The sequence below is a fragment of the Haliaeetus leucocephalus genome, unplaced genomic scaffold (assembly GCF_000737465.1).
Source record: "Haliaeetus leucocephalus isolate CR32 unplaced genomic scaffold, Haliaeetus_leucocephalus-4.0 Scaffold228, whole genome shotgun sequence".
NCBI classification, from domain to species: Eukaryota; Metazoa; Chordata; class Aves; order Accipitriformes; family Accipitridae; genus Haliaeetus; species Haliaeetus leucocephalus.
In genome coordinates this window covers 21,038,933-21,178,493 of record NW_010972664.1, presented here as the reverse complement: position 1 = coordinate 21,178,493, position 139,561 = coordinate 21,038,933, and the positions used below count along the sequence as shown (strand labels likewise).

Sequence of the window (139,561 nt, the reverse complement as noted above, 5' to 3'; positions counted from 1 at the left end):
CACATGAGTCACTGAAGTCTTCATAACTTATCTGATCTATAAGAGATTGAAATAACTCTCTTTCCCGGTAACCGCTGCAAAGCAGATAGCACAGGGATGAAGGAATGTGCAACATCCACCCTGTAAGAAACAGATGGGCAACCATACTCCACAACAGCTGCAAACTCTTAATTTCAAGGGAAATATAAGTAGGAGCAAATTGCAGTCATCTCCACTTCAGTGTGCATGGGTTTTTGTCGGTTTTGTTTGCATGTTTGTTTTAAATTATCCAACCATAGAACACTTACGCAGCAAGCTTCTGAAGAGCCTCCAGGCGCTGCTGAGCCCTCCGTCTCCATCTTCGGTCAATAAATGGAGGCACCGGATCTTTGCCCTCCAGGCACAAACTGTGGCCCGGGAAATGAATCAAGCTACTAAACATACTTCTGAGCATTGGTGCCTTTACCTAATGTTCGTGCGGACACAAAGAAGAGAGGCAGTGATTTAGCAATTTCAAACAGCATTAGAGATCAGAATTTTAGCTTGCTGTGATTTACAGGACTGCACATTTGGGATGGGGAAAGAAGGCATACGTATGCTAATGATGTCAGCTGGCTAGATGGTACTTCTCAAGATGTGGAGCATACCAGACTAGCAGCAGATGCACAGTTATGCCTTCTGGCTGTTTTCCAGTGTCTAAACTTACACTTAAAATCAAAGGATCTAACGGTTCGTTACATAAAGAAGTTAGCGTGCAGTAACTGTGAATATGCAGTAATATGAACTTCTAGCACATTACCCCACGTAACTCCCTCCTATTTGGTGTGCTCTAGAAATGAAGTAACATATTCCACTTACAAAGTTACATTATTTTATACTGTAACAGTTTTAGCATATGTTAAAAATATCTCTATGGGAGTTAGCACACAAAAATGATCACATTAAAAATCCACACCCTTCCTTCTAAGCACTAACTCTCCTGGGTAGATACACCTTAAATCTCTAAATTTATGGTTGCCAGTAAATCTTTGCAATTGTGACTCAAGTATAAGTGATGTAGCTATATTGGCTTGAGCTTCTGTAAAGCCTGAAATAATTTTTGAATTATGAATCGCTCCTTTCATTTCAGCAGGTGCTAACTCAGATGCGTATAGGGTAGTGGTGACATTTCAAGCACACTAACTCACCAGAGTGTAAGAGAGTGTCAGATGATGAAGATGTAGGTACCCTGCTATGAGTAGCTGCTTGCTGTGCATGAGACTGCATTTTTGTTTCATTTCTCTCCAAAGGGAATTCAACTTTCAGGAATTTGGAAAACCCTGTAAACTAATATCATCACAACCCCTGTCCACCCGGTTTTGTGATAGAGTAAGAATTCAAAGATGTATTGTTTTGAATTGCACATTATGCACTTGCTGATTCATATGCTTAAAACATGTTTTATGCCAGTCAGAGTGAGTCCGTCACCATACCCATCCACAACATTACACCTATGACGTGACATTAGTGACAGTATGCTTGCTTACTTTGTCTGGCCTGAACTGTTAACACAGCCATACTGTTGCAAGGATCTCTATGATGACAGGCAATGTTCCCAGCTCCATGTGTATGTCTCTCTACAGAGAGGCAGACAAACACACATTTTTTCCATGTAGATATAAGAAAGAGTCTGAGATAATGGGGTAGGAGACATCCAGAAACATTCTTCAAAAAAATGTTTCTTGATTCTATTGTTGGAAAGCTGCTCAGGGATTTTGTCCTCGCGGTACAGCAATGGAGTTTCAGAGTTCAGAATATCTGCCTTGCAGGCTCAGTCAAGTGCATAGCTTCAGGGGACTCTGTTTAAAATCCAATTCATTGTGCAGTTGTACTGAGTCTGTTTTCCTTTGGCATTCTACTTATATGCAGCCTGTCCAGCCATCAATCACTGCTCTCTGAAGGTGTGACTGCAACTCCCACAGACATGCCCTAGCTGGTTTTGGACTAGCTGGGGTGAATACTGATAGCAGGGGAGCAAATGCAGTAGGGAGCTAAGCATGGGCTAACTAGCTGAGGGCTTAGCTAGTAAGTTAAAATTGCACTAACCTAGGATGAAGAATCAGGACGGGTCTGCAATCTTTACAGGCTGCTTAGCTGTTGCTACCTAGTTCATTTTAAACTGTCTAATTATGCTACCTTGAACTGTAGTGTAAGTGCCCAAGGTAAATGAGAAGGCACCATGTGAAATAACACATTATTTTAACAGTTCTGCTTCAACAACAGCCCAAGAACTGTCCAGTTCGTTTTGTAGATCTTAATAACATACAAGCTATTGTTAACAGCATTTGGAGATAGTCTTTTAAAAGTACTGACACACAATTTAGGAAATTACTCAGGACATGAAACTGGGCATTTCTAGGCTGCTGCTACAGAGTCACCCTAGGCCTGCAATCATGGTTACTCCCTGTGTTAAGTCTTGTTTTAGATAAAACTGCTTCCTTTGCTTTGTATTTTGCTGTTTTAAGGGAGCAGCTTAGAACTGAGACAGAGTTTCTACCCATGTGTATGCATACATGCAGAAACATAAGGTGCATACGTGAGCTATCTTTGGCCAACACCTACCACTTTATCACCGACAAGCTGAACGTGGACATTTGACTTTGAATGGTCCTTCTCACTTGATAGTGTGTACAGAGGGTCTGAAAGGTAAGTGAACAAATGGAACTAGTTACATATTTGAGGAATCAGCATGAATCGTCAAGCTCCATTGTCTGTCCATATGAGAGTATAAAACCAACTAGGGAAGAAAAAAGCTGAAGTACATGTCTCCGTATCAAAGAAATTCCACCATCACACAAGTGAGCCTCAGAGCTGAACTACTACTGTTCTGTGGAACACGCACATGACTGAAGAAAAACCTACTTTCTTTGGAAGCGCTGCCGAGTTAAAATAGAAGATGAAGACATGAAACAGAAAAAAGAAAGCATGGCGCAATGGTAAGCAGTGGAAATATCGTCCTCTACATGATGCGTCCCTCTGGGACACGGAGCTAGTGCTGACTTTCCTCCAGCTCGCAAATGTTTTGCAGTCCCAAGCCTCTCCTCGCTCCTGGCAGCTTCCTTACCGCTGCCAACCCTAACGCTTTACCCCTGCGGGGCTCTGCCCCGCTCCTGGGGCTTGCACCCATCCTCCCGGCTCCAGACCTGCTTTCCCTGCCTAGCCGGTTGCCGGCCTCTCCGTGACAGCCCCTCGGCCCGCTCCGGCCCTGCACCTCGTCTATGCACGGCGGCCGGTCGGGGAGAGAGGCGGGAGGCCTGCTCGGGCAGCCGCAACCGCCTCGCAACCGTCCCGTCCCCTGCCAGCACCCAACTCCCCACCCGGGGCCCGGCCGAGCCCCGCTGGACGCCACCTCCCTCCCCGCGGAAGGGTGTCGGGCCTGGTCGCACCGGTTCCCTCCCCCCCGCCAAGCCCCGGGGGCTGCAGGGGGCGCGGGGAGGACGCCGTCCCTCCCGGCCGGGCCCGGTACCGTAGGGGCAGTGGAAGGTCCGGCCGGGAGCCATTTGACGGCCGTCCCCGAGGAGCGGGGCCCGCACCGCGCCCGTCACCGTACGGCTCATGGCGCCGCCGTTCCCATGGCGACCGCCGGCGGGCGGGGCCGGGGATGCCACGCCCCCCTACGGCGGGACGTTAATGCCGGGGGGGGCGGCCCGGTTCTGGGGGGGCGGTCAGGTTCCCCGGGCGGGGCGGCGGCGGCGGCTTCTCGGGCCTTTCCCCGGGGACTAGGCCCGGCCCTCGGGGTTTTTCCCGGCCGTTTCCCGCATGCTGCCGCCGCTTCCTCCGAACCTCCGGTGGCAGGGGGTTGGCTCTCCTCCCCCGCAGGGCCCTGTGAGGCGGCCAGGCCCGCCCGCCTCCATCTTGTGCCGCCGCAGGAGGGGAGGGAGCCCGCGGCGTAGCGGCGGGGGGGGGGGGCGCAGCCCTGTCCTGCTCCGGTGTGGAAAGGGGGGGACGCGGGTCTTTCGTCGTCTTTTCATCTTTCGTCGGGCTTAGGTGGGGTTTGGTTTTTAACGGCTCTTGCCGGAGTTGTTTTATGTGATGCGCTCCAGTCCCCCCGGACCCTCGCTTAGTGATTAAGAAAACTGGTTTAGGAATGACAGTTGGGGACTGGGTTCAAGCCTGGGTATTATTCCTGGCTTTGCTTGTTACTGCTTAGGACTTCTGCGGCTGTAAAGTGGTGAAAATAGGGTTGGTATCCACTGCCCGGAGAGGTATTTTTGCACGTGTAAAGCATCTGGAGAGACCCGCACAAAGCGTTACAAATAAACATTAGGCTTTGCAAAACATTGCTGGTTTTGCAAGGAGGAGGCCATCCTCGCTGTGAGGAACAAAGTTGGAAGCTTCTTCGTGCCGTTAAACAGGAACGGCTAACGCTTTGGTCAGCCTGAGGAGATACGGAGGCAATGCCGCTGAGACTTTTGGAATAGGACGTAAAAATCAGCAGAATTGCAAATGGGCCCTTTCCTCTGCCTATAATCTTGAAGGAAGTCCCTTGTTTTAGTTATTTTGTATATAAAACTCTGTATACCAAGTAATTATTCACAGCTTGCCAGGTCTGACAAAATTGTGGCCCCTCAGTGCTTCATCACAAGAGAGCAATGTTAGAACTGTGGTTCCAAATTCCTTGGCTCTGCCAATTTACGCATAGACATTTAATTCAACTTCGAATGCTGATTTACTTTCTTAAAGGCCCATCACTTGCTTGAAGCAACAACTTCTTTTTTAGGGTAGTTGATCAAAATGGGTCAATTGAAGACTCGCATGTGGGTCTGAACTAAGAAATGCTGTCACAGCTTTGTTGCTGACTGACATGTATAGGATACTACTTTCCGCAATGGATTGATCCATGCCCTAAAGATACCCAGCAAGCTGTAAAGGCCCTCATTTTACTAGAGAGCTTTACAATGTGATCTCTTATTTTAATTATTGTTAGGGGCAATGAAAGTCACTTTTTAATAGAGTTGCCCAACATTTCTCATGATCAGATTCAGTTTTCCTGTTTTGTATCTCATTTCATTAGAACTCCATAATTTCCATGCTGAATTTTTTCCATGCTGGACATCTGCCTTGAGGCAATGAGGTGTGTAAACTGTACTTTGGCCAAAAAAATGATTCTTTGTCAGCTCCACCCTCTCACGTTTTTCCACTTTAAGGTTTTCAGAGATGACTGGATACAGGTGGCCTGGAGTTCTGTTTTTCTGATGAGGAAAAGAACCAGATGGAAACCAGGTAGAGAAGAAATAATGGAACAATTACATGAGTTCTTGACAGAGTACAGCAAAATGTCAGGGCATAGCTTAACAAGTGAGTACTTTCTGGAGTTGTGGAAGATCAAAAAGGCGCAGTCCTGCTATTAACTTTAATTGCATTAAATTGGACTAAATGTGAGATGTTGCCACCTTCTTCTTTGTTCACCATGAGCTGCCTGGCTCCACTGCCTCTGATCTCTTGGTGTTGGCAGCTGAAAGACTATGTGGGGAACCATCTCGGGAGACTGATGTGGCTGAAAACTAACCTGTCAGAAAATAAAAGGTAAAAGTTTTCAGGTCACTGCATAGCTGCCTGAAGACTAGTACTTGCTCACGGAAGGTATATGTAGCTGAGCTAAAAAGCTCAAGGTTCAGGTTCATGGAGCTTGCTTAGATTAGATTGGGGGTGGGGGGTGGTGAAATACTGGCTTATTTTTAACTAACGTTTCAGAGAAATCTCTGTGAATTACAGATGTGGACAGTGAACAGCCTTACAAATGTTCAAAGATGTGTTGATTATTACTATCTTGAATGTTCTTTGCCTGAAGTCTTCATATTCCTGTGGATCTGCAGCTGGAGTGAAACCTGGCCAGAGCCCCTGGCATGGTGGTGTGTGCTGCTGAATACACTGCAATAGCGAAGCAGTGAGGTTTGGTCTGAATCGGTCTTTTTTTTTTTTTTTTAAATGCAGATCAGCCATTTCCAAAGAAAAAGATCCCAAAACATGAAAGGCTCTGAGAAAATGTTTGATCCCAGGCAGTAAACTCGGCAACCTTGTCTCTGACCAGCGCTTTGGAAAAGGGACTCAAAGCTTATCTGGCAGGTTGGTCTGTCTGCATCAAGGACACATCCTGTCACTCTGGTGAAGGTGAGCTGAAGGCAACTAAACTGTAAGCAATCAAAAAAGATTCCTGTTTCTTAGTTACAGTTTTCAAAGAACTTGACTGGCGGGCTTTCTCCTCAGAGCTGCGGGCTGTAGCATGATTTTTTGGGTTGGCTGTTTCATTTTTTTTCAGTAATAGCTTTTCCAGAACAAGACTGTAGCTGAGCTGGGGTGCTGTCTATCTGATGACTTTTTTTATAGCCACTTGGCTCTGAGGGGACACCAGGTGCTCAGATGTACGAGTAAACTGTCCACACCTTTGTGAGTTACTGTGCAGTGACTGAGCGGACTAACTCTGTGCCAGTGCTTAGCATGTTGCAAAATTGCAGTAAAGTGCACTAGTTTAGCTGCCCATGAAAGAGGCTGAGCCAAATGCATTTTATCTCACATTAACCTTGAGATAAGATGGTGTAATTTGCTGCAAGATGAACTACTACTCTGTTGATGGACTCGTTATGCTGTGATGACTTGCTGATGTGTTTGAACTGTAAAATCAGACAAAGAGAAGTGGAAAATTTAGACAAGGAGGGTAGGATTAGGCATTAGTTGAGAGCAGAATAGTGGCTGGACAAAGAGAAGATGGATTGGATGTGAAAGTGTGGTTTTAGAGGAGAAACTTGGCTGGCTAAGCAAAGAAAAATTAGTAGAAGAGTGTGGTGGTAGAGAACCAGTGTGCAGGGGGAAGAGGGAGAGAGAGGGTGAGCAGCCAGTAGAGCAGAACTGAAGTGGTCTTGGCAAGAAAATGGGAGACCTAGATCAGGAGCTGAAAAAGTGGGGAAGGGTGCAGAAAGGCAGGACAAGGGGGGAGAAGGCAAAGAAGTTGAGCTAAACAGATGATGAGTTTCTCTACTCTGTCTTCCTTCTGTCCTCCAAAGCCTGGGAGGGAACTGAATTTCTTGAATGTGACTTTTCCCCTGAAATTCACGAGGATCTGTGAAGCCCCTGGCAAGATGTCATCCATCTGGCTTTAAGCTTAATTATGTAGATAGTGCTCTTCTGCTCTCTGTTCGTTAGCAGTTGTTAAATGACAGCACTGTTGTGGTGGTGGGTGCATGTGATGGTTTGTGGCATCTTTTTGCTAGTTATTAAAAAAATCTAAGTTACAGGCAACAAAGTTACAGCAATAAAAGCACTGTTGAGGCTTTGATTGCAGGAAATGCCCAAATTGTCGTCCATTTAAAACCGGTAACGGTTAGCGTGCCATTTCCCATTCTTGCCACAGGATGTCGCAATTTCTCCATGTATGGTCCATCTTAGTCTCTAACCTGGGTGGTGCCAGTTCAGCACTTCTGTTAAATGTGGAATGATATAAAATTAATTTGGCCCTTGAAGCCATCCAAAGTAAGCTCTAATTTCCATTCCCTGTCCGATCTCCACATAGTTTACTAACTGTGTGTAATAAACGCCTCTTTCCAGATGTGTGAATCGAGCAGGAAAGCAGCAGCACAAAGCTGCAGTCAATGTGATTACTAGGTTTTTAATCCAGAAGAAGGGGGCCTTCCTCCCAGCCCATCAGAAGAGACTGTGAAAGAGAGTGAGGAAAAGAGGAGGAGGAGGAAGATGTGGTCACTATTCCCGGCAGGGAGCACATCAAAAAGATGTGAGAAGACAGATGCTGTGAAATCTAACTTTTTGTGGATTAAGGCCTTGTTTCTGTGCTGGCTTTTGGCTTAGTAGGGCATTATATCCATTGTGGAATACCTCACTTGTAACTTGTGACATCTTTTGTAAAAGTGGCCTTGGAATACTGATTGTGGTAAATGGAGGTTTGCCAGGGTGATGTCTTTGGTTTCTTTGTGCTGTTTTTACTAAGAGCTCTGCTGAGAGAGGCATCTTGAGATACAACTACTGAAACTGAAAAAACTAGATGAGCATCATTATAGGAGACCTGTTCTCTCCTGCTTTTCTTTTCTTAGTATGACTGTTGGCACACTTCTTGTACTAAAAGCAGTCTACAGATGAGGATAGCCTAAAAAGTCAAAAGTTCAAAGAAAATGAAGTAGTAGTGCTTTGTGATCACAGTTAAAGGATTCACTTCAAAGTGTGCTGAAAGACTTCCATAATGGTTTTGATTAGCACTTGGGGAAAAAAAAAATAAAAAAGGAAAGTGGAATGAAGGACATTTTCAGCCCATGGTTCAGAGAAGTCCAATTTGTGACAAACCCCTGAGTTTACCAATACTTCAGGCATCTCTGAAGGACATTTGTATACTTAATTTCACTTGCATTGAATGAGCTTTGGATGAGATTCTTAATGAACAGGGATGACATTTGAATGATTTGCTGGGCTGAAGTCAGAAATGTTGTTGTCTCACCTCAGTAGGAAAAGGATCTTGGATCGAACTGCTTAGGGGACTATTGAATTCCTAGTGTTCTCACTCCTCCCATGCAATACTTGGAAGAATAAATGGCAGTGCCAACATGTTAGCTTGCAACTTTCAAGTTCCAGTGTGTTAAGACATTTCTTTTTAAAATTAAACCTCAGATTCCCTCTGTTCCTTGCTGCACCAATCAGTGGTTGAATCAGCAGAGGAGATGCCACATCCTAGTCAGAGCACAGGAGGTAAGAGAACAACCAGAGGAACAATTTGATGGAAGGGGAATATTACATTAACAGGCAGGATTTTATCCCGTAGGCTTAGAAGTTGGGATGAGCTTATATCTTCAAAGCAATCAAACTACTTTTTCCTTCTGGAGACCTGGATGAGAAATGTACTTCTAGCTGGGTTGTGATGGGATTCCATATCTGCTTTTCAGGAGGGTTTGGCTCCAGCCTTATCATCTGTTTGTCTATTTTAAAAGTAAATAAATTAAAATCTGTATTTGCTGGTAGCTGCCTGTTGAGCTGGGGGAAGGGAGTCCAAGTGCAGGGAGGGAAGGCAGGCAGGCAAGGTGTAAGTAGAAGGAGCTTGAGGAGGGATGGGAGATGTTTCAGGGAGTGGAAGGGGTTCCAGCCACCACTGAGTTCTGGTTCTGGTAATATCCATTTCTCTCAGCTCCATACTAAGCAGAGAGAGGACAGTTCTTGCTTTAAAAGGGCAATCCTAAAAACCATTTGGAGCCTGTTAATAGTCTGGATGGGAGGATGTGAATTGCCCTATTTTACTCAGCCAAGCCTGAGGAGAGGTCCTGCTGAAGTACTGAGCTCCCTAACACTTGACTGGTGGTGCCTGTGCAGCCTGCAGGGATGCAGGGAGGGTGCTGTCACCAGCAACTGACCATCCTGGCCCGGCTGATGGATCACGCTTCCCGACTCTGCTCTCCCCCAGACAAGGCAGGGGGCTGGCATGACTAAGAGGGGTGGTGACTCCCTCAGAATGTCAGGGGCTGTAGAGAGAAGGTTGTCTCCTTGAGCCAAGGAGATCTCTTTACCCAGAAGCTCAGGAGTTCAGTAGCTAGATTTTTAGTGACCGCTTGATGGATTGTTTGTACTAAAGCCCACAGCAGCGCAGGGTAGCTTAACAGTTCAGCAGACAGGGAGACAGGTAGTATATATTTATCTGATGTGTCAAAAACTATGAAATGGAGTACCTTGCTGACCTCTGCAGCATTTCTGCTTTCCTTGCTCTTTCTCCTATTGTTTGCCAAGGTGCCTGGTCAAGTCTGGCTTCCAGCTAGTTGGAAAACTTTACCAGGGAGTGAATGTTTGTGCTTGCCTGATCTGAAGGGAGCACCAGGGACTCTTGATTTTTCTGTGACCATTTTAACCACTCTTTTCATGGAGTTAAATAGCTGGACAGAAGTGTTATGGAGACTCGTTTTAGCTTGTTGTTAGAATACAGTATAACTCTTCCATACACTGCACTCTTATTTCCTCTTGAACAATTAGTGTGACATGATCTTAATCCTGTCTATTACTTTCCAAAAAAATATTTACTTATCATCCTTTAATTGCAATCCAGTGAGGGCTAGGGGCCTGAGGGAGGCCTACCAGAAATAAAAGGGTGAGACAGCAGTGACAGGACACTCAGGCCACAGGAAGGAAAAAGCTAGAATCGGATGGGGGCTGAACAGAGCCCTCTCAAAGGATGCGTAAGTATCACTTCCTTCATGTAAGAAAACAAAGCCTGTACTCTCTTCAGTCATGAAAGTTCCTCTATCGTTCCCCTCTGCCTTTGCCTGCACCCTTCACATGTCACGTCCCAGTCTCAAATGGTGGAGACTGAACAGAACACAGTACAGGATCTAGAGCACATCACTGGTGTCTTGACGTATCAACTATGAGAGCATGACAGGAACTCAGCATCTAGCGTGTTGATCTGGAAATGTCCCCTCTTTGATCTTGAGTAAGTCTTTGGAGGGACCCCTAGGAGAATCACACCTGGAGGAATCCATTCTAGGTTTTAAATAAGGGACTGGAGTAGTTGAAGTTAATGATGTGCCAGTCCAGACAGGAAGTGTTGAGTAAAATTTAGTGTTTGTTACACAGAGTAAATACCAACCCAAGACACTCAGTACTTTGAGAAAATGCTGCACAGCATACTCTACAGCATCTTGAAAACCAGGGCAAAATAGCCAGGATATGGGCTTGAGCTGAAGGTTTAGATGACATTTTCTGCCATGTACATGACTTGTGTTCCCATGTCACTTTTTCAAAAATAATTGTACTCCAGCAACATAATGTATTTAGGAAGATGTCAATGTAAATAGGCTCTCTTGAGAATCCCTCCACCTGCATATAGAGATGCCCTAATGCTTCTCAAAATCTGACCGTTAAGCACTTGATAGCCAAGTCCAATTCATTTTTGGTGGGAATAAGAATTCTAAAGATCTCCTTGAGAAAGTGCCAGTAATGCTCGTTAGACTTAGAAAATCTCCTGGATCAACAAGAAGAAAAGCAGAAGAAAACAAGTGCAAATGAATTAGGTGTTCAGAGTTGAAACCTAGCTTGACCACTGATGTGAAAGAAATGGCTTTAGAGTGACTGAGTTTTCTGCATTATTTTGTAACTTTGCAAGTCAAGTAACAGCTGTGGGGATTGTAAATGGATTCAGAAGATACATAATGTTGCAGGCTCCTTACAAGCAGCTTGCAGCATTGTACAGCATATGGCTTGATGCAATATTTAAAAGGAGTGAGGTGGTGGGATGTGAGTATATAGAAGTATGCAGCTGCAATCAGTGACATCTCAAAAATGGCATGGCTCATGTATTTGTAAATACTAATGATTCCTTCCAGGCTTCCAGTTAGCTCCCGCAGTTTGTAGTGAATGTTAAACTATTTTCTATAGTGGAGCGTCACATTTCATAAAACATGATCAAGAGAGACTTGCATAGATTCAAACAAGACAGGAGCGCTACCAACACAGACATCAAAATGGCATACCACCAAGCAGAAGAAAATTGTTAATAGCAGCAACACTTAGAGGAAAAAAAGGACAACTGGAATGTGGGCAGTGGAAAAGAACTGTACTGTATTGCTGCTTCTCAATTGATTGACAGCTTAACACCATTCACTGGAGTTGCAGAAACACTGCCTCGTTTGCAGCAGAGCCAATCAAGGTTAGAAGTTTGTATTAGGGAGTATTTTGTGGAACTACAGTGAGGCATTTTTCTTCAGTACACAGGCAAGTGAACTTGGGTTCTGAATGAGATTTCCTGTAATGCATAAGCACAGACCTTAGGCAGCATTTGATTTTTGTGGGGTGACTTACCAGAGATCATCCATGCATGCATGTGGTGCTACCTATTAACAGTGGCTCAGCTGTCTGATTGCTTGGGGTCACATTCTGATCAGTTCTGACAATTCATATAGGGCTTATGCAGAAGTTTGAAAGTCTTAACTCTTTCAGCTCATGAGAATTGAGAATGAAGGATGTTTCCTGTTTGGAAAGAACTGCATAGGCAGCTGTCTTGGTTAACTCTGCAGTGGAGGAAAGATAAATGTCTGAGGATAGCAAAACTTCCCCGTGGGTGACTAATGTGTATCTTCTTCATGCCTAAACACTTTTAAACCTGGGCTATTTTTTTTCTGATGTTTAACTGAAACCAGAGAGTCTGACTGCAGCGGAGGGACAGACCTTTGCAGATTAGTGATGTTATTTTCCAAATACAGATTAGGATTTTCTGAATTACTAAGCGTAGTGACTGTCAGACAATACAGGCTTGTGTTCTTCAGCCATGCTCTTTTGTTGTGTCGGTAGCACATGCAGCCATTTGAGCGCAAACACCTGGCCTTTCCTTCTCACCAGTCTGTGCAATGGGATCTATTCCAGAATGCTCGGATTTTCACAGGTGTTCCCCCCACAATGGGAAGCAGCTGATCAGTTATCCCAGCAAGCACTGAAGTAAGCCTGACCAGGTTTGAAATGCACCTCCAACATCAGCTGCTGCATATCTGCGTTGTGGAAAAGCTGCCACATGTCAAAAGGCTCAGTTGAGCTTGCCTCCAATGCATGTGGAACAGGCGGGCTACTTTGTGGCACAGCACAAAATGCCGGCTTCCTTCTTTCACCATGTTACCAGGGTGATCGCATACTGAATTTGCTGATCTGGCTTTTGCAGTGTTGCATGCATGGCAAATTCATAATCTTTACTAATATGTTTGGATATGCTTTCAGTGGGCAGTGAAAAGAAGAGGCATAGCATGAAAGTGATGATAGTAATAATCTTAGCACAAACTGAGGAGAGATGTGCAGAAAAAAAAAGTGAGAAAGATATTAAGATCCTTTAAGTTTATATCAAAAACAAGCACTGATGTCTTTTTTTTTTTCTTTTCCTGCATGAACATCCAGATTTCACTGGAAAAGTCATTCACTGCTGGAAACAGTGTCTTGACTGTACTATAAAACCACTGGTTTCTTAGCAAAAGCAAGCAGTGGTGGCAATTCTTGAAATTATTTTTGCTGCAAATTTTGATTGGGACAAGAGTCTGCTCTGCCTGTTGCTGTAAGAGGGTTGCTATCTTCTTTACTATGGAGGACTAGGCCGCAGAGTCCTGGTCCCAACATGAATTTCTGGGATGCTGTGGTCATAGTCCTGCAATGTCAGAGACAGCAGTTCTGGTTCTAAAGTGGCAAGTGCCTGCGATCTTGCAAACTACCTTCCACCTCCAGCCTCTGACACTCTGAAGATTTGGCTGAATTTCTGGCAAGAGATGATCTGTTGCAGTGAGAGCTTGTAGGGTACTCAAAGAGACAGAAATGCCTTAAAAGTAATCTTGATTCTACTCTTGTTTCTTTAAGGGCTTGCTTGCCAGTATGGAAGGAGACTCTCTCCATACAGCCTTCCATGGTGATCTCCTGGGAGGGGATGGTTCAGTCCTGTGGTACAGCATCCCTGCATACAGAATTCATGCCGTAGTCCTGAAACATGGGGATTTGCCTCTTCAGCCTGGGAACGGACTGGTGCATCACTTCTTAAGGTGATTTTAGTGCAGTGAACCACTTGCCTTCACCTAAAGATGGAGTTTGAAGCTTAGAGGGGATGTAATTAATCACCTTAGAGTCTCTGCCATTGTACTAGATCAGAGCAAAGTCCTTCTATCCTAGCATCCATTCTCTCTCAGGTCACACCGCTGAGCTGATAGTATTTGGTAGTTGCAGGTCTGCAACTCTGATCAAAAAGAGAAACTCTACCCTGTAGTTGGGCAGTTAATATAGCAGGCAACAGGGCCCTGACAAGTCATCTTGCTCAGAGGTTTGAAGTCCTTTTTTTCCCCCGTGTGTATCTAAGCATTGACCAAAACCACAGACAACTTCTTTGATAATCAAACACAGCGTATGGTTGACTGGGCTGCTGAAGCAGTGGCTGTCTCATGTTTATACTACATCAAAGACAAAAATATTTCTCTAGACCAATATTAAACAGGTTTCTTTTTTCAAGATGGTAAAAGGTCATTGGTTCCCAGAATAGGCACTACATGGAAAATATCAAAATACCTTCAGCTCTGTTTCACCACACAGATTTTCCACAGTTAAATTTATTTTCCGTCATGTATATCGGAAGTGTGAGAAATCTGGAAAACCCTGGACTACCCCAGACTGCTACTTTCAACTGACAGTGATAGGGGCTTACCCTACCTAACAGTAACAATGAATGTAAATATATTTTTGAGGTTCCTTGAAAAGTCTGTCCATTTGAGTCTCTCTAACAGACAAGTACTTCTTTTTTTGGACAACCATTCTTTTAGTGGGCTGAAACCAAAGATAGAAGCCAACAGCAATGACTGCAGTGCTACTGTGATATTTACACATCATGAGTCACTGCTATATGTTCTTTAATTCTGATAAAGGGGAAACAGGGAACAGGGAAAATAATTTGGAACCCCAAGGCAACTGAGCAGTCTCCCCCTATTTCACCCATTACTCCTCTAAACCAGAGCTGCCAATGTCCAGTGCTGTCTGTAGTCCTTGTACTCTCACATGTGGCACCAGGCTTCCAAGTGACATGGTAGATTGAGGGAGGGTCTTTTTTTCATTATCTTTTTCAGAGACTCTGAGATTTTCAACTGCATCTTCTTTCCTGGGTACTGGATCTGACAATTTTCCAGCAGTCTTAGCTCAGTAGCCTGCCCTTAGCTATTCCTCTTTGACTGGTAGATAAATCTGTTCATCCTGACACATACTCTTTAATATAATTCTTCTGCCACTGTCAGCAGGCAGAGGACAAGTGGAAAACAAAAAGCACCAAGGTAACAATCAATCCTTACGCACAATGTAATGTCAGAAGAGAAAAGGCTGTGAGCTCCCCTCTGCACTGTACTCCAAATTGGTGCAATCAGTATGAAGACGTGTTAACTGTGCTTTAATGGCAATTCTCTTCCTTCTCCTCCCTCCCAGCACCTGCCCCTTCATCCCACCAAGAAGTGATTCCTTCTTCCAGGGTGATTCTGTTACAAACTATTACCATGCAGGCAGCATGGCCAAAATAGCAGCGCTCCTCCTTAATCTATTTGGACAGCTGCTGGAGTTAAAATGGAGTGCTGCTTGCAGAGATGTTTAGTCTCCACATGCCATACCTTTGTGCAGACCCCTCTGAAGTCTTCTCCCAAGATGACTAAATTTTAACCTCCCCCGGCCCTTGGTATTCTGTAACTCTGGCAAGAGTATAAAATGTGTTTTGTTTGGTCTTTTCCTGGTTTCTACAGGCTAAATCAATCTAATTCAAACTCTTTTTTTTAAATAAAAGATGTTGTTAAATAAAAGATACTGTTCACTTGCAGACTTGGGAAACCCCCTTTGAGGTTTTTTTACCACAGGCTTTCCCTCAAAGAGTTTGCATTTCTGCCACCAGCTCTTTCTAGGCCTTTGGATAGTGGCCAGCAGATAAAGCTTTAGAAAAAAAAGACAAAGCTAGTTAATTTGAAAGGAAAACTTGCTTAATATGTTCAAAAAACCTTAATACCAAGGCACTGGTTTGAAGAGCTGATCCGTGCTTTTGATAGGCATTTCAGTCTCAGCTCCATCTTGCAGCATGTTTGCGTGGATTTGGGAAAAGCATATTCTGGTCAACATAAGCAACCTGTACATCTTCCAGTTCATCACAAACTGGCTGTATGGCCTCCCAACGTGTGCGCGCTGAGCCAGGAGGCTGCGTGGGCGTAGGTCAGTCTGAACAACCTTCCCAGCCGAATGGGATAGCTGGGGACAGGCTATGGAGCCTGAGATTCACTGATAATTAAGTAGATGGCTGATGAGGTGAGCAAGTGTTACATGACACCATTTCAGAGGCAGGATGGCAATGCATCAGCGATCTCCTCAGAAGCCTGTGTTTCAAGGAGTCACATTGTCAGGGTGCCACACAGGTGCCCCGATGGTGAAGACAGGAGAGCTTCATCGACCTGTGTGATGAAAATGTAGAGCTTTGGACTTCTGGAAAAGAGCTACTAAGTTCTACTTCTCATCTCTCTCTCTGAGAATGAGGGGATCAAAAAAAGAATCCTCTCCTGTCATTTACTCATTCAGGTAGCACAGGTCGGTGGTGTTGGCATTCACCGTATGATCCAGAGGAACAGAAAAGCAAAATCTCTCAACAGAGAATGACCTCACTTCTGGCCTGGCTTACTGGAAGGGTAAATACCAAAAATAATGAAATAATTCTCTCTGTCTTGCCCAGGGCTCTTGAAAACAATGGGGCTGCTTGATATTTCATGAATGCTATAGGGCAGGACCCTTTTCAATCTTTTACCTGACTGGAGTATTCAGATTCCTAGCAGATATTTTGAGCTCCTAAGTTTTGCTGAGACTGGGAGCATGCAACCTGTTTTATAGAAGCTACTGCTATTTACTTTTCGTCACAGACCAAAATAAATACCTCTGTAATTGACAAGTATGGGATAATCTGCCCCAAGTGTAAAAAACTCATCCTAAAAGTCAGAAATTAATTAAATACCTAAAATACAGGCCTTCTTGTCAGTGTTCTTGTCAGTGTTCCTACAATTTCGGATCCCCTTAGTATCTGGTCCAAGCTGCCAGTTCTTCTTTGTCTCTTGCTACACCCTGTTAAAAGGCACAGCAGCTGCATCCCACTGGGCATATTCTTCTTTTCCCCTTCCAACTTCTCAGCAGCGTCACATCCACTGATGTGCAGCCCTTCCCACGTTACCTGTGTGGGGCGTCCCTTTGCTCTGCCAACGTGCCTGCCAGTCTACACACGAGCAAGTGTAACCCTGTCGCCATCAGGGCTGGTGGCAGGCACAAGCGTGGCACACAGTTGCGTTAGGGAGCTGACAGGCCGTGGCGAAATAGCCAGGCTGTTTTGTACATAGCAGAGACCTGGAAGGCAAGAGCGGCTGCTGATGCCTGGTTTGGGGCAGACGACAGAGGAAAAGCAGCTCTGTGTTTTTTTCCCTGATTGCCCGTGGCAGGGACCGGCCAGGCTGTCCCTCAGCCATGAAACAGCAACATTTTGCGTTACCAGTGATGGTGGCTGTGCTCGTCACGTGCAGGTTCTTCGCTCCCACACATCTCCAGTTTTCTGTGCACGACTGCGATAAAGAACTGAGCCCCTGCTTTCCTCACTGCTCGAGTAGGAAAAAAGAGCTTTAGGTAGCTGGCTACAACTTTCTGATCAGGGGGCCTGGCTCTGGCAGAACTGAAATCCTGTCAGTTGCCGCTCTAAGTCTGCGGTGGGTGGCAGGTCCTCTCAGGAGCTGACGCCATTTTCCACCCTCCTGCCCGCTCCCTCCTTCCCTCATCTTTCCGGCTCCGTAGGGGTCGCGCGTTCCTGCAGAATATCTCTTTCGACACGCTGACTGATTGTTACAGACTGGAGATCCGTTTGTCTTCTAACCGCCCCCGAGCCGGGATAACGGCTAACAGCCCCCCCGGCTGAGGGAAGGCGAGCTCCCGAACTACATCTCCCAGCATGCCGCAGCCGGGAGATTACCCGGAACCAGCGGAGGGCTCCAGGCTGAGCGGTCCCTGTGGCGGAGGAGAGCGGTCGTCCTCCTTCTATCCCTCCCTCCCTCTCTCCGCTCAGGCTCCGGGCAGGCAGGTAGCGGCGGGCACCGGGGCTGGGGCGGGGACGGGACGCAACCCCCCGCTGAGGCCGCTCCCTGCCCGGTTCTCCCCCCCCCCCCCCCACAGGCCGTGGCCGCCGGGAAGCCGCCCGCCATGTCGTCGGTGGCTGCCGCCAGCTGCGACGCGAAGGAGGCGCGGGAAGAGAAGAAGCCGCTGAAGCCTTGCTGCGCCTGCCCCGAGACCAAGAAAGCGCGGGACGCCTGGTGAGGGGCCCCCAACCGTCCCGCCTCAGGCTTCTGGTGGACCCCGACTCCCTCGGGGAGGGCGGCGGCTCCTGCGGGGGCATTTCCCCTTCGCGGGCCGGGCCCATCGTCGAGTTAACGGGGCTTTTTAGTCAGTCCGCCGCCCCCGGTGTGGCTTTGACCCGCTGGATTTCCCTCCCGGCCCTGCCCCTTGTTACCCTTCTGGGAGTTTCTTGTCCCTGCCGATGTGCCGGGGTGATTTTTGGGAACGCTCCCCGGGTGGAGGGTGTTGGAGCATCCAAGAGGGGTGGGAGAGGGAGAGCACGGAGGAGAAGCTGTCTTAAAAGGGTAAATGAGAAATGGGGAGATTAATATCTCACAGCCCTAGTTTAAAACAGGTTTCTGAGATTAGCTTTTAATGCCACTTACAAATCTTCACTGCTGTTGACTGGCCGAAGCAGCTATCGGCAGGTAGTAATGTTTTTATTGTTTAATTGATTATAAACGCTGTACTCCCTTAAATAAATAAAAAAAACACTTTGTTTTTTAGGTCTCAGAGGATGACCTTTCTCACAGGTGCAAAACTTGACAATGATATATATAGCTGCATTTGTAATTATAGGCTTAGTCACAATCACCAAACAGCATGAAATGCACCCCCAAAGTAGAGTTGCTTTGTCTATGACAGTAAATCTTTAAAAAACTTTAATCTGGTGACCAAGTTGTCTTTTTTTTTTTTTTTTTAACCTGACAGGTGGTACAGATGTTGTTCAGTAGGTGACATAATACTGGAAGCTGTATTTTTGCTAAAGCTAGGGGTGCATGTTTAGATAGGTGGTAGAGTAAAGGTGAGTCCAGGGACCCCTAAGGAAAGGGTGGTAGGATGCAAGTCCAGAGTCAGATGGGGTTGCCCTGGGCGGCCAGCAGACCTGTCCGTACTTACTGTAATAAAACTTAAATGATTAAGAAAATAAGATATTTTAGTTATTCACAATTTGGTAGTTTTCTGTGGCAGCAAGAACACCGTAATGTGGTGGATGAGGGTTGATCAGACCCGTGACCTGTGCTCTGCAGAGCGGTTGAATCCCCGCCTCTGGGGACAGGAAGCGCTCTGCCAGTCAAATCAAAGAGCAAGTCTAAACTGCTTTTGCGGTATACGCCGTATACTGATGATGGTAGGCTTTTACCGCTATTTGAATATATATTAGACACTTGGATGGATGCGTAACACCAAAAGTTGCCATATGTGAAATAATTTTTTTAAGAGTAGCTGGACAGGTTTTTTTGCTTCAGGTTCCCTAAGTACCAACTGATGCTGGACTAAAATGTCATTTACTGGTCAACCTATTCTGTATTGGTCTCTTACTGGAGAAATTTTGTTGCTTCCTTACTGAATGATTTGAAACTGGTTGCTGACGAGATCAGCATACTTGATAAAGTGATGCGACAGCCTTGTGTTGTATGACAAATCCCTGTCTAGACTTGCCCGGAATAGACACCGGCCTGTTCGTAGGAAATTCTGTTATGCGTTTCATCAAAGTTTTAAGTGCACAGCTCTGGACTTGGTCACCTTTCTGAGATAGTATTATACTTTCCAAAACAGTGCTACCCTGGACAGGATAGGCAAAAAGATTTCTGGAGCCTAGTAGGGATTTTTGATTGTCCCCAACAGCTTGTCAGTTCTGTGGCTTTGACTAATAGTAAGCAAACATTTTGTTGTTGAACCTTGGAAATCTTTTTTTTCTGCAGCATCATTGAGAAGGGGGAAGAAAATTGCAGGCACCTAATTGAAGCTCACAAGGAGTGTATGAGAGCTCTGGGCTTCAAGATATGAGATGAGCAGGATTGTGAATGTGGTGAGTATAGCCTTCAGTGTCCTGGCATCTCAGCTGGTGCCACTGGAAGGCCCAGAGTACTGCTCGTGATGGCAGAGGTATCCTCCTTATGAGAGGGAAGACAAAATAATCCTCATTGACACTAGAGTAAGCACTGCTGTCCTTGTGAGGGTGGTGAAGACTTCTGGCAGTGTACAGCCTTTGCGAGTAGCTCTTCAGCAGTAGAGTATGGTTCTGCCTCTTGTTGTCGTCTAATAGATCTGAACTTGAACTTAGATTTCTAATGCTAGGGCAGTGTGGGGGTTGTTTTTTGTGGCTTTGTTGCTGGGGGCTTTTTTTTGTTGATTGTTGAACTGTCCCTCAATATCCCGTGGAAATCCACATTTGGTGAAGCTGTCTTTCCTCTCTCTTCTAGATGATGTCTGTGGTGTGACTGTGTTCTGGAAAGCTGCAAAATGAATTTTTTCTGCAAGTTACTTCAAAGAACAAATAAAGAATCTATTTATAAAGAGTCTCTAATGATAGACTGTGCATCATGTCTGTGGCTTTTCCACTGTTAGCTCTTGACCGCTACTATAGAAAATATATTTTTTTCCTCGTAATAAAAGTCTGAAAATCACCAGCGTTCCTGACTTCTGTTTCTTTTTAAGTAAAGAAACAATGGTACCCTCCTCATTGAAAAGAGCATGTGAGAATGAGTAAAGCCTGCTTACTCATTGACATGAGAACATTGATTACTCCGGTGTTGTGGTTGAACAGGTGGGCCTTCGGTAGGTTTTCCCACTGATGCAAATTGAGAAATCGTGCTAGTAACACAGCCTTGTTACAGCTTTCAGCAAAGGCATGCTGAAGCTTGTCGTGCCATTTGTGACGGTAGGTGTAACTGTACTTGTACAAAGATGACCACTTTCGAAATGAACTTTCCTTAGAGTCAAAACTGGATTTGCTTTCCCCTGTTAGAATTCTTCCAACTTTTTTTGAGTAGCTTTACCCTGGGATTCAAGCTTCATTGTTTATAATGAAGAATTAAGTACTTTCCATATCAAACTCAAATTATTGAGCTAGTAGTTCTTCAAGGGAAAGGGAGCAGAGGACTGCAGATGTATGTACAGGTCACTTGCCTGAAAGCAAAGGTTTTTTTTTTCTGCCCAGTTTTTGTTGGGGGTGTGCGTGGGTGTTCATGTTCTGGCTTTTTTTCTCACCTGTGTGACATGACAGTGGGAAGGTGGTTGTGGCCTTTGATTCCTTCTTACAATCTAGAGCAAAAAAAGTGCGGTTGGTAGCTTGTTACACGTGGGACTTTTTTGGTTTCATGCTGTGTGACCCTAATGTTTTTCTTGGTTTGGTAAGTTGACTTTGTTTAAGATGGCATCACTGATTACTTCCTTTCCTCCTGCTGAGTTTTCTTTTCAGAAATTGAAGACACAAAATCTGTGCTTTGTCTTGATTCTTCTCTTGGTTTTGATCCTGTTGGAGGGATGAATGCAGTCCTGACCATTTCTCTGCCTGCTGGCCCCTGCGTATTCTGAGCTAGCAACGAACAGGCTGTGAATGTTTAGTATGTGACACTTGGTAGTGTCTCTGCCAAGGCTCACAAGTTGCATGAGGAGAGTTTAGACTTGTCTTCCGGGAATGTTTCATGAATGTCCTGGTGTCTGAGGAAATATACTCTAAAATGCTTGCAGGGGGCAAGCCGGGCTGTTAGACTTAGCTCTACACTGCTCGTCTACTCTCCTGTCGTGAGGTAAGAGGTTATGCCCGTGTTGGCTTCCAGCCTAAGAGAAGGGATGCAGGCGTAGCTCTGGCAAAAAGCGTTCAAAGCCACCTGCGGCGCTGTAGCTGGCTGTGGAGCAGGACCTGGTGTTCCTCTTGGCGTTTATTGTGTCAAGGTAGAAACTTGAATAAGGTCATTTATTGTTGAATCAACATGTGTCAGAGCTTGAACTGAAGAGAACGTTAAAAGGTGGACGAGCACCAGCTTTGTGGTAGCGTGTCCAGTCTGGGTAAACTGTGGAAATGATGCCACAGAGTGAAGAGCAGGGCAGGGTTTGGCAGTGGTCAAGTGAGAGTGGAGTGCTATTTAAATCAGTCCAAGAAAATAAAAAATGGGTCCCTGTACAACTTTCTATAAACTTAAGAAATGGGACATCTGGGCCTGCATGAAGGTAAAAGCATGGTAGATACTTTAGAAGTTTTTGGAAGGAAGATGATGAGTGGGATGCTGCGATACCTGTGTGCAACAGGTATAGAAAGGATGCTGGACAACTCAAGTACGAAAAAACCTTGTAGTCAAATCACATTTCTTGCTGGGCGGCTTCATCTGTTACTACAGGATTCCTGTGGAGTGGATTCAAGGCTTGATTCGAGGAGTGGGAGTTACTGGCACTGTGTTACTATTTACTGATGGAGCTGGTGACAGACCCTGCCCTGCACAGGGTGCTTGGTGTACTTGCAAGGGCATGAAAGGTGGCAGCAGCAGGAAACTTGACTAAACTTTACAGCAGTACAACTAAATACAGTACGTGCTGTCTTTGTCGCTTTGTGATTCACCATGAGCTTGTTGGGAGCAGGCTTTAGACCCTGCCCAACAGTTATTAAGTTGAATGTGACTTGAAACACCAGGTGGATATTTTGGAGCTACAGGGTTTATTAGCGTGTAAGTAACAGTTTTGCAGACTAATGCCAGCGATGCACTGTATAATAAATCAAAAAGGAGATGTCTGATTATGCCTGCTCTGACTTTAAGCCACCAAGGTCTTAGTGTCCTCATCACAGGTGACTGGACTAGTTTTCAGCTTATGGGATCAGTAGGGAACCTGTAGACTTCCTGAGGATGGGCAAAACAGCCAGTCGTTTAGCTGCTGTGAGATTTGGGACTGGTAATCTCTTGGTGCGGTGCTGCTCTCAAGGACAGAGGATTTATTTGCCAAACATAGCACAGGCTCCACCTGGATTGCATCATTACATGGGGCTAAGTATTAAGTGCTACTGGTTGAATTAATTTTAAGGGGGGAAATCAGTGGAGTCTTATTTTTCTTCTTCACAGACTCATTTTGTTGTAAATGCCTTATGTGCCCTCTTCCAGGGAAGAGTCTTAGTGCTGCTCAGGTGTTTTGTATGCACTTGCTCTCGATTCCAAATTGGTTTGGGCCTTGGTATCTCCTTTTTAATACTTGTGTGGCTTTCCCCTTGAATCTGTATTGGCTTTAGAACACTGATCTCAGATGAACCCCAGCATCCTTGGATGGGAGGCATGTATTCTAATTCAAGGCAAGGCAGGAAAATAGAATTTCTCCTTGGAAAATTAAGAGCTTTTTGAACTCTTGCTGAGTGGAAAACTGGAAGTGCTGTGAAGATGGTCTGTATGGCCATGATACTCTCATGGGAGAAAGGAAGATTTGAGCCTTGGAGGTTCAACCACTTGACAAATCTTCCTTTTAAAAAACTGGGCCTGAAAACACCTAAATTAATCTCTAGGGTATGCTCAGAAATGTACCTTGTAAAAGGCTGTGTCATTCGCTCTACATCATGTTCAGCCACAGCAGAAAAGCTGTATAGTTTCTAATGAGAGCTTTATGCTGTGGGTTTAAAGATTCCTGTCCACCTTCCGCAGGGAGGTTGCAACGGGCTGTCCTCGCCTGCGGTGCTGGCCCCGGCAGCACTGCGACGCAGCGCGTGCCTCTGGGCTTACTGCAACACCCCTGTCCGTGTTCTGGAAGATGCCAGAAGAAGTACCTTCTTTGTCTAATGAGTCATTAGCATTGTGTTCCAGAGTATTTTCTAGCTCAGGAATTTACCTGAGGAGTGAAATGAATAACTTTTTTTTTTTTTTTTCTTTTGTCACTTTCTTTGATGTTGCCACAGAAGTTTTTTGGTAGTACAGAAAGGTGGGAGGAATTGCAATGTTGCTTCTCAGAATGCTTCCTCTAATGTAGTTCTACATTGCTATTCATAGCAGTTCAGTTTTGTCTCACAGATCTTACATAAAGTATCTTTCTTGTGAGTGTTCGCAATCTTGATATCCCAACTCCCCACTACCATCAAATGTCAGCCCATCTTGGAAGGAGGGCCCCTTATAATAGTGATTTTTTTTGCAGAGGCCTAAAGGTAGAGAAGTTGTTGGGATCATCTAGCAAGTACATGGCAGTGGTATTAAAAACAGAACTTGGCTCCCAAGATTTTTTATTGTAATGGTTTGGCTATAAGGTCATCCTTCCCTCTTTGCAGAGAAGGTCAAGAGAAATGAAGTTCTTCATTTCCCCATACCTCTTGCAGCTGAGCCTTGTTCTGCTTCAGTCAGTAGGACTTATTTCTTCATTTAAATAAGGGACCACTGGAAACAAGGTTCCCTGTTTCACTTCACCCTTAACAGAAAGCATCTTTCTGAGTGGATCGTACTCATCCCCTGTGCAAAGCTTAATTTGTCGTTTCCTTCCCACATGGCAACCTGTCAAGATGGCACAGCCTTTGCTGCTCTTAGGAGTCGTACCGCTCCATGTTGCACGTGGACTAATCGTTGTAGAGATAGATTGTACTGTCCAAGACCATGATGAATTCTTTAAGGTTGCCATAAAGCATTGCTTCAGCCTCGCCCAGTAGACAGTGTTATTCCAGAGCCTGTTGGTAGAAGAGGCCATTCGTGTGTCTTTAAGTGAATGGTGCCAATGGGAATGGCATGTTAGGCAGGGCAGCTGCGAGCTCAGCCTGAAACACGACCACCCTTGAAACCCTATCCGTACTCCACTGACCCATGCAGGCTGACTTCATACTGTTGACTGACTGCGTGGGTTGCGTCAATGCCTGAAATGTAACTGCTTCCTGGCAGATCCTGCCTGTGTGACTGATAACGTGTTACTTGAAGCAGGGGAGAAACTGCATTTATTCATCTTTTCTGTAGATGACCATGGAGGGCTGAACTTGGAGGGCCCCTCTCGTGCCTGTGACCTGGGTTACCCAAGTGGAAAGTGTTCGCTTTCCTCTTCGTGCTAAATGAAGGTCTGAGGGGTTCCAAATAGCTATAAAGAAATGAAAATGTGAGATGACGTTTCCCAAGGATGCTTCCCAACAGAGCCTGTTCTCCGTGGGATGAGAGAATCCTCCCTCAACTAGGGTTTCCCCACAAAATACGCTTCCAAATGTTACGCTCCCAAAGTTTTAGGCAGGATAGTCTCCTCTTTGTGATAGATGAAGCTGTGTCCCAACACCTCATTTACTCTAGCTTTATCCCTTGCAGTCACAACTGTCTGCCCGTGCAGAGCTTTACCTCGTGCCCCTTGGTCTGAAACACCCCACGAGATGGAGCTCCCTGGAGCAAGGGGAGGCTGTGCTGCAGTGCCTGGAAAGCATTTCTCCATCTTTCTCTCCTTTCCAGAGGCTCTGGAAAGCCTCTCTTGGTAAGTTCCTGCCGCTGCTACGAGCCACAGCGGGAGAAGGGGGTGACCTTTTTCCTTTTTTGTGCCGGGTGAAAGTCGCTCTCTTGCAGGAGCGCAGAGTGGTGCGGAGCCCCACGTGTGGCTGGAGCTGGCTGCGATAAGCTGGTTGTTTTCCCCTTTCCTTTCCCCTCCTCGTGCTGTGCTGTGCTTATCTGGGCGCCCGAGTTATGTTAAGTAGCGGGTGCGTGCTTGCTCTCTGTTCTCCTCGCTGCTTTTGCTCCTTGGATTTCAATTCCAAACATGGTTATCCATTTGGGGTCTCTCTCGTTTCCACTGCCAAGTGATACACATTCCACACTCAACACCAGCTCCCTCCACTGCTCTCTCGCAGTCGCTATTTCCATTTGCCGGAGGGCTGGCGAGAGAGGCAGTGCGACGAGATCTCTGTCCTGTCTGCAAGTTTTCCAGCTAATGGCCTCTACACTTTCTTTGACTGAGCTCTTTTGGCCTCGTATTTGCCAGCTCCTTTTCTCACTGGTGTGGCTAAGGAGGGGGCCAGCCGACGGTTTGTGAGCCACAAAGAGGAGAAACAAGCCTTTTGGGGATTTTTCGGGTGCAAAAACGTTCAGCAGCACTTTAACATGTCGCTCTGAAGCGTGCTGCTGTGGGACCGGCCGGCGCTCAAGAGGAGGAGGAGGAGGAACAGCTACCCAGCAGCTCTGGTTTCAGACCCCTGCAGCACCCTTTGTGTATGACAATTCATTTTGAGCGCAGGACGGCCAGGGAGGGTGGGGAGTGGGGAAGGATGAGCGCAAGCAGCCTCTCTTGGGACCAGGCTGTTCTCCAGCCTCCGGTGTGCGATGCCTGGAAGGAGATTATGGAGGGAGCAGCCTACCAGCTGGCCAGCTGCGTCGTCCTCCTGGGTTACATGGGGGGAAGCGGCATCTTTGGGTCCCTCTATATCTTTGGCCTCCTGGCCCCAGGCTACTTCTGCTATGCTCTGTGGGGCTGGCTGAGCGCCTGCGGGCTGGATATCTTCGTCTGGAACATGCTGCTCGTCTTCGCCTGCTTGCTTCAGCTGGCTCACCTGGCTTACCGGCTCCGCAAAGACACCATCCCAGAAGAGTTTGACCTCCTCTACAAGACCATGTACCTGCCCTTGCAGGTGCCCCTGGAAGTCTACAAAGAAATTGTGAAGTGCTGCGAAGAGCAAGTCCAGTCGCTAGTCAGAGACCAGAATTACGCTGTGGAGGGCAAGACGCCCATTGACCGCCTCTCGTTGCTGCTGTCTGGCAGGTAAAGGCTCTCCTGTTTCTGAACAACGTCTGACAGCAAAGCACTGTGGCTTACTGTTGTATTTTCACCCCCTGTAGAAACTGGGGTGAGGATTGTTTCCTTCCTTTGAGATATGCATCTGTTTGTTGGGGAGGGGGGTAATTTGCTTTTGGGAGTTGTTTTTGTTTTCTTTTGTTTTTCTGAACTAGACCATTTCGGGGAACAGTTTGCAGAATCAAGCTGTGTGCAGTGAAGCAGCCAGCCCAGCTCAGCCTTGCCTGTGATATTGTTGGGGAATCCTTACCTCTTTCTCTGTCATTTTAAAATGATCTTATTTCTGATGGGAGCAGACTGGCTGTGAGAGAGTGTTTCTGAAGGCAGGAAAGCAGCGCGTCCGGACTTGTGGTCTCTGGGGTTACCAGACACACCTCTGTGATGTGAACGGATGTGCACTGACTACGCAGAGTCCTCAGTTCACCTGCTCCCCCAGGCCAGCAGTGGGATTCAGGGAGAGGTTCCACCCCTGTTCCCAATGCCTTGACCCTCAGGGCTCCGAAATTTTTCACCTTGAGGGTCATTTTGTCAAAAAAGAGAGCGCTCTCCTGTGGTGGATCCCGCCTCATCAGACCTCTTTCTTTCCCTGTGCTGTCATGCGTTCATGATGTTCCTTCCTCTGGACCATCAAGGAGAACCTCGGGGACCTCTAGATAGTCACAGCTGATTCCTGGCAAGCCATGCACATTTGCTGTTCATTTACTGAAGATTTGATTATTGAGCGAACTGTGCTGATGAAGTACTGTTATTTTTTCACCTGAGATCCCGTGGCATGTCTCTATGAACATATCTTTTAACGATTTGCAAAATCCAAATGCAAAATAGTAATGATATTGGCTTCCCAGCTGCTGCCATGCACTTGGCACTAATGTCAAGTGAGAGTGGGAAAGGAAGAAGATCTGTAAATGGGAGCAGGGCTGAGCTGTAAGAGGTGTGTCTCACAGGGATTTTCCTTTGGGAAGACAAACCCAGCATCACCTGGGGCTCATGTTTTATTGTGGTGGTCCATTCTCTCTGGTGAAGGTGAGGGGGGCTGTAAAGAAGGAAGGCTTCCTTTTTTTTTGGTGTTTGTCCCTTTTCTAGGATGTGTTAAGAGCATCCTGGGACCACTGACCAGTGCTGAATGGCAAAGCTCTGGGAGGAAATGGGATACGTGTGTTTCTATTAGGTGTCTCCCCTTACCAAATGTCTGTGCTGAGCAGCTTGCTCCGAAGTTTACCATATCTGCAAAAAATGTTAGTGGGAAAGAGTCTGTGCTGTCTTGCCCTGCACTGGATAATCTGCTGCTGCTCTGTGGGCATGAAAGTGCTGCAAGGGACAGTAGGACAGTGCTGGTGGGGTAGTTCTGCTCTCTTTTGCAGTGGCAGGTATGCATCTTGGCTGATTGAGGATGCTCTGCGGAGATGGGATTGGATTTGCATTTCCTGGTACCCACTCTATTGCCTCGTGAGGTCCTTGCTGAGCCAACAGAGCATTGCTACTATTATGGTGTCCCCTCTTAAACTGAACAGTAGCAAGACAAGGGAAGCTTAGAAATGCAGAATGTGCCTGGATCAAGGAAACCTGTCTTGCGATCCCTGACCCTTCCAGGCAGCATTCCCAGCTGACTGGAAGCCAACAGTGAATTGAGCCTTGTAACTCCTGAAAGCAAGAATTGCCTTTGTGCATCGTACAACAGGGGAACATGGCGACAGGGAGGCAAGAGGCCCCAAATCTGGTGGTGCAGAGCTACAAATAGAGCTCCCGAGTGCCTTGCTGTTGCCCCAGGCCTGTGCAGCTCTCTTTCTCTGCTCCCACAGCAGAGCTGGGTGCAAGTTTGACCTTGACATTGGTAGGCAATTGTAGCAAAAATAGGGGAAAGGGATACTTGGGAAGCCAAGAGAGATTGAATGGTAACGTGCAGCAAACAATGAGCTCACAGCATGATGTGTCAGGAACGATGGCCAATACAATTTTGGGGGTTTCTGGGTGTAACAGCTTCCTGGCATCGAGGCAGGGAATGCCCTTGTGCAACCCTGGGGACAGAAAGAAGATGCAAGTACAAAGAGCCACAGGCTGGCTTAGAAGTACCTGAAAAGCAGCAGCAGTCTTGAGGGCTGAGAAGTCCTGGTTCAGGACCAAGCATTGCAAGTGTGAGGGCTGGCTTTGTAGCAGGAAACAGAAAACAGATGGAATTTGGGAAGTGGCAGCAAATATCGTTTCCCACAGAGAAAGGAGGGACGGCCCCATAGACTGGAGCATCTGCAGCTGTCCTGGAGAGGGTATGAGACACGTGCGTGAGATGAGGAGAAGTCCTTTCCTCCCTGGTGGGAGCAGCTGCCTGCACATTGTGTGAGCTGATCAGGTTCGTGTGACGTCTATTTTGTGGCCTAAGCCTGTGCACCTTGCCTGTCCTCTCTGCAGGGTCCGAGTGAGCCAGGACGGACAGTTCCTCCACTACGTCTTTCCGTATCAGTTCCTGGACTCTCCAGAATGGGAGTCGCTGCGACCCTCCGAGGAAGGAACTTTCCAGGTAACCCCGCACAGCCGCCGCAGCAGCCCAGCTTCGCTCCTTGCTGCTTTGTTGCATGTCTGAGAAGGGGACGGAGGGAGCTCATTACGCCATTCAAAGCTAACCAGGAATACTTTCCTCCCCTTCGTTGTGGTTTAGCCAGGACAGGATAGTGCGATCAGCTGTGTTATCTTTTTTCTACCTTCTTTGAAGACCTCAGTGTGTGCTCCTACTATCAGCTGACAGCAGGGAGAGTAGAATGTGGAGCTCCTTCCAGTTTAGCAGGGAGACGAGGTATCAGATTGCTGGCTCTCTTCCATTACAGCATTCCCTAGTACCTGTGTTGGTGCATTTGCCCTGCATGCTGCTAGCAGGGTGCATCATTCCAGCATCAGGATGGCAGCCACGGCAATATGCAGCAGTGATGTAGATCCATAAATATTCTGTTCCTCACAGAAGCTTCTGATGGTGATGTGTTTGGGGTGGAGAAGCAGAAAGGATGATTCACACCCGAATATGGTTCTTTCTGAGCAGAAGAATCCCTTGCTGAGAGGCCAGACCAATTCTTATTTGCAGCAACAGAAAGGATTTTGCTCTTGCTGTCAACACCCCACGGTATTTGTTTGGCTTTCCTTCTGGAGGAGATTACTTAAGCCCACATCTCTCTGCCTTTAACTCACATCCCAGGACAGGCTGATCCCTGTCAGGATGTCAATCTAGAATATGTCAGTTAGGGCATGTGAGGAGGGATTTTGCTAATCCCTTGGGAACATGGGACAGTCATGAGGGAACGATGCTGCTTTCTCATGAGGGCAGCCACGTTCAGACTTGGTTAAACCAGGGCAGCTTTCCGAATCTGCTTTCCTCAGGTCTGAATTGGGCCCATGTGTGAAAGGGTCACGGCGGTCGCTCCTGAAATCTATGCCACCACCAGTGATTACGGTCTTGCAAGAGGATTAGTTGCAGGAGTTGGTGGACTGTGTGACTGTGGCACAGGCCTCAGCTTGTGAGCAGAAATAGGGATGTCGGGCCAAGATAACGGGGTAGAGAGGGCAACAGCAGCATGGCTGTGCTGAGGGTGGGGGTATCTCGTGTTTTGCACAGGGCTTCAATCCTGGACCATATTTGCCTAAGAGTCCAGCAGAGAGAACGATGGCTGCCCGGTGCTCCCGGCAGGGAAACGGCCGTCTGGATGGCAATGCAACCTGCAAAGACAGTGTGCAGCGTTTTCTGAGCTAATTTCTGTGGAACTGAATGTTCCCAGACTTCCTGAATGTCTTTATCTGTGATGTGCGAGACAGCTCGGGAGCAAGCTGATGCCAGGTTGCACCAGCCCTGCCAGCACCACGCTCTTGGCCCCTCTCCTGCTCTGCGATACAGGACTGGCCGGGGAGGTTGGCTGTGCCCGGCACCAGGATGGGCAGGTAGAGTCCTAAGTGGGGAAACGTTGCAACCAGGTGCTGCAAATGCCTAAAACCTGCGTCTGCTTACTGAGGAGCACGAAGAAGTAGCAGCCTGTGTGAGACCAGCATTCAGCAGGTGAGACTTGACCAGTCCGTGTTCCTGGCAGGACGTTACTCTTGATGGCCGTGCTTAGCCATGGTGATGTGCTGCTTTTGGCAGCTGTTTAACCCACTAGTCTCTCTTACCTGAGTAGTTAATAAAACTCTGTGGCATATCTCAGACTTACTCCTAGCATCACAATCATTTAGTTTAAAAAGTGCCTGTTTTGACTCCGGGTCTTTGCTGGAGGAGGGCATGGAATGTTTTTCTTGCCCAAGTTTTCCCCATGGCTTTCTGGATTGAGCGGTTTCAATCTTGAGCCTGCCAAACAATAGCAGAAGTGCAACTCGGTCTACAAGGAGAGATGGTTTCTTTGAGCTTTCAGCTTTGGCTGTGTCCCATGGGACTGCTGGCTCCCAGAGCCTGAAGGAGTTGGGTTTCAGGGCTGGCAATTTCCCCCAGAAGGCTGAGTTACGGGCTCTGCCAATGCTGAAGCACTTGTGTCAGGAGGATTCATGAGTGAAATCCATCCTGCTGTCCTGGTTAGGAGGCAAGTTTTCTTATTACATCTCAATCCCTCATGAGAAGTGGAGGCTTTTGATCGCTGTGCCAGAAGTTGGTTAGGAAAATGAGATCCAGGTCATTTCAATTTCCATGTGACCCTTCCTCTTGCTTGCCTCGGCCTGGGAAAGTTCTCAGGTTTTATCTCCCGTATTTCTTTCGTAAGGCAGCTGCTTGCATGTCAGTGGCATTAAATATCAAACCCAAGGACACACACATGCAGCCAAGCTGTGTTCAGCTTCCCAGTGGCCCTCTGCCATGGTGGCTGGCCAAGGAGACCCCTGGATATAGAGTGAAAGGGAGCCCCCGGGATATTTTGGCTCTGGCACTTGTTCACATGCCAGTGTCTCCATTACACTCGGATGTTCTTCTTTGGCCCAAGGCAGTTTGACCCCTCCTGTGTTTCTTATCTTTTTTTTATTATTATTATATTTATATATTACAATATACACTCATGTGTTATGTAATGTTTTTTATTATTAATAGTATGGTCTTACAACGAGGGGGAAAAAATGCCTCTGTTTGCATTGGCAAAACCCAGAGCAAAAGGAAATGTTCTCTAAAATGAACCCAATAAAACCTCAGGTGAGTTCCCTATCTACACACAAACACAGTAAAACCCTTTTCCTTCCCTCCTCGCTGAGCTGTGCCACTCATCCTTCAAGGCCATTCAGCCCTACAGGTCCCAGCAGAACTGGTGAGACAGGATTTCCCTCCGGCACAGGGTAGCCAGGCAGGGCTTCCTGGTGGCCCTTCATGCACCCAGGGCTTTCTCAGATGCAGCAGCATCTGAAAGTGAGAGGGTGAAACGTAGCCAGCCAGCCAGCCACGTGGCTAGCTTAAGCGAGGGCATGCCACTAATTGCATAGGAAAACCTGGTCTCCGGCTCCTTGGGGAGAGGAAGAATAAGGTGGATAAGGATTTATCCGATCGTTCAGCTTGGACAATCTGGCTCTCCAGCCCCGCTGTCTCCCAAGGAGAGCTGGTGTCAAAGGGGCTGGGGGCCTTCAATGGAGAGGGGCACGCAGCCCCAAGGCGGGTGACCCCTGCCCAGGTGGTGGGGCTCACTCCGCTCCCTCCCTGCCCCACAGGTCACGCTGACGGCCGAGACCGACTGCAGCTTCATCACCTGGCCGAGGAAGAAGCTGTATCTCCTCCTGAGGAAGGACCGCTACGTTGCCCGGCTCTTCTCCTCCCACCTGGGCTACGACATCTCGGAGAAGCTCTACTCCCTCAACGAGAAGCTCTTCGCCAAGTTCGGCCTTCGCTTCGACATCCGCTTGCCCAGCCTCTACCACGTCCTCGGGCCAGCCTCCTCCGAGGGGGAGTCGGAGGACTGCGAGGAGCCGTCGCCTGCCCCCGGCCAGGCTGGTGCCTCTGAGCCCCCTCCGCAGCCACCGCCACCGCCACCGCCGCCGCGACCCCGGGCATCCCGGCCCGACAGTGACCTGCTGGGTGAGGACTCCACCAGTCTTGTCTTGGAAGATTTTGCTGAGTTGCCGGGGTCTTTTATGGACTATGTGAGCGAAGGGGAGTATATGAAGTGAGGGCACTCCTGGCACGGGCACGCCTCACCCTGTGTGGGACCCCCGCGTAAGTACCCGCGTGTGGAAGCAAGTCCTTCCCGTGATGCGACTGCCTGGGTAGAGCGGCGGCCCCCAGCCTCTCGCCCTCGTTTGCTGTGGGTTTGCTCCTCCGCAGCGTTTTTTTTGCCTGCTGCTCCAAGGAATCCTGGGAGGTGGGCTCGAGCTGTCGTGATTTTCTTAAGGAAAAGCAGCAGGATAGAGTCTTGACTCCAGGCACCAGCCACGCCATGGGGTGGAAGGGCTGGTAACCTGGCCGTAGGAAGTTCTTCCCTGCCCTGTCCTCTCTCCATCCCTCGGGAGATGCAGAGAAACTGAAATGGTGTCCAGGCTGGTACGTGACTGCCCGCAGAGATCCCACAGGGCTCGACCTGGCTCGCCATGAGGTAGAGCCGTGCCTGGAGATATTCCAGTACTGAGCTGAGAAAGATGTCTGCAGGTGAGAGAGCAGACAACCCTGGAGATGCTGACAGGGGTAGAAACAGCTCCAGCGTTTACAGAGGATTGATAGCAAGGAGTTTCTCTACACCCTGCAAGTGCTCAGTCTGAGCAGGGGGAGAAAGCTCAGAGTCCTTCCTCCCCCCTGCCCACCACAGTTCATCCCAGCATTTGTTCTGTTCTCCTTGTTTCTGCTGAGCTTCGTCTCAGCCAAATCAGTAAGGTATTGAAAAGACTGCCCTGTGTGGTATAGCTCTTGCCTCCCATCACCCTGGGTGGACTGAACAGGCTAAACATTGTTTTAACATGTCCCAAAGTCTGCTTTCCGGTGAGTGGGAATGAGATGCTCTCTTCCAAAATGCCAACTCCTTACTCTGCAAGGGAAAAATTCCCGGGCCTGGTGGATGTTGGGGCAGAGGAGCAATGCACGCAAACAGAAATAGACAGGAGGGTGGCTCGTGCTTGAAATTCAGATCCGAGTGGCCAAGAGAGAAATTCCACACTGAGCTCCTTTTAGCCAGCCGTTGCATGCCAGTTGCTGCATGCCAGCTGCAGACCCCAAAATGTGCATTCCTGCTGCTGCCCCATAACAGCTGCTTTCTGGCATCCAGCTGCCAGACACCAAGCCTGGGACTGGGATTTCTGTCCTAGAAGGGACCACTGTGAGTGTCCCAGCTGGCTCTGCATGGCAGGGAGAAAGTTGCAGGGCTGGGCTGCGGCTGGGGAGATCGTCTTCCAGCAGGCATCCTTGAACACGGTGCACCATCGCATCCTGGTTTTCCCTGCGCCTGCTTGGGTCTACTGCTGGGCTGTAAATGCTTGGGCTGTGGACTCACTGGCAGGGAGAATGAAGCAGGACACGCTCCTGCCATGAGCCCTGACAAGTCTGCAGTAATCTTCCCTACCCTGCAGTGCTTGTGCACAAGCCTCACCGCTATGACGGCAAAGGGACTGTCCCTCCTCGGTGCTCTACGTGGGAAGGCTGTCTGGGTCAGACGGCACTTGCTATTTGCAGTATGCATCTGGTAGAAAAGGCGTTTTTTTTCTGATTCATCTAGGTGCTGTTCTTAGTTTTTGAAAGATTTTCCTGTTTTGTACAGTTCTGCTTTGAGCTGAGTCATGTGCCTATTCCTGTACTGCTTCCATGCCTCCAAATTTAAAATCTGGGATATGAAGAAACTGGCCAGGGAAGGAACAAGTTTATTTGGTTTTGCTTGAATCAGATAAAAAGTCAGCAAGAGTTTTGCTTAGTTGTTTTTGGTTGTTTGTTTGTTTTTTTATTTTAAGAAGGAGGCACAGAGAGAAAAAGAAAAAAAAAATCCTCATTTGTTTTCTAGCTTAGAAGTCCTAGGAATGTGGAGTTCCTCATTTTGCTGGTAGGCTGCTGGAGATATGAATCTGTAGCTTTTTCAATCCTTACTTGGAGAGGCAGGAGCACTGAATCACTTATGAGACAGCCATCCTCCTAACAGTCAGGCATGTCTGAATGAATGCAGATAGTGTTGTAAACATGGTGAAGTCACTTTGTCTATGCTTTGCTTGTGTTTTGTCTTCTCAGCAGAAGGGTATCCATTCTCAGGTCATTGGCAGAATTCTGCTCATTGATCAAGCTCAATAAAATCAGAATTTCAAATGCAATTAAAAAAGGAAGGAGGCAAGGAACACCGTAGCTTTTTTTGAATTGTTTCCACCCATTTTTGGTAATGAGTCGATATTGTGGAACATACACACAAGAGGTGTGTGGGTATGTGTGTGTTGGGGAAAGCTTGTGCAACACAGCACAAAGCTATTCTTTCTTTCACACAATCCTTTTAGAAAATGTTGGAAGCTGGAAGTTTTTGTCTTTCTAGATCTTGTGAATGAGGCAGTGTCAAGGTATGCTGATACTTGCAGTAGAGACCTGCGATAAAAGCCCAAATGTTTCAGAGGCTGGTATTTGGGGTGGGAGAGGAGGATGATCTTCCTTGTTTGTCAGTCTGGAGACAATAGCCAGTGTGGTATTTTAATTTCTAAGGTAATTAGACAAGGAAAACAAACTTTGTTTAGTGTGTTCATAACAGTGGAACAAGTGCTTCCTTGTTACTCTGCTCACCACTTGGGTATCCTAGTCACATCACACCGCAGCAGCGCAACAGCAGCTGTCACGTCCAGACAGTATTCCACAGCGACTTGAGCGCCTAACCACAAAAATTAGTGATACAGAGGGGCTGCAGTCTTCCCTTCTGGCCAGGCACTTGTCAGAGCTTAGCAGATGATCTGAGCAGGTCTGCCGTGGCCCAAGAAAAGCACTTTCATAACTTTTCCCTTGGAACTGGTGAAAACATCCATAATAAACAGGGATATTCCCTGCAGTGTCATTGTTCGAAGTAAGCAATAGGTGCGGTCCCAGAGGTCAGAGCTCCCCTGGGGCTTTCCCCTGGTCTGTGTTCTTGTCTCCTTCCCCAGCAACTTCCAACCTCAATAATCACCTTCCAGCTCTCTAAATTCCCCGTGCTGAAGTGCTTCTATGGATCACATTCCTTTTCATTTTCTGTCACTACAACAGCCACCTTGCAATACCACAGTGCAGGAGGGCAACTCTTGAATGCCCAAAGTGCTGCAAAGATCATGCAGAATAAAATATTCCTGGGATATGTATTGGCCCACTATGCTTATCACCAAGTTCCTTGAAAGAGTTTCTAGTCTGCTCACGAGCAAGACAGATTGTGATATCCCATTAATGAGCACATTCTTTCTCTGAGGACAAGAGATGTTTCAATAACTTAGAGGCTGCCTGTTTAAGAGGCAGATTCAAAGGTTATGTTCAAAGCTTGCTTTAACAGTGTACTGCTGTATATAGCTCAGCGCTCCATAGCAAACTAAACTTTATTCCTTGCATGAAAATTCAAACAACTGAAAGCCACCTGCTTTTTCCCCTTTTCATATCGCATTTGTTTCTATCAAGTGCTTGCAAAATGTGGAGCTGTTGCTGCCTAGTTTTGTACTGTTATATGCTGGGGGTGGCTTTCTATTTGGTGGGCGAGGTGGATGGATGGATGCTTGATGGCCTGTAGCTTGGTATCTAAGTTAGTAGGAATTGTTTTACACCTGCTTTGAGAGCAACATCAAAGGAGCTGTGGCGTCTGTTTCAACAATATCACAGAAGGTGCTTTGGAGGGGTTTGGTTTTGCTGTCTCAGGATGGCTGCATAACCCCATTTTCTGATTTATCACATGTTGAAGAATTACATAGCTTTGCATGCTAATTTAGGAAGGGAGGGAGAAGGACAGGTAACGGTGGGCTCCATGAGGTTAGTGTCTTGGAAAAGTTTGGAAGCAAGATTTATTCCTCTGATAATAATGGTGCTCTCTTTCTTTCTCTCCCCCCTGACACCCCCTTCACCCCCATTTTCCTTCCTCCTCCTCTGCTTTCCTTCTGCAGCCTCTGGAAACCCTCTCCGGAGTTCTCCTCACCCTCTCCGCAAAGGACGAGCCCCTCTGGCTCCTACTCAGACCCCTGAACTCTAGGGAACAACAGGCTGTTTTGCTCCCGAAGCCCCTCCAAGGGAACGTATGCTCACACAGGTTTCTGACCAGAGAGACACTCTTTAGCACGCACTGAGACGTCTGCCTGCAGACATGTACACTCAGGAGCATGTGAAGCACACGCGTGAGACTGCAGTGTGACACTCCAGCACCTCCCACTCCATGGTTGTTCACCAGAGCTGCCTGCCCCAGTGTGCTTCCACGGTTTGTTTTCTAGTCCTGCCTCTCTGAGGAGTGTTGGCAGCTCTGATACCAAGGTACACCAATATCGCTGCACGTGATACCAGCCTGCTTGCGGATCTGTGTTCCCTTTGATTTAATGATTTCCATTAAAGTCAGAGATGAAACTACTGGTGTTTGAGGATTTGGAGAGGGTTTGAAAGGCTTGAGGTGATCTGAAGGCATGGGGGGGAAAGGACAGGGGAAAATGGGCTGCCTGATGGCTTTGTTAATGGGCTTGCAATGAAGAGCATGATATGGAGATTTGATATCATGCTTCTCACTGGGCATCCACTCTAGTGAGACCGGAAATTACTTTTCCAGGGGTTAGGATTTCTCATTTATGACAACCACCACTTCTCAAAGAAGTTACCAACTTCTGGTGAAAGCTCAGTTGTTTGAGTTGATTCTTTTGGAATAAGAAGGAGGAGGAATTGGGACTGAGGGCAGGCATGGGCAAGAAGGAGAGCCTGAACCCTTTTTTTTTTTTTTTTTTTTTTTTTTGGCCAACGGGGAATGACCTCAGGGTGCACACACTGAGTGAAGAAATGAGTGAATACAAAACATCTCTGGGGAGAGCAGCCACTGGTAGGAAGAAGTGCAATATTTTAGATGAAAATAGTGTGGAGGTAGAAAGCCTCTTCCAAGTTCACCTGCAACAGGTTTGGCTGACAAGCTTCCCAAGCCATTTCCTCTGTCAGGGAACTGGAGAGGACAGTACCGGTGGAGGAATCCTCTGTCCCACAGAGCCTGGTGCAACCAAGCTGGGCGGCGGGGGTAGGAGCCTCTCCAGGGCAGATATCCAGGGAAAGAGTGAGGAGCATCAGTCCCTTATCAGCACACACAGAGCAGGGCATTCTTCAGTGCCTCTTGGCACAGACATACAGGGGCATGGCCGTTCTGCGTGTGGAGCTGGCTTTGTGTCAGCCCTGGGCTGGTGGAGGCAGCCCTACCTGCCTTGTGCTGCTCGCACAGGGGCTGTGGCCCAGAGACCAGTTTGGCATGTTTTTCAAGCCTCAGCTGGGCAAGATCTATGCCCTTGGGATCTGGCACCGTTGCTGAGTTCTGGAGAGGCCTCTGAAGTGGTGAGTATGTGGGATCCATGGCGTACACAGCTCCTTGCTCTGCTTGCCTTTGCTGTCACCCCAGGGCAGGAGAATGGGGCTGCCCCGGGCCTGGGGATCATCCTGCTAATGGTTGTCACCATGTTCTGTGGCTGCATTCTTGCTTAAGCCTGACCCCATTGCCCTTCACAGATAGGAAATATGTCCAGCAAATTAACACAAGAGCTGCTGGGGTCCCTTCTGCAAGGGAACCAAAATGCACAATGAAACTGCATCCATCGGTCATGGTGTTTTATGCGCCTGCCTGAAGTAGTGGACAGGGCTGGTCTGAATTACGCACTGCCCTTCACAGGTGCCTGCTGAGGTTATATTCCAGTCTTCACCAAGAAGCTCCCTGGAAACTCTTCAGTCATGGCACCAACTAACCTGGATCTTTGTCTGGTTGTTGGAGCCCACCTCTAACCCCCTCTTGAGTGTATGTTGGAGATGGTGTTTGTTAGCTGGCCTTCCAAAAAGCCACGCAGCAGGGCCCAAAAGCTTGGATGTGAGCTGAAAGCAGGAGCTAACTCTGCACTGACACTGTCTGGTGGAGAACTAGTGACAGCTCATGCCAAATGACTGAGGCTTCTTCATGGCAGAAATGCCTTTAGCATGTCCCTCTCTCCTGACCATGGCGTTCTTGGTGCACTTCTCCATCACCCAGTGAAGGCAGTCCAGGGAACCAGAGAAAATGGTCTACAGAAGATGTGATTTGGGGGCAGAAGTGATGAAAGACTTGTCTCCTCTTTAATTTGCATATGCATCAAGGTGGTGGAAAAGGTGTGGATGGGTGAGGGCTGTTTCTATGTACATGAGTCTCATATTGTAATCTTTCACCAATTCTTTCCAGACCTCGGCTACTCTTCCAGGTCTGAAAGGCTGTGCTGAGTTTCTGGGACTAAGTTGTGTTAGGTGGCCCTGTAGCTGCGATGGTCTGTCCTCCTCCTATTACCTTCTATTCTGGGCAGTTGGTCAAAGCAGTGCAAAATCGGATGCAAGAGCACTGCCGTGCTCCTGGTATCTGTTTCACTTCATGTGAGTTTCAAAGAGAACAAGCCAGCAGCCAGAAGAGCTACTCCAGGCCTGTCAGGGAAGGAGATCCATTACGATTACTTAGCAGGAGTGCTAACATGAAATCAATAGGGTCTCACTCTGAAAGTGTCTTGTAGATGGGACTACTGAGTTTCCCATTGGAGTGTTGGCTAAGAATGACTCCTTCCTGTGCCAACCCTGAACGACACTGTTTCCCCTTGCTGAGGAAAAATAATACCTCTCACCTTTAATATGAAGATCTCAGGACACTTTAATATAAACCACAAATGAATCATCCCAATACTCCCGTTGTAGGAAGAGTGATACTATCTCCTCCTTCTTTCATACAGATCCAAACATTGAGATTAAATGACTCGTGCATCTCACTTTCAGAGCTGGGTACAGAACCCGTGACATAAAAGTCCCAATCTGGTCTTTTGACGGAGAGGTCTTGCTGTAATCTGTCGACCTTGTACTCACTGATCTGCCGCACACTTCTTTTCCTTGACATCCTGTCCCTAATGCAGGAAGTAAATAACCCATCCAGTTTTTATAGTGAAAGTATCATCTGTGAGCAGAGAGCAGCAATAGGTGTAGGGCTCCGTTTCGGTTTTGGGTATGCCTGCATGTTCCAAAGGCAGTGCTAGGCACAAGCAGTGGGCAGCTTGTAGGAGATGTCTCTGTTGCCGGGGAGGGTGAGGTTCCAGGGCAGGCATGACATTGTCCGGCTGTGGGAAGAGCACAGGGAAGTCAGGCTGGGCATTGGCAGGTGGAGGTTGCTATCCTTAACACAGAGGCAAGCAAGCTGCTGATGGATCTTGTGCTGCTTTGCAAGGGTATGATGAGCAGGGTGCTGTGCCCTGGCTGGGATGAATTGCCTGGAGGGGTGTGTATGGGATTGCGTCCTTCATCTTTCCACTGCCCCCTCCTAGCAGTACCATTGTTGCTCTGAGTGCTCCCAGTTTAGTGTAAGAGCGTAGTTGGGAACCCGTGCAACTCTACATCTTTCTATTTCCTTCGCAGCCAAGTCCTGTACTTTTAGGGGCGCAGGTTAGCACACCTTCAAGGCAATGTGCCATGCTGACCCATTCATAGGTGGTAAAAAGCCATGTATCAGCACATCCATCCCAACTTTGGAGTGCTTTGGTCTGCAAGGCATGATAGTAAGGAATAGTCCTTTTGCTCAAGGGAGCGCCTGGTATTTATATAGGAATGCCTCTTTTTTTCCCCTATCTGGGCCTACTGGATCTATTTTTACTGCCTTGTGCTTGAGTCTCTTTACTGCCCAGCAGAACAGAATTTGAAAGTGAGCCCAGTTTGCCTTCTGCTTCTGGTTTTCCCTGCTTTGGAGTACCCACTAGCTTGCTTCAGCCTGGAGCCAGCGTAAGAATAAACTCAGAAGCAATGTGGACAGAGTTTAAGGTGTCAGCATAGAGCCAGCTGTTTTGTCCTGCCTGCAAGAACTTTGGATCTGCAAAACTCCTGGCAAGAATATTGTATTATGGGGAAGACCATCATCTCTCTCAGGATGAGACGGACGTGTCTGCTTCTGCTCTGGGTAAGGTAATTACGGCTGAAGGCATATACTCCACAATGCCTGGCCTAGAAAATGCCAAAAGGGTTGTTTTTAGCCTTAGTGCTTTATAAACCTGTGCAGTATAAGAAGCAGAAATATATTACTGGTCTTCTGTTGTCTCATCCTGAAAAATGTTCGTCTGTCATGTTTCAGATGGGGGCCCACTGTAGACAGGGGGAAGATGGAGAGAGCAAGCAAGGACTAAAGGAATACATTCTAGTTAGTACAAGCTTTTGCCATGGTTTGTGACTTAAGCATCTTCAAGGTGATGTAAATCGCAACCGTTTTCCTTCCATGGCACAACGCTTTTATCCTGGGGGAAGAATTGTAGAAAACTCCTAGAAAACTGCCTTGGTAGTTTTTTTCTTTCACAGGTAGAAAATTATTTACATGGGATCACAGAGGTGATTGGAGAGACCTCTTTATATGTTTATCTAAACAGGAGAGAGAATGCATTGTTTCAAACTACAGGCTGCATCCACAGGCTCAGTGGGTCCCTGTAAGATACTCCTGTGACTTACTTGCTATCGAGAGGCAGGGGGGCTACACAGAACTTGCCAACAATGGATGTTTCATCCTTCCTCCAAAACTGATTCTTGGGGAGATACTTCAGTGTCACGCTGTTTATCTGGCAGAGGGGAACTCTGTGGGCCAGCAGGTGTTTGCCCATCTCCTGGTGCCTAGGTCTGCAAGGCAGGGTGAGAGATGTGAAGGAGAACATTCAGGCAACCTGCAGATGCAGGCTGTGTGCAGATGTGTTGAAACGCTGGAGGAACCTGGGGTATTACCGTGAAGCCCTCACATAATCAAATGGAGTGAGAAGACTCATCTGTCAAAACAGGGCATTGCATGAGAGTCTTACTGTCTGTATCTCCATGTTTTATCTCTATAGTCAGGAATATTTCTGTATAATATCCTTCCTTCCATCACACAATTACAACAACTCTTCTTGCTATTGCATATAAATTGAAACACTGCCCAGACTGCTACAGAGAGCTAAGTGGTAGATAAAGTCAACATCTGTGAAATCATGAATGGCATGCGTAGGGATTGGTTGTTCACCATTTCTTCCAGTACACAAACTAGGGGTCATCAAAGAAAGCTAAGAGGTGGCAGACTCAAAAAGATTGCACACTGCACAGAGTGCCATTCCTTTTAAGCTGTTAAAATCCTTGTTGAGGATGCTAGAAAGTTTACATAACTGTACAAGTCATGGGAGGGGGACTGGACAAGTTTGTGGAAGACAAAAGCTAATAAGGACAAAGATCTCAGCTTTGGCTCTGAAAGTCCCTGAGATGTAATTATTCAGACACTGGGAAACTGGGGAAGTATTGCTACATGCTTACACTGCCTTTTTTTATACTGTTTGCTGGGTATTTGCTTTTGACCATGTTGAAGGTGGGATGCTTGGATAGAAGGACATTTGTCTGTCCCTATGCCCTTACCCATGTAACATGAACTGAGAAATGCCAGAGGTTTGATGAGCAGCCAATGATCAGAGCCCAGTCAGTTGTGTGCTAGGAAGGAGTGCTGCCCAGCCATTTTACATAGGTGGGCCACCTCCTTTCTGTGGAGTCCATCCAATGGACCTTCTTATGCTTGATCTACTTGGCATGTCTAAGAGCCTGGAGACCATTGATTTCCTTGTGCTCATGAAGAATATGGGTGTAGCTGACTCCGCGCAATCCCAGAAGCACCCAGACGACTGCCTGATCAGTAATGTGATAGTAGGGAAAGCGGAGAGGTGACAAATGGGTCAGGAAGAGCCTACAATTCCGCTCAGCATCCTCCTCGGCCAGAGTGGCCAACCCAAACCAGCATATCCAGTCCCTCCCTTAGACTGCAGTGGCAGATGCTGGAGGTTTTGTGTGTCTGACTGTCTGGCTTGAAGCTGCCAAAAATAGGAAGCATCACAAAATTGTGGTTACAAAGGTGAATAATGAATAGCAAATGGAAAACAAACAGAGGGGAGGCCATCTTTCTACCGTATATTGTCCATGGGGAGGATCGAGCCCTGCCCTAGGACAGAAGAACACAGTAAGGTTAATCAGGCTGAAGAAAGTGACTCCTGGGACTGACGTTTGGTCCAACCCCACACAAACTTTGGATGGATGTAGGATTCTTGGCTGGCTTCAGAAGTATGTTTTCTTGGATATGGGGGATGATGTCGTGTGTGTGTAAGCAATGGCAGCGTAGCTGGGAAGTGTCCTGTGTAACAAGCTCCTTACTCTGTCAGCCCCATGGCAGCTATGGGGCTTGGGGATATGTCTCTTGGGGCACTCTGAGCAATGTGTGGGGTAACGGCATCCTGAGGAGTGAGAAGGGCAATGTGAGGCAAGACACAACCATGCGAGTCACTTGCTGATGGTATAAGACTGGCTGAACTCTCCCAAGTTCCTGTGCACTTCTGGGGAACTGCAGAATGACATGCATGTCAGATCACCTGAAATAAGTCAGTGATCAGTCAGTGTCTGAACTGCGATGTGAGGATCTATGTTTAGATGCCCATTCGACACTGAGCTTCACTACACTGGAGGGCTGAGCTTTGCCTAGAGTGGGGAAGTTTCTTTGCTCTTTGCTACAGTGTGAATTAAAAGGGTTATCTTCAATTTTATACTCTCAAATCTATAGGTTTATTGCTGTAAGCGATTTTTTTTGGTTTAGCCTTGTGCTTCTTAGGAAGGCATTTAAATGAAACACAGCTGCTGTTCTCCCAGGGTAAGGGTATCTCTGGATCGGTTACCCTGCTATAACTCTACTGTCTCATTAAAACTTGAGGGTACAGCAAAGCCTTGGGATTGCCTGCCTGTCTCACTTCCCCAGGCAGCCTTTCCCTCCAGTGCTCACATGGCTCCTGCTGGACACCTATCAACCCTGTGTCCGCCAACTGCAAAAGGAAGTGCTGCATGTCTTTCTGAGCAGATCAAGGGTCCTGACTTGACCTGGGTGTTAACTATTTCCTCCCTCTGCCATCTTTGGAAAAGGCAGGTTTGGCTTCCAAGCTGGGGAGGGGTTGAACAGACTGAGCTCCACCAGGCTGGAGTACAAACTCCAAATCGCAGTGCCTGGCTGAAAGTCTGTGACCAAGCAGCTGTATCATGCTGGAGAGCACCCTAGAGCGTGGCTTTCCCTTCCCTGGTTCTCACCCCCACCTCCTGGTGCCCAGGACTGAAGCAGCAACACGATTAGCTTTAGGTCACAGTATTTTGGCTTAGCAGTAAGGACTGTGTGAGAGCCAGCGCTGGAACCCTTCTGATCCTAGGAGAGTTGGCTGGGGCTCTTGAGCAGACTGTTTTTCTGCTTCCTGAGGCAGCCAGCAGCATGTGCAAGCTGCACGTCTACATTGCGGTTCCCAGCCCAGAGCAGTGGGCAGGAAGGTGTAGGAAGAAGTGAGGAAGCCTTCTTCTGGGGAACTGCTCTGTGGTGGGGAAATCCTCCTATGGCAAAGGCTGTGGAACAGGAGTCTGAGTCACGTCCTTTAATTCAGATACAGTTTGGAGGAGTGCTTTCAAGAGAGAGCTGTCTGTCTACAGGTGTGGTCTTGGTCCCCTGCCCCCTGCACTTTTCCCTACAGTGGGAGCCTAAGTGCTTTGTTGCATTACTGCAGAGGCAACAAGCTACTGAACACATTTCCGACTGTGCAGAGATGCACTTGTCTCCTTTTTGCAGCTGCTGTCCTATTGGGCATCAAGAGAAATGTCTAAGCCACCAAGTCCATCAGTCTGGAACCTCTGGTGGATGGAGTCTTGCTGTACCCATCTCTGTCTAGCAGAGCAGGGCTAATAACTATCTGACAGTGATTGCAGTTTGAATTGGTGCCAGGCAAGGGTATGGTGTAGAAAAGGAACCGGCGTAGCAACACAAAAGTATGCAAATTTGGGCATCCTGGAGTATACCTACTGCTTTGTGCACTCAGGGAAGAGGTGGACCTAGCCAGGGTTACCGAGTAATGGTAGCACGTCTGATGCTTGAGAGCATTTAAGTTAAATGTGGAAGGACTCGAGAAGAAAGGTTGTGGTTCATCACACAGTGATTGCACTCAGGGAGATACGCTATTGTTGTGTCTTTCCTGGACCAGTATAAACAACCTTACAGATGGAGCTGGGATAAAACAGGCCAGAAGCATGCACTGTCACTCACATGGTGATCTTCGCTGTGTCCTTGGTGCTGTTGCTGCAGAAAGTGATCTCAATGGTGGTGACTACGTTTCTTTTCTTCTGCAAGTGGAACTCAACCAGGCTGTGATGGACTGAGCAAGAGGCAAAGTATGTGGGAGTGAGGGCAGGTACTATCAGTTGGACCTACCCCTGCCAAAAGAAGGCATCTAGCACTCATGCCCGGGTCCCACCAGCAGAAAGACAAACAGACATGAGAAACTAGTTTCCATGCTGTGAGAGGCACAGTGGGCAGGTCTGTATAGTCCCCTGCAAACAGACAGGCATTTTCACTACCCTTTACTTCAGTCCTGAAGCCATGTGGCTGTGTTAATCCAGGGCTGCGCCCACACAAATCCATTGGAAAGGGCTCTATGGAGGAGATGTGCAGGGTTATTACCCTTCAGCTCTGTGTCTCAGACCAGCTGGGCCACAGCAGCTGATTCTGATGGGGATGGTGGGTTGTAACTACCTGGCCTCCCCAGAGGATCTGTCTCATTTGGTCAACACCCTTCTGACTTTTTTTTTTTTTCTCATGCTACTTACCACAGAATGGGGCTGAGGGACTGGTCGTTAAATAAACTTTCACTTCCTTGGGCAGCTTTCTCAAGTTGACACCTGCCTGCTCCAGCAGGCCTGCAGGAGGAAATAAAGCCAGTGCAGGGAAAGCCATGAATGACTCAGAACAGAAATATAATCAGTCCCAATTCACCTCCACTCACCCCACACAACACCACTGTCTCGGAGGACAGACCCTTTTTTATACCAGTGCAAATGAGAGCAAGTACAGGTTTGTGATGTCTGTTTGACAGGTTAACATTCCCTCAGGAAACCTATTCCAGCTACCCCAGGTAATCATCTTCAGAGTACCTCTTGGAGGCTTTGTTTCATTCCTCTGCTAACAAACTGTGTTATCAGTTGCACCTGTGCAAAATGAGCAAGACTAAAGACTACCAAGTCAGGAAACTTAGTGCAGATGTAAATGACAATGCAACCACAAGGTGCTGGGAAATTGAATTTTTTGTTCAAGTGAGAAGACCACCATAACTTGAGGCCTGCACCACTGCTTAGCTGACAATGTGGCTTGGGGTGAGATGGGGAAGGGGTGGCTGATCTGAGAGCACCTATACCAAAAGAGGCCTCTCCTTATATTCCTCTGGTACCAGACTGCAAACACCACCAGAGCACTTCCTCTCCTCATGCCACAGCTCAGTTTCAGAAGCTGAAAAGAGGCAACTATTACCTTCTACCAGTCCAGGGAGTTCATCTTTGGGGTGACTATGGCAGGAATTTATGAGAAGGAGGTGAAACAGCAACAGTGAGTGGTTTGTAGAACAATGGGTCTTCAGGCTTGGGCTAAAATTTCCCGCTGCTTCTCTAAACCAGACACTTTTTGAGCTAATTGCACTTGTTAGGCAGGTGATTCTAGAAACTCTCTTTTAACTCATTTGTGGGCCCTATGAAATGTTTAAAGATCAGAAATGTTCAAGGTTTTGGTGTTCTACCTTGGGCAATATATGAGCTCTTAGAGTTTCTCTATAGAAGCCTGAAAACAAAACAGCTTCTCGCTATCGCCAAAGAGATCCAAAGCAAATTCTGTTCAGAGAAGTCTGAACCGTGTACTGTGCTCTGCACTGACACCCGTCAGGAATGTATTGTCATCTGCTCCAGGAAGGTCTCAGGCTGGTACTGTACCTATTCTGGGACAGGAGAACAGGAAGGGATCAACACAGTCCAGGCAATGACCATTTAAAAAATCTTGATGACTCGCACAGGGGAACGCCAGGATTGGACAGGAATGTTTCAAGGCACTGACATAGAGATGTACTGCCCTCATGTGATCACAGATCAGATACTTATAGCCTGCAAGAAAAAAATGCACCCAGAGAAAAGCAGCCATGAGCCTTTCTGTTTGCTTCAGTCTTTTTGCATCCTCCCAAGGAACTGAGAGTCAAGAAACACTCTTACTGATTCTGCAGTGATCCCCTTCCCATTAATAACATTTTGCAGAGCATCTCTGTGACTACAAGCCCCGATCCCACTGCAAGAGAAGTTATGCAGGAAGTTGGAAGCATATCTTCCAGCCTAACAGAGTGCCTCAGAAGAAGGGGACCCCAGGGCTGCCCTGTCTCCATCAGCATACCATCGATGAGGCCCCAAGCTCTCTGCAAGGGGGTACAATAGCTTTGACTCCCACCTGCACTGGGTCACCAGCTATGGGAAGTGAGGTACCATAGGTGTCCCCTACAACCTGACCCTCAATGTAGCTGGCTCATCCAGAACTTATTTGAATACTTATCTATGCTATTTACTATGTAAAGTCCTATTCTCTAGCAGGAAAGGGCAGTGATTGTACAAGCTGTCTCTCTAAGGATAGACATAGCTTGCAGCATGAAAACAAAAAGAAGCTTTTGCTAGTAGTACTTAAGAGCCTTTCTAGCAAAAATGTTTTCTTTGTTGACACAAAATCTACTGATGCTAGGGTTTTGGCTCATACAGAAGTGTCACCAAAAGCACACCTCTTGACAGTGGTGCTGCCAAGACTCTTGATCTGTATGTAATTTTAATTTTAGCTGCTTGTTGTACTGCTGAGAGGACACGTTAGCCATGAATCCCTGCTGCCATGTCTTTACAAATACATGTTGTCTCACTTTGATGTCTGCCCTGACTGTAGCAGGAGCTGGTTGCCAAACAGCATTTTCGTAGGCTGCTAAATGGCCACAAAAGCCCTTTGCTTGGCTACAGAGTGTTCTCACCTGCAGAGATGAATCGGGGGCATCCTGGCTGATCCTTGCCTCCATTGACGAAATAATCGATGTGGCCTACAGGAATCCGGATCCCAAAATCTGAAAGGAGGTGAAATGCCACTTCGTTGTTACGCTCGGCTCTTCTCTAGGCTTTACCCTACATGGTGTTTGACAGGCCCCAATAATTGGTTGAACATTAGTAGTGCTGGACCCAGCTCTAGTGCTGGAGGCAGCAAGGACAGATTTCCTGTTCCTACATGTCTGCATTGTGCAGGTTTCCTGCGTGGAGCAGAGTGTGCTCCAGGCCCTGCCATCAAAATGACTGGGAACTGCGGCGTAATCACCGCCTCTGTGACTCAGGTTCTTGATTCTGTATAAAGCAGAACAACACTGACCACAATCTTAATGGGGGATTATGAGGCATGATTGAGAGTTATGTTGGCAGAGATTTTTGTGATCTTCAGGCAAGAGGTGCGACTCAAAGGCACCACATTATTCTTTAGCACATGTTCTGCCTACTTAGACCCTAAGAGCTTTAGAAAAGTTACTCTGTTGTTCCACCAGCTGATGGTTTCACTCTGTTATTTTCCGCTGGCACTCACAGTAGCACCCTTCTTAGGTCAGGTGGGAAAAGGCAAAGTAAGACCAGACATGTAAATTCCTTCCAGGCGGTAAAAGCCACGCTGAGCTGATTCTGCATAAACTCACTCTGCTGTAGCAGGGTTAAGGAAGCAGTATTTGCTGGAAGATTGCCTTCTGTCTAATCCCCACCTGTCTGTTGCTGCGAAGTGCTCTGGGATACGGATACCTGCCAATGGATTCATCATTAAAGCCTATCTAATCAAGAAACATCCTCAGAGTAAACCTGAACACAGGGTAATCTAGCATAAAAGGCACAATGACCTACACACTCCTTAGCAATAGTGACAGCAGGAGGAACAGAAGCATGGGCTGAAGAAGATGGAAGCCAGCTTACTGTCAGCATCGGTATGAATGGCTTCCACAAAGAGGGCATCCCCAGGATCCAGGCGCTCCTCAGGGCTGGCTCTGGTGTACTTAGGGCCTGCGGGATCCAGGCCTGTAACAAAATCAAACGCCTCAACAACAAATGCTCTTCGGCCCCTCTCTTTCTTGTTTCTGGACAAGGTATTTTATCCGAAACTTTAAAAATGTTGCTAGGCAGAAGTGATAAATTATTCCCAGGCTGCACTGGTTATGCTCCAGAATGGTTTCTGTCCCCACTGACTTCCACTACAGCTTCCTTACCTTGTTCTCCACTGTTCCACTCCCCTTTAAGCAGTTTTGTACCTCAAGTTTCTAGGCTGTAAAGACATGACTGAGGTTCAGATAGCTCTAACAGAGTGGGTGCAGAGTGTCTTTTGGATTTTTGGTGAAAGAGAATCAAACTCGTAACAACTTCCCTAATTGTACTGTCATCTGTATTAGGACTACAGTCTGAGAAATGTCACTGAAGATCATCAGTTAGGTGAGGAATTCAGCATCCAAGCATTACAAAGGTTTGATACTATCAAAATATCCTTAAAATAAAGAGGCTTCTGAGCCCTCTACCCACAAATAAAATCAAGTCCTTAAGCAGCCATCTACATTTTTGGCTAAAACTTGCTCCTAGAGCAACTTCTGGGGAGTCAAAGGAATACAGAAAATTACCCTTGGCAATGCCAAGGTACAGTCAAAGATCATTTTTTTCTGTTCTAGCTGAGGTTTATCCTGTTCACTTTTCATAGAGAATTAATCTCACAAGATTTTTTTTCACTCCCCAGGCAACAACAATAGTTTAAGCAGCAGCTCTGTTCCACATGCCACTTAGCCTCAGAGCTGGGCAGTTTCACTGCCTTGGACTCAGTCCCATTAATTCTCTATGAAGGCGGCAACATCAACAATATACAAACCGATCTTTCTGCATTTCTGAGGGGGGAAGGGAGGAGAGAAAGGGAAAGAAGGAAATAAAATTCTTTCCTATTCTTTCAACAAACAAAAGCTAATAATGGGACAAGTGGTCAGAAGAATATACTGCTTTAATTTTTCTTCCATGTTCTTTAATCTTGACACATACAAAAAGCTGAGAGGTTCCCCCCCATACTTCTACAGACCAAGTTTTAGTTAAAGGCTTTAAGAGATACTGAATAGTGTCATTCAGTATAGCTGAAAGTTCTTCCATGAGTACCAGTCAATTCTAGCACGGCTCCAAGGTAAGCACGTTTCTATCCTCTATTCTCTATGCCTACCTCCTCCAAGCACAAGCTGCATGAACTCCACTGAGATTTACATCCTCAGCAGCTAAGAAAACTATTCACTGAAGTTACAGTGTATGCAGCTGAATTCCCTTGGGCTTTTTCACTTCCTCTGCAAGAATTGAAACAAATTGCTCTTCAGCAATTTTGGATACAGGCTGTTCATTCCAGTTCCTGGACCATTTGCCTTCCTGCACAAGGAGATATCCAGAGGAACAGGCATGGGTTGAAGAAACTCACTTCACAAAAATAAACTTCGTGTTCTGATCTCCAAGACTCACTCTGTTTTTTTCTCCACAGCTCTTTTTAGGTGATTGAAAACACTTCAGCAAATTATGGCTCTGGGATCACATTCCTCTGTGTGTGCATGCATGTGTGAGACGAGGCAGGAGATGAGATCAGACATATCTTGGGTCTAATTCCACCTGTCTTCAGGCTCCTAAATCTGAACTGGAACCTGCAATGCCCAGCGTGCCTATGAAATCATAGGACAATCAGGAGTGTAGAAAAAGGGTGTCTTCTAGCAGAGTTAAAAAATAATGGAATAAATAAACCTACAGAGCTTTTATTACATGTAGACAACATAAAGGGGAGGAGTCTCTGACTCTGAAGTTAAATACCATGGTTTCCCAGGAAAGTGTCTGGTGCTGAAGAATTTGCTGATCATAAAATCCTGGTGCAGGAGAGTCATTACTCCAAGTCCCTCCTAATGTAAACTTTAATTCACAGCTTAAAAAGGGCCCAGCATGAAACTCGGCTCCTGTTAAGGAATGCCTGTATTTCATGCTGTGCGGGTAGCTGTGACATGCGAAGGCTGAACCAACGTTTCTCTGGCCTGCCCTGCTGAGTGTGCAGTGAGACCCTCCTTGAGGATACCTCTGAGAGACGGACCAGCATGGGCTGGGGCAGACTGGGAGCTGTGGTCACTCTACTGGAGCCTTTATGTCTGTTTCTTCTTGGTGGTATTTCCCCTCCTATCAAAATGAACCTCCATCCCTGGGGATTCCCAGAACTTGACAAGACCCTCAAAAACCTGATCTAACTTAGAAGGCAGCCCTGCTTTGAGTAGGGGAGGTGAACTAGATACCTTCCAAGGTCCCTTCTTACATAAATCATTCCATGACTCTATTCATGCTCCATACCTAAAGACTGACAAGGCCCTGAGTGAATCAAAAAGCTCTAAATGCCATCATCAGCCTCTAACCATCTTCATCTGTGACTCCCCCACTGCAACCCCTTCCTCACACCCAGGAGTCTGGCTGTCCGTGTTTAAGGTTAGCTCTGATTTGGTACAGCTGGGTGGCCTTAGACCAGTCTACTGTGAAAACAGCTGATTCGTGGGAGAGAACAGCAAGAAGCCTCATCTGGGGCCTCCCAGCATTGACTTAGGCTGTTGCCTTTGGTCCCTGCCTGAGCTGTGTCGTAGGCATACCATGCCCAGCCCTGTGTCTTGCTTTTATCATGCTGACTTGACTTTCTGGCTTGATCTTGGGCTTGCCTCATCACTACAGACTTGCCTGGTGATCACTGGACTGTGGATGGCTCTGGTTCCTGTCACTGGACCTGCTCTGCTCTTCTTGCTCAGGTACAGTAAGACCGTGTCCCTTGTCAGTGAAGCCACTGTCCCTGCCTGAATTGCTGTCCCCTTGGGTCTCAGCTCACATTTTCCTGCAGAGCAGCTCTTGCTGCTCCTCCACAGTGACATGCGTTGTGGGCTTTAATGTTAAGAACTACAGAGGTATACCTGGAAGCATGGAGGAGGTATATGTAAAGTGGAAGCATTAGTCACGAGGCCTCATATCCTTTTAAGCTGGCACCAATTTGAAGAGTGGAGCAGAGGGAGAAGGACCCTTTTGCAAATACATGCATTCTTTTGGCAGTGTGGAGGGGACTGATGTCTGGAAAGGCACTGTCACGCTCTTCTGAAGCTAGGAAGGGGCCCATAAACTTGGATCTAATGAGCCCCTATACAATTAAAAGACCATTATAGTTGACTCCCTTTCCTTGCTCTTTCATTCTCTCGCTTGAAGAGCAGGTGAGGACCCAAGACTCAGTTTTATGATACCTGTTATCCGTCCCAGCTGACCGCCATGGAAGTGCCCCACCAGGCCCCCGACATGCGCACCGAGGCTTACCCCAATGATGTGGATGGATGTCCCTGAGACTCCCAGGGCCTGCAGATTGATGATAATACAAATTAATCTTTCTGTAGCAGAAGGTGTAATACCCTGTCCCAGCCCACACAGCAGCTCTGTATCTCTTCTAATACAGGATTGCTTTTGAGGTGTATGGTGGAGAACCAAAGAGATGTGGGAATGATGGGCATTGCCCTTTCTGTTTTTCAGCGTCTTTCTTCAGGTCCACAGATGCAAACCCAACCCTAACCAGGGTGGTCAAATGCTCTTGTTCATAACTATGTAGCCTGTAGCTTCTCTTTCCACAGCTTGCTTCAGACTGAATTTCCTTCTCTCAGCTGAGTGATTCATGTTCACCATGTGAAAAATCTTTTTCTCAGTAAAGCAGAGGAAATGTTTTTTTTTTCACTTTTATACCACCATTGTACTAATACTCTGATTAGTATTTTAAGGTTATATTTTCAGAGATTAAGAATTTATCCATGGGCTGAACTGCCAGATAAAGCACAGCCATTTAGACCTGATGTGAGATGACCTCATCCACAGGAGTTGAGCTGCCTGCGGGTTGGTCTGCATGATGCAGTACCGTATAATGGGAGAGCATATAGTGCACGAGAGCGTGGGGGCAAGATGAAAAATTCTGACTTTGAAATGTATGAGGCCATATCCTGGAGCACTACTGAGGCTTATGAGAAGAGAATATAGTCTTCCGTGGTGTAGTGTTGCAGGAGAGGCTGGACAGAAAAAGTCCTTAAGTAGCCGGACCAGCGTTGAGTGGTAGGGACACTGTCCAGCTCAGTCATTTGTTCACAGTGTGGGCTAATCAGTAACAAGGCATGACAGTCCTCTCACCCTCCATCCCAGTCCCCATCCTTGTAATGACTCAGCAGCTCCAAGGGTTGCTGTATTTCTGGATACAAATGTGTGACTGTGCACAATGTGGTGCATACCCAGGGACATCCATGCTGTGCAGTCTGGGTCTGCAGTGCAAATGTTACATGGAGAGTTTACACATAGCTGGTTAACATGAAGGTATGTCGCCCTCATTGCGTAAGTGTTGTTCAGCTGCACTGTGCACAAACCAGGACACATCTGGGGATTTCCAGCTACTGAGAAGTGTATCTGAAGCCCAAAACAAATATAAAATACCCTCAAATCCCACCCCCTCCAACTCCCTGCACTAAATTTCTGGGCGGAAGAAGACTGGCCAGTGAAGCATAGACCTGAGAAAACCCATGGCATCCTTCAGGTTTGTCCCAGGCTGGAGAGGCAGCTGACAACTGGGATGTTTTTCCCGAAAATGTCAAAAGTCAAGAGAAAGAAGAAAAACAGTGGCATGCTCAAGCCTGGACTGAGAGAGATGGAAAAAAGAAATTTCTTCAGTGCCACACTCTGGAATAAAGAGCCCACTGGTCCAGCTCTTGGAGACAGCAGATTTGGAGCAGTTTTCTGGACTGCTTGCATGAATGATGTTCTCTGGCCATGCTCCCCCTCCACTGGAAATTGCACAGTAGCTTACCAGGAGCTTGCTGATTAATTGTGAGATGGAGAGGGCTAGCTGTGTGACATTTTCCACTGCAGAGGGATAGGCTCCTGTAGACCCGTAAACCCAGTCTACTGCGATCACGTTCACCTGGCTTGTGTGCAGTATGGCATGGACAAGCCCTTCAATCCAGGAAGGTTTGGTACCCAAAGCCCTGTGGAGTCATCAGAAACAAGTGTGTTAGGTGTCTTCCAAAATAGGCCATGTGCCAGTATGTTGTTGACTGGTGCTGGAACTTCATGTGTCTTAGAGGAGGCTGCCAGTCAGATGCTGAAAGATTTGTCTGGTGCCAGATACAAACACGTATTTCTTTGTGATGGTGTAATAGCACTTTCCAGAATGGGCTGATTCAGAATGGAACCAGATATTTTAATGAATGAGATAACATTTGCAGGGCTCAGGCTGAGATCTCAGTGTTGCTGTGGTGCTTCAGTTAGCCCCCCCGCCCCCCTCCCAGAGTCCACCTAGGGTAAGTGAGCTGACCAGAAACACCTGGATTCTGCTCTGCTACCAACTGGCAGGAAGTCCTTGGTCAAATCACCTATCCTTTCACTGCTATATTTCCTCATTTGTAGACAATTTAAAAAAAAATTCTATACCCTAAAATTCAAGGAAAACTGAGGAGGCTATGTTCTACCCACTCTCCCTAATACCACCTGGTGAGGGGTGTGCTATGTCACATAAGGGCAACAACTGGTTTTCTGAAAAGACCCTGCAACATCTTCTGTGGTTTTGTCCTGGTCTTCTATGCACTTTCAGGCTTTTGCACATCAAAACAAATAATGTTATATGGTCACATCTGGCTGAAAAATGGCACAGTAAAATAAGCTTGCAGAATGGTGACAGCTTAAAAAAAACCCCAGCTCAAATCCCTACAGTTTCAAGAATAGAAGTATGATGTGTCTGGTAAGGGTCCTAAATGGCTGACTAATCTAGACTGTTGATAAATCAGGACATGAGCTCCAAGAAGACAATTTAAAGGGACAAGAATCTTGAAGGAAAGACTTCTTAAATAAAAAGGTTGAAAGAAGGAAAGAAAAGGAAAGGGGTAAAACAGGACAGAGTGAGAGAAGCAAGAGAGTGAGAGAGAGAAAGAAAGAAAGATTCTCATTTCCTAACTTTTTTTAGGCTCCAAAAAATGCGAAACACACACAAAATAGGCAGCTGGTCCCAAACTAAAGGACATAAAGTTGTGTTATAATGAGGGTCATCAGTAGCATTTTCTATGCCTCTTGCCCTGGCCCACCAACAGTCTCCCAGACAATTCCCAGGTCGAGCTTGGAGCTGAGCACTCCAGACTCTTCTTGGCAGCTGTTTTGCATGCAGCCACTCTGCTGGGGAGACTAAGAAGGTCACACAAGCAGGAGGTTTCCCTGCCAGCCCCACTCAGTGCTTGGGAATGCCCCAGCAGTGTTTAATTTACCAATAAAAACTTAGTCACAGTGCTCTTCTTTTTCTCACCTGAAGCCATGGATTATGATCTTGGTTTCCAGGCTGCTGTTGAAGCTGTAGTTCTCGATGCTATCATCAGCTAAAATCAGCTCACCACAGCTGGGTCTTGAGGAGGTAAACAGAAGAAACCGGACCTTAAGTTTACTGCCGCGTAGGAAATTCGCTGTCTGGAAGTCAGTGCAGTGATGCCTTGAGAGTCTGTCTGTACTCCCTGCAATGAGAGGGAGTGAATAGCATATTTAGACTGCATCTGTGCAATGGAAAAAAAAAAAAAAAGCTCATTCTAATTCATTAGGAAAATGAAGGTAGCAATCTTGCTTCTATTGGTAAAGATTAAAAGGATAGAACATAAATTAAAATCAGCCTATTCTGGAAACTTAATCTGTCTGATAAAGTTGTTTCTGTCCTTTGGTGGAATTCACGCTGGCTGGGGAAGATACCTGTGGATGTCATGGTATCTCTGACTTCTGAAAGTTGTTTTACTGAGACATGAAAGACATTCTGTTGGGTTTTTTTTCCAAATTGGGCACACACACCAGCTACTAAGTACATTTATGAGCCAGCTATTAGATCTTTAAAAAAATGATTGCCAACAGGTAGTCACCACTGAATGGGGATATTTCTATTAGGCTTAGTAGAAGGTACAAGTTTAATTGACAATTGTATCAAAAATCCAGAAATAAATACGAGAATGCTGATGTCAAAATATAAGACGGCTGATGACAAAGTGCGTCAATGATAACTTCCTGATTGATTCATTTCCTGGATGAAAATGCTTTATGGGAAAGAAAACGCAGCTACTGGAAGGCACTTTGATCTAGAGAGAAGAAAAACAACCCAAAACGTCAAACCTGTAGCTAGTAAAAAAACTGAGCAAATTTAGGCTAAAAAGCAAGCATAGAAGTTTAGCAGTATGTATGGCTAGCAGTATGTATAGCTAGGTTACCCACAGAAGAGTTGGATTCTCCATCTTTTGTCATTTCAGAGGGCTGGCTGCTATTTTGGAAGGCTTGTTGAAGGTAAGATGCTGGATTTACTGAAGGACTAATGGGGTGAAATTTATTGACCTGCGATGAGCAGGAAGCCAAGTAATTGATTAAATGAGCCCTTCTGACCTAAAAAGTGTTACTTTATGAACTGGCATAGTTGCATCTTACTGCAATCACAATGCATGCACCTTCACTTTTTTGGACTGGAGGAAGTGAAACAGCCCTGAATCTGCACATACAATAAAATAAAAATACCTTTTTTTTTTTTTTTTTTTTTTTTTTAAAATCAAACAACCACTTTCCTAACTGCTGGCTGTTCCCATAGAAGATACTTTACACTAGCTAGGCTGAACATGGCCTAAGGGTCAGCACAAAGGAGTGAGATTCAACATTCAGATTCCCTCTTGTGGGATGTGACTATCCCTCACTGTTGTTTATTTTGGTCTTCCTGTGTACTGAAGGCAAGAGAGAAGGAGATGTTCTCTGAGATCAGTTCGGAAAAAGCAGCGCTCGTGAGGCAGCTTAACGAGCAAGGGCGGGTTCCATGCAAATGTGGTGCATGTCAGAAACGGCGTAAGACGAGGGGGATTGTGAGTAAAGATAAGACAGGAGGTGCACTGCTGTGAAGCTGCAGGTGACGTGGGACTGTAGGGATGACCACAAAAGCAGTTTCACTGTGACAGTACAATTAAAGAAAGACATGTAAGTGTGGTGTCTGTTTATTTTCCCTCAGCTACTCAGCAGATTACACTTGCTAAGCTTTCAAAGCAGGAGATGCCAGTGCCAGAGGTCAAGTGGTCGCTTTTCTGCTTCCTTACACTTCAGAGTAAACACAGATCATTCTTTTAAATCAGGTTAGTGGAATTAAATCACTGAGACTGACTGAATCAAAGCATGGGAGAAGAAAGGACCATTCTTGCACTACCCTTTCTCCTGGCACCTAACTAGATTATAGCAAGGGCCTCTTGACACACAGGTTGTTTAGGGAGAATTGAATTCAGATCCTTCTATGTAAAACCTTCAATCCCTTGCCAGGCACTCATGTTTTTCTTACCTGCTTCTGCTGAGCTGAACAGCAAGAGGACAGCAAGAACAAGGAGGGGCTTTCTCTTCGGATCATCAACCATCTTCCTGTTAGTCCACTACAAGTACAAGGATTGTACAGGGAAAAATAGCCGTGGTGGGTTTCTTGATCAGCTTGACTGTTAATGATCAACCAGCTTGTGCTCTTTTGGGAAAAAAAGGGTAAGGGCAATTACCTCTGCTCTTATTTGACCATTAGCCAAAGTCTGTGACAGCAGAGGGCTTCACTGACTTTTTGGTTTAAAAAGATCCTGACATTCCTTTCCTCCTTACCTCCCTTTCCTCAAGGAAAACTTCTGACTTCAGAAATCAGCTAGTGGAACCAGTCCCAGCAAGTGACAGAGTTACAGTGCTTTATCCTTGCCCCCTAGACCTGTCTGTCAAGTTCTGACTGCGGACACTGATTTGTCACAAGGCTTCACAGTAAGTCCATGCCAGGAAGATTCATGCCAGCCTTGCGTCTGTGTATTTTCCTATTGCATTGCTGTCTTTTTCCTGTATTTCTACTTTTGGTCAGATTTCTGTAGCTGCCAAAAGAAGGCAAAGCAATGGATTACTTCTGAAAAGTGAGGGGAAAGACAGGCTAAAATGTAACTGGTGGCTATGTCACTGTAATACACTCAGATTGTGCATTTCTTAGGGTGGGCACACTCTCCACTTTTCCTTTAGAGACTGCATTTCAGATATTACGGGAAATAAAAGGATGATGCCAGTAATGCACCAGTATCACAAGCATGCAAATACTTCAAACAGATCTTTGAAGAAAAAACTTTACTGCTTTGGTGTAAACAGACGGAGAAGCATAAGTGCGCAACCAAACGTGTAACCCCCGGTCTGCCACACAACGTTCATGAGGTGGTGGTACCATCTCCCCGGCTGTGTTAGACTTTCAGGTAAGGGCACACCTGTTTCCTAAGTCTCATTGGTGCGTGCTGGTCCTTCTTGCAAAAGAACAAGGCAGCTTTACCCTTGACTGTTAAATGGCAAGAAAGGTAACGAACGAAAGAGCATTCCCTGTCCAGGCACTATTTTACAGCTGCTTTATTTGAACAACAAAATGAAGAAATTGCTTCAGTCTGATCAGAAAGATGACCAAAGACCTTTCCAAAAGCATCAGACATTATTTTCCTTTACATTTATTGGTAACAGCCGTCGTTTCCTTACCCCAGTTTGCTCCAGCCAAAGGTTTTGGGAGTGTTTCAGGCAGAAGATCTCTTTTATTTCTAAGTGACTCCAGAGAGAAATGTCTCCAGTTCTCACAGGGAAGTTAGGCAGCATCAGCTGCCTGGCCTGGAGGGCTACTGAAGCCCTGCCATATCTGCATCCTCCCAGAGACACATAGACAGATACATTCTGATCCTAAAATATTTGGCTCCATGATCAAGCTGGCTTATTGTCAAAGAAGTAGGTTCTTAGTGTCTTTTCAAATATGTGACTGAGTTTGTCAACCCAATCAGTTTTCCAGGATTGAAAGCTGCGATACAAATAGCCAACTCCTGGCTTCCGTCCCACTCTTCATCTTTCCAACCCCAGCAGTAGACTCATGTTGATTCACAGGTTGTAAGACAAAAGCCCATAGACTGCAACGGACCCCCTCCTTCTTCATTACATCCACAAATTCCACTGATCTGGATAATCTCTCAATCAAGAAAGGAGGAAATAAACCTGTGAAATCATACTGATAGGCAGTGACATTTCCATGCAAGCCTCCAGAGCAACAGCGTAATTGTGAAAATGACAAATTTCTTAGACTAAGACAAATCGGAGCACCTAAAGAAAACCAGCGAACACCTCTTTCCATTTTTTATTTAAAATTATGGTAATAAGCTCTACTCTTTGTAGCAGGATGCAACTGTTACTCTTTGCCAAGTTCTATGGAAATTTTGAAATCCATGTAATATAAGGCAGGCACTGGTATTACAGCCTTAGAGTAAAACAAACCTGAGGCCAAGATGTGCAGGTCTGATTTAGTTTTGCACTGCTATGTGTATTTGCAGAGTTGTTAACATCTTGGGATGCTAAAAAAAAAAGTCATCATGATATTTGAAATTCTGTTTCCTGAGCAGTTTTTTTTCCTGTAATCTCAGATTTAGTAATTCCAGGAAATTTTTGATTACATCAGCACACTATGGTGGTCCCTCATGCAAATAGCGAAAGACACTCAGTTCCTCTGTGCTTAAAATGCTCTTACCAGTAAAACTATTTTGGTATGAAGGGTTTTCTTTTTTTGTTTGTGAACTTAATTACTCAGTAACTACAGTTATGTTAGTTCAGAAACTTAATGTGGTGCCACTTATTTTACTTCCCAATGAGTGATTATAATAGCAATGGGAACGCTCAAACCACATTAGATTTCTTTTAACAGTTCCTACAGCCTACGATCACAAAGCACTGTGTGATTCACTTGAGAATGAGTCAGTGATAATGAAAGCAAACAAACTCGATTCTTTGCACAAATTCTTTTCATTAAAAAAATTGAAAAAAATTCACACTGCACATTCAAGCAAATGCTAAAATGCCCAACTCAGCTGAAAATATCGTCTCCCCACCCACAAAGCAACAGCTCGCAGGGGCATATAAACACTGCAAATGCCCAGTAGTCAAGTGGAAATCTGATCATAGGAAATTCACTTAGACTGGAAAACTGTTCATTGATACTAGAAACAATGCAGTCGAGGTAGCAGTGCAGGATGTTGAGGGAAACCAAGGGTGATTTAAGCAAATGACGACTATTTAAAACCACTCCCTGAGGTCTTTGCATTCGAGGGGGGGCATGAAATATATGCAGAGCTTAGTTCACTGTACATTAAGGCCTGGATCCACCCTACTGCTGGAATACTTGGTATCACAGCTCCTGTATTTTCTGTCCCTTGCCCCTGGAGCAGAAATCATGGCTTTATGTTAAGCACTTCGGCTCCTGGGTATTGTTCCCAGGATTGACAAAGGAATCGGGTTTAGTTCTCACCTCAACAAAAAGCAATTCAAACTCCTGACTTTCAGGAAGATTGTCCTAACTATGAGATAGTGGGAAGAAAACATTAAAGATTGACTTGGCAGCTGAGGAAGGGAAAACATGGGCAAGTCTGATTGGGTACTCAGTCAGGAAAGGAGGAAAACCAGTCATTTTCTTGAGTCTTTCATGAGTCCTTTCTGGACCTTCCACCTAGTATGACTGTACAAGCATTCACAAGAAGGGAGAATGCATCCTTGCCACGTATCCCTGTAGTCTCCCCAAAATAGAGGAGCCTAGGTGAGGGTACCAGCCACCAGGCTCAAGTTTCTCACTTTCTCTGCTCTGTGAAGCTCTAATCATCCTCTACAACGCGGAGCAGCTCAGTAGAAAGAACTTAGCCCTGTTTTGAGTGCGTGTGGGTGACCTCCTGTGCTTTCTTCCACCCTGAAATAATCAAAGTGAAAGTGTCAGTCCCTGCTTCATATTTCTTTCTGCTAACCCCAAAGATGTCATAACCTACAGGAAAGCTGTAGTGTGCAAGGTGGGAGGTACTATCCTCTCAGCAACAAGTTCAATCCAAAGTCTCTGACCTCTTGGGAGGACATTTTACCTGACAAGAGGACTAGTCAGCGGCAGAGAACAGCTGCTCCTGCCGCCAGGATACAGCAGGAAGATGGCCACATTACATTTCTAGCGTGAACACTGTGACTTGGAGCCTTCACAGGGTAGGGAGCTCCCTTTGCCGCTTGACAGAGATTAAGAACAGAGGGGAAAAGGGAATAGAGGACAGAAAGGCTTGTTAGGAGTTTCTGTCACTGAGCAAAAGGAATTTATGGGATGGGCCTGAGTCCATCTGGAAGCCAGTTACATGCCATGTCATTCCAACATAGCTATGGAGAATGGATCAGTATTATTGTGATTTTTTAAGAACTGAATGTGACAGCATTGCTCAGCCCAAAGTGCAGTGTCATTCTAGCTCATGCTACCGCCTGCAGTGATGAGGTAAGGGAGCTTACAGGGACTCCTAGAAGGAGGAAAAGAAAACCACTCAGCCTTGGAACATCTTCAGTGTTGATTTTTGGAAGGTCTTCTGGTTAGAAGTCTCCATGGTTGCCAATATTTTTTTTTCCCCTGAACTGCTTATGGGCACTGTTGTGTGAAAAACAGAGCTGAGGTCACTCCAAGTGGTGGTGAACAGTCCAACACAGCTTCTTGGCAGTGAGTGTGTGGTCGTGGTTGACCCCCAGCCAGTAGCTAAGCACCATGCAGCTGCTCGCTCACCTCCCTCACAGTGGGATGGGGGACAGAATCAGAAGGGTAAAATTGAGAAAAACTCATGGGCTGAGATAAAGACAGTTTAATAGGTAAAGCAAAAGCTGCATACACAAGCAAAGCAAACCCAGGAATTCATTCACCACTTCCCATTGGCAGGCAGGTGTTCAGCCATCTCCAGGAAAGCAGGGCTCCATCACAAGTAACTGTTACTTGGGAAGACAAAATGCCATAACTCCAAACATCCCCCGCTTCCTTCTTCTTCCCCCAGCTTTACATACTGAGCATGACATCATATAGTCTGGAATATCCCTTGGGTCAGTTGGGGTCAGCTGTCCCGGCTGTGTCCCCTCCCAACTCCTTGTGCCCCCCCCAGCCTCCTCGCTGGTGGGGTGGGGTGAGAAGCAGAAAAGGCCTTGGCTCTGGGTAAGCACTGCTCAGCAGTAATGAAAACATCTCTGCACCATCAATCAACACTGTTTTCAGCACAAATCCAAAACATAGCCCCATACTAGCTACTATGAAGAAAATTAACTCTATCCCAGCCAAAACCAGCGCAGGGTCGAGCACACCAGGAGAGAGCCATCCAAGGACTGAACCTGTGTTGAGAGCCTTCCCATCCAGCACTGGTGCTGTGCTGGTCTCCCCTGGGTCAAGCAGTCGAATTCCTGGGAACTGAGCATGCTTTGAGGCTGTAAGGTCTGCAGCTGGACCTGCCAGCAGCTGGATTCTTCTCAGCCGGGATAACGCACTGCGAGTGGGATGCAGGTGAAGGATGATGTATCCACTTGCAGCAATTCACCACTGTGGGAGGAAAGCTGGCTTGCCGCTGGAGTGTTTGGCAGAGCAGCAATTTTTCAATAGTTGGTGAGTGTTTACGTTTCCCAAACTCTTGCGGTATTTTCCCTTTCTTCCTCAAAAACACTCTGTCAAGAGGCCAGTTAGTTACCCACAAAAGGGAATGTAAGTTTGTTTTAGTTTTGTGAATGGGCTTCTAAGCAGCTGGCTTTGAAGGAAACCCCTAGAAGTCAGAGCTGGTTTCTGGGTTTTTTTTGTTGGTGGTTTTGTTTGTTTTTTTGTTTTTTTCCCCCTCCCCTTCACTCAGGCAGAAGGATCACCCTCCCACGCACCCACATCCCCCCCAGAGGCCAACCCAGCCTCGGGTGAAATGGGTGAGCATGCCCAGGTTTAGCCTCGAGCCCACCCCTCAAATGGAAATACTGCCAGGTGTCCCCTGAAGAGAACATTGGGCATTTTGGGGAGCATCGGTGTCAAACACGAGGGAGTACTAGGTTTAGATGACCATCATTCTCTGAGGCGGCGAGCTGCACGTTAACCTGCCGAAATCTGTTCTCCCCCTCACCTGTGGGGCTCCCGCTCCACGTTAAACTGATTTAATTTCAGCTTTTCAATTAGCAGAGCTGAAACTTCCCCGCTGTGAGAGAGCAGGACGACCGTTTCTGCTGCCAGCTCTTGCCGGGGTTGCGCCCCATGAACCAGAAACCCCCTCGGCAGCATCCCCTCGCACCCTAGCTCCTCTCCGGCAGCCGCAACCCACCGAGACGACCGCGAAGTCTGAAATCCCCTTTTCTAACGGAGACCCGGGAGTTTCCAGAGGAACCCCCGTTCCTCTCAGCGTCGCGCAGACGCCTCCTTCAGCCGAGCCCTGTCAGAGGAGGGCGGCGTCGCCTGAGAGAGGGGGGAGATGACCACGCCTTGGGTTTAGTTTCTGTTTTGGGTCGAGTCGCTCAGAAAGCGGCAACCATGCGGCTGCCGGTTTGGGGGTGCTGGCTCCTGTTCTTCGCGTCCCTGCTGGGTAAGTCAGTCGTGAGGCGGCGGGGTCTCTCCCCTCAGCGGTGTCAAGGGCGGCAGGAGAGCGGCGCGCGGGAGACAAGGGCGGGAAGCGAGCGGGAACGGCGGCGCCGTGAGGCAGCGGGTCACCTCCAACCGTCCCCTCCACAGCCGGGCGGGCTTGGGCCGCCCTGGCGCTGAGGAGAAGGGAAAGCGGCGAGGGCGGCGGTCTGGCTAATCGCCGTTCGTGTTTGGTAGCCGAGGGTGGGTTGCCGCCTGGGGGAACTGCTTTCACTCGCGGCCGTCCCCGCCTGACCGCGGGCGGACCTGGCGTCCCCCCCCACGCCGGTGGCTCCCTGCGCGGTGCTGAAGTGGGGCCTTTTGTTTTCTGTCCTTCTGAATGGTAGAAGGCAAACTGCTGCCCCCCCCCCATTCCACACGAGAATTTCATAAATATCACCCATCAGTATATTTAGGATCTCCCCCCCGCCCCGCCCCCGCGATGCTTGTACACCTTTTGTCTCACATGTGTGTACATGGCAAGTGGGTGGGGTTGTTCTTATTCTGTGGTTAATTTCCTGACCAAGTAGAGTTAATAATTCTTGTGTTCTGGACAGGAAGCGTTGCTGCAGAAATAGAGCCTTACACTCCTGTCGTTTCCTGAGGTGTTAAGGAATTTAGCTTTTATTGTAAAAAAAAAAATTTGTATTCTTGTCATCCCTGTATATGAAAATGCTGTTTATTTTGTATTCTGTGTTCCTTCTTGCTCAAGGAGAAAGCATCAAAGCTGTTCTCAGTGGTTTTGTTTTGTAGTTTGTTTTGTTTTGGTTTTTTTTTTTAAATAGTTGGGGCTTTTTTTTTTTTTTGTAGAAGTAAATTATTACTATTGACTTCTGGTGAAATACTAAACAAAGGCCTTCTTAATCCAAATTCTACCTGTGTGCCTGAGGAGCATAGCCCTCATGTCCATAGCCTTTGCACAGGGCTATGAACTTGAGAAGTACAAACAAACTTGCTCATTTTTGAAATTGAAGGCAGATGTACAAACTTTCTCATTGTCATCAGGAGTAGCTGCTTTTGCTAGATGGGCCAGGCAGCGTGGCTTGCTGAATATAGGCATTCTTATAATTCCTCTAGTTTAAGGAATTTCTCCGTGACTTTGTTGCTTTGGGAGTTTCCTGGGTGTGCCTAAAACAGGACCTATTGCATGCCCTTTTTAAAAAAGAGCAATCTCCTTTTGCTTTTCCTGAAGGCTTTAAGCAGCTGGTTCCACTACTGAGCGTTCAGAACAGCTCCCTGAGATTTCCTCCCGTACTATTCCAGAACTCTTCAGCTTGTTTTGTTTAATTAAGATTGTGAGATCCCGTTCTGCAGCCAAGACTGTAAGAGCATTGGGACCAGGTGTGCGAGAGGTCCAGTGGAGAAGCTAGGACTCTGCATACCTGTGTGAATCAGTCTGCCCCCGTTCAGCCCTAGATGCAGTTTGTCTCATCTGCAGTGCTTTTGCAGGTAGTTCGAAATGAGTGTTAGTAATGCCTAATTAATTGAGTGTACTCTTGTAACTTTTTGTGTGTGTGTGAAGGCACGTTGTTACCTTACGTTACCTAAGTTGGCATGCTGTTGCTACTCTGAGCATCTGAGTCCAGCTGCTGTAGATTTAATCACAAAACAAGATTTCAGGTTCCAAATATGCAGATGAAAAGGAGAGACGATGGTGACTGGGCAACTGGAGAGGCTAATTGTGGCTGCAAATATCATAATATCCTCCTTTAACAAAAAAAATAACTAGCTCTGTTGTCTTTTCCTCTCTATAAAACTTTGATTCTGCAATGGTTGATTAGGGTAGGAGATCAGGAATACAAACTCTTCACTGTTGTTCACTAAACTAAATCAGCAAGGTTTCACACCATCTTTTTGTTTGTATGCTTGCATTGTGGCTATTATGTGTGCAGTTGCTTATGTGTAAATGTTCTTACGTTAAGTTTATCAAGGTAAAAAAAATCTGTCACCTCCATATGAGAAAATCAAGACTCTGAAAGTCAGACTGATCTGCCCAAGTGCAAAAAGTAAATTGGTAGCAGTTTGACTTGGCATGCAAGTTTCTAGCCTTGCAAATGCCTGTTGTAAACACCAAGATACTGTTGGTAGATCCTCATCCGTTGTCAGCCTTCCCTTCTTGAATCCCTGCCTCCCCAGCTTCCCTGCTTTTCTACCCAAATGCAAAGTACTGCACCTATCCCAGTCCCATGTCGCTGAACATCTGGAAATGGGGAGGAGAGAAGCACAGAATAATCCATCCTGAAGACAGGCTCCTTCATTCTCCTATGGGAACCTGTGACACGCAGAAGCTGTAGTGTAGCTTTGGCATCTTCAGAATCCCCAGTCACCACATAGGGATTACTGCTTTTCACAATGTCCTGCCAGGTCAGGTTTTTATCTGATAAAACTTCAGACTTGCAGATACAATGCATAAAGTGTAAAGGGTACATTGAGGCTATGAAGGATTTTGATTTTTAGACCTACCAAGACCATGCCCCTTCAGTCATTGGAAATTTGAGCCAAAAATGTGTTCATTTGGGTGATCCTGGAGATTGTATGTGGGTGGAAAAGAAGTCAATGCAGTATCTGTGGCCCCATTTGTTGAAGGAACCCACAGAGAGATCTTTGCACCCTCCCTGTATGAGGTGAATAAATTGTTGGCTACCGCACCAGCAGGAGGATTGTAGTGCCAACCACACTGGTGGGGATGTTCTGCTGCACTGCAGGTGGCAGCCAAACTTCTAGTGACTTTAGCAGAGTCCCCAAAAGCAGAGGGGCTAAGGGAGGTAAGCCACATAAGTGAACTAGAGCACCTAGAAGCATTCTGTGTCTGTAGTGAGGCTCATCTGAAAGCCAGAGAACTCTTTCAGTGGTCTGAGCATCAACTCATTCTTAAGCAGTATTACTGTCTTCTAGTTCTCGTATATTTTGTTGGGGCTGACAGAAAGATACTTGTTAGCAGCTCTCATGTTTTCTGGCTTCTGAAAGTGACCAACACAGAAACCACATTTACCTTAAATGTGGCTGTTTCTTTCCCATTAGGCAGTTTGACGGGTTTGGGCAGGTTTTTGTTTTAAAACTTGATCTGTTTCTTTCTCTACGCAGAGAAGTACATGGTCCTTTTCATGTTTTTGTTGCTCATGAAAATACCAGGGTTGCTCAATGTTTTTTCCTGTGTCTTTGCACTCCATGAGAGATGTCATGGGAACTACATCACAAGGTGTTGGGTTGAATGGGAGAAAATCTGGACTCCTAACAAATTCAGGTTGCTTGTAGAATGTGGTTAGTTCCATAGGTTGCTAGTAGAAATGTTAAACACAGTTTTAAATGGTATGAATGGAAAAATCAGTTGTCAGCTGTGTGAAGCTGACACCTGATTGTGTTGTCCTGTTACCTTACTCTTGAATCTTCCTGAATAAACAGAGGAAGTGCTGAATTTCTCATAAAGGAGGAAAAAAGAAATGGAAAAAAAAAAAGAAAAGAAAAAAATCCTCTGCCTGCCCACTGCTTAAAAACTCTTGATAAATCTTTGTCTCCAGAGCTGTGGCTGTTATATCATATTAAAAACAAAAAGAAATAAATATTTTTTTTTTTGCCATTGATATTTAACACTACAGGATGAACAGAGAGTGAAAAATGTTACTGATAGTTTCTTGGCTTAATGTGACTGATGGTCTTAGTCCTTAGAAAGCCAGGATCATCTGTGGATTGCATGCACAGACTCCTTTGATCTTGAGAGTTGATAGCGTGGTTAAAGGTGTTTGTCAAGAAAAAAAAAATTGATCATGTATGTGGATTTGTCTTTCTTTTTTTTTTTTAATGGTCCTCCTATCAGTTTACAGCCTCTTGAGACCATATTGGCCGTGTTCAGGGTGGTGTGGCTGTAGGCTACCTGGGTGATACAGGGTTTGTAAGAGACATAGGTTGTAGTTCGGAGTACATTTAAGCTGGTGTGGTCACAGGATGAGAAGAGTTCCTCTCTGTGCCATCCGTTTGTGCTGTTCTTTGAAAACAGAACTACAAAGATGATCTGGCTGGAAAATGAACTCAGTTGAAGGAAAAAAGTTACTGAGACAGATTTCTCAGTCCTCTTGATCATATAGCTACATAAAGACTGTGCTAATACAGCATAGGAAGTGCTATCCAGATGCTGGGAGAAAGTAAGTGGCCAGAGGATTTGAACTGCTTTTTTTTCTGGCAGTTCAGGCTAGGCTTAAATGCAAGTCAGGTCTGTCCCTAAGCAAAGCCCAGAGATCAAAAATAATCGGTATCCTACAAGACACAATGATCCTCTCTAATAGTTCACCATTGCCAAAATGCGGATTCCCAGTTCTCCCCCTCCCTCCTTTGCCTCACGCTGCCATGTGCATTCAGTGGATTTATTTAACTCATTGCGTTAATGGCAATGTAATTTGTCAAAAAACCCTATGGAGTTAATGAATGGTGTTGGCTCGGTCCAGGGAGCATAGCAACAGAGCAGGACCTTGAGACTGCAAAAAGGAGGGCAAAAGCAAGAGGGGAGGGAGAGCGAGGTGCCCCCCCCCCGCCATGAGTGGGCTGAGGTGTTTGCTTAATTGCCCTGAGCTAATCAATTGTCCAGGGCAGGGGGCACAAGATTTTTAGAATAGGAGTTCTCACATTGCAGCTTGCTATTATGTGTGACCTGAAGAAGTGCCTCCTTGGTTATATACTTGACAGGAGAGCTAGCTGAATCTAGGTTGCCTCCAAGTACAGGCAGTAATGCTTTACTATATAAACCTTCTGAAGCTAGAGTTAAGTGATTAGGTTATCCTAAGTTTGTATATGCAGAGCACCTCATGCTGTAAGTACAGAGCATATAAGTATGATTTTATGTGCTCTCTTCCCACCATTGCCCCATGTAGTGCCTCTCACAGCAAAAGAAGGTTTAGAAACCATGGTCCTGCAGTAACCCCTCCTCTGTACGGTGAATTCCCTGGAGTACTGTTCTGTTAGTGGACTTTGACTTTGGCAGAATAGATTTCCCTGCTCTAGAACAGCACGTAAGAAAGATTCTTGTAAGGCAGGGATCAGTCTGTCTTTGCCTCCTAGGGAATGTCTTGCACTACCATAGTCTTTTATAGTAAGACAGGTTAAATCAGTCATCAGAATAACTGTGACTGAATAATTATTAATAAAGTCATAATGCTGCTCAGAGGTAATTTCTGGGGACTGAGGCTCTGGAAGTAGAAGGACTGTACAAAGCTAAAATCCTAGGGTTGTAAGGCTTTGTTACTATCCAAGTGATAGGAATGATGGAGGTGAATTCAGGTTTCTGCTAGACGGGTGGTAAGAAGCACCATGACAAACTTATGTGGTATGCTTAGCAGAATTGAAAGCGCTCTACTTAACCAGGGGTGATGATGAGAGCTGTGAGTAAGTGAAGTTTGCTAATAATGTTGTATCTAGACTGTTACATCAGAAATTTCCCCTTGCTGTTGATGGAGTGCAACATAACCAAGTATGAGAGGTGTGAGTACAGATTGATCAACGTGTTAGCTACTGTACCACAGTGCTTGAAAGGTAGAGATGCTATGCTAGCTAAAATACTGCTAACTCTGTGAAGCTTTTTCTCTTGCTGCTACCTTTAGCGTGGCCCTGGTGATGCTGTACACATACCTTTATCCTGGTGTATGAACAGGCAGCCTTGCTAGAGATAGAATATTTTTGTTGATGTTTGTTTAGTATGAAATGAATAGACTTACAGAGAACTAACCTAAAGCAATGCTTTGGCAAAAAAAAAAAGCAAGAAAGTGGCACAATAATAAGTGCCCACACATTGATGTTCAGAGAGAGGAGTATCCTTTCCAACTTGGAAATATAGCCCAGTGGATATTTCTAATATGAAGTTTATTTAGAGGCATCTCCTCAGAGTTGCTTTTATATCAAAAGTTTTAAAGCTTAAGAAAATTTGCCAGAGCTGCAGTCAGTATCCATGTTGAGATGTGCACCGCACTGGGCTCAGAGCTTCCATTTTGGATCTTTGAAGAAACAAAGCTGAGCTGCAAAATTTTGGATTGGACAGATTCTGTCCTTAATTTGAAGGCAAAGGCACCAGGGTTTCAGGTGCCTTGTTGTGAACCAGATCCTTCTGGCTCACAGGAGAGTCAGAGGTGGGTAGAGATCTGGAAGCAAGTTGTAAAGCCCAACCCAGTCACTTGCTCACTCCCCCTCAGCAGGCTGGGGTAGAGAATCAGGAGGGTAAAACCAAGAAAAACTCATGGGTCGAGATAAAGACAATTTAGTAAATGAAGGGGGGGGGGAAACAAAGCTGGAGGGGAACCAAGTGGTGCAAAGGCAATCACTCGCTCCTTCCCACCAGCGGACTTCTTTGAGCAATGGCTACTTTGGAAAAACTCTCTCCTCCCGCCTCATTTTTATTCCTGAGCGTGACACATGGTAAGGAATATCTCTTTGGTCAGTTGGGGCCAGCTGTCATTGCTGTGTCTACTCCCAACCTCTTGCCCATCCTCGGCCTACTCCTAGGATTGGGCAGAGTGAGACAGAGAGAAGGTCTTGATGCTGTGCAAGCAAGGTTCAGCAATAGCTAAGACATTGATGTGTTACCAACGCTGTTTGGTCAGATCTAAAACACAGCACCATATGGGCTGCTGTGAAGAAAATTAACTCCATCCCAAGCAGACCTAGTACACAAGTGCATGGTAGCGGTGACCATGGCAAGTAGTAGGAAGAATAAGACTGGGCAAGTGATCGGAGGACAAGGGGAGTGGAAGAGGCTTGGGCAGGAGAGGGAGCAGGGTGGAGGGAGCTAGAGAGATCTGTGAGGTTCAGCAAATGGAAGAGATGTAAGTGGGAACAGGGCCCAAGAACTGAAAATTCTGGCTATTGTAAAAAAACCCAAAAAACCAACCAACAAAAAAACTCCCCAAAACCCCAACTTTGGAACTAAACTTACAAAAGTTGTTGGAGATTTGCACCTTCCTGTCCATTCTGGTGTCAAAGTCAGCCAGTGTCTGACCCTGGTGGTAGCTTTATTCCTGCAGAGCTGAAGTTTTGGTCCTCTGTTTTCCCCATATCTCAACTTCTTTCCCTGCAAGTATCCAGGATTGCCTAGTCCTTGTCATAGCCAAGCTTTTCTGCATCTTGCTTGTACCTAAGCTCTGCTAGGATCTACCGAGTCCTTCTGAGTCACATACCGAGGCTCTGATAACCTTACCATAGGCTTCCCTGAGCTGTGCAGTGGAACGTGCTCTTTCTTCCTCCTTTTTCAGGCTGTGCCAGTGCCTGCAAGGGAATTGCAATGCAGCTGGGTCCAAGAGGGTCTGGTCTGGTCAGGACACAAGTGAGAAGTTTTTAGGCTCTCCTTCAGTTGACTGTGCATTTTATCTCTTTAACGCAGGAAAGTGTCTTGAACACGTGGTTTGACTAGTCAATTACTGGAGAAAAGGGAGGCAGCATCTCCACCTCTGACAGCATTTTGGAAGGCTTTACCTCTGCCGCAGGAAGGCGTAGGGCTGTGAACCCAGAGTGGAGAGAGGCAAGCGCCCTCAGTGAAGTGGGTAAATACGAGCGGTTGGATGTAAGACGCAGCTCGATTGTCATCGTTTCCTGGTAGCTATTTTAGGAAGCCTGCTCCAGGACACGGGGTGGTCACTGCGCTCTGAGCAGGGCCTGTGCTGCTGGCCAAAAGGACGGTCTTACTCATGTACTTCCCAGATTCACTTGTTTCCACTCCGTTGCATGCACAAACATGATGTTCCCACAGCGAGTCGCACCTGGGAATTACAGTCCTTCTGGGGTGTGTTGGAGGTTGGTTTTTTTTGGAGTAGGGGTGTGTGTCAACTTGAATTCCAGCAGATTGTACTCTCTGTGTGACTATTACATTGGGGGAACAGGCAGACAAAAACAAAGGAGAGGGAGGAATGGGTAGGTCTTCCCCACCTTTCCGGTCAGCAGCATAGTTTTAAAATGACTGGGTAACCTTTGCATGGGGATGCTGCCAGTTTTTAGGCCCATGCTGACGGATATAACTGAAGATATGGATTTTGTGGTGGGGAGGGACCCACCCTTGTCGGTGGGTGCCACCCTTAGTTTCCTGTCTTTGCTGATGTGTAGAGCTCTGTAGATGCAGGCAGCCCTGTATTGTCCAGGAGTAGCAACACATACCTCTGTGAACTTGCCACAGCATGCAAGTGAAAAACTCCACTTTCGATGTTACATGTAAGATTTGCAGTTATTCTTGCACGAATCTGATTTTTCTCTTGCAACAGCCTGGGATGCTGCTACAGCTTACTGTCACCTGTGTTGTCTCTTTCCTGGCTGTAGCTTTTGCCCGTGCTTTTATACCACGGATCTAAGTGCTTTTTTACTGGAGTTTGGGAGGTGGGTCGTGTTTGTGGCCTGTGGGGGAATTAGGCAGACTATGGGTAAATATTCTGATAGTCCTTCTGGACTGAACATTTATTTCAGTGTTCTCTGGAACTGGTGGTTCTAAGGGTTAGGAGGGAATGTAACTCTCTGCTGCTTACAGTTGCTGGGGGAATTCACAATTTAAAAAAAAAAAAAGGGGTAGTTGGGAAGTTACAAAAAATAGAACAAAAATCCACTATTTAGAAAGCCCAACTCCTGAGGCAGACAGTTTCTTGCTATAAGCCAATCAGTAAGGACTTTTCCACCCAGCTTCAGCAGGTGGAACATTAAAGTCTTAATGGTAATATGGGAGCCTAACTACTGCTTGTGTAGACCTAATATATGCATATATACATTTCAGATAGGTACCTGAGACCAAAAAAGATGATAGTGATAGCATTAAAAATAAAAAGGGAATTAGCTTACAGAAGTTCTCCGGAATAACTAAGCCTTACACCAGCTCCAAGAAAAGTAGTGAAGAAAATAAAATCAGGTAGACAAATGTAGTAATGAAGCATTTATTGCTCATAAATGGAATATTAGATTCCACTTAGTCTGAACAGAATACATGGATACCTTTAGCTTGTTTAAATGCTTAAAGAGTCAGAATTATTCAGGTGAATATCAAAACTCGAGTATAGTACACTATGTTGTATGGGTGCCCTGTTACTCTGAGTGAAGGGCTGTTGCCTTGTCTCACATTGGCTGCAGTCCAAGCTCTGCATTCAGAGACATCATTCGGTTAGCATGGAGTTCCAGGTTATGTGCATTAGCCGACTCGTTGTCAAACATGAGAAAATCTGAAATGTTTTAATGTACTGCAAACTGCGCTAAGGTTTGTGGCTTGCTGTTTGCTGCAGGCCAAATCTGTGCACTCATGCTGTTGTAGTGGTTCAGATGATGCGTGGTAGGAAAAACACTTGACTGTGGCTCTGAGTCCTGGGCAGGATGAGAAGTCTGTGTAGGCGAAGGTATCTGGCTGCTGGAGAAGTGGGAACAGAAGATGTAGATGAGATGAGGTGGTGGGTTTGTAGGAGAGGCTTTGCTTGCACAATGTTAGCTTCTCTTTATCAGTAACACTTTCATTATGTGATTTGTTTGGAAGGATAGAACACAAAGACATGGCGTAAGAAAGAATTTGGAGTGGGTTGAAGGACATACAGGAGCAGGTAGTCTGACAGCTTCTGTAGAAGCTACTGGAGGCCTTAGCACAGCACTACTTTGTTGTGTGAACTTATATTGGAATAATAGGGTACAATAAGGAGAGAGGGAGAAAGCAGAGAAATATCACTCTTATTTCTAGCCTTCCAAAAAGAGTGTATGAGAAAGTGTTTGGTTGTTACTTCTCCCTCTTTGCTCACAGCAGAGAAGTTAACTGGTGTGGAATGGGAAATCGGTGTATAAAATGAAGTAGAAAAGAGGGGGAGGAGTTCCCTGGAAATTTAGAAAATGTATGATGACACATGCTTTCTTTAGAAGCTCCAAGATATGTGGTGGAGATTTTGTGCAACGTTTCTGTGTGACATATAATTTTTTCTTGTGGTCTCCAAATATATTGGAGCTCCTGGGTTCTTCTCTTTTCTGGAAACCATTAATTGAGATGGGTAGAAAGAGATGCTCATACTGGAGCATGTTTAAATGAGTCTGAACAGGATAGGAGACAAAAAAAGGTGGGTGGGTTGTGTTGAAAAGATGTGGGAGTGGTAGCTGAGCCCTTTTTACCCCGTTTGCTCGTCCAGTTCCTGTGCCTGGAGAAGGTCACAGGATAAGTGCAGACAACAAGAAGTGGAAACTGTAATGGCATGAGAAGAGTACTTTCATGGGTAAATCGCAAACAAATTGGATAGTCCATGAGAAGTAAGGCATGGAGACCTTCTGTGTGTGCAGTTCTGTACCCAAGCACACAAAATTGTGTTTCCCATGGCTTGCCTTTAGCGTCCTGTCTGAGAAAGTCTTTGTTTCTATGGTGTGGCACCAGGCAGAAGAGCAGGACACTTAGTATGTTGGCAAGCATTGTTCTTTGCCGATGGGGAACCTAATCTTCTTAATGACTGGCCTTGCTGACCTCCTGACTGCTTTCATGTGTAAAGGAGATAGGATGTAGAGCAAGATGGGTTATAGTTTGTTGTCTGGGCTCATACACAGTGAAGGGAAGTGACTTTGTTTTGATGTGATAAAGCTGTAGTGTCTGCATTGATTTATGAACAGTAGTAAGTTTTCACACGATGATGACATGAGAAGCAAGGGAGACACAGAATGATATAGAGTGGTAGATTCTTGACTTGATGCCATTTAGGAATCAAAAAAAAAAAAAAAAATCAAACCCAAAATAAGCCCAAAATGGTAGCTGTCACTTGGGAGCAGTTGGCTTGAGGAGGCTTTTGAAATATTTCTCTTTCACAGTGCACAGTTACTGTTTAAAGGGAAGTTTTCCATGGTGCATATTGGAAATCTTGCCTTAATATGAGACCTTATTTATATCTTAATCATGCCCTTCCTTCAACTTAGTAGTAAAAAGTTACTGGCTACCATGGAGCGGAATCAAGTCCTTAATGCAAGCGTAACTTGAACTCAGTATTGGCATGTTTTTGTTGGTGTCTACATACATGTCTTCCATGGCAGTAGGCTTGTGGGGGTTTTTTGTTTCGTTGGTTGGTTTTTTTTGAGCCTTTCAGATACTCAGAAGTAGGAGGTGATTGCTGAAGACTGAAGCAGGGACACAGAGATGCTAATGGTTTACAGTATCCCATCCTCACAGCAGAATTTGGTCTCACCTTAGATCAGTGGATTTTTTTTTTTGCACATACAGCTGTTTTTAATAAAAACTAGGCAGAATCTCTCATCCCTCTTCTTTTTTTGTTATTGTTTGTTTGTATTGAATGTTTCATCCTTTTTTAGTAGAATATGATTGATTCAAAACTGATAGCAGTTAAGGTTTCTGGACAGCTCCCATTTCTGGCTTGCAGCTCTGCTAGATCTCAGAGGTTGGGATGCTATTTCACGTACATTGGTTGTGAAATAAACTTGCTTAAGTGATGTTTCCAAAGGAAATCCCTAGTATCCCCGTGATTTCAGAGCAGGTGCTTTGAACCAAGTAGCAGTTTTGTGTCAGAAATGTGCTTCTTACCAACTCCGTGAATATTCGTGCTGGAAAAATTGCAATTTATTCGCTCAGCAGGAGCTTCAGTCTGGGCATTCTGCAACAAGATGCTGAGATAGATTTTGCTGGTGGTAACAATTCTTCATTGCATCTTTTTCACCAGACCATGGGCAGGAGGCCTAATTCAAGTGAACAGGGGAAGTACTGAAGATAGAGGAGCTTAGGATAGGGAAGAAGATCAGGACAATGATTCTACCCGGGACCAGAATGGGGAAATTGGATCCCCTTGTGGCGCTTGTCACAATGTAGTGCAGACAGGCTGGGTTTGGGCAATTCTTAACTGATACATGCCTTACTTTGCAACATTGTGATGTGCTTCTAACCTAAATTTGAATGTATCTGATAGTGCATACAGCATTAGTCAAGCAATAGTTTATAAAACAATTGTTAAAGTAACTTTTTTCTTTTTTTCCCCTGTAGCACACATCTGCTGTGAGGACGTGTTTGGCATCTTGGGAGAAAATTTTACTTTTCCAGTAAAAATAGACCAAAACATAGAGGAAATTATTTGGACAAAAAACAAGGATAGAGTGGCTGAATGGGAAGGGCAAACCAACCCCATATATTTTACTTCTCTCCGGAACAGAAGCTTGCTTAACAAGGAGAATGGGCACTTGACTATATTTAACTTGGAAAACAATGATGCTGGCACATATGTGTTAGACTGCTTGACTTCTGGGGAAAAAACTTATGTCTTAACCTTCATACTTGCTGTGTTAGGTAAGTAGTGGAAGAACTGCATAAAGAATTTGCACCACTTTATTCACTTTAAGAAGTCTAGAAGGGGGTTTGTTTATTTGTCAGGGAGGCAAACAAAAACAGAGGGGCGCTGTTCTTTGGGTCTGTTGTTAAGTTGCTTAGGCACTTTAAATAAATTTTCAAAGGTGACATCTAATTTGTGTGCCCATCATTACCCACCTTGGAATGGCTTCTAGAATGTGTGTAGATGGCACACTGTGTACTTTCAGGTAGATAACCAAACTCTTTGAGCAAGCTGACCAAGTTATCCTAGGCAGTATGTATCTACTAAAGATGCTCCTGCAGGCATATTATACATGCTTGAATATCTGTGGCATCATTCTGTGCAGATCTATGCAGCTTCACTAGTAGTCTTTGGGAAATATATTTGACCAGTGTGTATATTAGTCCTATTGACAATGAACTATGAGGCAGTGAAGAACCACAAACTGGGCCACTTTTAGAAATACATTTCTTTCTCTCGCACATGCACACGTGCACACCTTACACATACACTTCTACCTCTACACTCTCCTGCTGCTCTTGTTGCTCCAGCCCTTGTCCTGTGCTAAAATTCAAGGCATGTGTAATCAAAGTAATACAGAATGTTTTCTCTCCTTTTAGCTCCTCCATCAGAACCTGAAATAAGTTGCAACGTCAGTGGTAATGACATGGCGTTAAAATGTACAGCAGATTTCCCAAAGCCTCTGAATTACTCTTGGAAGTTCAGTAGCTTACCATTCACTCATCAGACCCAGGAAATTGTCATCCCTAAGAAGAATGTTCCTGCTTCTGAGAAAGCTGCATGTTTCATTAAAGTCTCTCAAACGGAAAAGAGCTCTGAAATCTCTTTGACTCGATGCTTTCCAGATAAAAAAGGTAATGAATGGGTCAGGTTGTTTATGCAAGTCTGAGAGGCTAGGCTGGGAAGCAGCATGGACTTTGTCTGTAAGGTTTCTACTGACTTGTCAAGAAGTTGAATTTGAAGAGTAAAAAGCATCAGAAGTCATTTGTCTGCTAAAAGTGTGTTTAAGGTTGCTGAAAGGTGTGAGTTTGACAGTTTGACGCCCCTGGAAAGATACTTTTTGCAGGGATCTCACCAGGATAAAGCCTTCTGCTGTGACTTGAAATGAGTAATAATAAAGAAGGAGACACACTTAGAAGATCTCTTCTGAACCTTTTGGCGTTGTGTAATTAATACTAATGTTAGGCTGTTTGTACTACTTTCCAGGAACTGGAATGAAACTACTCAGTCACTTTGAGTGAGTCATCTAGCAGTCATTAGATGAAATAATTTCTCACCTAGCATGTGCATCAGTCAATGAGCATATGTCTTTTCCTCCTTCACAGGCAGATATAAAAAGGAGAAAAGAGAGTTTTCCCCACTGTTGCTTATTGCTTTGGGACAGCCTCAGCTGAGCTTCAGGCTTGCTTGCTTTTTTTTTTTTTTTAACATAGCATGAGAACTTGTTTGGAACCATCTGGTTTGTAGGATGTGTAAGGCAGTCCCTAACTGACAAAATTTCCCACTTCTCTGCAAAAGTAATTTTCATGGTTTACCAGTATAGAATTCTTCCTCCTTCATTGCAATTATGTGTTAGAGACTTGTTAGAAATGAGGCATGTGGTGGGTTGACCTTGGCTGGCTGCCAGGTGCTGACCAAAGCCGCTCTATCACTCCTCCTCCTCAATGGGACAGGGGGGAGAAAATACAACAAAAGCCTCGTGGGTCGAGGTAAGGACAGGGAGATCACTCGGCACTTACCGTCACAGGCAAAACAGGCTTGACTTGACTTGGGGAACATTAATTTAATTTATTGTCAGTTAAAATCAGAGTAGGATAATGAGAAACAAGAACAAATATAAAACACCTTCCCCCCGCACTTCCTTTCTTCCCAGGCTCAAATTCACTCCTGATTTCTCTAACCTCCTCCCCCCTAGCAGTGCAAGGGGATGGGGATTGGAGGTTGCAGTCAGTTCATTATGGATTATCTCTGCTGCTCCTTCTTCTTCATACTCTTCCCCTGCTCCAGTGTGGGGTCCCACCCATGGGAGACAGTCCTCTGTGAAATTCTCCAACATGGCTCCTTCCCATGGGCTGCGATTCTTCACGAACTGTTCCAGTGTGGGTCTCTTCCATGGGGTGCAGTCCTTCAGGAATGGACTGCTCCAGCCTGGGTCCCCCATGGAGTTGCAGGTTTTGCCAGCAAACCTGCTCCAGCATGGGCTCCTCTCTCCACGAGGTCACAGGTCCTGCCAGGACCCTGCTCCAGCATGGGCTTTCCACAGGGTCACAGCCTCCTTTGGGCATCCACCTGCTCCGGCATGGGGTCCTCCTCCATGGACTGCAGGCGGAGATCTGCTCCACTGAGGGCCTCCCTGGGCTGCAGGAGGACAGCCTGCATCACCATGGTCTTCACTATGGGCTGCAGGAGAATCTTTGCTTTGGCACCTTGAGTGCCTCCTCCCCCTCCTTCACTGACCTTGGTGTCTGCAGAGTTATTTTTCTCGCATATTCTCATTCCTCTCTCCCAGCTGCTGTTATGCAGTGTTTTTTACCCTTTCTTAAATATGTTATTGCAGAGGCGCTACCAGTGTCACTGATGGGCTCAGCTTTGGTGACCAGTGGGTCTGTCTTGGAGCTGGCTGGAACTAGCCCCATCCAACATGGGGGCAGCTTCTGGCATCTTCTCATTGAAGCCACCCCTGCAGCCCCCTTGCTACCACAACCTTGCCATGCACACCCAATACAAGACATTTGCTGAAATTTCATTTGGCTGAGATCTGGCTCGGCCTTTCATAGGCCAAAAAATGGAAGAGCCATTGCTTTTCAAGTGGTGATGTGCCTTTGCTGAACTAAGGTACTTACCACGTAACTTTCCTGGAGCTGGCTTAGGGTTTTGCTAGTAACTGACTCTGGTGCATTAATTTCTTGAGGTTACTTTTTTAAAAATGGATAGCTATAAAACATACTCAAGGTTGTATTTCTACTGAAGTAGTCTATCACACAGTTGCTTTTTCACTAACCAATCATTATTTACTTTATTTTTTTTAAAGGGGACAGCTATGTCAAAAGAAACAGAGGTGGTCTTATTGCAGCTTTTACTCTCTTAATTCCAGTTGTAGGAGTACTAGGATTCCTATACAGAAGAGGTATGTATACCATTACCTAATTGAGCTTGATATGCTTCAAGATTATGCTGATCTAAGGTTCTGTAGCATGTATGAAAGTTTCTGATCTACTACTTGTGAATACAGTAGTAGAAAAAAGTACCACTTAGGCAAAGGCTAATAGATTTGAAGGAACTTTCTTGCACTTGGACACTGGGCTCTGTGTACTGGGAAACACTGTAGTTTGTATTTGCATGTTTCTCCCTGAGACTGTTTCATTTACTGTGTGTATCTATGGCTTCTCCCATTCCTACCTGAGAGTGCTTTCACTGCCTTTTTTGAGAGCATCATGAAGATGCTGTCAAGGTCAGATTTCTTGTTGGGACAGGCTCTTACCAGGGTTGTCGAATACCCGAGTCTAATCTGAGAACTCAGTGTGCTCAACTGATAGGTAGGGACTTCTGTGCCTCCTGTCAGCCTGTATTGCCATCATTTTGGAGTTCTAGATTTGTTTCTTGGTTCATCCCTACACTGAATTCGAGTATCTTTTTTTTGTAAATCTGACAGCTTATTCAGAAATGGCAATTGTAGGCTGTCATTGTGTATCTTTTGCTGCCACCTTTTTAGGTTAATATGTCAGATTGTTTGAGAGAGTCCCAACCAGGAATACGTTGCCTCATCCTAAGAGTGCTCTATGTGGAAAATTTCTGTTGGTTTCCAGGTGGGGTCAATAGTTGGGGGTGGCTGCAGGGTGAAGAGCATGGGATGCATCTCCTGTCTGGGAAGGACTGATTGATGGTATTCTGGAGGGAGGCTCTGATCAGACCATACATAGATGTATATTGCATGTGGACCTTTCCTGATCATTTTCCATTTAGTTTCTGTTGGCATGGAATCATAAAATAAACTAGGTGGGAAGGAATCTCTGGAGGTTTCATTCAACTTGCTGCTCAAAGCAGGACCGACTTTAAAGCTAGATCAGGTTGCTCAGAGCCTTGTCCAGTCAAACTTTGAATAACTCTAAGGATGGAAATTCCTCAGCTTCTTTCAGCATGTGTTCAAGTGCTGAATCACCCTTGTGGGGAAGGATATTTTCCTTATTTCTCTTAGAGTTTTGCCTTTTGCAACTTGCAGCCATTGCCTCCTGTCTTTTTGTTCTGTACTTCTGAGAGGAGTTCCCTTTTCTTTCTGTGTAAATTAGTTGTAGACTGCAATTAGCCATTCCCCTAGCCTTCTTTTTCTTCAGGTTGAACAAACCCAATTCTCTCAGCACCTCCTTGCATGTCTCCTGCCCTCTAAACATCTTGGCGGACACTTGCTGGAGTAGCTTCAGAATGTCAGTGTTTTTTCATGAACTGGGAGCCTAAAACTAGACGCAGTACTCCACATGTGGTGTCACAAATACTGAATAAAGGGGAAGAATTATTTCTGTCGATGGGCTGACTACGCTTCTTTAAGTCAAGTATTCAGTTGCATGTCCTCAGTTAATTTTTTCTAATCTGGGGGGGATGGTGTGTGTGTGGAATGGATGGAGGCTATCAACTAGTTTCCAAAAGCACAAAACTTTATTTCTGAGTAATTTCTCCAGGTATTCCATTTGTTTTGGTGCAGGTAGACTTAAACTTGGAACAGGAAGAGCTACTCTGAAGAACAGTCTGCTGCATGGCTCAGGTAAGAAAGCTAGAATGTCACAACATATGGAATTCAGACTATTGCTTTAATTTGGTCTAGGCTTCTAAATTTTTTACTCTGTAGCAGTATAGTCTTTCATTTGAGAGGTGAAGGAGTAAGTTTTGTTTCAGGCCTTAGTTATTTTACAGAGTGTAGTTATTTTTTCCACATCATTGCAGGCCTGTCTTCTCCTTGTAACTGTCAAGATGAGGGAAGGAGACAGTCAGTGGAGGAACTTCTCACCTCTCCATTAGTTACCAGTCTGCTTCCCACCCATTATTTCTTTACGTGATGCCCTTCTGCAGGCAGTACAGATTCTCAGCGTTGTCTGCATTCCTGTCGTCCTGTCCAGATCTGCACTTGTGCTTCTGCTATCCATTCTAATCCTGCATTGTTTTCCTCGGGTGTGGGTTTTTGTTTTTTGTTTTTAGTTTTGGGTTTTTTTGTTTGTTTGTTTTACTTCTTTAATTTCCAGCAAGATTGTTCAATTCTCTGGCTTCTGGGTCTGTGTGTTGGGGTCTGGGAATCACTCTATACAGTGAGCAGCTAAGGAAGGGGACAACTCCTTTAGTCTGTGCTTCTTTCACAAGGGTGAATGAGGCTAACGTGTTTCAGCTTTAACATGTATGCATCTTGTTGCCAGGACCACTGTGGTCTGTTCTTACAAACCAAACTAAATCAGCCCCTAGGCAGTCAAGCAGATTAGGGAGAACAAGGGAAGACTCTTAAAAACTACTTTATTGTGAAGGTCACCAGACCAAATACTGTTTTGGTGGGGAATGGCCAAAGCTCCCGCCATCAGATACGAGCTCAGTGCCCTGTTGGAGTGTTCTGGTGTTGAACTAATGTGGCTCCATGCGGGATACTCAGTCTGGTATCTTAGATGACCTGCTGGAGTTAGCATAAAGCTGGAGCAGGATGTTTCTTGAATTGCAAACCACTATGTCACCCTTGCAGAGACTTTCTGTATGTTTAATTCAATTTCTTAAGTTCTTTAATTTCTGAAGTTTCTTAATGTTTTTATGGGTTTGGAGGTTATAAAACATGGTCCTTGGTTATGGGCCTGGAAGAGATGCCACAGGTAGGGAGACAGTCCTGTGAAAGCAAGGTTTGGGTTTTTTTTCTCCCTTTCTACCCCCCATGCCCCAGCATATCAAAGCCTTACAAGATTTTTAGCCCAACTTTGGATAAAGAACTTCATTTTTCTTCTGATATTTTCATACATTTGTTAAAGCTGTAGTTCTAGCCCATGGTTCAGAGATTGCTGAATTCCAGAGACTACGGATGGATTTGAAGGTGAAAAAAGGAGAAGGATGGGAAGAAAATAAAAAGAACAAAAACCTCCTCCTTTTGGTACTGCACTTAAATTTACTTTAGAATGGCCCACGTTTCTATTAGAGTTTCTTAAAGGTCTGCAAAGAGAAGGGGTTTAAAGTCACAGTGTTAGTGCAACACATAGGTGAAATAAAAAAAGGAGATGTGGATTCTCTTCTCAGCTGTCTCTGGCTTTTTACGGCAAATCTCTGCAGCTTTATCTCCTTAAGTAAACCCACTTCAGAAATATTTTGTAAAGCTGTAAGCATAAGTATACATAATGTTGGTTATGGTCTGGGACCTTAAGTGGTTGCTGGAGGGAAGTTGAAGTTGAAATTAATTGTAAGTTCTTCAATAAAGTGTCATAACATACTAGTTATCAGGAGTATCTGCTAAAAGTGTTGTAATTAAACTGTCACTTTAAGGCTGAGTTGCATGTTTTGCAGACTATTGTGCTACCTCCATACACATTTCTAAAAAGAATTTCTGTTTGCTTGCAGCTACATCTTCACAAGCTGTTGATTGTGAGAATGGAAAGTCTGAAGCAGGTAACAAGCGAGATGGTGCCCTAAAACAGGGGAACATGAAGGGAGGAATTAATTTTGCCCATGGCCTTTCGCAGTCCAAAACTTATTAGCATGTTCTCAGTGCAGAGTTTACCATTCCCCTGTTGGTATAGAAAGACCTATTGCCTTAGGAACAGTAAATGTTGATGGGTAGATCACTAGATGAGAAGTCAAAAAGACCTGGATCCCTCTGTTTGTTGAACAGTACGTAACAATTGCAGAGGAGAAGGTGTGCTGCTGAGCTCTGGACAGCACAGAGCAATGACATATGCTGGTGTGGGGAAGAAGCGATGGAATGTGCTCCTGAGGGACTGTAGCTCTTCTCTGATCTCTTTTCAGATGAAGAATTGAACAAGGAGAACAGTGCCCTGAAAGACAAGCAGACAGTTAACAGGGGTGTAAATCAGGAAGGTAAGTGCCTGTTCTGTGGAGCAGTCAGTGCTAATGACCCAGTGGGAAAACTGGCCAGGATCCCTTGGAGTTGAAGACTCAGAGCAACTTCTGTGTAATGCTTCTCAGTGGAGGTATTGGGGGGGGATTGTGCCATGAATCCTGAACACCTGTTCTCTGTGCAGGAGTTTCAGGAGCAAAGTAAACCAGCTTTCAGGCTGTAGTTAACGGTAGAGCAAGTCTTGTGGTTTTACTACCCTTGGAACTAACCCCAACAGAGCATACGGACTTGAAGGATGTGTGTTTTGGAGATCATTTGGTTTAAAAAAAAAAAAATTAAAAAAAATTTCCCAGTTAGAGTGAGATGAGAATACTAGTCAAGTAGGAGTCCCTGCTGAAGTGCTGGCTTCTGGTCTTCTGGTTAATGCTGCCTGTTGGGAGATCTCTGCAAGGGGGCCTCCAGTCCCCCAGTGTGTTTACATGAAGCACTTAAGTGAGGAGGAAGAGTTGATGTGACCAAGAGGAAGCTTTGCCAAGAGGAAGCATGGTTTGGAGAGATTGCTGCTCTGTGAAATGGAGTCAGGCTGTCCTTCATTGTCTCTGGTGGAAGACGGTACTTTTTGTGCATGTGTGTCTGTCTTAAATCTCCCTGACATCTGCTGGAAAGGCAATGTAACAATTCAAGCAGTCAGGAAGATTTCTGGGCAGTGTTAGGGACAACTTCTTCACACAGACTACCAGATGCTCCAGCAAGGACTTATGTGTGGCTGTATCTGCTACTCACTAACAGGGGAGGACTGGATGGGGCTGTGGTCACGAATGGCTGCCTTGGCTGTAGTGCCCAAGAAACAGCTCCAGATCCTGAGAGGAGTGAGGAAGGTAAGCATCAGAGTACAGGCCCTGCACTTTCAGAGAGCAAATTTCCGCTTATTCAGGAAGACGGTAGGCAGGATCTCATGGGAGACAATTCTGAAGAGCAGAGGAGCTCAAGAGAGCCATCAGGCCTCTAAGGAGGACTTTCTCCCAGCACGAGCACAGGCCATCCCCATAGTCAAGAAAACAGGCAGGCAAATCAGGAGATCAGCTTGGCTAAGCAGGGAGCTCCTGACAGGGCTCCAGTGCAAAAATAGCTTATATTAGATGTGGAGGCAGGGGCAGGCAGGCTACAATGGAGGAATTTAGGAACACTGCCAGGGCCGATAAGGATGATGTCAGGAAAGCCAGGGCTCAGGGAGGCTTGAAACCATTGTGGGATGACAAGGACAATGAGAGCAGCTTCTGCTGCTAGGTTATCTGTGAAAGAATAAATGAGGAAAACATGGGCATGTTGCTGAACACGGGATTGATTTAGTGATATCTGATGCTGATGAAGTATAGGCTGGATGAGCAGACGGTGAGGTGGACTGAAAACTGACTCAATGGCTGAGATCAGAGGGTTGTGATCACTGGTATGAATGCTAGTTGGAGGCCAGTATCTAGTGTTGTACCCCAGGGGTCAATACTGGGTCCAGTCCTCTTGAACGTCTTCATTAATGATCTGAATGATGGGGCAGAGTATGCCTTCAGCAGGTTTGCTGATGATACAAAACTGTGAGGAATGGCTGACACACCAAAGGGATGTGTTGCCATCCAGAGGGACCTTGACAGGCTGGAGAGCCGTGCTGGCACAAATGTCATGCAGGTCAACAAAAGGAAATGCAAAATCCTGCACCTGGGGAGGAATAACCCTATGTGCTGGTATATGCTGGGGGCCAATCAGCCAGAAAGGCAGCTTTTCAGTGAAGGACCTGGGGGTCCTGGAGGACAAGAAGATGAGCATGAGCCAACAATGTGCCCTTGCAGCAAAGAAGGATATCAGTATCCTGGGTTGCATTAGAAGGAACGTTGCCAGCAGTGTGAGGGAGGTGATCCTTCTCTACGCAGCACTGGTGAAGGCCGCACCTGGAGCCCTGTTCTGGGCTCCTCAGTACAAGGGAGATATGGAGCTACTGGAGAGAATCCAGCAAAGGCAATGAGGATGATTAAGGGACTGGTCGTGGTCCTCCTGGGCAGCCTGCTGTAGTTGATCCTGCTTGAGCAAGGGCATAGGACAAGATGACTTCTAAGGTTCCCTTCCAACCTCAACCACTGTGTGATTTTGTGATATCATCTCTCATACAAGGAAACTCGGAGAGCTGGAACTGTTCAGTCTGGAGAAGAGGGGACTCAAGGGGGGTCTTGTCAATGTGTATAAATACCTAATGGGAACAAATGAAGAAGAGGGAGCCAGGCTCGTCTCAGTGGTTGCCCAGTGACAGGACAAGCGGCAGTGGACACCATCTAAAACATAAGAGGATCCATCTGAACATCAGGAAATGCTTTTTTGCTGCCAGGGTGACTGAGCTCTGGAACACATTGCCCAGAGAGGCTGTAGAGTCTCCATCCTTGGAGATATTCAAAAGCTGTCTGGACATGATCCTGCGCAGCCTTCTCTGGGCTCATCTGCTTGAGTGGGGGGGTTGGACAAGATGACTTCCAGAGGCTCCTTCCAATGTCAACCATCACCTGATTCTCTGATACCAGATATAGATAAAGCTGAGATACTGAGTGCTACCTTTGCCTCCATTTTTGATAGTCTCTGTGGTGTTTTTACCTAGAGGTAGGTTCAAGAAGGAGAGGATCTGCTAGTAATGGAAGAGGGTCAGATCAGGGATTTCTGGAGAAACCTTGGCCCAAACTAGTCCATGGGATCTGATACAAGGGTTGCTATAAGAGCTGGCAGATGTCAATGTGAGGATGTTCTTCATCACCTTCAAAAGTCATGTTGGGGAAGATCTGTGACAACTGGAAGAAGGGAAACATTGCAGCTGTCTTCCAAAAAGGCTAACAGGTCCATCTGTGGAACTGCAGGTCAGTCAGGCTCACTTTCATCCCTGGGAGAATCATGGGGCAAGTCTTCCTGGAACATTTTTTTGGTCACAGAAGAAAGATGGTGACTGGGAGTAAGTGTAAATTGCAGTTGACCAAGTTGACAAGCTTTTTTTGATGAAACTACTAGATCTGCAGATCAGGGGAGAGCAATGGGTGTCATATACCTTGACCGTAGCCAGGCTTTTTATGCAGTGTCCCTCAGCATTCTTGGAGTCCTAAGTTGGGATGTCCTAGTATGGGTGAATGTCTGTCTACATGGGTAGAAAACTTGCTAGACTGTCAAGCCTGCAGGTAGTGGTTAATGGGTTGTACTCCACATGGATGCCAGTGGCAAGTGGAGTACTGCAGAAGTCTATTTTTTTTTGGTGACCTGGACAAGGGAGAGAAAATAGTGTCACTGAGTTTATAGATGACAGCAAAATATGGAGTGCAGTCAAATCAGTGTGAGAGCAGGACTGTCATTTGGAGGGAACTGAAGGGGTAGAGGCCTGCGTGAACCTTGTGAAATTCTGCAGGGGCTATGCAGGGTCCTGCACTTGTGCAAGCTGGGCCCTGACTAGCAGGGGAGCAGCTGTGCTGAGAGGTACCTGGGAGTCCTTATGGACAGGACACTATGAGTCAACAGTGCTCCCTGCCAGCAAAGGCGGCTGATAGCATCCTAGGCTGTTTTAAGGTGTGCTTAAGCCAGTGGATTGAGCAAGTGGTTATTTTCCGTTACTTGGCACTTGTTAAATGACGTGTAGAGTATTACATCTAGTTTGTGGCCCATCACCCAGTGCTGGAAAAGTGCTGATAAATTTGAGCAAGTTCAGCAGAGCGCCACCAATGTGGTCAGGGACTGGAGCACATTTCCTCTGAGGAAGAGGCTGAAGAAACTGGACTTGTTCAATCCAGAGAAGAACAGGCTTTCAGGGTACCTAACAGCAGCTGCCAGTATCTATAGGGATATTGATAAAAAGGCTGAGCCAGGATGTTTACTGAGGTGTATTAGCGTGATATCAAGGTGATGGTCCTAAATTGAAGCAGGGGAGATTCTGTGTGGCTATGAGGAAAAAGATTTCTGTCTTTAAGCATAGCTAATCACTAGGATGGGCTGCATGGAATCATCATGGATTTTCTACCCTTGGAGGTTTTTAAGACCTGACTGGAGAAAGTCCTGAGCAAACTGTCTAGAACTGAATGTTGTCCTTTCCTTGAGGAGGGTGTTGGGTTAGATACCTCCTGGGCTCCCTTGCCAAGTGAACCCGAGTGATTCTGTGTGTCTTATGAATTGTAGCTGGTGACTCATCTCTAAGCAGTTACTGATACCACTGTGAAGTTAAGCAGTGAGATACACTCCGGAGCGCTGTAGCTCTCCTGTGATTTCTTTCAGAAGCCTCTGCCATGCAGATCAGCACCCTGACATCTGAGTCTGCAGTTAACCATGGTGTAACTGAGGGAGGTGAGTGCCTGTTCTGTGGTGGGGAGCTGTCCTGGGGGAAAGGTGTTGGCTTTCTGGTGTTAGCTGATGATGTTGGCAACATGTGGAGTTGTAGCTAGTAACTCACTCTTAAGCAATAGCCAGTAACTTGAATCTGAGCAAGACAGGGGACTGTAGTTGTCTTCTGATCTCTCTTCAGACACCTTTAAGAAGGAGAACAGCAGCTTGCTGGCCAAGCATGCAGGTGACCATGGTGTAGATGAAGGAGGTGAGTGCCTGTGCTGTGGAGAGGTTTTTGTTCATTGTGACTTTTGGCTAACGTTTCTTGCTGTGAAGTTACGGGCGGCACCGTGGGCGCTGAGTACCATCTGTGCTTGGCTTTTGCAGGGTGTGGGAAGGGATCATGAGGCCAGTGCGGAGTCGGGTATGGAGGAGAGAGAGGAGGTGTTGTATGATGGCCCCATGGAGGTGGGGGATGTTGGTCAGGGCTATTATTGATGCCAAACAAATGGCCCAGCTCTCAGTCAGATTACTCTTGATTCATCTGGGCCAGAGAGGGGGCGTGTTGTAAGCTCCAGGACTGTCTGAGTATTGCCTGTTTTCCTTGCAGAAGTGACCCAGGATGCGGAAGGTGGAAATGGGGAGCACCTGAGCAACTCTCCCAGCTTCAGTAAAGAAGGTATGTGAGGGTGAAGCAAGTTCCCCGTGTCTTGGGAGAGTGTGCAGACTGGCATGGAGGCTGGGAGTTGTAGTGCTGGGCCAGGCCGTGTATGACCCTGACCCTTTTGCTCAAGTAGAAAATAGAGCGGGAATTATTAGGAGGAAAGGGGCGTGTGTGTGGTGGGCACATGTGTGTGTGATGTGTGCTAGGGAATCAGATGTTTGTGATGGAAGTGTTCAGAAGACTGATTTAGCCAGCTTAAAACTGTAGGATTAAAGTTTACTAACATTCATTAATAACACACCTCTTGCTCATGCTTGCACTTTTACTTTATTTCATGCCTTAACAAGTGATAAAGGCTTGTAGTGGTTGAGGTGTCAGTAAGGCAGTATGTTTTTGTGTCAGTAGATTTCTGACCTGCAGTTCTACCTTGTTAATTATGAATGCTGTTGAACATCCTATCAAAGTAGAGAGATACTGTGTAACACTAAAGTTGGGTTTTTTTTATTGCTTAGGTGCGCAGCTGTGTTTTCTTTGGTCACTAAGAATGGAGAGTTTACTTAATTCATGTTTTTCTTGTGGTTTGTTATTTTTTTAAACCTACATGGACATGGTGGGAAAGCTCTTCTAAATAAACAGACCAGTGGGCCTGAGGGCTGACACATGGAATGAGAAATCTGATTATTACCCTGTATGGGAGAATAGTTGATCAACACTACATCTTATGGTTATTAGTGAAATTCAGGCTGCAAAGATACAATGTTTTGCAACAATTGTTTCATATTCCATTAATTAGTTAGAACCCTTACGCAGTCATCAGTTCTGTATGCTGCATTTACTATGAGGGCATAGCAGGCCTTCATTTACGTGCCTCCAAAGCTGTTTTGCCCTCTCAGTCTATTTTCTATGGTATGTGTGCAGACCAGTGCATCTGTGAGGTCACACAGCTGCTTCTTGGAGTACATCAACATGGAGAATATCAAAACTCAGATTAGTCCTGTCCCAAATCTGGTAACAGAAGAATATAAGGGCTATCCTTTAATAAACTGCACAGGCAAAGGCTTGCATTGGTCTGTCATCCATCCAGACCAAAATACTGTTTCTGTAGAATTTTTCTAGAGTAGAGGAAGCCTATGGAATGGTACCTGGTTTCACTCTGGTTACTAATTAATTTCACACAGTGATTCCCAAGAAGTGTTAAAGGTCAAAGGTTTGGAGCTGAGATTATTGACTTTTAGTTTATAGTGAAAAGTCTTACTGAGGCATCTAAATGTGGCAAAGAACACAGAAGGGCCACGCCCTTGCCAAGAGAGCAATTACTACACTCTTAAGTTTGGCTTCCAAAGCACGTGGTAGTATTGCAGAAAACCCTGCTGAACTTATCTGTAGAAAAATCCAAAGTTCCTATCTGTGTAACAGGAAGGTTCCGGGCAGAATAGTTGAAGCTGTAGCATAGTGCTAGATCTCAAAGTCTCTGGTCTTCATGACAGCCAGGTGGTGGAGGTAGAAGTAATTTCCCCAACCTAGCAGATTCAGTGGTGGCATGGAGAAGTGAAATCAGCTGTCATCAATAATCGTAACTTTCTCAATTCCCAAGGAATATAGTTGAAGTGCACAACCTGCTTAGAAAGAATTTCACTGGAGTTGTGTAAGAGTTTCAGAAGTAAGACTGTAGGTAAATATGTAATAAAACTTTCTCATTGCTGGTGTGTCTGCAAAGCTTACACAGACTCAGATGATACTGAGAACTGTTGCTGAACTTTGAATCCATCTAATGACAGCAATCAACTTATCTGGGTTTGAGAGACTTGCTGTAATTTACCGTAGTTCAAGCATGCTTTACTCTGACTCTAGGGAGCATTATCTTTCCTGTGGATGGGTGAAAATTGTTCCATGTCGACTGTAACTTGTGGGATGGCTTGAGCTAATCTGGCCACTCACTAACACTGAAAGTGGAGGTCTTGCTCTTTGGACCAGCTCTGATGTTCATCACACCCCTCTGTGAGCCAGTTTAACTACCTCATGTTAGCAGGAAACTGACCCAGCAGAAAAATCTGGGTGGTCTTCTGCTGGACTAAAAGGTTAAATCTGATTACTAAGGGCTTTGATAAGTACTGGGCTGACATACTGGAGGAGATGGGGTGCTGGTCAGCGGTGGATTCAAAGAGAGAAGGAAGGGCAGGAGACAGGGAAAAGGGCTGGGGGGGGGTTGTTGCAGTGATAGCAGGACAGGCTGAGATGTGCATATGAAGTATGTGTTGCATGAAGCTGTTACTTTCTCACACCGTAAAGCTTTGCTGCGCTTTCAGCAGGCTGTAGAACAGCCGTAGTTTAACTGAGAATGAGTCTGGTGGTACAGGGCATGAGCTGGATTCCCAGAGCTGAAGCCTTTGACAGTACTGGCTGTTCTACATAGAACATAGCTAATTTAAAAGTACTTGACAAATAAAACATCTGTGTTCAAGGAGTTCTGGATGATGCTCTTAGTCATACGGTTTAGTTTCAGGTAGTCCTAAGAGGAGCAGGGATTTGGACTCAATGATCCTTATAGGTCCCTTCCAACTTGAGATATTCTATGATTCTATGAAAGGTTTTGTTTTCAAATTTATTAACTGAGTCACCAGAAACTTCTTGGTTTGAAATTTTTTGTCTGACTTAAATGTTTAAAAAGAAAATTTGTAGTATAAGCCAGTGTATATCAAAGCATTTTTGTTTGGTAAGAAAAGAAGTTTGCAGATTGATGGAAAACAATTTTCTTTTCCTCAAAAGAAAAGGAAAAATGTTGTTTTGTCTGTCATATAGCCCTTAGTTAAGTGCTGTAAATATGGGCATTTCATACTGGTTTCTGCTTTTTGTGTTGTAGATCAGTGTTCTCCAAACTTTTTTGATTGTGCACCACATCAGTAAAATATTTTGAACATACACACCCAATTTATGTATATTTATTTATAAATTATATGCATGTGCTACTGTACTCATTATTATGTACGTTATAAAATATGCACAAAAATAGAAATTAAAAAAGGGTGAGGTAGGGATGATGTAAACAGCATTTTTAATGGTGCAAAAATGTTTTCTTCCTGTACGGCAATGGATTGCCTTGCGCATACCCCACTTTGGAGACCACTGATGCAGATAATCCATTTAAAGATTCTCAAAATACACAGGAATGTGTAAGCTGGTGGCACCTTCCCGCTGCAGAGTTTTCTGTTCTGCCAGGTTTGATTCTTTTGTTGAATTACCAGCCAAGCAATCACATTCAGATATTTGCTGAAGACAATGTGGAAAAGAGGGAGGGGGGCGGGAAGTCTCCGAATGTGAGAAAACATGGATGAGTGAAACAGTGGGAAGGAGTTAGGACTGAGTATAAGAAACTGGGATGACTCTGTGATGCAGATGAAAACTGCCAGTGAAACTGTCATGAAAGAAGGAAACAGACTTAAAACAGGGCTGTATAGCTGGGGAGGAAGCTGTGGTAATTTGTAATAAACTGAGTCAGATCCTGTTAGTTGCCAAGGAGTAATACTGACAATCAAATGAAGTAAGTTAGTGTACGATTCATGGCCTACATGACATGCTGCTTTGCAAGGGTTACTTACTTGGCTAAACTGTGCTCCTATGTCATGCTTAAGGGTTTAGCATCTGAAATAGTTATGTAGTTACATCATGTCAAGACATCAGATACAGCTGTGCTTTCCTTGGTGCTGTTTGCAAGCTGTGTGTGGACAGAACTTTTTGCATGTTGTGGGGAGTGTGAAACCTGATGCCTATCGCCATAGCTCTAAAATGAGAGGAGAACTCTAATTTCCTATTCAGGTCCTCTCACTGCATAGACACAAGCAAACCGCCAGCTGGCTTCTCAATCATGTTCTTGAGTCTTGTCATCAAGCTGGTGTAAGTCAGCCATAGGCAAAGCAGTAAACCTGCTTGGATTTTAAGGATACAAATCATAAAAATACTTCAGGCCTATCCAGGAATCTTGTGAGAACCAGACTAGGGACATCTTTCTCATTGTCTACAGAGATGAGTACCATGTGTCACCATATGCTGCTCTCCTAGACTGCCTCAGCGTCTTATCCTAGGTTGGAGTGATGCTGAGCTAGAGACTAGTGAAAGGGAGCAGCAGTGCTATCAAAATAGGAGCAAAGACTGAATGACACAGTGTCCTGTTGCTTCACCTTATACTGTTGCTCTGTGTGCACCAAGATGGAAACACTGATGTAAGTGGACCTTGTGTATGCTTTATTGGAAATCAGCCTGATTAGAGGTTAATGCATGTTGCATGCAGCAAGTTAAGTTGTGCACGTAATCTTGAACTTGTTGGGTTCTAACTTCCTGCGCTGTAACTTCCCTTTGCCTTCAGTTTCCTTGCTTGTCAAATAAGAGCTCTGTCTGCAATCCTCAAAAGAGAAAACTCCAAAAGTACCTGGCATTACTGTGTGGGAGAAATAGCAGCAGCATGACATGCATGTGTGGTGCACAGCTGATACTAAGATTATAGACTTGAACCTTTGCATGAAAGTGGTATCTTTGCCTAGTTATATGATCTAAAGTCATGGAGTCAGAACAGCCTCACTGGTTACCAGCTGCTTAGACAGTGGCTGGCAGTAAGTGATAAATGTTCTTAACCTGCTCCAGTTGTAGAAGAATGTGTCTAGTCATAAACAGATAATTTGGGTAAAATGGCTAGTGGCTATCATATACCACAGGTTGCATAGCTGCTGTAATTGGATTGTTTTGGATCCTGTGACAATGTCTTAATTCATCTTCACACTTTATTAGTATTTAAAGCCCGTAGTATTCTTGTATAACTAGTTCAATTTCTAGAAGAGAAGACATAATAATTTGTGTGCTTTTCTTTTGCTTTTGCTTCAGATCTTAAATCATAAGCAAACAATGGAAGAGAAGTGGTAGAATTCAACGGCGAAGGAGATGCTATCTTTTCTCTTGGAGGTTTTCCATGAGCACTGAAGTCATCCATGAAGAAGTGCTTTGAAGACTAGATGAGCTGTTTCCAGTGCCTATTCTTCTTTTCTCAGAAGGGAAATGGGTCAAATAATGGACAAAATCTTTGGTATTGTTTTGTATCTGGTTTTAGCAAACAATGTTCTACTTACACAAATTGCAGGTCTTTTTTATAAATGATGTTTGGAAATTAACAAAGTCATATCCATTGACGTGCATGTGGATAAATCAAAACCTAACCAGCTTTCCGTGCAATTTTGGATCAGTACGTTTTTACAGTCAGAAGAAAGACAGCTCATCCTTCAGCCATTCCAGATGGATGGAAGTTTGCATTTGCTAGTCTCAGTTCTCCAGCTGGAACTCAATGCTCCAGACAAATGTTCTCCAAGATAGCTATCTCCTGGAGTTGGTAGAACACTGCTGTTAGGTACCCTCCCAAAGCCTATTCTTCTCCAGGCTTGAACAAGTACAGTGCCTTCAGCTTTTCCTTACAGTGCAAGTGTTCTGACCATCTTGGTAGCCCTCCACTGAACTTGCTCCAATTTTATTGATGTCTGTCTTCTTGAAGGAGTCCAAAATTGGATGCAGTATTCTAAATGTGTTCTAATGTGTGCTGAGTAGAGGGGGATAATCACTGCCCTCAACCTACTGGCTAAGCTCCTGTTAATACAGCCCAGGATGCTGTTAGCCACCTTTGCTGCCAGGGGACACTGCTGGCTCACATTTGGCTTGCTGCTTACTGAGATCCCCCTGCTTCTTTTCAGCAGAACTGCTCCCGTCAGCCAGACCCTGGCTTGTATCATTGCAAGTGGTTCCTCTCTCCCAGAGCTTTGCATTTGTCCTTTTTTAATTTTAACCTGTCTAGGTCTCTCTGACAGCCCAGCCCTTTAGCATGTTGACTGATTCTCCCCAGTTTGGTGTCATCTGCAAACTTGACAAGACTGCACTTTATCCCCTCCTCCAGACCACTGATGGAGATGTTAAATGGGACCAGTTCCTGCATAGACCCTTGTAGTACTCTACTTGTCTCAGCCATCCAGGAAGAGTACGACCTGTTAGCCACTACCATCTAAGCCCAATTATCCAACCAGTTCTTTACCATAGAATCATAGAACAGGTTGGAAGGAACCTTTAAAAATTATCTAGTCCAATGGCCCCTGCTGTGGGCAAGGACAACTTTCACTAGATCAGGTTGCTCAAAGCCCAGTCCAGCCTGACCTTGAACACTGCTGATGATGGGGGATCCCCAGCTTCTCTGGGCAACCAGTGTCTCACCACCCTCATCGTAGAAAATGTTGTCCTTATGTCCAGCCTAAATCTATCCTCTTTCAGTTTTAAACTGTTGCCCCTTGTTCTGTCACTACAGGCCTTGGTAAAAAGTCTTTCTCTGTCTTTCTTATAAGCCCCCTCTAGGTATTAAAAGGCCGCAGTAAGGTCTCCCTGAAGCTACCTTTTCTCCAGGCTGAACAACCCCAACTCTCAGCCTTTCTTCACAGGAGAGGTGTTCCATCCATCTGATCATCTTCATGGCTCTCCTCTGGACCCACTCTAACAGGTCCATGTCTTTCTTGTGGTGGGGACAATACTTCAGGTGGAGTCTCGCAATAGCAGAGTCAGGGGAGATAATTGCCTCCCTTGACCTGCTGGCCATGCTTCTTTTGATGCAGCACAGGATACAATTGGGTTTCTGGGCTGCAAGGGCACATTGCCAGCTCATATCTAATTTTTTGTCCACTGGTATATCCAAGCCCTTTTCCACAGGGCTGCTCTCAATCCTCACCTGGTATTGATATTAGGGATTGTCCTGACCGATGAGCAAGACCTTGCACTTGGTCTTGTTGAACTTCATAAGTTACACGTGGGCTCGCTTTTCAAGCCTGTCAAGGTCCTTCTGGATGGCATCCCTTCCCTCAAGTGTATGAACAGCACCACTCAGTTTGGTGTCATCTGCAAACTTGCTGAGGGTGCACTCAATCCCACTATCTATGCCATTGATGAAGATATTAAATAATATTGCTCCCAGTGCAGACCCTTGAGGGACACCACTCATTACTGGTTTCCACTTGGACATTGAGCCATCAACTGTAATTCTTGGGACATGACCATCCAGCCAATTCCTTGTCCATCCAACAGTCTGTGTAGTTTGCCCATTCAAGCCATAATGTTCTAACTTGGATACAGAAATACTGTGGGAGATGGGGTCAAAAGCCTTGCTAAAGACAAGGTATAAAAATACTACTTTCCACTCATCCATAAATCTAGTTGTTTTATCATTATAGAAGGCAGTTGGGTTGATTAGGCATGATTTACCCTTAGTTAAATGTATGCTCTTTCCAACTATTTTCTCCTTCATGAGCCCAGAAATGTGTCTTAAGTGGTCGTGCTGCATGATTCTCCCAGGGATGAAAGTGAGACTGACCAGCCTGTAGATCTCCAGGTTGACCTTTTGGTGCTTTTTTTAAAACGGATGAACCTTTTCTAGTTTTTCTAGTCAGGGACTTCCTCAATCTCCATGACTTTTTAAAGGTTACCTGCACTCACAGTGACATCAGCCAGCTCTCATAGCACACTTGAATACATCTGATCAGGTCCTGTGGACTGGTGTGGATCAAGTTTTCTCAGGTAATCCCTGACTTCTGGTAGTTTTTCTTCAGCCCTTTGACTAAGCACAGAGCCTGTGAGACCTTGTTAATGAAGACTGAGGCAAGGAACACATCACGTAACTAAGCCTTCTCTGTCTGATATCCTTAACCCGCTCCCTCAGTTGAGGAATGGGCCTGTATTTTCCTCCTTTATTCCTTTACAGTTAAAGTAGCAGCAGATGCAGCTCTGGTTGCTCTTGATGTCCTTTGCAAGTCTAAGTATAGCTGAGCCTTGGCTTTCCTGACACCATCCTTATCGGCCCTGGCAGTGTTCCTAAATTCCTCCATTGTAGCCTGCCTGCCCCTGCCTCCACATCTAATATAAGCTATTTTTGCACTGGAGCCCTGTCAGGAGCTCCCTGCTTAGCCAAGCTGATCTCCTGATTTGCCTGCCTGTTTTCTTGACTATGGGGATGGCCTGTGCTCATGCTTGGTAGAGGCCTGATGGCTCTCTTGAGCTCCTCTGCTCTTCAGAACTGTCTCCCATGAGATCCTGCCTACCATCTTCCTGAATAAGCGGAAATTTGCTCTCTGAAGGTGCAGGGCCTGTACTCTGATGCTTACCTTCCTCACTCCTCTCAGGATCTGGAGCTGTTTCTTGGGCACTACAGCCAAGGCAGCCATTCGTGACCACAGCCCCGTCCAGTCCTCCCCTGTCAGTGAGCAGCAGATACAGCCACACAAGACCTTGCTGGAGCATCTGGTAGTCTGTGTGAAGAAGTTGTCCCTGACACTGCCCAGAAATCTTCCTGACTGCTTGAATTGTTGCGTTGCTTTTCCAGGAGATGTCAGAAGTTCTCTCATAAGTGCCAGAGTCTGTGAGTCAGAGACTTCCTCGAGCCGTTTAGAGAAGCCTTTACCTCCTTCCTTACCCTGATCTGGTGGTGCTATAGCATGCTCCAGCCATGTTGGTTATCCTTACGTCCTTACTAGCCTTTCCTGGGATCATGACCCACAAGCTCTCAGCCAGCCTGTCACCTGCTCTGGATCAGAGCTCCATACATTCAACCCACTCTTTCACAGAGAGGGCAGCCTCTCTTCTCCTACCTCCATGACTTTCCTGTAGAGCTTCTACACATCCACTCCAGTGCTTCAGTCATGCAAGCTGGCTTGCCATGTCTGTTACTCCAACAATGTTGCACTTCTGGGAACTCATGGAGAACTGTAATTCTTCCTGCTTGCTTTCCATGCTGCATGCATTTGTGCATGTACTTTCATGCCTCCTCCTGCCAATGTTTTTTTTTTGGTTGTTTTTTTGGTTGGGGGTTTTTTTTTTTGCTTCTGAGGTCTATTTTGTTCCTGTCACCCTGTACCCTTTACTTTGGAACCCTATCCACTACTACTTAACTGTGGGTTGTGATCTCCCTTCCCATCATTCCTACTTCAGAGCTTTCCTCATGAGGTTGGCTAGCCTGTTGTCAAAGATTTTACATTAGACAGCTCCGTAGGACATTTAAGCTACTCCTGTGTGGCTTTTCTGGTAGTGAAACCTAACTAAAGTTTCTAACAGTATGAGAAAGATCACAGGTAACTTATGTCCTGTTGTAGGAAGTACAGACCCTACAGAAGACTTGAGATCTTCCCTTATTGTTATACATACCATTTAGATGTTTACTTCCACTCACACAATTTCTTCTGTGCTTTGTAGCTGCACTGCAAGAGTGTTCAACAGGATCTTTTGTTAGAGCTAGACCACCTTACCTCTACTGCTCTCTGTAAATATTTGGTCCTAATTTATTAAAAAACTTATTCATATGTAAAAAAGCTTTGCCATATCTTTTTTGTAGTATATACCTACACTTTATATATAATCTTGAAAGTCAGTAAACAATACCCAAAATAATCTTTAACCCAAAGTGATTTATTTTATGTATGTATTTTTAAGTCACAGCTCCTTAGCAAAATGTCCTCCATTGCATCTTCAACAGGTTTATCAGGATGATGCTGTCTACTTCTTAGTAACTTTTTAACAAGTTTCCACACAAAGATGTCCTTTGTCATGTACTGTGGTAAGAGTAAACCTGTAGCTTCTTTTCCTGCTTGGACAAAGGCTTGCTTTCTGTTCTTGATATAAGAAATAATGGGCAAAAAAATGATTGTTTGGAGGAACTGGCTGAAATTGCTCCCAGAAACTATACCAGTTCATCTAATACACTGCATTCATCCTGTGCAATTTAATACTGAACAGCAAGCAAAAGTCTCACATAGGGTGTGGTTTTGAAAATTCCTTGACACCTGATACTGACTTTGTTTCCAAAGCAAGAAGCAACAGTCTTCAAATATAGTAAGCAGTTGTGGTTAATTAACAACAGTTGCTGGAAGTCTTCAGCATAATTCGTGGAATTTTGGAGCTTTATCAGAAGTAGAAAAACCCACGTATATGGCAGGCTGATGTAAGACCAAGAACTACAGGCTCTACGGTGTCTTGCTGCCTGCTTTCACCCACTCGCTTTGCAAAGTGTCTGCTGTGCATGAGAAAATTCTACCCACTGGTAGAAGTATAGACTTTGCAGTTTTCAAAGCAAGAGTGAAGCTCAGGGCTTTTTTTATCGGTATTGTTGTTTTCTTTGTTTTTTTATGATGGGTAGGTTTTCTTTTTTTCTGTAGGGATGTGAAGCCAGACATTTGGGAAAATAAATTGGCCTGACTTCCTGCAAGTTTTGGTGACAGCACTTGCAGTGCCATTCCCCATGTCCCTCTCTCCAAATGTCTCCTGTGCAATAACTAAAAAAGAATAAACGCTTTTTCATGAAAAATTTGTGCTCAATCTTATTTTGCAGTGAATGCAAAAATAGGCAGTTTTCAATAGCAAAGAGTAGAAGCTTACTTGAGATGCACAGTTACTTCTGGCTTGTGTACAACTTGAGTCCAGGAGATGCAGATTGTATTCCAGGAAGCGAGCCTGCCCTCTGACACCCTGAAGTCCCAGCTCATGTTGATTTTGAGACCTGATTGTTGCTAATAACAGAAACTCGCAGTGAGTACAAGCTGCTGTTAAGTACTTGTGCTCACAGGACACATCCCCATTGATTCCTTGGTCCTGACTCCTTTTCTTTGTATTAGCTTTATCCTACGGAAGCAGTGCCTGCAGGAAATCCTGCTCCTCGTTTATCCCAGAATAAATGAGATCAGAGCTCAAGTGCTGGTGTAGAACTGATTTGATGGATTTTGGGCATCAAACTCAAACCACAGTTGTCAAGGCAGCTTTGTGTTGGGCTGACATGCACAAGCAAGCTTTCAGTTGTTTGCAAACACCCTGTCCTGGATCTAGCTGTGCTGGTTGAAAAGTTACACCATCCTCACTTTATCATTGGCTGTGCAACTGTTGGGAACAGTCTCTAATAGATTACAGTGTGAAAGCAGTTGTGTGAGTTGAAAGAGCCTTCACTGATGCCCAAGAGCTAACTTGATATGGAGCTCCACAGGCATCGTTGTGAGGACTGGCCTCCAGGAGCAGGACTGCAGCAAAAGGCAGGGACAGCAGGAACGCCAACAGGCAACACAGTTGTCTTTTGAGCAGACTTGTGTCTGTTCCTTAAAACCAGGGGCTGATAACACCTGGCAGACTGCAAGGAGGTGATGCCCACCCTATGTGGCACACTGCTGCTGGAACACAAGTTTGCAATGCTCTTCAAGCAGTAGCAGGTTAATTTACTAACACCCAAAGCAGCAAGGGGGAGGTGAGCTTGTGTGCTCTCGCTGTCTCTAGGTGCAGTTTGGGCTGTGGCATAGGTACAAGGACGTGAAACGTTTCTATAGACCCTAATGAACAAGTGAACAAAATTCTGAGGAGCTTTGCTGTAGGGTTGTTCTCAAGGAGACTCTCCTCTTTAAAAGGTGGTGAGTACAGTTGGCAGTGGGGCACCATGTGAGCCACTGTGTCTTAACTAGTGCAGTCATGGGAGAAACCAGTGTATCCTATGCCCAAGGATGTATCTGAGTTCCTACTTTGCCAAGTTTTATATGACTCAAATATAAAACTTGGGTCAAAACTTGGGTATAACAGAGCTTCTGCTTCATCCCTGTTGGATATCTGAGGATGGGCCTGTAAGTCCCCAAACTTGCCAATTTTTTCTAGCAGTTAAGAGAGAGAAACTGTGCCTCTCTACTTAGAAAAATTCATTCCTAGCCTTATAAATCTCAAGTTTCCCATTTAGACTGTGTTTTCCTCTTCTGTCATATCCTGTTGTGCTTGTTTGCCATTCCTCTTCATTGGGGGATTCTGTGCTCTTTGAGTATGCATTTTTGATCTTTCTTTGGGGGAGAGCGAGGAGAAGAGAGTGGAGAGATGGACCAGGAAGATGGACCAGAGGGGAAATGAGCAATGAATGGTAGGTGGAGGTAAGTGCAAATAAGGTCCAGAAATTCTGTGTACAGTACTGCAAAACAGGCTGAGTTTTAGGGGTCCAAGGGTAAATTCATCCCAGAATGATCCCTTGAAATGCTTGCCTTGTGCTGCAATAGTCTGTGTCTTGCAGTCCTGGCAACAGAAGAGTCATGCCTTTCCATTGATATCAGCATTTCCCTGCTAGTTCTGGTTGAGAGTTACATATTCAGAAGTTTCAGTTCCAGTTGCAAGTTCTCAGTTTTAAGTGAATGTTAAGCTAACCTAAATAATTTAACTAATCAAGGAAAGTCCTTGGTGGTGATGATGTCTGTCACTCAAGCCAGAGGACTGTCCTGGTGAGACGTTTGGAAAAAAGGTGAGAAGATTTAGGTGCCAGAGTGGCAGCCTGAAGCTCCTTATGTCCGGGTGCTGTTGCTCTGCTGGGGCAGGACTTGCTCTGGGGCAGGACCCGGCAGTGTAGGGGATTATTCCCAAGTTCCCTCTGCTGTGTGGAGAGGGAAGTTTTCTAAGGAAGGCCATTGATTTGGAGGGAGAGAAAAAGGCTCCTGAAGATGAATCGCCTGTGGATTAGCTGTTTTGCATTAAGAGCTGTAGGAGGCAGGTTGCTGCCCGCTTACTCAAAGTGCGTTTGGTGAGTGGGGGGGTGGCTTACCCTGTGGGATGGTTTGTTGCAGGTGTTTTCAAGGGCCAGTGTTTCTTTCTTTTTTTTTTTTTTTTTTCTCTAGAGGAATTAGAAATTGACGAAGACATGCAACATTTTCTGTTCTCTTTAGAACATCAGAAAGAGGGGCCTGGACCTGTGGGGGAAATGATTTCAGCAGTAGCATTGTGATTTAGGGTAATGCAAGGCCAACAGGCAGGGTGGGCCAAAGTTTGGATTTGAGAAGTAGGAAACTATAAGGAGCTGGCTGTGGGACTTTGAGGTTAGAGGCCTCTTTGGCTGAGGGCCACCCCATGGGGGTGGGGGATTTGTTCCTTGTAAAAAAATATTGTGACCCAGGGATGCTGTGGATCACATTTCCCATTACATGTAGACTGCTGGTATCCTGTGCTTGTGTGCTGGGCTCTGAAGACCCTTTTACTTCCCACCTCCACCGCTTTTCTTTTCTCCCTCAACAGCAGGAAGAGAAAAATTTTACCAGGGCAGCAGAATTTTACCACTGAGGAGTGGAGCGAGTTCTGTGCAGAGTTTTATTGCTCAACGTCCTTGCATGGTTGCTAAATTACATCTGCTCTGAAGCGTGCCAGCATCCTGAGAAAAGTTTTGCTGCCTTCCAGTGAGTGTGGACCTGGTTGGTTGCTGTGGCCAATCTAGCAGGGGAAAAAAAAGGTCAAGTGAAATAATAACTAATTTGGGACCACTGTTATATGATCCCCAAATATGTCAGTGCATGGAATGCAGCCAGACTATTTACTGTTCTTTGGCTCCGTTGTGGTTCTGAATCGTGAGTTTTGCTCAACAGCACCAGTTAAATGTAAAGTCCTCTGGTTCAACTCTGCAGTATATCAGCCAGAACTCATTTAATATGCTTTTTCTAATCACTATGGTATCACAGTGGTAACAAGTATATGGTGAACTGAAACATTGTAATAATTAGTAATGTGCTCCATATTAATAATTATTTATCATCTGGTTGTTTTTCAATTCTCTATTTCTGGAGCCAAATAAATTATGACAGAAGTTCATTGTAGTGGCAGAATCAGACACTGAAAGATCAGAGAATGCTGGATTCAAGATTTTCTGCACAATCTTCCCTTATTCCTCCTGTACTTAATGCATTCTGAAAATAGACTGGTATTTTCAGGAGATTCCTGTCACTGGTAGTAAATGAATCCTGCTTCCACGTTTCATTTAATTTTTTTGCATTAACTTTGTATAGCCCCCTGGTGTTCTCTTTTAGGCATAATCTAAGATGTACTTTAGAGTAATTCACTTTCAGATGTTTTTGAGTTATGTGTTCACACCATAGCATCTGACCATTTCACAAACAAATTTTCTACCCTCTAAGACAGAGGGTAGTACTGTCCCCATTTTACAGATGGACAAACTGATGCACAGTGAGATTACAACTAAGTCTGTCAGATGTGTCCGCGGATTATGGAGCATACACGACTTAAGTCTTGGCTTTCCTGCATGTTTGTGTTGTCTTAGGGCCTTCGTATGGTTAAGGTAGAGCCCTGTTCGCCTTCAGTTGCAGCTACAAGCTACTAGCAAGATCTTTTGTTGCACACATGGGGACACAAAAAGCTTCAGCATGGCAATCCACGTATGAATTCTGTTTGGGTGAAACTCCGTGTGTTTGGGCAGCAGAGAAGATGGCGTTCCCTGTGCTCTTGTCCTCCCCTTCTGCTAGAAAAAGTAACAGGGCATTCAGGACAACAGTTCTTTATAAATGAGCCGTACAAGCTGGTGCTTTGACTTGTTAAGTAAAGACCAATGATGTCTGGAAATCTTGTGCTTCGCGTGTGTGCAAATGTTTATGTTCTGTATATGTGCATGAATGTGTGTGCATCTGTATATTGTGCACTGGTTGTACAGGGGAGGGAAGTATGCTGGAGAGGTAAATTATTAGCCTCTTAGTGCACTGGAGCTTTTAGAGTAGAAAGCATTTAAGTTACTACTGTATTTGCCAGTAGATCAGTGCTTGTGCGGGGCTGTGAACGGTTTGGGATCCATTTTCTCTAGATGTAGCAGTTCCCACTGAATTGTGCTGGAGTGGATGTCGGGAGAGGGGTGCTTTCATCTGCTGAAACAGTAGAATGGTTAAAATCTGTGCAGCTGCTGGCCCAACACAGGCATTTGGCCAGTGTCTACCTTAAATGTGTTCAGCTGAATGTTTTGGTTTATGCAGAGCATGGGGGAGCTCAAACAGCAGTACAGATAACATCCAGTTCTTCAGAAAGGCATGTAACAGCCTTACCGTTGTTTTTCTCTGCCTGCCCACCTCCCACCTACATCTGCCCTATTTTTGCTGAGGATGTAAAATGTCAGCCTGACAGTTCAAGTGTGGCAAAATAGCAAACAAATGTGAATAATGGGAAGCCTCTAGCTGAAGCTGCCTAACATGGCACCACCTGCCATCAGTGAGAAAACATGGGTCTGTGGGTGTCCAAGAGTTTACTGTACTGTTTTAGGCCCTGGGAGACCCATGGAGATGGATGCATCCCGTTTGCTAGTACCAGTCTTACCCATTTAAACTCCAAGGTTTTTAAAGTAGGGCTTCGTGTATGTATTTGTGTATGTTTACGGATAGGTGTGTGTTGTTACCTAGAAGAGCTGTAGGCTCAGGGGGGCATAATCCCAATCTTCTGCTAGAATTCTATTTTCTTTCATACTATAAATTTAGGAATTACATGATACGCAACCTGTTTTCTTTTGTTCATATCCACATTGTCTCCAGATCCGCAGCCTGAGGACAAAGTCTAGTACAATACGTTGTTATAAATCTGTGGAGGTAGCATAACAGTCCTACATTATATCTCTGAAAATTATTTCTTTGGGATTTAATCTTTTTTGTATTCATCATTTTGCAAGCATCCAAGACACTGCCTCTGTGGTGAGAGCTGTTTCACCCACAGCACCATTTCTCTCTCTCAACACATCATAAGGACAGTAAAAAGACAGCAGTTTTGGCAGCTGTTCCACCCAGTTTGCATAACAGTGGCATTACTGGCATTTTGAGCATGTTTTGGTATGTAAAATGTCAGAGCTTTCAAAAGCTCTCAGTGATTTGGGGGTGCCTTACATTCTTAGCATCCAACATTAGACAGGTTAAAGAGCTTGCTGGGATGACACCATCCAGAATCTGAACTTTCACAGGGAGTTACATTATTGAAACTGCATCAGTTGTACCAAGGTGATAAAGTCATCGATTACCTTGGGATTGGCTTAAAAATCATAAAACCTTAAAGAGTAAAGAAAGAAGAGAAACAGCGTGGGGCTAGAGGCCCGATAGAAAGAAATACCAGACTGATTCACAAAACTGGGACATCTCGTTAGCAGAGAGTGGGAACTTGGATGCCAGCTCTCTGGCAGAAACACGGCGGAGCTGGACACGCAGCTCTTCCCTGGAAATATTTTCCTGAACTTGACTGCAAGTTCGTCCTCTGTAGAAATATTTCCGAGTGCTTCTGATACGACTGGCCAGCAGGCACCGCTCTAGCACCAGCAATTGCTTGCCTGCTGGGGCATCTGTTTTGGCAAAGAGCTTCTCCCCGTCCCTTCCAGCTCCCTTTTTTACAGCTCAAGGCACCAGTTTGGCCTGGAAAGCTCAGGCATGGCCCGAGGGGGCTGTGAGCTGGGCAGTGAGTGTATTTACTCCCATCCTGACACAAGTTGCCACAAGATTTGCGCATGGTTACTGTGGGCAGTTCTCGGACTTCTCCTGGATTTCGGCATGCCCCGATATAGCAATGAAGTGTTACTGGCAGGTAGTTGGTCAGGAGGGAGGTAATTTTAACAGATTATTATTTAATGTGCTGTGCTTGGAGGTTTCTGGAGGAGCTACCCGAGTGGATTTTCAAAGAACCGGCAAAATAGATTTCCTAAGGAAAGGTTTTTTCTTACTGCATTGGATTTTAGCCCTCAGAATATCCAGTGTCTTAGAACCAAGTGCCCTTGTGCAAACACAGTTTGCGTACCCCTCAGCCACATCCAGCCACGACCTGTTCTAATGCGCTTCTTTCAATACAGCTGCAACCCCCCCGCTGCCCTTCCCTCCACCCTCTGGTCATACAGGTTTCGATCCCAGACTATTAAAGCAGCGCAAAGCCCGCATGTTGCAGACTAGCTGGTAATTAAATCTCCCAGCCACAGAAGTAGTTTAAACAGGTACAGCTGGAACTGACTGAAATTTTTCTTTACTGCCTTCTGGGCTTAGACCAAAGCAGGGCTTCTGCTGCCTCCCTGGAACAGGTAGGGGAGGGAGTTGTAGGAAGAAGGCAGAGAAGGGACAGCTTTATCAGCTAGAAACCGATTGAGTGACCTTTCTGCTCTCTGGACTGAAGTGGGACCATTTCCTCTGTGTGCTGACATTTGCTCCAGCCCTGTCCTTCTGCCGCTTTCTTCACCTCCGCTTCACTTTGTAATTGCCTTTTGTATTGTTGGTTTACCCCACCCATCCCCATGCTTCTTCCCTTCAGCATCTCCTCTCCAGGGATTCCTCTGCATGAACCTGGCCAACACTGGAGGCACAAAAAGGACAGCCCTTGCTCTGCTTTTGTTGCTCAGTCCTTCCCGTTTCTGTAGATTGGGTCTGTCTTATTTGAGACCTCATGCCACTTGTGGTTTCTGTTTGAGAAGAAGAAAAAGGTATGAGGATCCTTTTCTTTTTTTCCTTTTCTTCTTCCCATGCAGATCTCCTGGGGTGCACAGAGTTTGACCTCTGTGGGTTCTCACACCCTGGCTGGACCTGCGGGAGAGTCAACCCTTGAACAGCACATCATTTCTTACTGATATTTTGTGCGTCATTGCGTTACGGTGTTTATGCAATTGTTGCTTGCAAACAGCACTTTGTGACTTTGGCTCCATTTCCCCTCCCCTCTCCACTCCTCTGCCCCATTCTTGCCCTCTTGTCTTTTATTTGCTTCTGGTTTTGTCATGATCGAGGCTAGACAGACTGGAGACTTTTAGGCTCCCGAAGACCTGCATTTCTAATGTAAGAAAACAAGCGGAAAAACACTTAATCTTTTTCCCTTGGACCGAAATCCTACCGGCTCCTTAATCTATTACAAAGGCACATAAAGGGCATAAGCAGCATTTCTTTTCCTTTGACGGTCATCATTAAGAGGGGGCGGAGCGTGGAGTAAAGACAATTCAGTTGATAAAAGAAGAAACCAAGGGGTAGCATTCCTGATTTCTGCTCTCAGAAATCTGCCACTTGTTGGCTGTCTCACTCGGAGCTTGTCACTTAAATTTTGTGTCAAAGTTTACCTAGCTGTTAAAGAATAGCTGTTGCTACGTTTTTCTCAGGCTCTTGCCTGCAGGAGGTGATTATGGAAAAGGTAACATTTCCCTTAGTGGCCGAGCTGCAGTCGACTTAATTTGCAATTTGTTACGAAATGGTAGGTATTGTTTTACCTTCCTTCATCCCCAGGCTGGGGGAACGGGCACAGTGAGTTCCAGAGATAAATGGCGAACCAAATAATTACAGGCCTGACTCTTAGAGGTGGCTTGAGGATTAATGGCTGTTTGTAAAGCACTTTGAGATCTTTAGCTGAAATGTGCTTTAAACTCCCGAGCACTGCGGGCTGGAGGTGATGGGTACCCCCAGGCTCTGGCAGAGGTCAGCACTGGCAGGATATCCGATCTTTTGAAGCAGAGATGCAGCTCCAGGGATGCGGCCATCCAGGCACAGGGAGGAGGTTTATGTTAGACCTGGGAAATGCTCCCAGGTAGGATGGGAAGGTGGGAGAGAGAGAGCCTGTCCCTTCAGGCTTGTTGCTTTTAAGCAGATGTGGCTGCATGGAAGAGAGACCTGAGGAATACATCCAGCGAATGCTTCTCTAGCCATCTTTCTCATCTTTCTATCAGCAGTGTCCCAGCCAGTAAAAGGAAGTCAGTGCTCAGCTGTCATGGATATAAGAAGAAAACAGCTTGAGTTGCCTTCTGATGCCAGCCAGAGCCTCCTTGGGAACCCATGGGTGACCTCCATAAGTTGCATTAAGCCAGAGCACTGCATTTCAAGTGTTTTGGAGCTCATATGCTGCAAACGACCACAACTCGTCTAGGCTGGGACATTCACTGTTGTTATCACAAGCGAGGAAACTTTTCTGTCAGGTGCCTGCGCAGTGTCGGAGTCCCAGCCTGGCTTTTACAGCCCTAGAAGGAAGTGCTGAGTGCGTTGCTTTCTAATCTTGCCAGGGAGATTTTCAGAGGGGAGGCTGTGCTGTGGGAAGCAGCGTAAGATACGGATGGATCCAGCCAGCTTGCGCTTGTTTGAGTCCACAAGCAACCGCCAAGGGCTAGGCACTCGGGGAAAGTTCTCCCTGTCCCGTGGGAGGAGCACGTGCGTTTGGAAAGATCCTTGAGCGCAGCAGCTGCTGGTGGTGCAGAAGGGGAGAACTTCTCCCTGGGTGTCAGGAGTCCCTCAGGGTGGTGCAGGGAGCAGTTCGATGCTCCCAGCATTGTCCTAAGCAGCTATGTGATAAGGGTTTCCCAGCATCGAGGTGCAGGGACTCTCAGGGGACTGACTATGTTAGCAACTGCAGGGACTGTGGGGAAATGGGACAGGTCAGGTTATGGCTGGGGAGTCTGCACTGTACAGATGCAGCGAGTCCATCCCAAATCCTTTGCTACCCATCTCATACTCCAGGGAGGAGGGAGAACAGTTTATCTCCTCTCTGCAGCACAAGGTTTCAGGAGAACATCCAGCACCTCTGAGCTGCAGAACATCCTCCTTGCTTTTGTTGTCTTCCTGTAAGAGGCATGTTTTAACCTGCTGTCTGCTCAGGGCTCAGCCCACCACACAGCAGCATCATACACATGGCCCTTCGTCTGGTCGGACTGCGTTCCTGTGCTCAATGTCCTCTCCTTAGTATCTTCAACCCCCCTTTCGGGTGTGGAGATGCCATCGATCCATGCCAGTTCCTACCTTGCTGAATCAGTACTCTCTGCAGTATGTCCAACATCTTCCTCTTAAAAAGTCTTTTAAAATGGCTGCTGGTAGTCAGGGACCTCACCACTGTCAGTATTGTCCATCTAGTTGGGGAGAATTTGCTGGGGAACAGACCTGTCATCTGATCTTTGTCAACTCTTTTTTTTTTTTTTTTTTAAACTCTTTGAAGCTTTGACTCCTGCTTACGGGTAATGTGGGTAAAAGTGTCTGTCCTCACCACCCCTGCCTCTGGAGAGTAGCACACTGAAGAGGAATGAAAGGGCCATGGGAATGCTAAGCATCATTTTATTATTATGACCTTTAAGGAGACAGTGGGAGGATGGAGGAGGAACACAAGGAAGACGCTAAGACAAGACCACACAAACAGCGCTTAAGGGGGGAGAGCAAACCCAAAGGGACTTCAAGAGACAAACAGATGGGAGTGGAGGAAGAGAGATGAAAACAGGAGACTGAGCAAGACTGGTGAGGAATGGCAGAGCCACCTTCTTCCAGTTTACCCAGGGAGTGGCAGGAGCAGACCTGGGGCTCTCCGTCCATGAAAAAAACAGCCTTCTGCGCACCGTTCTCCCATTTTCCTGAAATGTCTGCTTTTGCTCCTCCAGGCAACCATTAATCTAATATTAAGCCCCTTAACCTCTCTAATTGTTCCCTTTCAGTGTCAGCTGGTTTCCTATTAACCTTTCAATCTCTCAGTAATGCAGTTACTTCTGACTCCAGCCAGCCCCGGCTCTAAAGCTTTACCTCCGGCAGTGAATTTTCCAAGCTTTCACTTTTTTTCTCTTTCTTCTCTGTAATGATTATTGCTGCTGTTAAGGAGCCAGTTTGAACCAGCCTCTAAGTGCACAGGGCTGAACCAGTTGGAGTCTATAAATAGCCCTTCACTAACCTTGCGCCTTATTTCATTAAGTTGATTGGCTTCCCTCTCTCCATTGCATCTGTCTCTCTCTGCCCTCTCCGCTATCAATGCTGGTTCTTTTGTTGCTATCGGAGACACCTGCTTGTTGATAGCAGGGTTGATCAGTTGTAGATTTTTCTCTTCTAGAACAAAATAGCGTTGTTGCTGGGGAAGCATCTCTAGAGTTTCATAACAGAGGGAAAGCAGAGGGTGAGGCAGGCAGGCCTGAGACAGCACGTCGGGAAACGTCCATGCTGTGCAGTAGGAAATTGCGTAGCTGAGCACCAGGTCACAGGGACAGTTTGCCGCCTATGGGCTGGGTTTCTCCTGTGACACTCAATGTGATTATACTTGACTGGAGTCTGCTGTGCAAATCCCATTGTGCAATATTGAAGCTAAGGTATCTGCCCAAGGACAAATGGCGCTGCAGTTCAAATGGAGAGTGCTGGCCTAAAGCAGATATGCAGATCCCAGAATGCAACGTGAACTGTCTGCTACATCTGAGATAGGTCCTCTGGTGACTTTGGCATCATTAGTCGGTATACTATTGCTGCTTGACCCTGTAACCTGGCAGAGCATAATTTGCTTCACTGGTCATCGTCAAGTTGCAGCTCAACAGTGTCTTCGTGCTGTGCCTCCTCTAACTCACCGGCTTCTTTTAGTGCTGGTGCAGTTCCTGAGCTCTGCTCAACGCTGGTACCTCTCCCCAGGGCCTGCAAACTGCTCCTTTTTTTGTAAGATACAATAAACGTTTGCAGTGAAGACTGAGTTGAGCCGTTGCATGAGGTGACCTGAAATCTCTGGAGTCGGTGTAAATCACAGCTCAGCATTACAAGGCTGGGTCTGAGTGGCACTTACTTACAAACCGCTTGTGTGCAGCGATGTACTGGGGCAAAGCATCTGCCGGTGCTTCACAAGTACTAGAGGTGCTATTGTGGTGCCATAACAGGTTGTGTTTGATGGACCCAGCAACAGCGATGGCTTCTACAGGTGGGGAAGCACCATCTCCTCGCAGAAGAGCTGGGATCGGGGATCCGGACATGCCTCTCTTTTGCTGTGTGCCAAGGGGCCAGTTCTTACCCCGTGGAGCCTCATTTTTCCCCAAAGAAAGAGAGACGCTCAGAGGAAACTTTTCCAGTCTGTGCTTAGGCTGACCTTTACAGCGTTTTGCTTCAGCTTGGAAGAAGGATTTGTGTGTCTAAAAGCTCCTCTGTTTTTTCTAGCTGTATCATTTGTCTAACACCAGCTGTTACCTTTCCCTGAGAGTCCTGCCTCAAAGTCAACAGCAACTTACCAAAATAATAGGAGCTATTCTCTTCTGCTCTCTGTGCAGCTCTGTGTGTCCCTACTTGCCCACTTACTGCTATTCCTTGTTGTTGGAGGGCAGATTCTGGCAGCAACGAGCCTTTGTCTTATTTTCTGGCAAACAACCTCGGTCTGCAGCAAGGCAGGAAAGACAAACAGTCAAGAAACGAGAGCTGCTAAAACCGTGGTTAAGGAAAAAGCTTAACTTCTGGTGGCTTCTTTTTTTAACCGCCGAGTTTGACGGGGGGAAAGGTTTGTAAAAGCGCTGCATGCATAGAAAGCTCCCCTAACCCCCCCCACCAGGGCGGGTGGCAGCTGGCACTCGCATCTGTTTAATAATACAGGTTCTGCAGGATGGCCGCACGCTCGCTTTCCATCACTCGCAGCCTCCTTGCCTCCATGTTTATCTTTTTAAATCCCCGGCCCGTGCCTTTCGGGTGCCCGGGACCCACCGGGACGAAGGAGTTGTGTCCCCCCGGGTGCCGAGGAGGAGGATCGGGTGCCGCTTCGCCCTCCTGGCCCTGCCAACGGGTGCCATTTCAGGGCAGGCACCATCTTGGGGTGTTCCCCCTGGCCCTGAGATGGTGCCTTGGGGGGGGGTCTCTGGGGTCCGGCGGGGAAGGGGGTCTCCTCCAGCTTTGTGGTCTGCCCGTGAAGAAGGGCGGCCGTCTCGCAGACCCCACCGGTGGGGGAAGGCCCTGTGGGGGGACCGCTCCTGTGGTTGTGGATGGGGCAAAAAGCCCCCGAGGCCAGTCAGAGCCCCAGTGGAGGACTCGGGGGCTGAGTCGAGCTGGGTACCGCTCTGAGAGCAGGGTCTAGCTCCTCAAGCACCAACGCCGGAGGTGGGAGAGGAAGAAAACTCCCCCAGGTTACACCAGGAGGTGCCCGCTGTAGATGCACATGAGCGTTTACTTCAGCACAGCTTGTTTTCTCCCCACCTTTATTCCCCCAGGAGGAGGGAAGGGTCAGGGAACGTGGCTGGTATCGCTCCCTTGCATGCCGCTCCTGTGATGGCAAGGTTTGGGGGCTGCTCACTCCCTGCAAAACTTCCCAGCCCACATGCCCTTCCCGGAGGGTCCCATGCCGCCTTTGGGAAAGCCAAAGCCCGCAGAAAGCCCGTTCGACCCGCCGATGAGCGTGCCGTCCTTCTGCAGCGGGCACCGGGCTGTCCCGAGCTGCCAGGAGAGGGGAGAAGGGCTGACCGGCACCGGCAAGGTCTGGTGGGACGTGGTTGCAGAGTGACATGGACTGCCTTGATGTCGAAAACGCTGCCTTGCAGCGAAGGTGGTCCTGGGTCAGTAGAGCAGAACGCGCGTTCAAAGGGGAAGCCGATGGGAGATGGAACTCAAAGCAAAGCTACCCCTGCTTTTTTTGATCCGCATTACGGCAGGACGATGGTATCAGACCCTCCCTTAGCTACACCCCCATTGCCCGTTTCCCCTGGCTTCTGTGGTCTGTCCCCTCTGCTCCCCTTCCCTGGGAAGCTTCCTAAATATTTACCCCAGTGATCAATCATATGACCCCGCTGTGGCAATGTGATACGGCTTTAGCTGCTCTAATCAGCTTAGCTTGGGCCCCTGACCCCTGTCATCTTATTTTAGGAAAAAACTTTACACAGTGCCTGGTGAGGGCTGTTCAGTCCAGAGGATTTATATCCAAAGTGAAAAATAGCAACACAGACTTTTGCTTTTTTATTTCGTAGCCAGAATTCAGTTTACCATTACAGCTTCTGATTTGTCATTCCTCTAAGAGGAGTTGAGCTTTGAGTAATACACAAAGCTTTTAGCTGCATGGTAAAACGTTTGACTCTTTTGAGTGTTAACAAAAAATATCCCAAATAGTAAATGTTGAGTGCTTTGGCTGAAGTACTTAAGAGGTGCTCAGTCATCCAAATGGACTTGGACACTGAATCACTCCTCTCCTTTCTCCTCCCAGCTTTAAATTATGTCCTTTCAAGCAAAATGGGCTCTAGAGAAAAGAATAGTGTTTGGTGCAGAGGACTGGAAACATTTACCTTGAACCTCAGGGGGTTTTATGAGGGACACACCAGAGGAGCGATGGCCTAAAGATAAACATATTCTTGGAGTGTTTTTTTTCTCCACAGAGAGACATCTCTGCTCTGAAGCACCAGCAAAAGCCAGAGATGAATGAGCAGCCAAGACCCCAGCTCACCAGCCGGTCAGCCAGTGATGCAGGTGGGAGAAAGTATGCGCTGATAGTTAAGTCTCTTTCCAAGGCTCTGTAAGGTGAGTGCTACAGATATTATAAGAAAATACAAACTACATCGTGTCTGGAGGAGCTTGTTTTATTATAGAGATGAGTACTAACAACCTTGTCTGCACTGCATAAGCTCTGACGGGAACAGACTGGCTTTGTGAGGGAGAGGCAGGTGAGGGCAAGTGAACTATACTGGGGCAAAAGAATAACTGGAGGTGTGTTGTTGTGCAAGAGGAGGGTCCAGCAGAAACCGAACACCTTCCAAAGCCTGAGAACTACTACAAGTGACAACTTCTGTCATCAGCCGTGCAGGTGAACATCCAGTGTGCTGCCAGGCCAGGAAACCTCTCCAGACCTGCCTGAGGGCTTTCCCAGCCCAGCCCAGCTGCTGCAGCAGCCTCTGCTCCCCAGCTTTTGAAGCACCACCCAGATGCAACAGGAAAATCCTCAAACTCCCCGTTTGCCACATCTCCAGCCCTTCCCCCTCTCTGTGAAGCGTGTCTTTGAGTGAGTTAATCATCCTGCTTTCTCAGGAGGTGAAAAGATCCTCCTTTTTAGCATCCCAGGGGAGACATGGCAACTGCCTAGGCGTAGTGGAAGACTTTGAACATCCTCAAGGTTTTGAACTTGTAGTGTCCTCTTGACACCCATGACTTGAATATGGTCTGAAACTGATTAACACAGCTGCTTCAGTCTCTGGAAGGGAATGTTCTTCCTGCTGTTAAATATTTACTCATCGTTGCACATGGACCAGGCATTACAGAGGCTAGGGCTGCATTTGCATTTTCTCCCCGTCATAAATTGAAAGAGAAAGGAGCATCCTCCAGTATGTCAGTGCTGCCACTTCCATCCTTCATGGTAGTCCAGTCATGCCCAGTTCAACCTAGCTATCCTGTTAACTTTGGAAGCATTCCTAAACCCTATGGCCATGAGATTTGTAGCTCATGCCATGGGGAGCCCACATTGCACACCCAACAAATACCTCAGTTCCAAAGTACATCCTCAGAAAACAGCATGAATTGCATTTCTGAAAATCACGTGTCTCTAGCACTTACAAACGCCTTTGCATGACATTGCTTTGGGAAAAGTAGCGCTCCCCCCTGCCCAGCCTTTTTACGGTAAAAGTAATTTCTATCTGAGGCAGCACCACAGTGAAGTGGTTACAATGGGAAAATCTGAAGCAACAGTATGGGCTTTTAGAAATACTGGGGTATCCCCACCTTCCCTCCAGCTCCTACCTTTTGTAAATGCTGGTGTGTGTGCCTTTGATGTGCCGATAGAGCCAACAGGTACCTGTCACCCCCTCCACCATCAGACTACCCCGTCCTGACTGTGGGAGGGCAGAGAGAGTTGCCTGCCAGCCTCAGGATCAGGTCTGGCCCTCAGGACACCAGCAGGTCAGCACCGCTGGACCTGTGGTGGGGAGGGAAGAGAGGCCGGGAGGTTTTTTGGCGTTGCTCAGGGCTGAGCAAACACAGCAGCTTTTGCCTGGGAATAGATGCAGTCCCTGGCCACGGCAGTGACGTCCCTGCCGCTTCTCCTGGCAGAGGGAATCTCCTGTTTCCTCTGGCTCAGGCAGGGACTCCTGGGGGGTTTTTTTGGTTTTGTTTTTTTTTTCCATCTCCTTGCCACCCAGCTGTTCGCTTACCGTTTCAGGCACCAACGACAGCAACCAAAAAAATAACACCACTGTGCTCAGTTAATCCATAGGAAAATCCCATGTCGGCACACAAAAGGTGGAGACAGTGCTCACTCATTTTTCCCCTGAGGGCTTTGGGCAATGGAAATTTTCTCAAGCTCCATTCATTAACGAAATAGATGAGCAGTTATGTAAGATCACGTGAGGGAAGTGGTTGGGCTTTGGTCAATGAAAGAGTTAGTCACACATCGTCGAGCTTGATGGGCCCGGGGGGAAATGTGGAGCCACCCTTTGCTTGTTCAAGGACTGAAGAGGGAGAATTTTAGCCATAAATCCGCATTACCCCCTGAGCTTGGGCACCACCTTTACAAACTAGGCATTGCGGGAGGCGTGTGGTGGTGCCAAGCAAAAAGCAGGGAGTTGAGATCTGTTGAGATCCTCCCCACCTTCCTCTTCCCAGAACACTCACCCCTCCTCTGAAGGACTTGAGCAACCACCAGATGATTCTGGGGGGCAAATTTGCTGTTGTGTGTGTGTCCCCAGCCAGCCTGCTCTGGAAGCACTCAGGGGCTAAGTAGAAGAACATAGTACGATTCGGTGGTCACAGGGCAGATAAAATCTTTCAGGATTTTCAGGGCTTTCAGGAACCACTAGAACATTACTAGGACATTCAGTTGGGGGAGGACTTTCAAGGATCCCTTCTGAAACTTGCCTGTTACCAAAGTTTGTTCCTGGTTTGGGCTGTTGTCTCTCCCACTTTGAATGAAAGATGATGCCAGCACACAGAATTTCCCTGGGACTGACTGTAGGAGAGGAGATGGGGCACTGATTGGGATCCACACTTTAGTACCCAGTTAGATGTGGTCTGGAATAGTATTCTCCCACTTCTCACTGGCTCTCGTCCTCTCCCCTGGTATCCCAGCCAGGAGTCCTCCAGTCCCCTGAGTCTGAGTTACCTTGGCCCTTGGCTCTTCTTAGCTTCTACTCTGGGGCTTGCGGATCTGAATTTTAAACAATGATGTCTTGCCGAAGACAATGGAACTAGCTTTGTTTCCTCTTGTTTGCTCTAACCCTTGGATGCTAAATAACCAGCTCCAATCTGCTTCTGTACTTTCACCTCGCAGCCGATCTCTTGAAGGTCATTTCAGACCGTTGGCCCAGCGGAGCAGCAAAGTTTGGCTGGCAGCCTCCACGGAACGTGAAGCAGCAGTCACCTGGCCCACGCTATCAGCAGGGCTTGCGTCCTGATGAGGGCGGAGGAAGCCTGGAAAGGAAATTCACGTGGAGCAGGTAGGGAGAACGTGGGTGTCAGGGTGTATCCGAAGCGTAGATTGATGCCTGAGGACTGGGAATAAGCGGGAACTGTGTAAACCGAAGTCCTTCCCGTGTTTGCTGGTTTGGCCCGCGTCCTGAGGTTGGGAAAGCCTGGAAACCCGCTGCGAGGAGGTGCTCGCCCTGCCAGCGATGCTGGGGGCATCCTAACCCACCCAGGAGGGGCTGCATTGCAGGGCACAGATTGAGCCCTCAGTAAAAGCCCAGCTGTCTCCCTGAGCAGATGGTTTCCAGGAGGAGCCACATTCCTGACCCTGAGGAGCTGAGAGGACCGCACATGGAATATACCTTAAAATAGACAGAGATATAGGAACAGAGTTCAGGTCCCAGGCAGCATGGACTTGCTGGCATCTCGGGCGTTCGTTCACAAAGGAAAGTGCTGCTAAAACTACAGCTGCTTCAGCCTCGGCTGCAAGTGTCACTGGTAACCCTAGGGTCATTTTCACTCAAGGAAAGGGTTCTGGTTGAGATTTTTTTTTTTTTTTTCCCCAGCCAAATTCCTTTCTGCTTTATTGCTTTCTGCTTCTCTTAAAAGCCAACCTGAGTGGGAAATAGATTCCCTCTCTCTCAAAGCTTCGAGGTATTGTGGAAAAAGATGTATCTTGAATTAGGGGAAAAAGTTAAAATCTCTAACTTTTCAAAGAATTGATATTTTGCTAGGGAAATAAAAGCTCTTTTTGAAATATTTTATTTCAGTAACCTTAAAAAGTTTTTTTAGAACCATTTAAATATATTTAGCCTTCCGGTTTTTAACAACTAAGTATTGTAAATCTGTGAGGGGTTTTGGGGTGGTTTTTTTGTTTTGTTTTGTTTTCTTTAAAAAATGTCTAAATGTTATGATACTTAGAAAAGGGAACCCCTCAGCAATATTTCAAACTGACAAGTTCTTTGAAAGAAGATCTTCCCCAGATATGATTTGGTGGTGAGGAACTGGCATTAAAATTTGAGAAAAGTTTGGCAAAAGGTTTCCAGCAAATTCTCCCGAAATCTGTATCTTTGTGCTGTGAAGCCATTTGCAAACCAAGCAGTGACGGGTTGCAAGACAGAACTTCTTGGTGGCAGCTGGAGAATTCAACAAGATCAATTTCTTTTGCCTTCCTTTCTTACTCTTGCTCAATAGTTTGGCTTTGCTCTTTGAAATAGTTGTTATATGCCCCCTCCTATCGAAATAATACACCACAGTGTCAGTAGTTTCTGTAAAATACTCGGAGGGTGCAGAGTCTGCAGAGTTCAAAGAGCTGTTGGGACAGTGCGCTGCAGGTAGGAAAACCCAAGCACCGGCTGGTCAGGGCACAACATCAGTGAGCAGAAGAAGGAGAATCAGTTTTTCCTTGCTGCCCACCTCGTGCCTAGCTCTCCGGCCAGCACAGCCTGACTGCCTTGCAGCGTCTGCTGGAATGTGTGGCACCAGGCGACGGTGTGAGTTAATTATTAAACAAAATGGAATCATTATTCCCTGTGCCACTGGTGTTCCTCTCATAAATCTACCGCAGGGTAGAAAAATGATCCTGTGCAATAAGAACAAAGAAACCTTTTCAGGATGAGCAGACTTTCCTCTGCCGGAGAGCTGCTCTCACTTCACCTCCCTGGAGCTAGAAGAGTGATGGACTTGGTCTCCATAAAGATGGGGTTTGGGAAAGACAGATGAAAGTGACACAGAGACTCACGGCACTGATTTCCATTAATAATCTCCCCAGCTGTTAGCCTGGGTCCAGAGCCATTTCCTTATCAGAGAATACATTTCTACTAGCAACATTTCAGAATCTGGAAGGAAATACTTCAAAGTTACCTTTGGCATTTCAAGGCCAGCACAATTTCCACCGAGCTTCCCTGGACCTCTAGATAAAATATTAACTCCTGGACAAGGTGCAGAGGTCCCAGCTGGCTGTCAAGCAGCAGCACAAACGAGGAGGCAGGCTCTGGGACAGAGGTGTTGAGATAGCATCCAGTACTTTAAAATCCATCTGTGACTAGTTTCACTTGACTGACATAGAAGAAAAACCTTGCAGGCGAGGCCCACAGATGTCAGCCACTCAGGAAGGGGTCCCCTTTGCCAAAATAGCTGGTCACCTTAGCTCTGGGAGGGGATAGCAGAGAACTGGTCTGGTTTCTCTGCTGCAAAGCCTCTCTGAAGCCCCTTCTCTCATTCAGAAGGGGAAGGTTCTCTCCTCTACGGCTGCTAAACCTGAAAGGGGTGGGAGGTCCGGGAAAAGCATGTGCTGTGGAAGGAGGGCAGCATGGGCTGAGACCCCTGCGGAGGTCCGGCGTGCCCCCAGGCTGCAGGAGGGCTCTGGCTGAGGGGTAGGCAGCTGAGATGCTGGTGGTGGTGGGGGGTCAGGTCAAGGGACTCAGGCGTTGCTTAGATGTTTGGCTCCCATCCATAATGTGGCACCCTGGTGCTGAGCGGAGCCAGGTGCCTGAGCCTCTGCCTTTCGTGGCCCTGTGGAGAGCACTGCAGGGCGGTTGGAAGGAAACAGGTGGGCAAGGCTGGCTATTTCCCTGGGGATTTAATTCCTGAGGATCTGTGCTCCAAGCACTTTTGCAGGCAGCCTCTCTACGAGACACAGGCTCTATGCTCTCCCTGTCTTCGCTGGCTGGTGCCGAGCTGAGTTGGTCCTTTGCTGCTCTTCTCAAAGAGGGCAGACGTCTCGTGGAAGGAGTCCCTCCTCTTTGCCACATGCTGTAATAGCAGGGAAACAGAAACACAGAGATCCTGTGGCCCAGGCAAAGCCAAAAAGCAAGGTGACTGGCAAGGCTGGCGGTGGGACCCAGGACTCCTGCCTCCTGGGAGCCAGCCACTGGCTTATATGACTTCTCTGAATGTTGTTTAAAGGGACAACGCAGAGCACACGCTTGCTCCTGCTGGGCTCAGTCAGGTGTGTTTGTGGTGGCTTTTGCTTTTCTTCAAGAGCTTCCCTTGGCTCTTGCCCTGTTGCTTCACTGGCACTCTGTGAAAGGACCGCAGCGACCCTCGTCATCCCCTGGATGCAGGATTGTCTGGAGTAGACTGAGGGGTCAAGAAACGTGCACGCTCCAGGGCTGGCTACGGGCTAGCTAGCTGTGCTTGGAGGCCTGCTAAAGCCCAGCCACGGCTGAACGTGAGGTCCTGTCCCCCTCCTTGCGGGTATCGCACCCCTTACCAGTGCCGTGCCGTGGCCACCTTCCTCGCCGGTGACCCCACGGGCTGCCTGTGGCTGCTCAGCCTGCACTGGAGCCTCTTGGCTGGGATGTTGGGCATCATCCCCTGCGTGGTGCTGGGTATAGCCGCATGCCCGACGCAGCCCCTTCGATGAGGCACGTGCTTCGCTGACGGCTCACGCCGCCGGAGCCAGCCGGCCGTACGCCGCTATTGCTTTAGGGACGCGGACGCTGTGTGAGAGGTCTGGAGTAACCTGCAAAGAACGTTCAGCGGGCTGCTAAAGGAAAGGAAAGCTGGTGAGAAAAGGGGGTTGATACCTGGGACTCCAAGGCTGTGTTGGCCATTTTATCACCGACTCTCCTTCGCTCCGCTCCCCCATCCCCTTCTGCAGACAGCATCATGGGGAGATGGTACGAAGGGGCCCATATCTGCAAAGACTGGGGAAAGCCTGGACGTGAATAAAAGGCACGGCTGAAAGACTGACCTGCTTCAGGGTCACTGCACTGTTTTGTTCCTCATGGAAGCAAGCAAGGGCACATCTCCACAGGGAGCGGGGACAAAGCCCATCTCCCTGCCAGTGCGCTGAGTTGGCTGGATGCAAAATAGCTCCGGTTCAGGGGAGACATAGGTGTGTGAGACCCGTGGCTGAGTTGTTGTACCTTGCCTCTCGGAGTCGGTAGTCCGCACGCTTTCTGCTTCCAAATGTTTACTGCTGCCATGAGCTGTAAGGGAGCTTTCCTCTCTTTTTCCTCTCTGTCTCTCTCTGAGCAGCTCAGAGGCTGTGTGACCGGCTCTGGACAGGAGCTAACTGCAAAATGTGTTAAATGAACGTTGTTCCTCTAGTTCCAAAATCGGCTGATGGTAAAAGCTGTGAGTACACATGGCAAAGTCCCCTCTGGTGCCTTCCCCATTGGGGTTTCTTGAGAGTTCAGCTGCATGAGGATACGGGGGCAAACTGGTGGCTCTCAGGTCATTCTGGACTGGTTCACAGTGACCTCTCCCCTCTCCTCCTGCCTCCCTGCTTGTCAGAGTCTCAGTCTAACCCTCGCAGAGGAACAGACACCCCTCTGTAACCGGACAGCCTCTCCAGGACCAGGACCTTGCAAGTCAGTGCTTTGTGGACTCTCAGCATCTCCACTACTTCATGGGCAATAGGTGTGCAAGCGGTTTCCCAGGAGAGCTCCGTGTAAAATATTCAGCGTCCCAGCAGCAGCAGGATGTCTCCAGTATGTGTCATATCACTTAGGCTCAGCTTAGCCATAAATCACTGTTTACAGATGGATTTTGTTTATGCAAAATGCAAGTGAATCTGGTTCACGGATAGAGTCAAGTTATAAAGAAAATGTAGAAATATCATGCCGAATTAGGATTACTCTCAGCAGAAAGAAGTCCCTTCAGGTGCTGAGGCTGACTGGTCTGTGCCCTAAACCAGGACTAAAATGCTGAGAGAGGTCCTAGAGCTTCATCTTTCTTGCCTCTGGTGTTAAACGTGACTGAGGAGATACCAGGGCTCTGGATACTGGCTCTGGGCACCCAGCACCTTCTTTCTCCTAAAAGGGAATGGACAAGCCTTCTTCATTTGCCCCATGCAAACCTTAGCTTCCTTAGCCGTCATGATGGGAAGACACACGGAATTGTCATTTTGTCGTCCCTCCTTCCCAAGGAGCTTTTATTTATTGTTTCTGCTTTACACCTTGACTGGATGTTATTCCTGAATTCAGATGTTAAAGTGTTTTCCCATGCCTGCAAGCCTCCCTGTAAGCGTACAAGCTGCAGATCGCAAGATACGTAGCACAGCAGGGAATCTGGCATGGTGCACCTCTTTCTTCCTCTGGTTGGAAAGAGCAGGGACAAATATTAGTTTGAGATGAAAGTGAATGTCTTCGCTTCGTTAGGAACAGGGCACCGATAGTGACTCTGCCTCACGCGCTTGGCCAGCCTTGTGCCATGCCCTGGGAGGCTGCCAGCCTTGCGTTCAGCTGATCCCTCGCTATCTGCGAGGGAAGGCAGAGCCAATGCCCACTCAACGGGACTTTGTCCTCCCGATGGCAGGCGGCTTACGAAACGTCAGCCTTTGCGTGCGCTGGCATGGCAGAAAGGCTCCGGCCCTCACAATAGCGGCGTTCTCTGCGGACTCAGCTGGGAAAGGCTAGCACAAAGTTAAACCTGAGCGCAGGCAGGCTTAGAGAGCTTTTTGGCAAGGTCTCATCAGTCCTTGGCAGGACCCGAGGCGACGACTGCGGGTTGCACGGGCTTGAGTGTAGGAATGATGGTGCGTGCATGCAACATATATATGTCTATACTTGCATGCATTTTCTGTACGTGTAGCCTAAAAGCCACAGATTTTAAGAGCTGTTAATGATCATCCGCCATGTTTCATATATTCTGGGGGGGGACGACAGGGCAGCAGGGGAGGCCGGTCCCGTCTTACGGGGGGCCATGCTATCCAGACACCGTGCCTTGGGCTGTTGCCATCACAGCACTCTGTGTGTTGCTGCCACAGACTGTTTTCGCACGGAGCACATCTTTGCCAATGCAATTAAGCCTTTCCTGTCCAGAGATGCTTTTAAACTGTGAGAAAACCCTGTTCTGGCTTCTGCAGCCCTTTCAAAAGGAGAGTTTAGCTGTTGCGCCGATGCCTTTGTGTTCGGACCTGCTGCCGGCAGGATCAGGTGCATTTTCTGAGCGTGCGTTGGCCCTTACGGGTGTTTGTAAGTAAGAGTTAATGAGGCAGTGGGGCTCTAAAGAGCGTAGTTTTGTTCCTGCCAAGGTCTGAGCTGGGAGGCTTACCTCTGAGCTTACTTTGCACTAGCTGCTTGCAGCGGGAGCTCTGCCCGCGACCTGACTGAGGGAGCAGGACAGGGTGCTTGGGGAGCTCTCTCTGCCCAGTAGGAAGGTAATTCACCGGCGTGGCTGCGGTTTCCAAAGCAATCTGCCCTTTTATTGGAAATCAAACCAGCTGACACAGGCAAGGGGAAATGTTTGTTCAGTTTGAGATCAGAGGCTCTTGTTTTGAAAGCTCAGTTTTATCCTCAGTCCTAACTTCTCTCCATACAGCATTAATCACTGGTCTGGGAACAGAGGATTTGAACTGTCTCCAGAGCTATACAAGCAGATTTGGTGGCTCTCAGTAGTACTCTGTAAATAAGTCCCAGCAGGCAACTGTGTAAGTAAACAGCTTCTTTGCGAGCACCAGTGCCTTTCTCCGCAGGTTATGTAGTTCGGCGGAGGGTGCGAGGGAAAGGCTCTGCTTGCTTTTGCAGGGACAGCCTAAGCACCGCGCACAACAGGCACGGATGAGCTGCAACTACCCATCCGCAGTTTTCCCACCCGCTCCGCTGCAGCTCAGCAAGAGCAGGATTTGTACCAGGGAGCCAGGAAACCAGCTGTGTTGTAGAAACAGCTGTGCCATGACATCATCTTTGTCCCTTGGTGCGTATGTGTTTCAACATAGGCTTTAATTACACAAGCGTGAACTCACCTTACCTCCAGGGCCAGGTTTCTTACAAAGCAGTTTGTGCCTGCGAGAGGAAAGGCACAGTTTTGGGATGATTGAGGGAGGGACAAATTCTCTTTTAATGCTTCGTGGTAGACTTCTCGAGCAGGGCGTTCTGGTGCAACTGAGAGTAATGTATGCCCTGAGACCTTGCCAATATTTTTTGGAGTATCCCCCTCAGAAAATGACAATTTTTTGACCACTTGCATAGAATATTTCAGAAATTCTTTGTGCACACATTTGTGTGGTTGAAAATTCAGAGAAAAGGAATGCATTTGCCTTTAAAAGTGTTCATTTCCATTAAAAGGCTATTTTTCTCTTAAGTAATACCTGTTGTGTTTTTTTTCCAGCTGGACAATATTGCCTAGCCCTCGGGGGCCTGATGCTATCAGGCAAGACTCAAATTATTGAACCACCGAGGATATAAATAAATGCCGCTAAATAGCTTAGCTCAATGGCCTTTGCCCTTCCTGGGGGATGGAGCCGATCTTCCATCAATATGATTAGCGGAGGAGATTGTGTATTGATTAATTGTCCAGACTCATTTCTCATTAGCTGGCAGTAGCCTGTGATGTGTGACCTTTTCCACCGAAGTCAAAGCAGCACGTTTTACTCCCTGGTGGTTGGGTGCCCAAATCCTTCAAGCTCTTGAGGGTCCACACTAACAGATTTGATTGATAGCTGTCTCGATGAGGGTAAACAACCCCCCAGTCTCCTCCAGGACGCCCCTGGGGCAGAGCTGAAGCCGCCTGCCAGGTTGGGGGAAAATGCCCTGCTCCTCCCTTCTTTCTCTGGGGGAAAGCACCCCTAACGCGCAGACCTATGGAAAAAAAAGGACAAAATACAGCCCGGCGTGCAGGTGTGCATTGGGCTGGTGCGTTGCTGAAGGGGCTGCTTAATCCCCCGGTCTGGGCATTGTCCATAAATCAGTGTTTTCCTGCCGGGACTGGAGCGCAGTCAGCTGGGCGTTGCTGCTTTCCCGGGGAGGAACTCGCCGTCCCACGGGCGAGGGAGCGCTGGTGCAGCTGGACGGAGCTCTGGCTTTTCCAGCACAACGTGTCCCCAGGCTTCCAGCCTCCAGAGCTGGCACCTCTCGCCGCCTATTGTGTGCGCGGCAGGGGTTTCGGCGCCAGCGTTAACCTGTTCTCCAGCTTCCCAACACCTGGGCATTTCTACCGCTCTTGGATGGATGTTGCTTTTTCCCAGCAGGGCCTGGCCCTGGGACAAGTGGGATAAGGAGGTGGCATTCATGAGCTCTATTCTTGTCGCTGCCACGCGGCGTGACCTTGAGCAAGGCTGATGGGAAGCGAGAGGAGACGGTCCCGTGATGCTGCCGCCGTCCTTTGCTGTGCCGTGGCAGTTTACCTCTTGGCCCAGCAAGCGGGAGCATCGTGTCACTCGCCCCGGACAACACAACCCTATATTGGGATGGAAACTAAACGGAAGAAAGCTGAGCGATGCTACCCAGCGGTGCTGTGCCGAATGGTGTGGTCCCCAAGCGAAAGAGGCAGGAGAGCCGTGGGAAGGACTGTCGTTCAGGCGTTAGCAGAGGGGGCTGGAGGTAGGATATTGAAGAGGTGTCCATCGTTTCTGCCTCCACCTGAGTTAATTGGCTAGGACCAGGGATTCTAGGCAACACAGTCAGGTGGAGATACCTACGACAGAGGCACATCGCCCAAGTCCCGAAGTCCCGCACCCCTCCAGCAGCTCTCGCCCAGTGCCGAGAGGCAGGCAGCAGCGGTGTCTATCGCTGTCTTCTGTCAATAACAACAAGCGGGTTACTTTTAACCTCTGTCTGTCACCGTGATGTACGATGTGAGTCGTAGTAGCTGCCTACCTCCTGGGGAAATGAGTTTCACAACTCAAACTTGTAATTGGAATTGCTGTCTTGAGGGAAAGGCTGTTGTATGTTCTGGCCTTGTGCTGCTGCAGCCTGCCCTTGCTGCTTGAAGTCAGCAGGTTGCTTCGGAGCTGGGATCTGGGTAAGGCTGAATTAGGATTACATCTTCTGTGCTGATGAAATCTCACAGCCCTTTTTCGGGAGTTCAGGTTTTCAGTACAGAGAGGGATGCACTCAGGTCACCCCTGCTGTCCCCTCTGAGCAAAGATCAGAGCAGAGCTTATCATCAGGCATGTTAGCAAGTTCTTCCTTGCTACTGCCTCATTTCAAGTTCAGGAAAAAGCTTGTGGACTGGGAATGGGGAGGAAAAGCAACAAGGAGAAAGGGAAAACTAAACCCAGCAGAGAATGAAAAGAGGAGATGGGGATGGCTCGAGGTCAGACGCCAGGGAAGCGTGAGTCCAGGAGCCTGCAAAGGAGGAGAGGCTGCAGGAGGAGCTGCAAAGGACAAGGGGAAGGGACGAAATGAAGCTGGAGACCCCCAAGGAGCAAAGATATGTCTGTGTGAGTGGGGAACCTTTAAGACAAATCATCGCCCTGTTATGAAGGGGATCTGGAACTGAAAAGGAGCCTGACAGGAAGAAGGAATAATCCAGTGATTCCCTTCATGTTGAGACAAATGAAGGAGCTAGATTTCCACTGAAATGGAAGAAGGGTGACTGCAGATACTGCTCAAGGCACTTTACATACCTCAGTGAAACATGTCGTAGGAGAAGAAGGGCAAATCCATAGCCCAGACATTACAGATACCTTGGGAACTGCTGCCAGCAACACGCTGTCTCTTTCTTTGAAGGCATCCACGGAAAGAGGGCTCTCCTTGGCTGCTTGAGCGTGCGCGTGGAGGAACGCAGCCTGCTGAGAGCGAGGTGGCCGAGACAGGCGCTAGACTAAGGTGTGGGGAGGACTTGGGATTTTGTGTGGGCTTTTTAGTTGGGACTTGTGTGGTTTCCATGCTGGCTTTGATGTGTAGTTGAAGGAAGAGCATGGATATTAAGATAGAGCGATGACTAAAGGAACATATGAGAGCAGGAGTGTAATATTAACTTGAGCAGGAAACTGGTACTCCATCCAAGATTATAAAGCCATTATATATGGGAAACTGGGAGAAACGGTGGAAGTGCCTGAACACTAAGACAAGGAGCTCATGAGCAATATGTAGAACTGGGGTGTGAAACTATGTGTGCCAGGGCTTTCAGAGGTGGAATGGAGACCTGGCATGGCTGGACCACCAAGACTGAAAGATTTGCGCTGCTGAGAAGAGCAAAGAAAAGTGGGGTGTGTGGTAGTATTGCCTGTGCATGATATTGTTGAGTGTGAAGAAAGAAGCAGAGGTGATAAAACAGAATCTGTCTGGGTTCAAATCACCTTGAGGAAAGACAGCTGTAGTTCTGCTGCAGTTATCCAGGGTTGCATCAGGATATTGATGAAGGCCTCTTATGTTTTTAGAAAGATATGCAGTACCAGGGACTTTCATTACTACAGGTTTGAATTTCTTACGTGGAGAAAAATTGCTACTAGCATAGGCTGGGCCCAGGTATTCTCGAATACACTGGCTGACATATTTCTTCACTAAAGAGGCAGCAGACTAATCAGAGCCGCTGTTGTGTTTGACCTGGTCTTGGTAACTAGTGAGACATTGCAGAACAATGTGGCAGAAGATAACTTTTAACCTTGACTGTGCACAGGCTGATTCTGTTTAAATTAAATGGAAGAGTAAATATCATGGGGCCACAGCTAAGATTCTTCAGCCTCAAAACAGGAATGGTCAGAGAAGCTATAGGACTGAAGTGATAAAGCAATTTGAGTTAAAAGTCTCAAGTACTTGTATGTGGAAGGCATTCAGACTCAGCATGGCAAAAGCTAACTTGCTTTCCTGAACAAGAGAGTGGTGGGAGAGCATACAGAAAATGTGGCGCTCTGGTGAAAAAATTTCCTCAGTGAAAGGTGGGAGTGGTCAGCAAAGAAATCTACATTACAGAGGTCACAAAGTTTAGGGGAAAAGACACGTCAGTTGGCAGAAATCAAGGTGAGATAGACCTGGCAGAGTTGCTGAAAGAAGTTCTTTGGAAAGGTAAAAAGAAGGCGGCAAGAAATCAGACCTCTGCACTGTGTGGCTAAGATCAAGGTATGCCTCAGAAACCCAAAGTTTTGCCTCATTTTGCAGGAAAGACAACGTAGAAGACGGCGACTACAAGTTGATGGCTAAAAGTATCTGGAAATAGAAACAATCCCATTAGAGGTCAAGGCAAAACTCGCAAGGTTTGTTCAGATCAGAAGGGTCCTGGAGACGTATCAAGTAGTAAATCCAATAGCATCGATGTTCACTCAACCGGTTTGACTGAAGGTTGGATGGGGACCACACAGTTGCACAGTATCAACAGCTTTACCTAAATTTGATTAAGGAACAAAAAAGGGATGTGGTTACTTAACAGACCCAAGGGCTTAGAACAACTTTTTATCCTAGAACAAAGTAGGAATAATTAAAGATATTGATGTGCATAGACAATGGGACAAAATTCAACATGGCTGTATGAAAGGTATTTTTGATTCTTTTTATGCTTGCAGGGGGAGAATAGATCATTTTTTAAACACTGGTTAGGTGCTATATGAAATGTATCTGGGTTTCACAGAAGGTGGTTGGGAAGTTGTGAAAGCAGGGAAGTACAGGGATTCACACTTGAACTGAAAAGTGGGTAACGAATTGCTTAATGAAGAGACCCTGAAACATAAAGTAGTAGGCAATTGCTAATGAAATTCCTTAGGGACCGGTTTTGGCACCAGCTAATTTCATATCTTCACTGATGACCTTGGAGAAAAAATGTAAATGTTAGCTGAAGAGACAAAACAAGGAGGCATTGCCAGTACAGAGGAGGAGAAAAGTACCTTCCAGAAGAGCTGGAAAAAGAGAGAGAAAATAATTGTAACAAGTGCAAAGAAGGCACTAGAGTGGTCTAGGGGAAAAGAGAGGGGATGAGAGTAGGAGTCTAGATGGTCTTTGCTTTTTTTAGCCCAGCAAAAGGAATGTTAAGAGGGCATATGATTGCTGCCTATTAATACATCGGATGGGTAAATCCCAGTGAAAGAGAACTGCTATTTCAGCTAAAAGACTGAAGAGTACTGGCATGAGAACATATATGCATCACCTACTTAAAATAGAGGCTAGATAATAAGAGGTCATTTTAACCACAATAACATAGACGCTTCCTTCTAGCCACATGTAAACTGTTTTCAGATGCGTGCCATAAAAAACAGCTCTGGAGACAAACCCTATCTCTCTCCGTTGACCAATCTCAAGTAAGCTTAAGCTCTTCCCCCTGCTCTGTTGTGGGAAACGTTAGCTAAGCCATGCTGTAGGTAACTTGTAACTCCTGCCGCACAAGGTCGGTCCCCCCAAAATGTCATAGACTCAAGGGCATGTGTTTTTGCCCAGCTTTTCACCAGCTACGAAGCACAGTCCCTGGTCTCATTGCTCCCGAGATCTGGATGCATGGGTGGCTCCTATTAGCATAAAGAAGAAACTTCTTTGCTGACCTCCCCAAAAGGCGCATATTGGGCACAGCCTTTACCGTTGTGCACTCTCTGATACAAACAGACGTGTCACCGCAGCTCCTCACGGGGCTCTGGACAGTAGCCCATGAGGTGAGAGAAATAAAGACGTATGGGTTAAGCAAGATGTCTTGCACCACAAAGCATCTTTTACCTTCCCTTTTCATTTTTCTCCTGAACTTACCCTATTTATATGTGGAGTCATCTGGCCCATCCCTACTCTAAAAAAACCAACAATCTGGGACTCAAACCCCAGAGGAGAGTCTGAGCTGTGTTCCTGGGCTGCCCGTGGAGGCCTCAGGACAGAGGCAGGTCTGTCTTCACGCGTGTGCCCTCCACGGAGGGCACCGGGGCACGGGAGGAGGACCTGCCAAGGGCCAGGGGTGGCAGAGGTCCTGATGGACCAGGGACCTGGCCAAAGCACGCCACCCATAGCCGATATAGTCTTAAAACACACGCTGTTCCAACACGCCTATGAACAACTGAGGGAGGTAAAGGAAAGAAGGGAGCCCTTTGTCACCGCGCCGGGAACAAAGCCCCGTCTGTGTAGACCGAGAGTAATACTGACCCAACCAGCATCAGCTGCCGTTGTTTCTTCCGTCACGCTGACAATGCACAGTTGCAGGGTTTCTTTCCCTGGGAGGAGAATGGGATTTAGTGATACCGTAAGTCAGTCAAACAGCAGCCAAGCTACCAATTCACGTCCCGTTCAATGGATGCAGCGTTTGCTTTGTGTTGTTTTTCTCCCACTTCCTCTATTTTGCACTAAATCTGATTTCCTCTCTCTCTTTCTCTGCAGCTTGAGCACCACAAACACGCACACACTTTTGCTTGCTTCCATTTACCTCCTATTTTTGGAGGAAGCAGCTGTGCATTTATATTGCTAGGGAGATCAAATGTTTTTGCCAGCGCGGCCCTCAGAGATGCAAACAATTGTTAACCACTGAAATCAGCACCGGCGTGTCCACCCAAATGAGTGGGACAGCGCACCTTGCTCTTTCAGGCTGTCTTTGCCGGGGTCTTGGGTAGACACTGGACCAGCATCTTCCAGTAAGTTTCCTCTTGGGTTGGGACAGAGATCCAAGCCAGGAAACAATCTTTGTTCTGGTCAGGTAGGGAAGAATTGTGGGGATGTGATTTGTCCCCCAGGATTTCACCTGGCAGATCTAGTCCTGCTATTGCAAGGAGCTGGGAACTGGCAGTCCTGTGGCTTCCAGGCTTTTGTATTGAAGGGTTTCCGTCAGTTATAGGTGCTGGGAAGCATTTCTTGGCACAGAGAAGGGGCAGAGCTTGCATGCAATAAAGAGAAAGGCACCTCCTTATTGACCATAGGCAGGCCCCTATCCTGCAAATTAATACCTGAATTACTGAGTAATCTCTGATGATCACAGAGTGCCAGACATACAGAGGAAACATCAGAGCAGAAGGATGGAGCACGCACTTAAAAGCTCCACTGGAGCTGTGGGAAGCAGCAGAGGAAGGTCGAAGACTGTTTCGCTGCCTGCGCAAGGTGCGAGGAAATAAAAAGGCCTCTAGAAATAGTCCTAGTTCTTACACCGGCTGGCTCTGATGTGCTTGATAGGTTTGGTAGTTTTAGGGGAGGAGAAAGGAAAAGAGGAGCATAGCCAACTCCCTTAGAGGAGACCAGCCCATGGCTGGAACTGAAAACAAGAAGAACTGCTGGAGAGCCAGAACTAACCCCGACTACGCCAAGCAACACAGCGCATTCCCTCCAAAAGCACGGCTACGGCTGGGCAACTGGGACCCTGAAACTGTTTGTAGAGCTGGGAATTTGCAGCACCACAAGAAAAGAGAGTTAGGACCTGCAGAGCAAGGTGTGTGGGTCAGGGATGGCTGCACACAGACCTGCGGGCCCGAGGCAAGCCACGAAAATATGAACATGGCTGGATATAGCTGATATCTGATGCTGTCATATGGTAATGCATGAGACTGGCTACAGTTCAGTGGGTCTGTGATAGAGCAGCCTGCGCAGAAGAGATTCAGGCTGGTGGCTGCTGATGCCTATCATTACCAATACAATGGAGGAACGGACAAAATGGAAAATAATCCTGCTTATTTCGAAAAAGACCCAAAGAAGGGCCTACACTGGTTCAGAAACGTGCCATGGAGCTCATCTCCCAGATACCCCGCTATCACCATTTCAAGAACACTTCTATTGCAAAGCACCGCGGAGCAACTAGTAATCTGCGAGAATAGTGTCGCGTGTGTAAATGTAGACATGGATGACGGAGATATATGTATGTCTGTATACAAGTGTATGTTTGTATATGTGTGAATATATATACACGCTCACAGGCAACATACATATAGTATACTTATTATATATATTATATATGTTACAACAGAGCACTTAATGAAGAGCGGGTTTCTGCCTGCTGACATCACCGTCAAAAGAAATCTGAAGAGAAAGACTCTGCTGCCTGGGACAGGGGGGATTTGAAGCAGTACAAAGAGACAAGGAAGATGAAAAAACAAACACCACCCACCCCAGGATCTGAGTTTAGGGAGCAGGAAAGTGCTACAGCAGAAAGAGATCCCTGAGCCCCGCAGGGGCTACGAAATACCCATCCGAGGAAAACGTCTGCTCCTGGCGGCAATTGCTCATGTCCTGGAGGAACCCTGCAAGTCTGAACAACGGCAGCGGGTGCTGCAGCAGCTCTCGGGCATTGGTCTCTGGGCGGGTTGTTCTGGCTGCTTATAGTGATGCCCTAAACTAACAAACTCTGCTGTTGTTCTCCCACTTTCCTCTGAAAAAGGAAGATGCGGGACAGGGCATAGTACCTGCCAGATAGATAGAGCCCTGACGGTCCAGGCAGGCTGCAGCACGAGTTGTGCTGCACAGAAAAAGACAGATTTCTTGCAAAGAGCCCGAAGCCCCAAGAAACCCCAGGACTACTGATAGCCCCAGAGAGCTCAGGGTCCCGGAGCAGGTAGCCCACTGCCCTCCTCTGCCCAGCCCCTGCAGGCTCCTTCCCCTGGGGAAGGTTGAAGCGGATGCTGCCTGGCCAAAATTAACGTGCTCCTCGTTGGCTAATCTGTGAGGAGCCATTCCAGGGAATCCTGAAAAAGCCCGTCGTACGCACGGGGCGGAGGGCAGAACAGCACCTTGCTTGCGTTAACGGTACCATCACGCGTTCCTCTAGGCGAGGGCGTGCTTTTGTCACTGTTATCGCCGGGGTGTGATCGCTTACTGGAAAGCTTGCTTATCCTGGGGCACAGAATCTAAAGGGAAGCGGTTGGATTGCATCCCTGGCTTCGGCACACTTAACTGAGCTCCCCAAATATTGCTTTAGCAGCGAGTTGGACACAGAGCAGAACAAGGAGGATGTCTCTCTCGCACGGCGCAGTTTCACGTAGTTCGGCGTAAAGGAAGAACAGCAGCAAAAGCATCCTTGAGATCCAGCCAAAATCCGCTCCGGAGGGCCCTTCGGGTGCCAATTCTGCTGGGAGGTCAGGCTGGCGTGCGCAAGGTCAGATTCCTGTCAGAGGCGGCTCCGTTGGCTGCGAGGCGATTCCCACCATTAAGCCTGAAATGGTGGTGGGCAGCCAGAGCACCTCCACCACCACGGACACAGCATCCTTGTGGAAACTGTAAAGCTGGGAGCATCCTTGAGCATGAAGGTGGTTTTCCTCAGCGGGGAGGGTGGACGGGGGCATTTTCCTGCTGAGGAGAGTCGGGGGGGGGTCTGGAGCGAGACACAGGCGGTCCCTGATGGCAGCTCTGCCCTCCTGCCCCAGCTCCAAGCCTGCGAGCTGGCCCTGTGATTTAAGGTTGGCTTGACCAGCAGGGAACGATGAAAGAGCGTGTTCGATCTTTCTGGTGGCAACAGCATCTCCTTTAAGAAGGAAAAGGGGGAGTGAGCCTGGGTTGTTTGTTGAAGAGACCAGGAGAGTGGAGGAAGGATCTGGTCTGAGGTTCCTCACCTTCATGCAACTCAGCGTGAGTCAGAGCCATAAATGTGCAGGGCAGGAAAGAGGCTAAGTGAAGAAGAGTGGAAAAGGTAAAACCACAAATAGCCCCGTACAAAGGCCGGGAAGGGAATATTCTGCTTAGCTGCCTTGGACAGAGGTTTATGAATTTTTTCCTATGCAGTTCAGCGGTGTTATCCACTGTGAAAAATCATTGGCCGTGGAGATATCTGATAAGAACTGAGCTGGCATCAGTTGGGAGAACAAAATGTCAAGAATGCATCGGGCTGCACCCCCACTTTTACCAGCAGGCAGGACATGGGGCTGGGAACAGCGTGTTGCTTGCCCTTATCTCTAATTGCCCTGCCTGCCTAGCTTCTTTACTGCTTCCTAATGAGGGCAAATATGATGCTTTGAGATTTGATCTTCTCCTAAGAACCCCTGCTCCTCCTACGTCTCACCCCCTGTCCCGTGTTCCCTAACGCATAGCCTCAGCTGGTGATGGGAAGTTTAGGGAGCTGGGAATGATTTGAGTACAGAGGAATACCTCTGATTTGGCTAGTTCTGCATTCCTAGGCCAAGGGTGACATCGTTTTCCCCACAGAGCAGCAAAAAGTTGCCATTTATAGCAAAAATCTGTCTGCTCCCAAGTGCTTTACAATGAAGGAAAGCCAAAAAAAAAATCCCCTTTCTCACTTTTTTTTGGTGACAGCCAACACCACAACCATCCAGGGTGCACCGGTGACATCCCACCGCCTGTGAGGGATGGGCACCAGAAAGAGGAACAGCTTCAAGGGGAACCAGTGGGCCAAGGTGGGACGCACTGTGCACTCCCGTACGGGGCTGCTGTGCATCTCAAGGGATTTTCTTCTCCTGCCCATGCCACGTCGCCTTCCGTCAAACCTACCCCTCCGACGGCGCGACTCCCACCTCAACTCCGCGAAACTGGAGGGTTGTGTCCTCACTGTACTCGGCAAGTGCAGAAACTCATCCCACGGACGCGTGAAGAGCTGTTTGTCCAACAGTAACACAACACATGGCGTCGGAGGATGCTTTTTGCTCCTCAGCAAGGTGGGACAGGCCTTGTTAGGGCTGGATCACGGATGTTAGCCCCAAATTCAGAGAGGGACTGACTTCCCTTTTCCTGCTCAAGGCTTGATAGGAGTGAAACTGTGAAAGAAAAGGCTGTGGCCATGTATTTAAACAACTACACCTTGCCTGAGTGTTCATGTGTTAATATTCCACTGATGCGAGTGAAGACAGGGCAATCCTTAAGGATAATACGAACAGAAAAGTCCTCTTATAGCATGGTGGTTACACACCACACGGGTGTGTTTTGGGGAGGTGGGTTCATGTGTGTTGGCTGAGGATCCAGCAACCGCGTTGCACGCAGCAGCGTGAGCAGAGGGCTTCACGCGAGGGGATAACTCAAGGATGAGGCACAGAGAGGAGGAAGAGATGCTTAGTGCTTCTTCCAAATTTGGTAGTAATTTGGGGATTTCACATGACCTCATTGATAAAATGAAACCAGCTACATCCTGAGGGCGTGAAAAGGGACCCTGCTGACACCAGTGCAAGTTCCTTGACGCCAGTAATGACACATGGGGGGTTTAAAGATGTTGATGGGTTCAGACAGCTGATTACAAAACCACACTGAAAGCCAGCATGGAAGAAGCAGGCTCAGACAAACTGTAGCTATATCTGACTGCTTCCAGAGGGGGTAGTGAGGATCCTGCCTTGACTGCTCTGTCTGAGACCAAAATAGATCTTCCCCAGCAGATCCTGAGTGTGCTCATCCCAGTATTAAGTTTTCTTTCCTATCATACCTTCATATTTCCAGGTGATGACACTGTTTCCACCAGCTTGTGCTGGATGCCGGCGGTGCAGCTGACCCCTGGTCTACAGCAACGGGAAGATTTTGCTCGAAGCCTGCGAGTGGTATCTGTTGCTTTGGGAGCAGTTCATTCAAGATGGTCATGTTTCACCAAGGAGGAGAAAGACGGTCACTCAGAAGTATTCTTGTCTCCAAGGAAAAACTCTTCATTTCTATTTTAATCTCTCTGGGGATGAATCGCCTCCTAAAAAACCTGGGAGAGCAGAGAAGTAAGAGTGTGTAGGTGAGCACATGTGAGAAAGAGGAGGCTGGGGACAACCATGTTTCAGACTGGCTGTCACACTGATTTGCTTTTAGAAAGTATTTTTCAAAGGAAAAAAAAAGAAGGAACAGGAAAAAAGTGCCTGGATGATTAGCTGTAGTTACAATTGAAAACAACAGGGGAAAATAGCCAAACTGGGGAAAAGAAAAAATCCAACTGCCTGCTAAGCCTCTTCCTCCTCTCCTCTGCCCGTGGGCCCAGCTTTAGGTGCTGGGGCAGCACCGAGGTGCGGGGAGACTCTTCCCAGCCATTTCAGGTTGTTGCTTGACGATGTGGTAAACCTGACTGAAGGGCTCCTGACATCAGATCAAACACAGCCCAGCTGTGCCATGCACAGGGCAGATGAGTATAAACTTGTCGGTTCAGAATCTTTTGTGAACTTTTGAGACAATAATTCTTGCACAGCCAGGCTTCATGCCTGTGCTGCTCTGTTTTTTTTTTTTTTCTGGCTCAGGTGCTGCCCATCCTCCCACACGTGGGATGAAGCCATCATGAGCACCATGCGATGCTCTGGCTCATTCGACAGAAATGCAGCCCTGTTACCAAGCCTCAGCAGACCAGATTTATAGGGATGGGTAATGCAGGCGGGCACCAGTTGGATATAAGCTATCAGATCCTCACCACTTAATACAGATCGTCAAATACACGCATGGATAGACAGGTAGGTCTTGTACGAATGAAGGGTTTCAGGAGGTTAGATGAAAGCCACATTCACCAAGCAGCATCATGACTTAGCTGGGTCGGTTCGTCTGGGCAAGGGTCCACAACCAGAAACTCCTTTGGCTGGTGCAGTTGCTGAGACGTTGCGTGGAGCTGCATCCTCCATAATGGTGCTTCTATCGCCTTCTGGGCCATCTCCCCATCGGGCCCGGATCTGTTTAGTTGTGAAACCTGAGACTAATATCCTATGTCCGGCAGGTATGAAGACCAAGGTAAATAACCCTCAATAGAAACCACACTTGTTAGGGAGAGAATGCGTGTTAGATTTCATAATTCACCTTGGGACTCATTCACCGAAGGCTGCTCTCAGCCCGTTAGTGCCGATGTCTATTTTTAACCCTGATTCCAGTCAGCTGTGGGTCCCAGTCCATGCATGTGATGTGCTGTCGAGAATCCTTTTTTTTTTTTTCTTCCCTTTACCATTTAAAAAAAACTACTGTGAATTTTTTCTGCTGGCCGTTCAACCTCCTCTCTGCAGCAGCGCAGGGAGGAGCTGAGCTGCTCTGCCCACGGAGAGGTTTCCCATTCCTCACAGCTGATGGTTTTTAAACCATCCCTCACTTTCTGGCTTGTTTCTACACATTGGGGATCCAGTTTGGCAAGCAGACTGGACGTGGGGGTGCCGGCTGGGCAAGCCCCTGCGGGGGGTGACACCAACTTTCCCAGGCATGGGGACCAGAGTCCCGTGCTCCTTAAGCAGCACAGCTTTTTCCAGTAGGAAAAAGTAGGAAAGTTCTGTTGGCATTTCACTGGAGAAGCTTTTCGGTATCTCGCTCCCCATCAGATCTCCCCTCTGGGCTGTTTGAACTGGCTGTTTGCCTGACAGCAGCAGCACAAACCTCCTGGAGGCAGAGGGAATTTTTTTTTTTTGGTGTACCGTGCAGGAAATTTGGGGCCTTTTAAAGTGAAAGGAAGCATAGAAATACAAGATCCCATTGCTGCTGTTACCAGTGCTGGGCAAACTGGCCGTATTTGCTTTCCAGCCTTCTGAAAAGTCAGAGGGCTCAGAAGTTCACGCAAGTGAAGATGTTACCACGTTCGGGAAGCCAGATGAAAGAAGCAGGGAGACAAATGATCTCGTGGGAGGAAAGACGAATGTAATGAGAGGAATTTCTATCCCTCCCTACGGAAAGTAAAACTTTCCATAGATACAGACCCTCTGCCTTACTCTTCGTCACCAAAGTCCAGGGGTCCAGAGTCTCTTGGGACGGTATGTGGAGTAAGGGGAAGAGAGAAGGAGGAGGGCTGGAGGAGAGGAAGAGGGAGAAGAAGGAGGAGAGGGAGGAGAAGGAGGAGAGGGAGGAGAAGGAGAGGAGGAACACAGCAACCTCTGAAGCAAGTGCCGGTGGGGTCTGAGCAAGCCTGCAGCAGAGAGCTATGGGAGAGCACGGAAGGGGCCCCCAGCATCGGTGGTGTTTGGGAGGATGAAGGATGAAGCTGTGAGTGGGAGCTCTCAAGGTCCCTGGGAGGTGTGTTCAAAGCCAGGCTCCCGGGGAGCCTATCCAAAAGGCTTTACTGAATATGTTTGTTTATACATTTCCACCTAATTGGGGTTAATCTGCTTTGTGTTTTGGCTAATCGGCTGGTTCAGAGGCCTAATAGGTTGGAGGGGGGTGTTTTGCCCTCTTCATGTTTGCAGGCCGTCAGGTCTGGCAGAAAAGTGCTTTATCCCTTGAGGAACGGTGCTGGGGAGCAGGTCCCCAGGAGGGACTGGTGCCTTTCATCTCGCTAATTGGTGGGTCTCATGAAAACAAAGGATTACTGGGGGGAAAAAAAAAAGAAAACACCTCAGCAAGAGCCTGGCATTAAGTGAGGTGANTGCTCTGTAGCAGTCTGCTGAGGCTCCCAAATCCTGGTGGGCACCATTCCCAGCTGGCCCCATGCCCTGCCCTCACCCTTCTGCCTCGGGCCCCCACCTTGAGCAAAGGAGATGCGTGGGGTCAGGCATACACCTCTTCTGTCCCTCTGTCCTGTCAACTTTGTCCCCTGGGAGCCCTTCTGCACCCGTCTGCTCAGGGACTGTTGCTATTTCAGGTCCCTCTTCTGGCCGGGAGGAGGGTGACTCATGGACATCTCATGCAAAGTCTTCCCTGTCGCTTTAGGTTAAAGGAGACTCTGTCACCACCAGAAGCACACCCTGCCCTCTGAGGGTGGAAAAAAGAGTCAGGAGGATGAGCTCAGCCATGTGGCAAGAGCCCATTGCACTAAGGGGAAGCTGCTGTAAATGCTGTCTCTACCGCATATTGCTTCGCTTATAAATATTGCCCAACATCTAGGGCCAATAGAAAACACCTTGTGTTGCCTTCACCGTGGCCCTGGCCCCGGTTAGCTGCTCCCTTCCCCAAGCATCAGAGCCCTGTTTGCCCTCAGTCCCTTATCAATTCAGATTTCAGCTCAACAAAGGCCATCAGCAACCTGACCATGCTTTGAAAGTAGCTGCGCCTTGAGCAGACAGCTGGACCTTCAGAGATCCCTCCTCACCTACACCTTTTATTTTAACAAGAGGCCCACTGCTAAGGCTGTTTAAAGCTGAAATGCCAGGGGGAAGAAGAACAGGTTCCTTTTTTTTTTTTTTTTTTTGCCTGCATCATACAAGCAACACTGATTTTGCAACTTCATTGCAGCGGGACTCTGAGGAAGTCTCAGGCACTAATCAAAAAGTTCAAGTGTCACACCCGGGGTGGAACAAGTATCATTTCTGCATCACTACTCCATCATCATCGGATTCAGTAAAATTCATCCCACCTCCGCCTTCCTCCCTTAGTGCAACTCATCTCCCCTTCCCAGCTAGGATCACCTCAAGACTAGTTGCATCAATTCAGCTGTCAGCATGGGCAGACTCCAACAATTGGAAGACTTTATTTTTTTTTTTAATGATCTCCAACTGGGGGTTCCACATTAGAGTGTCCAAGACAAGTTAAAACAGTTGCCAACCTCAGTCTCTCATTTGTTCTCTCCCTAGTGCTCTCTTCACTATTTGAGCTTATATTGTTCAGTACATGAGAGAAGTAACCTGGCTTTAAAACACCACCAAAAGAAAAAAAAAAGGAAGGAAGGAGGCACAACAACATGGGGTTTTAACCACAGATTGTTTCAGTGCTGTGGTTTTAAAGCAATCCTTTGCAGAGGTAGATACAGACCAGCAGTTCAGGAATAGGACCAAGGCATCTCCAGCTGGCTTTAGCACAACAGCACCAGAAGCACGAAGTTAGGACTTCGTGGTGACCGTCCACATGCAAAAAGCCAGCTCTCCCACCGAGTTCGCAGAAGTGAACCATACAAGCATTAAACAGTAAATCAAAACAGATGGAAAACTGCTAGATATTCAGAGGGAGGCAGCATAACCCACTTCAGCCCACAGAGCCAACTTGACACCCAGACAACAGCAATGCCTTCCTCAGAAGTAGAATATTTAAGATCCTGTACCCATGATCAGCCTCTGCCCTCACTCCACTGCAGGAACGAGCCACTACCAGGACGGGGACAAGTGCCATGCTGGAACAAGCATGTGCATGCACAGAGGACACTAGGAAACACTATCCCTTGCTTGGCAAAGCAAGCAGGAAAATCAGTCAGAATTTTGATAACAAGGCTGCTTGGATCCAAGTGCCATTCAGTGGAAGCCTGTTCTCATTCTGAACCCGGCAAGCAAGTCACAGCCTCTTAAAGCAGGCCAGAGCAGACATCCAGCCACCAGCTACGTTTGCAGAAAGTAGCCACAATGCATAGTTAGATGCCAGCAAGCCTCCTGAGCTTTAGGCTTTGAAATGCAAGTGCTTGCAAGCAGTTTGTCACATTAGGCACTGAACTAGAGAGTGGGATACATCAGGGCTTTTAAAAACCGCATATGCTGTTGTCTCTGGGTCAAGCAGCTCTGCTTCCCTGCTACAAAAATGGGAAGCCAAGAGCTAACCCATGCTGTCACCACCACACCTTAAGCAGGGAGGGGAGGCTGCTCTGAACCATTCTGCCTTGAGAAAAACATCCACCTAAGACCATGTGGGGGCATCCTCTTATAATCCATCTTTATTTGTAAAAATCCACATATAAAATCTTCAGTTTCCTTTTACAAAAACAAAAAGGCACATAAAACTACTCAAACTCTCATCCCCATGGACTGATGGTCGGACACTCCCCCCACCCCAACCTCCCCCTTGCTTTCTCCTCCAGTCCATGTTTCTTCATGTTTCCTTTTGTTTCAGCTCGCTCCTGTCCAGGAAGTTCTGCACTTGCAAAGATGAAGTACACACACAGGGGAGATGGTGGAGAGGTGGCATGGGCTGTGCGTGGAATGTTTTACAGGTGCTTTTTAGTAGTAGGTCTCTTTTTCCACCCAACCTAAAGGAAAAGGAGGGAGAAAGCAGAGTTAGCCTTAAGGCAGACCAGGTTATGAGCTTCACAAGAGCTCCTTTTATAAGCTCTGGAAACTTGCACTGTAGCACCTGAGCTAGTAAGTGACCTGCCACGATGGAAACATCTTGCCAAACTGTTGATGTGCTGCAGCTTTCAGGCCCCATTCCAGCTTTCTAGAACTACCAGAGCTTTAATCAGTCTTTTCCATCTACTTCAGTGCACTGCTACTTTCATATACTGCAGGGTAATGCAGGGAGAGGGACAAAGTCCTTAATTTGAACTAACTGCACTATTTAATGCTGAGGAAGGGAAAACACAGCAAAATACACCCCTGCGTAGGGCTCAGCACTGGGGGTCCCTGAGCATTATCAGAGCTTCTACAGAACTTGGCAGCATGAAGAGGTGGGGAAGGAAACACACAGATTAGCAGCATATTCTTACCACCAGGGTTGCGTCTGATAATGAGCTTTCTGACTTCATCATACAGGAATATGAGGAGGGAGTATGGGAAAGCGCAGAACCACCAGGTTGGCCTGTTTGGGAGAGGAGACAGTGAGAACACAGGCAGTGGAAATGCTCTTTGCCTAGCAAGAGCTCTGACTTGATGGCACAGAAGAGTGCAGGAAGGCTGGCATGTCCCAGCTTGCCAGCGTACCAGCTCCCACAAGGCTGTGGGTCAGCCGAGAATCCTCCAAGCCAAGAATTACCACCAAGTTTTCTGCTGCAATAGGTTAATCCACTTTTGGATATTAATTCCAACACAAGGTGCGTCACAGCACCTTTGTTCATCTCTGTACCAGCACCTCCCCACCTATTAATCTAGGAATATTTCCTCTAAGTACACATAACCTTTGTGCCCACAGCCTTGCTCGCTTAAACCGTATTGGTTTCCCTTACAATTTACACATGCTAACATCTAGCTGCTGCAGGCACTGGGCAGAGGCCAGCTTTCTTGTCAGGAAATGCTCACACTTCAGCACCAAACTCCAGACAACACTTCTGAAGGGAACGTCAAGATGTACCAGGATTTTTTTTGCCATGAAAATTTCATGGCACTTAAGCCAGAGGACTGTTCGAAGTTTGAGACTAAACCCTGCCATGAAACGTTGCATGCCGTTGAGCAATAATGCTTAAGATGTTGGCACCCTCCCAACTGTTAGGAAAGTTACTGTGCACCAACTGGTCATCTGCACCTATGTAGCATCTTTCAAAAGACTCTACTACTTGTGCTATTTCTGTGGAAGGTAGAAAAAGGTACAAGATGTCAACACCAGTTCTTTAGTAAAGAACAGTCCCTTGGCCTATGGAGGCTTTCTGGCTTTCTTTGGAGGTACATACCCCTACCCATAAAAATACCCCATGCAAGTAAGTACAAGAGCAGCTGTACTACAGTGCACTGGTACAACCGAAGTTGTGTTGCTAATTTTTAGTGGGGCACCAAACTGCAGGCTCCCCATAAACTTTCCATAAGCAGTAAAGAAAAGCAAAGCCCTGGCGTGCCACACTACAGCAAAGGATCACTCACACCCTCTAGGCTGAGCTCTTCTGGGTTAAGACTAGGTTTCATGATCCACAAGCTCACAACTACTTTTTATCCATCTCACCACCCAAGCACGATTGTTCTGTGGTACACAGCCTGCTGCACAAAAAGCATGATGCAACTTACTTGAGAGGGTACATCCTTAGAGCAACATCCATCCCAGGGCAGTAGGAGAGGAAGGCAGCCAGAGCAGTCTCCTCAAAGAGACCAAATATTAAGATCTTGTTCCTAGTAGAAACAGGAAAGCAGTCAGGGACTTTCACAGATGAAATCCTAAAAAAACACCTAGTGGCCACATGGTAGTGAATGGAAACAGACATTCTGGGCTAGACCAGAAGTCCATCAGGTGGGGACTATCAGGCCATCCAAGATGATGGCACGGTTGTCACAAGGGTCTCTTATGTCTCTAGACATAAGAGATATTCCAGTTCACAACTAAGTCAACCAGCAATTGCTTTCATCACAAATTCAGAAGGAGGCTGGGGTTCATGCCACCAGGTCTCTTGATAGACGAGCTGCTCTGCTGCCGCACAAGGCTGTGTGCTGGAGTACGTCACTATCCTTTGAGGTGGGCTACCTCCCACAGACAATGCCAGCAGAAGTCAGCATTTCACTGTCTCAGCCTGACAACTGTAGCAGGTACTACAAGAGAGCACCCAATCCCCTTATTCATTGCCAAGGCACCAGACTGTTCAAGACTTATGCCAAGACGCCCTGACACTGCTGGGATGAA

General features: G+C 46.7%; 6 protein-coding genes and 2 long non-coding RNA genes across 15 annotated transcripts in view; 5 read left to right on the top strand and 3 right to left on the bottom strand.

The window, feature by feature from the left end:
- MAATS1 (MYCBP-associated, testis expressed 1) overlaps positions 1-2,661 on the bottom strand; it is a 30,295-nt gene extending 27,634 nt beyond the window's left edge. Inside the window, exons 1-2 of the mRNA XM_010567461.1 lie at positions 2,581-2,661; positions 288-445 (exon numbers count right to left, since the gene is read on the bottom strand). Coding sequence (XP_010565763.1) covers positions 288-433 — 146 coding nt within the window. The 5' untranslated portion in view covers positions 434-445; positions 2,581-2,661. The remainder of the gene's footprint in view (positions 1-287; positions 446-2,580) is intronic.
- A 1,272-nt stretch (positions 2,662-3,933) lies between these two features.
- LOC104831711 lies at positions 3,934-13,522 on the top strand. The gene is made up of 5 exons (XR_774324.1): positions 3,934-4,005; positions 5,953-6,151; positions 8,629-8,706; positions 12,334-12,429; positions 13,327-13,522. It is a non-coding gene; the product is annotated as an uncharacterized LOC104831711 (long non-coding RNA).
- Positions 13,523-17,546: 4,024 nt separating this feature from the next.
- LOC104831709 (cytochrome c oxidase copper chaperone) lies at positions 17,547-24,923 on the top strand. 2 transcript variants are annotated; one of them, XM_010567457.1, is made up of 4 exons: positions 17,547-17,578; positions 17,671-17,807; positions 19,536-19,642; positions 20,037-20,252. In XM_010567457.1, exons 2-3 carry the CDS (start codon positions 17,698-17,700, stop codon positions 19,618-19,620), a joined length of 195 nt encoding a protein of 64 aa, XP_010565759.1. In that variant the 5' UTR covers positions 17,547-17,578; positions 17,671-17,697; the 3' UTR covers positions 19,621-19,642; positions 20,037-20,252. The 2 variants fall into 2 exon arrangements, with proteins under 2 accessions (XP_010565759.1, XP_010565760.1); XM_010567458.1 differs by lacking the exons at positions 17,547-17,578; positions 20,037-20,252 and adding an exon at positions 24,855-24,923 and having other exon boundaries at positions 17,633-17,807.
- An 860-nt stretch (positions 24,924-25,783) lies between these two features.
- POPDC2 (popeye domain containing 2) lies at positions 25,784-36,569 on the top strand. 2 transcript variants are annotated; one of them, XM_010567460.1, is made up of 4 exons: positions 25,784-26,289; positions 28,726-28,834; positions 31,969-32,332; positions 36,319-36,569. In XM_010567460.1, the coding sequence occupies exons 1-4, from the start codon at positions 25,799-25,801 to the stop codon at positions 36,402-36,404; spliced, it is 1,050 nt and encodes a 349-aa protein (XP_010565762.1). In that variant the 5' UTR covers positions 25,784-25,798; the 3' UTR covers positions 36,405-36,569. The 2 variants fall into 2 exon arrangements, with proteins under 2 accessions (XP_010565762.1, XP_010565761.1); XM_010567459.1 differs by having other exon boundaries at positions 31,969-32,470; positions 36,319-36,399.
- A 2,850-nt stretch (positions 36,570-39,419) lies between these two features.
- Positions 39,420-56,799, bottom strand: PLA1A (phospholipase A1 member A). Of its 2 annotated transcripts, none has more exons than XM_010567454.1 (11): positions 56,664-56,799; positions 54,645-54,837; positions 53,160-53,337; positions 51,571-51,679; positions 48,230-48,331; positions 47,263-47,352; positions 46,202-46,369; positions 45,053-45,142; positions 44,493-44,601; positions 40,874-41,038; positions 39,420-39,504 (listed from the first exon to the last, which is right to left on the bottom strand). In XM_010567454.1, exons 1-11 carry the CDS (start codon positions 56,749-56,751, stop codon positions 39,420-39,422), a joined length of 1,377 nt encoding a protein of 458 aa, XP_010565756.1. In that variant the 5' UTR covers positions 56,752-56,799. The 2 variants fall into 2 exon arrangements, with proteins under 2 accessions (XP_010565756.1, XP_010565757.1); XM_010567455.1 differs by having other exon boundaries at positions 54,645-54,846; positions 56,679-56,799.
- LOC104831708 lies at positions 56,371-57,601 on the top strand. The gene is made up of 3 exons (XR_774323.1): positions 56,371-56,478; positions 56,660-56,804; positions 56,996-57,601. It is a non-coding gene; the product is annotated as an uncharacterized LOC104831708 (long non-coding RNA).
- A 5,091-nt stretch (positions 57,602-62,692) lies between these two features.
- Positions 62,693-132,261, top strand: CD58 (CD58 molecule). 5 transcript variants are annotated; one of them, XR_774320.1, is made up of 12 exons: positions 62,693-62,748; positions 74,731-75,030; positions 75,673-75,927; positions 78,105-78,200; positions 79,770-79,829; positions 81,644-81,691; positions 82,049-82,120; positions 86,382-86,450; positions 86,629-86,697; positions 87,040-87,108; positions 110,966-111,107; positions 131,900-132,261. XR_774320.1 is itself a non-coding variant. In XM_010567453.1 (11 exons), the coding sequence occupies exons 1-11, from the start codon at positions 62,697-62,699 to the stop codon at positions 91,977-91,979; spliced, it is 1,104 nt and encodes a 367-aa protein (XP_010565755.1). In that variant the 5' UTR covers positions 62,693-62,696; the 3' UTR covers positions 91,980-93,435. The 5 variants fall into 5 exon arrangements, 2 of the variants coding, with proteins under 2 accessions (XP_010565755.1, XP_010565754.1); XR_774321.1 differs by lacking the exon at positions 131,900-132,261 and adding an exon at positions 113,842-114,140; XM_010567453.1 differs by lacking the exons at positions 110,966-111,107; positions 131,900-132,261 and adding an exon at positions 91,966-93,435.
- Positions 132,262-136,935: 4,674 nt separating this feature from the next.
- Positions 136,936-139,561, bottom strand: part of ATP1A1 (ATPase, Na+/K+ transporting, alpha 1 polypeptide) — a 26,280-nt gene continuing 23,654 nt past the window's right edge. The window contains exons 21-23 of the mRNA XM_010567451.1: positions 138,955-139,056; positions 137,730-137,821; positions 136,936-137,273 (exon numbers count right to left, since the gene is read on the bottom strand). Coding sequence (XP_010565753.1) covers positions 137,245-137,273; positions 137,730-137,821; positions 138,955-139,056 — 223 coding nt within the window. The 3' untranslated portion in view covers positions 136,936-137,244. The remainder of the gene's footprint in view (positions 137,274-137,729; positions 137,822-138,954; positions 139,057-139,561) is intronic.

What these genes read in the sequence shown, in the direction of transcription:
- LOC104831709 (XM_010567458.1), top strand. Translation starts at nt 17,698, where the DNA reads ATGTCGTCGGTGGCTGCCGCCAGCTGCGACGCGAAGGAGGCGCGGGAA. An exon ending in AAGAAAGCGCGGGACGCCTG is followed by an intron (nt 17,808 to 19,535) that starts GTGAGGGGCCCC and finishes TTTTTTCTGCAG; the next exon opens with CATCATTGAGAAGGGGGAAG.
- POPDC2 (XM_010567459.1), top strand. Translation starts at nt 25,799, where the DNA reads ATGAGCGCAAGCAGCCTCTCTTGGGACCAGGCTGTTCTCCAGCCTCCG. An exon ending in TCGTTGCTGCTGTCTGGCAG is followed by an intron (nt 26,290 to 28,725) that starts GTAAAGGCTCTC and finishes TCCTCTCTGCAG; the next exon opens with GGTCCGAGTGAGCCAGGACG. An exon ending in CCGAGGAAGGAACTTTCCAG is followed by an intron (nt 28,835 to 31,968) that starts GTAACCCCGCAC and finishes CCTGCCCCACAG; the next exon opens with GTCACGCTGACGGCCGAGAC.
- PLA1A (XM_010567454.1), bottom strand. Translation starts at nt 56,751, where the DNA reads ATGGTTGATGATCCGAAGAGAAAGCCCCTCCTTGTTCTTGCTGTCCTC. An exon ending in TCAGCTGGGACGGATAACAG is followed by an intron (nt 48,332 to 51,570) that starts GTATCATAAAAC and finishes ATTTTGTTACAG; the next exon opens with GCCTGGATCCCGCAGGCCCT. An exon ending in CCCCTGCCTCTCGATAGCAA is followed by an intron (nt 39,505 to 40,873) that starts GTAAGTCACAGG and finishes CTCTTCCCACAG; the next exon opens with CCGGACAATGTCATGCCTGC.
- CD58 (XM_010567452.1), top strand. Translation starts at nt 62,697, where the DNA reads ATGCGGCTGCCGGTTTGGGGGTGCTGGCTCCTGTTCTTCGCGTCCCTG. An exon ending in CAGTCTGCTGCATGGCTCAG is followed by an intron (nt 79,830 to 81,643) that starts GTAAGAAAGCTA and finishes GTTTGCTTGCAG; the next exon opens with CTACATCTTCACAAGCTGTT. An exon ending in CAGGGGTGTAAATCAGGAAG is followed by an intron (nt 82,121 to 86,381) that starts GTAAGTGCCTGT and finishes GATTTCTTTCAG; the next exon opens with AAGCCTCTGCCATGCAGATC.